The 144179-nt window shown below is 36.9% G+C and overlaps 2 protein-coding genes across 2 annotated transcripts; one reads left to right on the plus strand and one right to left on the minus strand.

Moving 5' to 3' along the window:
• Nucleotides 1–23319: 23319 nt before the first annotated feature.
• On the plus strand, nt 23320–118450 carry LOC114317571 (uncharacterized). Its single transcript, XM_082895171.1, has 6 exons — nt 23320–24947; nt 25089–25103; nt 25246–25322; nt 25407–25498; nt 114555–114911; nt 118436–118450. Exons 1-6 carry the CDS (start codon nt 23320–23322, stop codon nt 118448–118450), a joined length of 2184 nt encoding a protein of 727 aa, XP_082751297.1.
• A 13116-nt stretch (nt 118451–131566) lies between these two features.
• LOC145802453 (uncharacterized) lies at nt 131567–134616 on the minus strand. Its single transcript, XM_082895173.1, has 4 exons — nt 133673–134616; nt 133122–133305; nt 132284–132727; nt 131567–132184 (listed from the first exon to the last, which is right to left on the minus strand). The coding sequence occupies exons 1-4, from the start codon at nt 134614–134616 to the stop codon at nt 131567–131569; spliced, it is 2190 nt and encodes a 729-aa protein (XP_082751299.1).
• Nucleotides 134617–144179: the final 9563 nt, after the last annotated feature.

Genomic DNA, 144179 nt, shown 5'->3' on the forward strand with positions numbered 1-144179 from the left:
AATTGTTCTGAAAATTCTTAGTTAATTACTCAGTAAATTATCAGTAAATTCTCAGAAAATTACTCCCTAAATTCTTAGTAAATTCCCGTAAATGTTCAGTAAATTTCTAGTAAATTACTCCGTCAATTTCAAGGGAATTCATATTAAATTACTCAATAAATTCTTAATAAATTCTCTGTAAATTATTTAGCAAATTAATCAGTACATTCCCTGTAAATTCTCAGTAAATTACATAGTAAATTCTCAGTAAATTACTACTCGGTAAATCCTTAGTAAATTCTCAGTAAATTACTCCGTAATTCCTCAGTAAATTCTCAGTAAATGCATAGTAAATGTCACGCCCCCAAACCGCCCCTAGTAGTTTGGTGCCGTGATGGCCAGTAATCCGAGATTACCGAAGGCCGACTTACAAGAATCACACACAATCAGAGTATAAAATATGGGGCTTACAAGTGCGGAAGCAACATATATACATATACTGAATCTAAATAGTCCATGAGAGCCGTGCTTAAGTCCAATGAAATGACATACATTTTTACAAAGTCTTACAACCTAGATACAATAAGGGAACGAGATACAAAATACATCTTGACCAAAAGGCTTCTCAAGCCGACATATACAAGTACATATGAATTATAGGCTAAGAAGCATAATCTTCAAGATGGTACAAAATGCTAATCCAAAACACGTCGGCAATGCACCCAAAAACACATCGGCTACACGTCTAGGCCTCATTGCCTTCTTGCTCATCACCTACATATATATAGAGAGGGTGAGCTTGGGTACTCAGTGAATGATATTAGAAATAAAGGTTTTGCATGATTGATATCCAAGATTTCTTTCAAAACAATACATAGCATACTTTACAATCAAGGGGGAAATCAAGTTCATTGCCGGCCTTTCAAGTTCTTTGGATGTTATTACATCTACTTAATACAAGGGGGTGATGACAATTCCAAGACAAGAGTGCAGTTGCATTATAGTCCCCTGCAGCTAAGGACTTTCAAGACAAGAGTGCAGTTGCATTATAGTCCCCTGCAGCTAAGGACTTTCAAGACAAGAGTGCAGTTGCATTATAGTCCCCTGCAACTAAGGACTTTCAAGACAAGAGTGCAGTTGCATTATAGTCCCCTGCAACTAAGGACTTTCAAGAAACGTCATCAAAACAAGATAGTGCTTAATATACAAGTAGGGATAGTCATTCATGCTAGATCAAGTACTTTTCAAAACAAGGCAAGACGAGATTTATGAAAGCAAGTGTAACATAGCTTTATTAAAAATACCACTCACATAGTTCTTCAACCGTCGGGGTCGAGACAAGCCCAAGTCCTACAAACACATGGCAAAGCCTATTGAATGCACCTTCAACAAGTTTCGTATGTACACAAATGATTTCGGAAAACATGCTGGGCACCAACCAGGTCTAGGCCGAGGTTCCACACCTCCTCGCCGAGGTGTGTTCCCGAGGGCCACATGCAAGGAAAAGATGATGAACATGAAGAACATGAGTGTGAAAACATGAAAAATATGAATGTTCAATCATAATCTGTCATCACAAATCTGGGATTTTCATGCTATGAGTTTGAAAACATGGACCTGGGTACCCGTACTTGGAATTCTTGCGGAAATAAACACAAAAACATGATTCTTTATGCAAGCTTTTGGATCAAAACAAGACTTTCTTGAAGAACACATGGATGTCATTTTCTCTTTCTAAAATCGAACTTCAAAACAATGCATGGCTTACAAATCATATCCGATCATGCAATGTAATAACATGAACATAAAGAACATCATGAGCAGATCAAGAATCTAACCTTAGAACACAGATCTGACGGTTCGATCTCTAGGAATCAAGCTTGAAGATCTACTTCCTCACTCTAAAACTCCTTCTTCCTCCTAGAGTTTCTCTCTCTACAAGGCAAGGTTATGATACCAAATGATAGTTTTCTTTACCCGGTTCTGGGGTTAACCCTCTGCTGAGACACGTGGCGGCGACTGGTTGGGTTTTCTCTGAAAAGGTGGCTGACAGACCAGACAAAGCATGGTGGAAGGGTGTTCAACAAGTAAAGCGGTATGGGCTCTCTGACGAGGCAATGACATCGGCTAATGACAAGGCGTATTTAACAAGCTACACGGAATGGCACTCCGGCAAGGGGTGACATCGGCTAACAAAAGGACTTCGGCAACTAAGGTGACAATGACCCCGGCTAGGAAGGACAACACTTGACTAAGCTGTGCCACATCTTGGCCTAGATGCGCCACACCTCGGCCTAGGTCATACCACTCCAGGACGAAATCACTTGGGTGCAAGGTAACATCTCGGCTAATGTGTCAAGGCGGGGACGGAGGTCGACAAGGGGTTCCAAGATACTTCTAGACTGAGGATGACCTGGGCTTGGAATGATCTAGGCGTAACGTAACCTAGGCTTGGAATAACATCGGCTAGCATAACTCAGGCAAGGCGTGACCTAAGTTTCACATCAAGGAAGGAACAAGACAAGCACACTACACTTAGACAAATCACAAGGCTTCAAAACAAGGCATGGATCACATTCGCTCAAGCGAAACAAGTCACAAACATACACATGCAAGCTTAACAAGTCATAATCATACCGATGCTCATGAACATGACGAGGACATAAAATGTGGGTTCCTACAGTAAATTCCCAATAAATTACTCAGTAAATTTACAGTAAATTACTCAGTAAATTAATTAGTACACTCCTTGTAAATTATCAGTAAATGACATAGTAAATTCTTAGTATATTACTAAGTAATTTCTCAGTAAATTCCTAGTAAATTCCTCGTAAATTCTCAGCAAATAATTCAGTAAATCCTATGTAAATGACTTTGTAAATTCCTAGTAAATTCGAAGTAATTTACTCAGTAAATTAGTCAATAAATTCCTTATAAATTCTCAGCAAATTCCCATTAAATTCCCAGAAAATTACTCAGTAAATTATCAAAAAATTAATCAGTAAATTCCCAGTAAATTATCAATAAATTACTCAGTAAATTCTCACTAAATTCCCATTAAATTCCTAGAAAATTACTCAGTAAGTTACTCAGTAAATTCTTAGTAAATTCTCATTAAATTCTCAACATTTTATTCAATAAATTCTCAGTAAATTAGTCGATAAATTGCCAGTAAATTCTCAATAAATTACTTAATAAATTACACTGTAAATTCCTTGTACATTTTCAGTAAATTACTCACTAAATTTTTAGTAAATTACTACGTAAAATACTCAGTAAATTCCAAATAAATTTTCATTAAATTATCAATAAATTACTCAGTGAATTCCTAGTTAGTTCAAAGTAAATTCTTCGTTAATTCTTAGTAAATTACTTAGTGAATTCTCAGTAAATTACTCTGTAAATTCCTAGTAAATTCTCAGAAAATTACTTTGTAAATTCGTACTAAATTCCTAGTAAATTCTCAATAAATTACTCGGTAAATTCTAAATTAATTCCCAGTTAATTACTCAATAAATTACTCAATAAATTCTAAGTAAATTACATAGTAAATTACTCAACAAATTTTCATTAAATTACTCGGTAATTATTTATTAAATTCTCAGTAAATTCTTTAGTAAATTACTCAGTCAATTCTCAGTAAAGTCTTAGTAAATTACTCAGTAAATTACTAAGTAAATTTCTAATAAATTACTCATTAAATTCTCAGTAAATTCTCAATAAATTCTTAGTAAATTCCATATATATTCTTAGTAAATTACTAAGAAATTCCCAGTAAATTCTCAATAAATTCCTGGAAAATTACTCAATAAATCACAGTAAATTACTAAGTAAATTGCTAGTAAATTCTAAATAAATTCTCAGTAATTTCTTAGTAAATTTCTAGTAAATTCTCTGCAAATTAGTAAATAAATTACTCAGTAAATTCTAAGTAAATTCATAGTAATTTCTAGGTAAACTCTCAGCAAATTATCAGTAAATTCTCAATAAATTCTTAGTAAATTACTTAGTAAATTTTCAGTAAATTACTCAGTAAATTCCCAGTAAATTACACTGTAAATTCTCCATAAATTCCCAATAAATTCTATGTAAATTCTCAATAAATTACTCAGTAAATTACATTATAAATTCTCAGTAAATTACTCTGTAAATTCTCAGTAAATTTGCTAGTAAATTCTTAGTAAATTAATCATTACCTTCCTTGTAAATTTCTCAGTAAATTACACAGTAAATTCCCGATAAATTACTAAGTAAATGCTCATTAAATTCCTAGTAAATCCTCAGTAAATTACTCAGTAAATCTTGAGTAAATTACTCAGCAAATTCTCAACAAATTTTCAGTAAATTCAGAGTAAATAACTCAGTAAATTCCCAGAAAATTAATCAGTACATTTCCTGTAAATTCTCATTAAATTTGTCAGTAAATTCTTAGTAAATTGCACAGAAAATTCTAAGTAAATTACTAAATAAATTCTCAGCAAATTCTCAATATATTCACAGAAAATTCTTAATAAATTACTAAGTAAATCGTCAGTAAATTACTCAATAAATTTCCAATTAATTATTTCGTAAATTACTCAATAAATTCCATTCAAATTTCTAGTAAATTACTCAGTATATTCTTAGTAAATTAGTCAGTAAATTCTCAATAAATTTTCAGTAAATTACTTAGCAAATTAACCAGTAAATTTTGAAGAACTTCTCAGTAAATTACTTAGTAAATTTCCAGTAAATTACATAGTAAATAACTCAATAAATTACTTAGTAAATTTCCATTAAATTCTCAGTAAAGCACTCAGCAAATTCAAAGTAAATTTTCAGTAAATTCTCAATAAATTCTAACTAAATTCTCAATAAATTACTCAGTAAATTCTCAGTAAGTTAGTTAGTAAATTACTCAGTGAATTCCCAGAAAATTCTCTGTAAATTACTCTGTAAATTCTCAGTAAATTACTCAGCAAATTCTTAGTAACTTACTTAGTAAATTCCCGGTAAATTCTTAGTAATGTACTCAGTAAATTTTCAGTAAATTACTCAGTAAATTTCAAGTAAATTCTCAGTAAATTACTCAATAAATTAATAAGTAAATTCTCAATAAATTACTTTGTAAATTCTTAGTAAAACTCTCACTAAATTGCTTAGTAAATTCTTAGTAAATTACTCAGTAAATTACTAATTAAATTTTCAGTAAATTACTCTCTAAATTACTTAGTAAATTCTCAGTAAATTATTCAGTAAATTCTTAGTAAATTGCTTGGTAAATTCTCAAAAAATTACTCAGTACATTACTCAATAAATTTCTAATAAATTACTAATTAAATTCTTAGTAAATTCTCATTAAATTACTCAGTAAATAACTCAGTAAATTCCCAGTAAATTCCTAGTAAATTACTCTGTAAATTCCCAGTAAATTCTCAATAAATTACTCAGTAAATTACTCAGTAGATTCCTAGTAAATTCTCCGTAAATTACGTAGAAAATTGCTAGTAAATTCTCAGAAAATTACTTAGTAAATTCTCAATACTTGCTCAGTAAATTTTAAGTAAATTCCCAATAATTTGCCAGCAAATTTCCAGTAAATTCTTAGTAAATTACGCAATAATTACTAAGTAAATTCCAAATAAATTCTCAGTAAATTCTAAGTAAATTCTAATATAAATTCCCAGTAAATTCTCGATAAATTCTTAGTAAATTACTCAGAACATTACTTAGTAAATTTTCAGTAAATTAATTAGTAAATTCTAAGAAAATTATTTAGTAAATTAGCAAAAAATTACTGAGTACATTCTAAGTAAATTAATCAGTAAATTCCCTATAAATTCTCAGTAATTTACACAGTAAATTCTGAGTAAATTACTAAGTAAATTCTTAGAAAATTCCCAGTAAACTCTTGATTAATTCCCAGTAAATTACTCAAAAAATTATCGGTAAATTTTCTGTAAATTACTCAGTAAATTCTATGTAAATTATTCTGTACATTCCCTATAAATTCTCAGTAAATTACAGAGTAAATTCCTAGTAAATTACTAAGTAAATTCTCAGTAAATTGCTAAGTAAATCTTCAATAAATTCCAAGTAAATTACTTTGTAAATTACTCAGGAAATTCCCAGTAAATTACTTAGCAAATTCCCTGTAAATTCTGAGAAAATTCCCAGTAAATTACTCAGTAAATTCTTAGTAAATTACTTTGTAAGTTATATAGTAAATTCCAAGGAAATTTTAATTAAATTCACAATAAATTACTCGGCAAATTCACAGTAAATTCTCACTAAATTACTCACTAAATTGTCAATAAATTACTCAGTAAATTCTTAGAAAATTACTTAGTATATTTCTAAGTCAATTCCTAGTAATTTCTCAATAAATTACACAATAAATTCTCTATAAATTCCTAGTCAATTATTTAGTAAATTCTCAAAATATTACTCAATAAATTCTCAGTAACTTACTTAGTAAATTTCCAATAAATTCTTAGTAAAGTACTAAGGCCATGTTTGGCAAGTTGAAAAAAAGTCAAAAAGTCAAAAAGTTAAAAAGTTATCACTATTCACCAAAAGTCAAAAATTACGGCTGCACAACTCCCAATCCTAATTTTCCCTTACACACTAATTTATATAAATTTTTAATACACATTTTTCCATAAAAAGTTAAAAAGTTAACCCAAACAACCATATTTTTTTTTCTCAACTTTATAGTCTAAAAAGACAAAAAAAAATACACTTATTTAGGACACCCCAAACAACCCCTAAGTGAATTTCCCATAACTTCTCAATAAATTGCTCAGTAAAGTATCATTGAATTCCCAGTAAATTCGAAGTAAATTTGCCGTAAATTCTCAATAAATTACTTAGTGAATTCTTAGTAAATTAATCAGTAAATTACCAGTAAATTCTCAGTAAACTTCTAAGTAAATTATCAATAAATTAGCCAATAAATTCTCAGTAAATTACTTCATAAATTCTTAATAAATTACTTAGTAAATTCTAAGTAAATTTCCAGTAAATTACTTAGTAAATTCCAAGTAAATTCTCGGTAAATTCACAGTAAATTACTCAGTAAATTTTGAGTAAATTACTCAGTAAATTATAGAGTAAATTCTCAATAAATTATTATTGTAAATTACTCAGTAAATTCCTAGAAAATTCTTAGTAAATTACTCAGTAAATTTCTCAGTAAATTCTTCAACAAATTTATTAGTAAATTACTCATTAAATTACTAGTAATTTGCTCATTAAATTCGCACTAAATTCTCATTAAATTACCCAATAAATAACACAAAAAATTCCCAGTAAATTCCCATAAAATTACCAGTAAATTACTCTATAAATTCTCGGTAAATTACTCAGTAAATTCTCAGAAAATTATGTAGAAAATTACCCAGTAAATTACTTAGTACATTGCTCAGTAAATTATTAAGTAAATTATCAGTAAATTACTCAGAAAATTTTTAGTAAATTCTGTAACAACCCTGATTTTTAATTATTCAGTAGAATTTATACTAATATTATTTAATCTCCGTTTAGAAAATATATAATTTGTTATATATTATTATGCGTAATTTTGTAAAATAATATAATTATTAAAAGTTTAGGGGTCAAAATATAAATAATAATAATATAGATAATATAAATAATAATAATAATGGGTGTGGTTCTAAAATAAATAATTAATTTTCTGTTGGTATACGATAAAGTGTAATTTAATTAGAAATTAAATTATTTATATAATGATATTAAAATATTGGGTCAAAAGGTAATTATCTTAAATATCTATCAAAGATAAGAATGAATCTTTATAATTATTATCGAATTTGGGAGAAAGGGACGGCCCAGCCACGTGTTGGCCAAGCAATGGTCTCACCTCCTTATAAATAGGAGGTGATTCGGCTGAAGGAAAGCAAAGAAGAAAGAAAAAGAAAGAAGAAAGAAAAGGAAGAAAGAAAGGAGAGAAAGAAGGAAGAAATAGTGGAAGCTAAAAGGGTCTTTGATAATGAAAAGAAAGAATGGGGTATTAAAGTTAAGGTGAGTTATATTATACCTTGAGTCACCAAAATGTATTTTACGTATGTTTTAACTTACCAAAATCTGTTTTATACAAGTTATGTTTTTAATAAAAGTTATGTTTTATAAAGGTTTCAGTTACGTGGTTTATATTCTGAGCCCTATTTGCTTAAAAGGAAACCCATGGATATGTTTGTTTATATTTTAAAGAATATTTGGCTGTGACCTTATATATAATTATGTTTTGTAAGTACCACCACGGGAGTCCCACGCCTTGGGGGACTTAAATAACCATTGGCATCTGTTTGGTTACTTTGTGACCCTCTGTCTGTCATGGATCCTTTGACGTCTGTTCTGTGCGGACCAAAGTGCTGTGCGGAGCTAAGTGCTACACTATTGTGGGAGCCACCTCTAGAATCCGTATGAGCCACCTCTTGAATCCGTACCTCTGTTCTGTGCGAACCAAAGTGCTGTGCGGAGCTAAGTGCTACACTATTGTGGGAGCCACCTCTAGAATCTGTACAAGCCACCTCTTGAATCCATACCTCTGTTCTAGCTGTCACTTCTGTGACCTTTGCTCTGTTCTGTTCTGTTCTGTACTGTGATACTCCTGTTCCGTATTATGCTAATTGGTCCTTAATGTGTATACGATTATGTGTTTGTTATGGTTTTGTATGCCATTATATGAAAATATGTGGTTTTGAATTTCTATCTGTTCACCGTAGGAACATCTGTTTGATTTTACCGCTTCAGAAATTAAATTGGAAGCCTTATCGGCCACAAAACCCGAAATTGATTACGCTATTGTGATTGGCATAATTTTTAGAGCCTACGGTGAAATTTAATTGAAAAACTGATTCAGGCCAGATTACATTGATTTAATTAATGAATTAGTGCCATATTATTTATTATTATTAAACTTGATTAGTGGGCTTATACATAAGGGCCATTACACTTCAATTCCTCTTCTTTTTAACACTTTGGCTGATTTTGAACTCAAGAATCAAGAGAGAGAGGGGGGTCGGCCTTAGAGAGAGAAGGGAGAGAGTTGTGTGGTTTTGGCTCAAGGCTTGGGAATCTTGAAGATTAAGTCCAAGAATTGACTAGGGTTTGGAAGATTAAACTCCTAGGTGAGTAAATTCATGAGATTGAACTTGTAATTTTGTGAATTAAAGACTAATTGGTGATCAAGAACAAGAGTTGTGCTACAATTGATGAATTTGAAGCTAATGTGCACATGCATGTGTAGGATCACCATGATTTTTCATAATCAAGCATGTATTAAGTTGAATATGGAAAGGTAAATGTTGAATCATACATGCAAGCATGTTTTTGTTGAGCTCCATGAGAATGAATACCATTTGCATTATTTGGAATGGAAATGAAGTCAAGATTAGCATGCCTGTTTGAATAATTAAAGATAGGAGCTTTGAATGCATGAATGTGTATGATAGAATTGAGCTTGAATTAAATTGAGCCATGCATGTATTTGATTTATGAAATTGGGCTCCATGAAGATGTGTTTTGGTGTTTATACCATGTTAGTACAAGTATATGTGAAATTGGAGCCATTAAAGGCAAGAAATGATGGTTTGAATGTTGAAGGGAGTTCAAGAACTCAATCTGGAAAACCCAGATTTTTGATGTCCGCTAGAGCGGGGTGATTGCCGCTCGAGCGGGAAAATCGTGCTCCCAGCACTTTTTGCAAAGTTGGATGTCTGCTCGAGCGGGATATTTAACGCTCGAGCGGGGAGCTTTTATAGACAAGCCTTCCGCTCGAGCGCCCTAACTCACGCTCGAGCGTAATTTTGAGGTAACCAGTACTTTTGCAGGCCTCTTGGGTTCGCTCGAGCGGGTAAGTCCACGCTCGAGCGTGGACCCTGTTTTCTGAAATTTTGTATGCTCGTTCTGTGTGTCGTTTTCCGTTCTCCTTCACTTGTAAGCACTCTTAGGCATGCATTGAGCATTGTAAATGAGTTAACGAGATAAGAATAAAGCCTAAAGAGAAATATGTGAATCAAAGAACGGATTGAACTGTTAGTGACCCCTTTTGTGTTCATGAAATGTGTAGGGTCAAGCTCTAGGGCAAATCCACAAGCCGATCACTGTGAGTAACATCGATATTTGAAAGCTTAGCAATGTCCAACTGTTTATTCCCTTATAAGCTTTATGAGTTGCTAATTGGGATTGTCGACAAAAGTCTAACATGAACGAATGAATGGACCGAAGGTAATTTCGATATGAATAAATGGACCGAAGGTCGTTTTGATAAAAATAAATGGACCTAAGGTCGTTTTGACATAAAAGAGTGGGCCGAAGGCCGTTTTGACACGAATGTATGGGCCGAAGGCTGTTTTGACGTAAATGAATGGACCGAAGGTCGTTTTGACATAAATGAGTGGGCCGAAGGCCGTTTTGACACGAATGTATGGGCCGAAGGGCGTTTTGACGTAAACGAATGACTGAAGGTCGTTTTGATAGAAATAAATGGACCTAAGGTCGTTTTGACATAAATGAGTGGGCCGAAGGCCGTTTTGACGTAAACGAATGGACCTAAGGTCGTTTTGACATAAATGAGTGGGCCGAAGGCCGTTTTGACACGAATGTATGGGCCGAAGGCTGTTTTGACGTAAACGAATGGACCGAAGGTCGTTTTGACATAAATGAGTGGGCCGAAGGCCGTTTTGACGTAAACGAATGGACCGAAGGTCGTTTTGATAGAAATAAATGGACCTAAGGTCGTTTTGACATAAATGAGTGGGCTGAAGGCCGTTTTGACACGAATGTATGGGCCGAAGGCCGTTTTGACGTAAACGAATGGACCGAAGGTCGTTTTGATAGAAATGAGTGGACCGAAGGTCGTTTGGACATGTATGAATGGACCTAAGGTCGTTTTGACATGAACGAGTGGGCCGAAGGCCGTTTTGACACGAATGTATGGGCCGAAGGCCGTTTTGACTTAAATGAATGGGCCGAAGGCCATTTTGACATGAATGGAAATCTGAATGGGCCAAAGGCCAGAATGTTTGGAACTACAGTCACTTGATTTGAATTTTGTATAGTTATATATCTGTTAAATAAAAATATGAATTGGACCCAAAGCCGTTTGGAACGTGTTGTTCTACATTGTTATGTAACTTCTGTATTTGATTTGATATTATTCACTGGGCTTTCGTTCACGCTCATTCATGTGTTTGTAGGTGAGCCAAGAAAAGTCCAGACCCAGCCTCAGTGAAGTCTATATGAAACAACTAAGATTTTGAGAGAGTCAGCCCTTGTGTCTCACGCACGAGACCCGTCTTCGCCCTTTTGTTATGTATTTACATTTTGTCAGGTTGGCGAAGTTTTGAAAACGTCTGTATATAGTTTTCATGGGTTGACTTAGTTGGATGATCCTGTCTGTATAGAATCTTATGTTATTACACTTTCTGTTGTGAGTTATTAACATATGTACATACAGAATGTTATGGTGTGCATATAAGCACGGCTCTATGGACAAAGTTTTAAATTTGCTTCCGTTTGGCCTTTTTAACTCTGATGAGTCTTGTCTTATTTGGTTTGAGGACGTAGGTAATCTCGTGATTACTAGCCGGTTATGGCCTTAACCCATAGGGGTGGGTTCAGGTCGTGACAGATTGGTATCAGAGCACGAGTTAACTTGTCCAAAAGAGCAATGAGCGTCTAGAAAAGATCTAGGATGCATTCATGTGATAAGTATGAATTCGAAAGCGTCGAGAATATGCTTAAGTGTTTTGATTTGGGCAATTACATGCTATAAGTTGTGCTGTACTTGCATTGCAAATTGTTTGACTACAAATGCTCTCTAGTATATGCATATTTGTAGAATCTTTTGTATATTGTATAATGCAAGTTTAATCAGATGGTGAGTAAGAACTCCGTAAAGTTATGTTTAACTTTAAATATTTGTTGATGATATGAAATGACAAGTACCCTGGAACGTAATTGTGGTATCCTTAGCAGAGGCCCTCGCCCAGGGGACATAATACTGTGGCTTATGGTCATGAGGCCCTCGCCTGGGGAAAATAATACCGTGGCCTATGTATGAGATCTGTTACTCAGTACCGGAGGTTCCATTATGGAACTTGATATGCTTGACCAACTTGATATGCTATGCTAAAGGAAGTACCACACATGATTTGAATATGAGATATGAATTGTTACACTAATGTGTACAACAAGTTTGTTTTGTTATAATGCACATACATGAATATATGAATCATGAAAAGTTGCTTATGAGCATTCAATTCTGCCTACGGGTGTCTATGTGAAATATGAACATGATTTGAGTATATAATTACTTAGTAAATGTTCAGCAGGCGATATCTGATAAGTATGCAATTATCTGTTACGTATGTGATTAATTACGTACGATATGTGAAATGAGAATATAAAGACGTGCCTATGTGTGACTATGTGTTTATTTTTGTATTGGACATCCCCGTATTTGGCATGATTTAATAAGAGTTCGTGTAGAACGTGGTTAAAGTAAGGGCATACGAGTTGGCAGACTCTTTTACAGCTCGACCTGATAGACTGGAAAGAATGGTACAAGAAATGGCAGAGATCTTAAGACAACAACGTCAAGAATTGTCGGATTTCGGGGGCTTGTTATAGGTGTGGTAAATGGACCATATGGTAAGGAATTGTCCCCGAGCTGAACAAATGCGAGTAAATCTTCTGCCTCAGTTGAATTCATACCAATGGTGGGAATTGCTAATCAAGATAGAGTAATTGTACTCGTCCCAGAAAGCACTCAGAATATTGCAACCGTTATCCTAGGTATCTATACTGTTTATAAACAAATGCCTATGTGTTGATTGATTCTAAATTAGTACGTTTGTACATCTTCGCTTGGGATATTATTTGATTCGGATCGGCATATTTTTCATATCTGCTGCGTGTGTATCTAGATTGGAGACTGCATTCATTGGAGGTATATGCCCCGTTTGGGAAATTTGTGAAATACGTTTTGGGATATTGATTGACTCTGCACATGCACATGTATATCTAAACCTATGCTCAGGTTGATTTGCTATGTTACTGTCTTCAATGACTAAACCACTGGAATTGTGACTTTGTGATTGTATAATTGAGTTGAGCACCCCAAATAATAAACTCTGCAAGTTACGAGACCATGCATTTTGATTGGTAGAAAATTGACTGGATTATGTGACTATACTGGGCTCGACTTATAAACCTACATTTTGTGACTAATTTGGAACTTTTGCGTAACAGACTCTATCTTATGTATAACCGAGGAACTCTATTTAATGTATTACTGTGCACCATGTGCTTGTATATAAGACTTGTTTGGGAATTGCTGTATTGATTATGGTACATACCTCCTGATCTGAATAACTACACGTTTATGCAACTACCCCCGAATTTATGTAGTCGATGCCATATTGTACATGACTTGAAATGCTTTGATATGGACAGTTGTGATGAATAATTCTGATGACTTTGAGAACTGATGAACTTAGGGCAGTTGAGAAACTATCAACCATGTACCTAAGCAAACGAAGTATGCCTTACAGAACCGAATGTGCCCTATTTGAGAAAATTTTTATCTGATTCGATCCGATAGAACCTTTGCCTGATATTGTTCCGATGGAACCTTTGTTCGATCTAATCTGACAAGACCGTTGCTTGGATCGACCGATAAGACCCTCTATCTAAATTGATTTTGTAAAATGGGGATTAAGAATTGCTTGTGAATAAATAGACAGGTTATTCTTGGCGAAAAAACTGATAGACCCAAAACTTGAATTTGTTCGGGATACTTGACTTATTTGAAAGACCTTTTGTGGGCTGTCAACAGATTGATCTAACTATGAACACCGTTGAGAACCAATCCCCAACTATTGAGGACATACATGTTAAAAATGAACTGAATTGTACAAACCCCGTGATTGCGTGTCGTAAGGAGTGTTGTTCCATTTTGTTTGTTTGACGCTATGGAACCGATGACGGTAGATTGATTTGATTTCAAGCAGTACTGAACATTTGTCTTTGACTGATCAGAACATGTTTTGTAAGGGAGAGTGGTTGCTTCAGTGTTATCAGATTTTGGGAAATCAGGTTATAGTGAATGGTGTTGTGTTGCTTTGATGACATTCTTAGAGTGTCCTTTCGTGCTAGGGGACGTTAAGCCTATGTAGCACCTTTGATTGAGATACCTTTTGCCACCGACGGTTTCGTACGGGTGGGTTTGACTAATCGATCTGGAATCGGCCACCGACGGTCGCAAACGGGTGTGCTTCGATTCCGAGACGACTATTCCTTTGTTTTGTTCGGAATGTCATCCTTTGGTATTATGTAAATGTTTTAACATCCAAGAAACTTTGAAAAACCCTGATTGTCTGAAAAGTGCGTGAATTCAGTACGCTATGTATATAACCACCCAGTGTCATTATATTCTGTGATTGGAACCCTGAGAATGTGTGAATTGTGTTTGACATGCGATTGACTCCTTTGATAATGCCTTTAACATCATGGGGATTTACATATATGAATTGCCTTATGCTTTTAACGACTATCAGATAAAGTAGAAAGACTCGATGGAATAGAGAATTGAATACTGAACTGAATCGTGAATTGTAAACTGTAAACTGTTGAATGAACTGAGAATACGTGTATTCTATTAGAAGTCGATTGCCTCAGTGTTGTTGTATTTTACAATTGGTACTATGGGGATATACGAACTATATGCGTTGTATGGGTAATTGCTTCGATACTACCTTTGTTGGTTAGGGAATCGGTGTCTGGATCCACTTCGAATTTCCAAAGACTTTTGATTGACCTTGGATAACTGTGATGAGTCACTGGACTAAATACCAAGTCGGATTGTGAATTGTGGAACTATTGAAGAATGAATTGAACTTTTGTGACAAGGGAATAGACCGAACTTCTGTGACAAGTTAGTTGACATTTGAAATAAATATGTTAGTGACCTGCTTTGAAGAGGGTAATTGGTGAATGTGTATCTAAGTATTTTTCGGGGCCAACAGGTCGAAGCCGAATATCAGATAGTGGCGGAACTACTTCGATCTCTCTATTTTGGAATGGAAATGGGAATATGTGACTACGAATTTTGTTGTGGGGCTACATTGAATGCCCAAGGTATAAGTCCCGTTTGGGTTATTGTATATAGAATTACTAAATTTGCTCATTTCCTCTCTGTGAAGTTTCGCATGATGCTTATAGACTAACCACGGTTACATCGGTAAGATTGCTCGTTGTATGGAATCCTAGTATCTATTGTTTTAGACAGGAATCCTAAGAGGTGTTTGAATTTTGACAAGCCTTCAAGACGCAATGAGGACTGAATTGTGATACGGCGCTGCTCTCCGTCTGCAAATTGACGCATAATCAGAAAGAACTTTTTGGATTTTGGGAGAAATACTCCAAATTTATGCAGTAGATTTTTCAGGGAATTTGAAAGATCTATCCATTGTTGGCAGACTTTGCTTGCAACCGCAGCTTACACTCTAGATTGGTATGACACCATACAAGCCTTGTATGGAGAAAAAGTTGAGTCTTTGACTGATTGAGAACAGAGTGTTGCTTGACTTTGAGACTGAGTAGATAACTATCAAAAGGAACGGAACCGTTGAATAAAAAGGTATTCCGAGTTGTTTTTAGCTAAAGGTAAATTAAGTTTGGAGGACCAAACTTCCTAAAGGGGGGAAGACTGTGATACCCCTGTTCCGTATTATGCTAATTGGTCCTTAATGTGTATACGATTATGTGTTTGTTATGGTTTTGTATGCCATTATATGAAAATATGTGGTTTTGAATTTCTATCTGTTCACCGTAGGAACATCTGTTTGATTTTACCGCTTCGGAAATTAAATTGGAGGCCTTATCGGCCACAGAACCCGAAATTGATTACGCTATTGTGATTGGCATAATTTTTAGAGCCTACAGTGAAATTTAATTGAAAAACTGATTCAGGCCAGATTACATTGATTTAATTAATGAATTAGTGCCATATTATTTATTATTATTAAACTTGATTAGTGGGCTTATACATAAGGGCCATTACACTTTAATTCCTCCTCTTTTTAACACTTTGGCTGATTTTGAACTCAAGAATCAAGAGAGAGAGGGGGGTCGGCCTTAGAGAGAGAAGGGAGAGAGTTGTGTGGTTTTGGCTCAAGGCTTGGGAATCTTGAAGATTAAGTCCAAGAATTGTCTAGGGTTTGGAAGATTAAACTCCTAGGTGAGCAAATTCATGAGATTGAACTTGTAATTTTGTGAATTAAAGACTAATTGGTGATCAAGAACAAGAGTTGTGCTACAATTGATGAATTTGAAGCTAATGTGCACATGCATGTGTAGGATCACCATGATTTTTCATAATCAAGCATGTATTAAGTTGAATATGGAAAGGTAAATGTTGAATCATACATGCAAGCATGTTTTTGTTGAGCTCCATGAGAATGAATACCATTTGCATTATTTGGAATGGAAATGAAGTCAAGATTAGCATGCCTGTTTGAATAATTAAAGATAGGAGCTTTGAATGCATGAATGTGTATGATAGAATTGAGCTTGAATTAAATTGAGCCATGCATGTATTTGATTTATGAAATTGGGCTCCATGAAGATGTGTTTTGGTGTTTATACCATGTTAGTACAAGTATATGTGAAATTGGAGCCATTAAAGGCAAGAAATGATGGTTTGAATGTTGAAGGGAGTTCAAGAACTCAATCTGGAAAACCCAGATTTTTGATGTCCGCTAGAGCGGGGTGATTGCCGCTCGAGCGGGAAAATCGTGCTCCCAGCACTTTTTGCAAAGTTGGATGTCTGCTCGAGCGGGATATTTAACGCTCGAGCGGGGAGCTTTTATAGACAAGCCTTCCGCTCGAGCGCCCTAACTCACGCTCGAGCGTAATTTTGAGGTAACCAGTACTTTTGCAGGCCTCTTGGGTTCGCTCGAGCGGGTAAGTCCACGCTCGAGCGTGGACCCTGTTTTCTGAAATTTTGTATGCTCGTTCTGTGTGTCGTTTTCCGTTCTCCTTCACTTGTAAGCACTCTTAGGCATGCATTGAGCATTGTAAATGAGTTAACGAGATAAGAATAAAGCCTAAAGAGAAATATGTGAATCAAAGAACGGATTGAACTGTTAGTGACCCCTTTTGTGTTCATGAAATGTGTAGGGTCAAGCTCCAGGGCAAATCCACAAGCCGATCACTGTGAGTAACATCGATATTTGAAAGCTTAGCAATGTCCAACTGTTTATTCCCTTATAAGCTTTATGAGTTGCTAATTGGGATTGTCGACAAAAGTCTAACATGAACGAATGAATGGACCGAAGGTCGTTTCGATATGAATAAATGGACCGAAGGTCGTTTTGATAAAAATAAATGGACCTAAGGTCGTTTTGACATAAAAGAGTGGGCCGAAGGCCGTTTTGACACGAATGTATGGGCCGAAGGCTGTTTTGACGTAAACGAATGGACCGAAGGTCGTTTTGACATAAATGAGTGGGCCGAAGGCCGTTTTGACACGAATGTATGGGCCGAAGGGCGTTTTGACGTAAATGAATGGACCGAAGGTCGTTTTGATAGAAATAAATGGACCTAAGGTCGTTTTGACATAAATGAGTGGGCCGAAGGCCGTTTTGACACGAATGTGTGGGCCGAAGGCCGTTTTGACGTAAACGAATGGACCTAAGGTCGTTTTGACATAAATGAGTGGACCGAAGGCCGTTTTGACACGAATGTATGGGCCGAAGGCTATTTTGACATAAACGAATGGACCGAAGGTCGTTTTGACATAAATGAGTGGGCCGAAGGTTGTTTTGACACGAATGTATGGGCCGAAGGCCGTTTTGACGTAAACGAATGGACCGAAGGTCGTTTTGATAGACATAAATGGACCTAAGGTTGTTTTGACATAAATGAGTGGGCCGAAGGCCGTTTTGACACGAATGTACGGGCCGAAGGCCGTTTTGACGTAAACGAATGGACCAAAGGTCGTTTTGACAGAAATGAATGGACCGAAGATCGTTTTGATAGAAATGAGTGGACCGAAGGTCGTTTGGACATGTATGAATGGACCTAAGGTTGTTTTGACATGAACCAGTGGGCCGGAGGCCGTTTTGACACGAATGTATTGGCTGAAGGCCGTTTTGACATAAATGAATGGGCCGAAGGCCGTTTTGACATGAATGGAAATCTAAATGGGCCAAAGGCCAGAATGTTTGGAACTACAGTCACTTGATTTGAATTTCGTATAGTTATATTTCTGTTAAATAGATATATGAATTGGGCCCAAAGCCGTTTGGAACGTGTTGTTCTACATTGTTATGTAACTTCTGTATTTGATTTGATATTATTCACTGGGCTTTCGCTCACGCTCATTCATGTGTTTGTAGGTGAGCCTAGAAAAGTCCAAACCCAGCCTCAGTGAAGTCTGTATGGAACAACTAAGGTTTTGAGAGAGTCAGCCCTTGTGTCTCACGCACGAGACCCGTCTTCGCCCTTTTGTTATGTATTTACATTTTGTCAGGTTGGCGAAGTTTTGAATATGTCTGTATATAGTTTTCATGGGTTGACTTAGTTGGATGATCCTGTCTGTATAGAATCTTATGTCATTACACTTTCTGTTGTGAGTTATTAACATATGTACATACGGAATGTTATGGTGTGCATATAAGCACGGCTCTATGGACAAAGTTTTAAATTTGCTTCCGTTTGGTCCCTTTTACTCTGATGAGTCTTGTCTTATTTGGTTTGAGGCCGCAGGTAATCTCGTGATTACTGGCCGGTTATGGCCTTAACCCATAGGGGCGGGTTCGGGTCGTTACATGTACCGTGGTTATGGTTATATATTTACATAATATCTGTATTTCAGTTTCTGCTACTTAAATGATTTATTTACCAAACAGAGTTTTGTAAATGTTTTGGCTACATAACTATCCATGGTTATTTCGTGCCTTTATACTCTTGGTATAATATTTCTCACTCTTCCATGTGCTTATAGTTGTTTACCAATTTTCAAGAACCAATGCAATTCAGAAATAGCTTTTGGAAAGTCTTATATGTGGGGCTGCGGAATAGACACACACAACACTTTTATGATATTTTTTTTATGTAAATATCGACCTTTTTGGTCAATATATTTTGTAATAAAAATAGAAGCTCCAATGATTATTTTGGTACCCTTATTTAAATATTACTTCCGCTCGCGTTATTTGATTTGTTTGAGAATTGGCCGTAGGTAACCTCAGTTACTGGCCATCACAATGCTTAACCATTGGGTACGGGGAGCGGGTCGTGACAAATTCTCAATGTATTACAAGTAAATTCTCAGCACATTACTTAGTAAATTCTAAGTAAATACTCAGTAAATTACACAGTAAATTCTCAGCAGCTGTATGGTGTTTGGAGGAAATACATTAGGGGTTCTCCCATGTTCAGGGTTTGTCAAAAGCTTAAAACTCTTAAGCCCATTCTTAAAGAGTTGAACAAAAAGGAATATAGTGAGATTTCCACTCGGGTTGGTGTTGCCAAGGATCATCTCCTTAATTCTCAAATCAAGCTTGATAAAGATCCTTTAAACTTAACTCTTCAAGAGACTGAGAGGGCTGCTTATGTGAAATATGTTGACCTTAGCAAAGCTGAGGAGAGTCTTGCCCACCAAAAATCTCGAATCCAATGGTTAGGTTTAGGGGATAGGAATTCCAAGTTCTTCTTTAGAAATGTAAAGGGTAATGTGAATAAGGGGCGGATTCACAGTGTTGTGCTCCCTAATGGGGATAGAGTGACTAAAAGTGCTGAGGTTCACCAATCCTTTGTGGACTATTTCACAAATTTGTTTGGGAAACCTTTTGGTGATCAATATAATGGGTATGATAGGATTAGTAGCCTTATCACCAAAAGAGTGTCTGAGAGTCAATATCAAAACCTTGCTAGGGAAGTGACTGAGAAAGAGATCATTGATGCATTCAAGTCCCTTAAAGCTAATAAAGCCCCTGGCCCCGATGGGTATTCTGCGGATTTTTTTTCTGAAATCCTGGGATATTATGGGGAGAGAAGTTGTTGAAGCAATCAAATCTTTCTTTACATCGGGGGAGCTTCTTCAGGAATTAAATAGCACCACCATTGCTTTGATTCCGAAGATCCCTAATGCTGAAAAAGTGGGGGATTTTAGACCTATCTCGTGCTGCAACACTTTGTATAAATGTATTTCTAAGATTATTGCGGATAGGATTAAAATTGTCCTTCATGATCTTAGAGAGCATATGCATATACTAGAGAGCATATGTAATCAAACAGTCTGCAACGCAAGTACAGCACAACTTAGAGCACATAGTTGCCCAAATCAAAACACTTAAGCATATTCTCGATGCTTTCGAATTCATACTTATCTCATGAATGCATCCTAGATCTTTTCTAGACGCTTATTGCTCTTTTGGACAAGTGCGTGAGTTATTAACTCGTGCTCTGATACCACTCTGTCACGACCCGAACCCGCCCCCATGGGTTAAGGACGTAACCGGCCAGTAATCCTAAGATTACCTACGGCCTCAAACCAAAACAGACTTAACACATCAGAGTAAAGGGGCCAAAAAGGAAGCAAAATTTAAAACTTTGTCCATAGAGCTGTGCTTACATGGCACATCAAAACAAACCATACATATGCACGTTAATAACTCACAACAGAAACATAGCGACATAGGTTCTGTACAGACAGGATCATCCAAAACTAAGTCAACCCGTAAAAACTATAAGCAGACATATACAAAACTTCGCCAACCTGACAAAATGTAAATACATAACAAAAGGGCGAAGACGGGTCTCGTGCGTAAGACACAAGGGCTGACTCTCTCAAAACCTTAGTTGTTCCATACAGACTTCACTGAGACTGGGTCTGGACTTCTCTTGGCTCACCTACAAACACATGAATGAGCGTGAGCGATAGCCCAGTGAATAATATCAAATCAAATACAGAAGTTACATAACAATGTAGAACAACATGTTCCAAACGGCCTTAGGCCCAATTCATATTTCCATTTAATAGATATATAACTATACGAGATTCAAATCAAGTGACTGTAGTTCCAAACATTCTGGCCTTTGGCCCATTCAGATTTCCATTCATGTCAAAACGGCCTTCGGCCCGTTCATTTACGTCAAAACGGCCTTCGGCCCATTCATTTCTATCAAAACGACCTTCGGTCCATTCATTTACGTCAAAACGGCCTTCGGCCCATACATTCATGTCAAAACGGCCTTCGGCCCACTCATTTCTATCAAATCGACCTTCGGTCCATTCATTTCTGTCAAAACGGCCTTCGGCCCACTCATTCATGTCAAAACGACCTTCGGTCCACTCATTCCTATCAGAACGACCTTCGGTCCATACATTTCTGTCAAAACGGCCTTCGGCCCACTCATTCATGTCAAAACGACCTTCGGTCCACTCATTTCTATCAGAACGACCTTTGGTCCGTTTATGTTTATCAGAACGACCTTTGGTCCATTTATGTTCATCAAAACGACCTTTGGTCCATTTATGTTTATCAGAACGACCTTTGGTCCATTTATGTTTATCAAAACGACCTTTGGTCCATTTATGTTTATCAAAACGACCTTGGGTCCATTTATGTTTATTCATATCAGCCTTACGTCCATAATCCCAATTTAGCAATTCATAAAGCGTATAAGGGAATAGACAATTGGACATTCACAAGCATTCAACTATCGATATTACTCACAGTGATCGGCTTGTGGATTCGCCCTGGAGCTTGACCCTACACATTCCATGAACACAAAAGGGTCATTAACCATTCAATCCGTTCCTTAATTCACATACTCCTCTTTAGGCTTTATTCTTATCTTATCAACTCATTTACAATGCTTAACATATGCCTAAGAGTGCTTATAAGTGAAAGAGAACGGGAAACGAAACACAGAACGCATGAACAAAATTTCAGAAAACAGGGTACCCGCTCGAGCGTGTACTTACCCGCTCGAGCGGACCCTTAAGGCCTGCAAAAGTACTAGTTGCATGAAAAATGCGCTCGAGCGTGGAATAGAGCGCTCGAGCTGAAGGCCTGTCTACAAAACTCCACGCTCGAGCGTGAGGTTTCCCGCTCGAGCGGACATCCAACTCTGCAAAAGTGCTGGGAGCACGATTTTCCCGCTCGAGCGGCCATTACCCCGCTCGAGCGGACATCAAAATTCTGGGTTTCCCAGATCGTGTTCTTGAGCTCCAAATCGGTTTTCCAGCTACATTACTTGCATGCAATGGCTCAAATTACACATTTACACATGCTAACATGCTACTAATACAGAATTACAACATCAGGAAGCTCAATTTCATGATTTATCTACATGCATGTCCCATAATATCTCAAACCCATCATCAACATGCTCAAATTCAAACATTCAAGACTTATACTCCCATGATTTGTACATGCATGTGGGAGATGCTCATCATTCTCAACTTAGATAACACAAATGGTGATCAAAACATGAGTTTCCTTTAACATTTCACATGGACTACACACATTTGTGCTCAAACATGCAATTTCAAAGTAATTTCTTACATGCATGCACATATAGTCTTCAAATTCATCAAAACCAACTCCTTTCATGTTCTAGATCACAAATTAATCTTCAATTCCCGAAATCACAACTCAAATTCATGAGTTAGGGGTTGGTTACTCACCTAGGAGCTTTAATCTTTCAAATTCTAGTCAATTCTTGAGTTAAATCTTCAAATCCCCAAGCTAGAGCCGAAAATTGCTCAAGTCTCTTCCTTTCTCTCTCTATAGCCGGCCTCTCTCTCACTCTCAAGTGTCTAACTCAGATTTTGAGTTTTTGAGAGAGCTAAAGGAGAGTGCAATGCAAATATACAACAAGCCCCACTAACAAATATTTTAATATAAAATAATGGGGCACTTAATTTATCAATTTAATCAGTTTAAATTGACCAGAATCAATTTTCAATTAAATTTCACCGTAGGCTCTAAAAATTATGCCAATCACAATGGCGTAATCAATTTCGGGTTCTATGGCCGATAAGGCCCTTAATTTAATTCCAAAGCGGATTATTCAAACAGATATTCCTACGGTGAACAGGTAGAATTCCAAAGTCGCTTATATTCACATAATTGCACACAAAAATCATATCAAAACATATAGTCACATACGTATTAGGGACCAATTAGCATACTACGGAACAGGGGTATTACACCCACTTACTCCATTTGCATTAATGGGAGTCTGCATGGTTATTTTAGGGGGGAGAGAGGTTTGAGGCAAGGTGACCCTATGTCCCCTTATCTCTTTGTTATTGTCATGGAAATTCTCTCTAGAATTTTGGCTGAGAAGGCTTCTCATCCTGATTTCAAATTCCATTGGAGATGTGAAAAAACTAAGATTGTTAATTTATGTTTTGCTGATGATCTGATGATATTTTGTAAAGGGGATGTGTCTACTGTTCAGTCCATCAAAATGGGGTTAGAAGAATTTAAGAGTTTGTCTGGGCTGTCTCCTAGCCCTAATAAGAGTCACATTTTCTTTTCTGGGTGTGATACGCAGTTAAGAAATGAGATCCTTGGGGTTTGCAATTGTAGTGAAGGCAAGTTACCTGTAAGATACTTGGGGGTTCCTTTAGTTTCCACGAAACGTAAGGCCACTGAGTGTGACCAACTTGTGGAGAGAATTACAAAAAGGATTAAGAGCTGGACAAATAAGTGCCTCACTTATGCTGGTAGAGCTCAGTTGATCCAACCTGTTCTATTCTCTATGCAAGTTTACTGGACCTCTTTATTCATCCTTCCAAAGAAGGTCATTAGATCTATAGAGAGTTTGTTTAGAGCTTTCTTTTGGTCTGGGTGTGAGTTAAAAAAACATGGGGCTAAGGTTTCTTGGGATAGAATTTGTTCTCCCAAGGAGGAAGGGGGGCTGGGTTTTAAGTCCCTCACTGTGTGGAATAAGGCTGCCATTGCTAAACATGTCTGGTTCCTCTTCTCTGGGGGAGAGCAGTTAATGTGGTGTATTTGGGTAAAGTCTTATATTCTCAAAGGTAGGAGTTTTTGGAGAGTTAGGGTGCCAACTGACCTTTCTTGGGTTTGGAGGAAGATCCTCTCTCTTAGACCTATCATTTACCCTCTAATCAAACATAGGGTGGGTGATGGTTCTACGGTTTTTTTGTGGTTTGATAATTGGCACCCTATGGGATCTTTGTGGGACAAATTTGGAGTTAGAATTGTGTATGATTCTGCTCTTGGTATAGATGCAAAGGTTAGTGAGATTGTGGAGGGTACTTCTTGGAGATGGCCTTTTCCCTCTTCATGGGAGCTTATGGATCTTATTGATAGCACTCCCCCCACTTTCCTCCCCACTGGTGGGTCTGATGATGTTAGTTGGTGTCCTGCTACCAATAGCCAATTCACTATTCAATCTACTTGGCACTCTTTGAGGAAACATTTTGATCCTGTGAATTGGTCAACTCTCCTTTGGGGCCCTTATAATATCCCGAAAGTGAGTTTTGTGGTGTGGATGGCTATTCTTGGCAGATTAAATACTGGGGATAGGTTGCAAACTTTTGGTGTAACCCTATCTGCGAAATGTGTATTCTGCCAGCATCATTGTGAGGACCACAATCACCTTTTCTTTGAGTGTCCGTTCTCGGAAAGGGTGTGGTCTTGCATTAAAGGTCAAATAAATGTACATTGGCCCTCTGTACCTTGGGATGATTTGGTCCAGCTCATTGCTAAATCTGTGAAAGGCAAATCTCTTGGGGCTATTATCACTAAGCTTGCTTTTACCTGTACTGTTTATCAGTTGTGGATTGCTAGGAATAACAGAGTGTTTAGCAAGGATATGGTCCCGGAAGAGGTGGTTATAAAGTGTATTGTGGATATGGTAAGGTTCAGGGTAATGCATATTACCAATCTGAAGTCTCACCAAACTGACAGATGGTTTCTCCAATCATGGAGACTTCCCCATACTATGGTGAAGCCTTCGGTAGTTGCTGTAAGGAATGAGAGATCCTAAATTGTGGGTTGAGTGATGGTTAGCAAATACATTGTGGGATTTCCTAATGTTTGTTATTGATATAGGTACCTGGATTTCTGGCAAGTTGTTTGTTGAGTGTTTGCCCCATAATCTGAGGGCCGAGTATAGTGTGAGGAGTAAACAATCACCCACCCCAATTTCACTAGCCACATTGAGAGGAACTGACATGTTTTTATGTATCATCTGTGACTTCTTTTGCAGGTACAAGGAGCATTATTTTCCGAGTGATGTGAGTTTATATAATTGTGGGTTGAGTGTAGTGAGCATATATATGTGTGGTATACCGAGTAATCTGTCATTGATTCTTGTATGTTCTACTGTTGATGAGCTCTTAATACTTTTGGGTATTTGCTGGTTGGCAGGGTCTACTACCGTGTCTAGATACTGCTCGGGTTGCATGGGATGGCAGCGAACCATTTATGTGGATGTTGCTGTCTGGAGTTTGGTTGATTTGGTAAACAGTTCCGAATCATTGTCTGGAGCAGGCTGGTTTTGTCACGACCCCAAACCGCCCCTAGTAGTTTGGTGCCGTGATGGCCAGTAATCCGTAATTACCGAAGGCCAACTTTTCAAAACTTAACACAATCAGAGTATGGATATAGGGGGGCTCACAAGTGCGGAAGCAATAAATCAAATACAAGTGGTCCATAAGAGCTGTGCGTAGATTAAAGCAGTGCCAAACATTCCAATTAACTTTACAACTTAAATACAACAAGGTAAAATTACATGTTACATCTTGATCAAAAGGCTTCTCGGTCCGACATATACAAAATACAGCTATTACAAGTCAAGAAGCATGATTTTCAAGATTTGCCGACATGCAAAGCAGGGCATCGCCGACGTAAATACAAAAGTAAAGCCGACATAAGCATGAATCCAAAACAAGCATCCAAGACGATCTAGGCGTCGCCGCCGTCCTGCTCATCACCTACATATATATAGAGGGGTGAGTACAAAACTCAGTGAATGGTACTAAAAATAAAGGTTTTGCATGAATATAGCCAGAGTCCTTCAAAACGAAACACATCAAACTTTGCAAGGCAAGGGATGAACCGTATTCATCAATCAAGTATCATAACATCGGCGAGACAAGGGATGAACCGTATTCATCATTCAAGTATCATAACATCGGCGAGACAAGGGATGAACCGTATTCATCATTCAAGTATCATAACATCGGCGAGACAAGGGATGAACCGTATTCATCATTCAAGTATCATAACATCGGCGAGACAAGGGATGAACCGTATTCATCATTCAAGTATCATAACATCGGCGAGACAAGGGATGAACCGTATTCATCATTCAAGTATCATAAGGCTGTACGATCCGTAATCGTTTGGTCAAAAGTATTGCGAAAGTTTAGAGTCCTCCAATACAAGGGACTTGTGCACTTGGTACCGCGAAAGTTTAGAGTCCTCCAGTACAAGGGACTTGTGTTACTTAGGCCCGTAGCCCGATTTAACAAGGACCGTATCCTTTTACACTTAGTACTGCGAAAGTTTAGAGTCCTCCAGCACAAGGGACTTGTGTTACTTAGGCCCGTAGCCCGATTTAACAAGGACCGTATCCTTTTCAAAGGTGGCATCAACAAGGAGTATACTTGGCACATCAAACAAGAGCTATTTATTCATGCTATCAAATACTTTTGTCAAAACAAGCAAGCAAGATTTATCAAAACAAGTATAACATAGCTTTATCAATAATACCACTCACCTAGTTCTTCAGGTGTAGACTCAAGCAAATATCAAGGACCTACAATCACATGGCAAGTCACATTCTCAAAGCAAGCTCCAAATACATGCAAATGATCTCGGCATTCTTGCCAGATCCAAGTCAAAGACAAAGCAAAACAAGCTGGGAGTTTAATCACTGCTCCCGCTCATAAAAACACACCGGGTACTGACCAGGACTAAGCCGAGGTCCCGTTAAACAAAGTCAGGAAAAACCTGGGTTTCCTTTGAAGAATATGAAGAACATGATCATTTGAAAGATGGATGCAAGTTCACAACTTGTTATAAAGATCTGAGTTTTCATGCCAAGAGTTCAAAATATGGACCTGAGTACCCATTCAAGAAAGTCATGCAAGAACAAACACAAAAACATGGTTTTCGTTCCAAACTCTTCGATCAAAATGAGACTTTGTTCAAGAACACATGAAAAACCATTTTCTCTTTCCAAACCAACTCCAAAACGATGCATGACATGCAAAACAGATCCGATCATGCAATGCAGCTAGATATTCAGCAAGAACAACCAAAGGAGATCAAGATTCTAACCTCAAAACTCGGATCTAACGGTTCAAGCCACAAAGATCAAGCTTGGAAGACTACTCTCACTCAAGAACTCTTCTTCCTCCTCTCTAGAGCTTCTCTCTCTAAAACAAAGATTTGAGACAAGAAATGATTTGTTTCAAGGTCTGTCGGCTGCCTTAACAAACAGCTCGGACACGTGGCATTATCGGGTTGGTTCAGCTCCAAAAAGGTGATTGATAGACAAGACAGCCTCTGACAAATCGTATGCAGCAAGCTCGGGTAAGACACATCGGCAACAAGATGACATCGGCCCAAAACAAGGATCCAGCAACAGGATAACAGAACATCGGCTAGGGAGGACGACACTTGACTAAGTTGTGCCACACCTTGGCCGGGGTGTGCCACATCTCGGCCTAGGCCATACCTGCCTGCGGACAAGGTTCAAGTGCGAAACATCTCGGCAAAGAATGCCCGAGGTGGAGATGGGGTTAAACAAGACCTCAAGATAGTTCTAAGTACAAAGGGTCAAAGGCGGACTAAGCTCAAGATGACCTCGGCTATGCACACACACTAAGCAAGGAACAAAATCGTGCAAGCAACTTAAGCAAATCAAGCCAAGATAAAACCTTTAAATTAACATAAGCAGCAAGACCATGCAAGAGTGTATGCAAGTATGACAAGAGTAAGGTGAGGGTTGTTACATCCTACCCCCCTAAAGGAAGTTTGGTCCCCAAACTTAGATTACCTTGCTCAGAAAACAACTCCGGATAACGGATTCTCATATCCTCTTCCTTTTCCCACGTGGCTTCTGTGCCATAATGCTCCTTCCACTCGACCTTTACCATCGGTATTGATCTGTTCCTCAATTGTCTCACTTGTCTGTCAACAATCTTCATTGGCTTCTCCTCGTAGCCCAAATCTTCATTAACTGTGATCTCGGAATGATCAATTATATGCAGTGGATCTCGGATGTACTTCCTCAACATCGAAACATGAAACACATTGTGGACTTGGCTCAAATCTGGCGGCAAAGCAAGTCTGTAGGCAACGGAATTAATTCTCTCAAGAATTTCAAATGGCCCAATATAGCGGGGTGCTAACTTACCTTTCTTTCCAAATCTGGAAACTCCTTTCATTGGTGAGACTTTCAGGAATACATGATTCCCAACTTCGAACTCTATCTCATTCCTTCTCTGATCGGCGTAGCTCTTTTGTCGGCTCTGGGCAGTTCTAATCCTCTGTTGGATAAGTTTAATCTTTTCTGTTGTCACTTGAATCAATTCGGGACCAAGCAAAGTTCTGTCCCCGACTTCGGTCCAACATATCGGCGACCTACATTTTCTTCCATACAAGGCTTCATACGGCGCCATGCCAATGCTAGCTTGATAACTGTTATTGTAAGCGAATTCTACTAAGGGCAAATGTGTACCCCAACTTCCTTGGAAGTCCAACACACAAAGTCTAAGCATATCTTCAAGCGTCTGAATGGTTCTCTCTGTCTGCCCATCTGTCTGGGGATGAAAGGCCGTACTAAATCTCAGCTCGGCTCCAAAAGCTCTCTGAAGACTCTGCCAAAATCTAGAAATAAATTTAGGATCTCGGTCTGAAACAATTGACATTGGCACTCCATGAAGTCTGACAATCTCGTTCACATATAGCAAAGCAAGTTGGTTGGCGTTGAAGGTAGTCTTAACGGGTAGAAAGTGTGCTGACTTAGTTAACCTATCCACAACAACCCAAATTGAATCCATACCCTTAGGTGTTTTCGGCAAACCAGTCACAAAATCCATGGAGATGTGCTCCCATTTCCACTCAGGAATCGGCAAAGGTTGAAGAAGTCCTGCTGGTCTTTGATGTTCTGCTTTCACTTGCTGGCAATGTAAACACTGGGACACGAATTCGGCTATTTCCCTCTTCATATTTGGCCACCAGAAGGTCTGCTTCACATCTTGATACATTTTGGTGTTCCCTGGATGGACAGCAAACTTAGAACCATGAGTTCCCTGCAAAATCTTTTTCTTCAGCTCTGGAATGTCGGCCACACATAACCTTCCTTCAAACTTGAGTACTTGGTTTTCGATGGTATACCCTGGTCTCGGCCTTGTGTCAATCTCCTCGGCTATTTTCTTGAGGAAGTTATCCTCCATCTGTCTTGTCTTTACTTCATTAACAATAGTCGGCTCTGCTGACATCACGGTTAAACACGCCAAATTTCCATCTGACTTCCTGCTCAAAGCGTCGGCTACACTGTTAGCCTTCCCGGGGTGATATTGAATTTGCATATCATAGTCTTTCAACAACTCAAGCCACCGTCTCTGTCTCAAATTCAATTCCTTCTGAGTGAATAGATACTTTAAGCTCTTATGATCTGTAAAAACCTGACAAGTAGCTCCATACAAATAGTGACGCCAAATCTTTAAAGCAAATACCACGGCCGCCAGTTCTAAGTCATGGGTAGGATAGTTTTTCTCATGAGGTTTCAACTGACGAGACGCATAAGCTATAACCTTACCCTTTTGCATTAGTACACAACCCAAACCCTTATGCGATGCATCACTATAGACGTGAAACTCTTCGTTCCCTGATGGTAGTACTAGTATTGGTGCTGTAACTAACCTCGTCTTCAGTTCCTGGAAGGCTGACTCCCGATCTTTAGTCCATTCATACAGTGTTCCTTTCTTAGTCAGTTGCGTCAATGGAATTGCAATCCTGGAGAAATCTTTCACAAACTTTCTGTAATAACCTGCCAGACCCAGAAAACTACGAATCTCGGACACATTAGTCGGCCTCGGCCAATTTACTACGGCTTCAACTTTGCTAGGATCTACTGAAATACCCTCTTCATTAATCATATGACCCAAAAATGAGATGGTAGAAAGCCAAAACTCACACTTGTTAAACTTCGCATACAATTTCCGTTCTCTCAAAATCTGTAAGGCAAGTCTCAAATGGTTTTCATGTTCAACATTACTCTTGGAATAGATCAATATATCATCAATGAAAACAACTACAAATTCATCTAAGTATGGTTTGAAGATTCGGTTCATTAAATCCATAAATGCAGCAGGGGCATTGGTTACTCCAAAAGGCATTACTAAAAACTCGTAGTGGCCATAACTTGTTCGAAAGGCAGTTTTCTCAACATCTTCGGCCTTAACCTTAAGCTGATGGTAACCAGACCTAAGGTCGATCTTGGAAAAGACTCGTGCTCCTTGTAACTGATCAAGCAAATCATCAATTCTAGGTAACGGGTACTTGTTCTTAATGGTGACTTTATTGAGTTCTCTATAGTCAATACAAAGACGGAGTGTGCCATCCTTCTTCTTAACAAATAAAACAGGTGCTCCCCATGGTGAAGTGCTCGGCCTAATAAATCCCTTATCTAATAACTCTTGTAATTGCAGTTTCAATTCTCTAAGTTCAGCGGGGGCCATCCTATAAGGTGGTTTGGAGATCGGCTGCGTTCCCGATATAATATCGACCGTAAACTCTATTTCTCTATCGGTCAAGTGGCCAGGCAATTCATCCGGAAAGACGTCGGGAAAATCACTAACAATCGGGATGTCGGCTAAGTTAACATTTCCATTCTGATCACTCAGTATACTACACAAGTAACCTCGACACCCTTTCTGAATTAACTTACAGGCCTTAATGGACGAAATCAAGTATGGTGGGGGCACTATCCCTTCACCCTGGAAAATAACCTCGGCTAGGTTTGGGGGTCTCAGTGTGACACTTTTCGAAACACAATTAATAGATGCATCGTTTGCAACTAACCAGTCCATTCCCAGTATAATATCAAAATGAGCTAGGTCTAGAGGCATTAGATCTACTAGCAATTCAACATTCTCAATCACAACAACACATGCTCTGTAAATGGATGCAACAATCATAGATCTCCCAGATGGAGTAGATACAGACAACACATAATCAAGGGGCTCTAGTTCTCTATAAATTTTCTCGGCAAACTTAGTAGATATAAACGAATGAGTAGAACCCGAGTCAATCAACACATAGGCATCTTGGGAGCAAATTAGTAACATACCTGACACCACTGCCTCAGCATTCTGAGTGTCTCCTGGTACCAGTGCAAACACTCTGCCCTGTCTCATCTGTCCTTTCCCAACATTTCCCTTCTGAACGGAACCCGAGGTATTCTCTCCTTTCTTGTTGTTATCAGCCTTTGTCTTGGGGCAATCCCTCACATAATGGCCCACCTCGCCACATTCATAACAGGCTCCAGACGTTCGTCGACAGATCCCGAAATGCTGTTTCCCACAATCCGAACACATCGGTTTAGTACTCCCTTCCTGCCTTAGGTTACTAGTACTGCCCATGTTTGTTCTCTTCTTGGTGCCCAGCTGTCCTCGGCGATTGTCATAGTTCTGCCTTTTTCGCTGGTTTTCTCCCGAGCTCTGGTATCGGTTCAAATTAGCTTCGGCCTGAATGGCTTTGTCCAATACTTCAGCATAAGTTGGCATATCAAGCAAGTTGACCCGGTCTTGAATCGGTCCACGAAGCCCACACTCGAACTTCCTGGCCTTCATATATTCATCGTTGGTCATGTGAGGTACAAACCTTACCAATTCAGTAAAAGCGCGGTCATATTCCGCCACTGTTCTGTTGCCTTGCGTCAGAGTATGAAATTCGGTAGCCTTGCGGTTTCGAACACTTAGGGGAAAATGTTTCTTGTAAAACAACTCTAAGAATCGGGTCCAGGTCAAATCCGGATTGCTCCCTCTAACCATCATCCACCACCTACGGGCGTCATCATCTAATGTGAACGCTGCCAACGTCACTTTCTGAGCGTCGGTGCTAGGGAAGATCTCAAACAACTTTTCCATCTCCAAAACCCATGCTTCAGCCTTCATCGACTCTATACCCCCAGAGAACCTTGGTGGTCTCATTTTCTTGAACTCCCTGATCAAAGCTATCGTGCCATCCCCATATAAGGCTGGTTGCGGGGGAATCTGCGGCACGGGAGGAGGTGGAGGTGGAGCTACATTTCAGCCGTTGGTCTGCTCGGCCTGAGTCGACGTAGCACTAGCGAACTGCTGTCTGGTTTGCCTCAACTCGCGGGCCAAACCTTCAACTAATCTTTCCAATCTGTCCATTCTGTCTTCGGGCTGATCTCGGCCAAGCGGTGGTCTACCTCTCCTCATGATGCTATGAGTATGCAAGGTATGACTTTAAAACAATTAAGCAGATAACCACATAGGTAAGCAACAAATAAACACATCAAGACAATACACATTTCGTTCAAATAACAAATACCATGATGCAACCTTAACATCTTTCTAAGGGAAATCCTATGCTCTTTAGGACTCAAAGTGTGTGAACAGCGTATACCGAGGAACTTGTGCTCTGATACCATTCTGTCACGACCCCAAACCGCCCCTAGTAGTTTGGTGCCGTGATGGCCAGTAATCCGTAATTACCGAAGGCCAACTTTTCAAAACTTAACACAATCAGAGTATGGATATAGGGGGGCTCACAAGTGCGGAAGCAATAAATCAAATACAAGTGGTCCATAAGAGCTGTGCGTAGATTAAAGCAGTGCCAAACATTCCAATTAACTTTACAACTTAAATACAACAAGGTAAAATTACATGTTACATCTTGATCAAAAGGCTTCTCGGTCCGACATATACAAAATACAGCTATTACAAGTCAAGAAGCATGATTTTCAAGATTTGCCGACATGCAAAGCAGGGCATCGCCGACGTAAATACAAAAGTAAAGCCGACATAAGCATGAATCCAAAACAAGCATCCAAAACGATCTAGGCGTCGCCGCCGTCCTGCTCATCACCTACATATATATAGAGGGGTGAGTACAAAACTCAGTGAATGGTACTAAAAATAAAGGTTTTGCATGAATATAGCCAGAGTCCTTCAAAACGAAACACATCAAACTTTGCAAGGCAAGGGATGAACCGTATTCATCAATCAAGTATCATAACATCGGCGAGACAAGGGATGAACCGTATTCATCATTCAAGTATCATAACATCGGCGAGACAAGGGATGAACCGTATTCATCATTCAAGTATCATAACATCGGCGAGACAAGGGATGAACCGTATTCATCATTCAAGTATCATAACATCGGCGAGACAAGGGATGAACCGTATTCATCATTCAAGTATCATAAGGCTGTACGATCCGTAATCGTTTGGTCAAAAGTATTGCGAAAGTTTAGAGTCCTCCAATACAAGGGACTTGTGCACTTGGTACCGCGAAAGTTTAGAGTCCTCCAGTACAAGGGACTTGTGTTACTTAGGCCCGTAGCCCGATTTAACAAGGACCGTATCCTTTTACACTTAGTGTCACGACCCCAAACCGCCCCTAGTAGTTTGGTGCCGTGATGGCCAGTAATCCGTAATTACCGAAGGCCAACTTTCAAAATTCACACATAATCAGAGTATAGATATAGGGGGCTCACAAGTGCGGAAGCAATAATCTAAAATACAAGTGGTCCATAAGAGCAGTGCATAAGTCAAATGGAATGGCATACATCTTTACAGAGCTTTACAACTTGAACACAATTAAAGCCAAGTACAAAAATACATATTACATCTTACAAAGGGCTTTCACAAGCCGACATAAACAAAATACATGAAATGCAAGTTGAGAAATATAATCTTCGGATTGCCGACATAAACATTGCCGACATAACATGCATCCAAAACATCTTGCAAAACACACATCTCGGCGTAGCCGACTTCTTGCTTGTTACCTACATATATACATAGGGAGGGTGAGCTTGGATACTCAGTGAATGGTACAAGTAATAAAGGGGTTACATGAATGATTCCCGAGGTCTTTCAAAACAATACATAATATATCTTGTCAAAACCATACCTATCATAGCTTGTACAAAACATGAGATAAATCTTTGTTCATCAAACTTAATCTTGCAAAACTTACATACTTAACATGCGTCAAAACTTATAACATAACCTCGGCATATCCTTGGTCCTTCAAAACTTGTTTGCTTAACATGTGTGCTACTAATGCTTAAAGTCCCCTAGCACATACGGACTTGTGCCACTAATGCTTAAAGTCCCCTGGCACGTACGGACTTCACATGTGTGCTACTAATGCTTAAAGTCCCCTAGCACGTACGGACTTGTGCCACTAATGCTTAAAGTCCCCTGGCACGTACGGACTTCACATGTGTGCTACTAATGCTTAAAGTCCCCTAGCACATACGGACTTGTGCCACTAATGCTTAAAGTCCCCTGGCACGTACGGACTTCACATGTGTGCTACTAATGCTTAAAGTCCCCTAGCACATACGGACTTTCAAAGATTGACATTAAAACAAAGCTTATACTTGATAACTTGTCATTCAAAACAAAGCTTATACTTGATATATATATAATAGGGATATCATTCATGCTTCACAAATACTTTTATCAAACCAAAGCAAAGCTTTATCAAAACCTTAAGAACATATCTTTATTAGAAATACCACTCACCTAGTTCTTGGGACGTCGGGATCAAGGCAAAGGTCCAAGTCCTACAAACACATGTCAAAGTCTATTGAATGCACTCTTAAAAACAAGCTTCACATGAATGCAAATGATCTAGGGAAAACATGCTGAAAACACCTAGGGAAAACATGCTGAAAACATCTAGGGAAAACATGCTAAAAATACCTAGGGAAAACATGCTGAAAACATCTAGGGAAAACATGCTAAAAATACCTAGGGAAAACATGCTGAAAACACCTAGGGAAAACATGCTGGGTACCAACCAGGTCCTGGAATGGATGCACAGAGATGATCTAGGCTAAAACGACCTAGCTGGGTGAACTCAGGAGGTCTTGGCCGAGGTCCCACACCTCTTGGCCGAGGTGTGGTTACCTAGGCTTCAGTATGCAGCTGTCTGCCGAGGTGTTACAAGGTGCCGGCATGGGTGTACCATGGTTGGCCTAGGTGTGCAGTGGTTAGCCTAGGTGTGCATGCAAGATAAACTAACGTGCAAGTGATCATGCAAGGTAGACCAAGGTGTGTGATCTAGGCAAGAGTGGTCTCGGTGATCACACCTAGGGAAATGAAGCCTGGAAATCTGGGTTTCCTCCTTGAAGAACATGAAGAACATGAGCATGAAGAACATGAAGAACATGAATGCTAAAATCATAACTTGTTATTACGAGATCTGGGATTTCATGACATGAGTTCGAAAACATGGACCTGGGTACCCATACTTGAAAATCATGTGGAAACAAACACAAAAACATGGATCTTGGCATGAGCTTTCGGATCAAAACATGACTTTTCTTGAAGAACACATGAAAACCATTTTCTCTTTCTAAAACCGAACTTCAAAGTAATGCATGGCTTACAAATCATATTCAATCATGCAATGCAATAACATGAACATAAAGAACAACATGAGCAGATCAAGAATCTAACCTTAGAACACGAATCTAACGGTTCGATCTCTAGGGATCAAGCTTGCAAATCTACTCTTCCTCAAGAACTCCTCTCCCCCTTCTAGAGCTTCTCTCTCTACTCTTCAAAACAAGATACAACAAATGAGGGGTTTCTCTCTCTGCCGGCTGACTTAACTCTCAGCTCGGACACGTGGCAACGGTTGGTTGGTTCTCTTCAAAAAGGTGATAGATTGACAAGACAAGGCCCTGACAAGGCGTACTCAACAAGCTAGATGGCAAGGGAACTCCGGCAAGTAATGATCTCGGCTTAGGACAAAGCTTCGGCAAGTAAGGTTCCAATGACCTCGGCTAGGAAGGATAACACTTGACCTAGCTGTGCCACACCTCGGCCTAGATGTGCCACACCTCGGTCTAGGTCATTCCAGTCCCAGAACAAGATCACTAGGTGCAAGGATTAAGGATCTCGGATGCCTAGGTGATAACACCTCGGCCAATATGCCTAGGTGATGGTGGAGGTCACAAAAGCGGTTCCAAGATGGTCCAAGGTGTAAGAGGTTCAAAGGTGTGACCTAGGCTTAAGATGACCTCGGCTTGGCATGACCTAGGCTTGGCATGACCTAGGCTTAACATGACCTAGGCTTGGCATGACCTAGGCTTCACATGACCTAGGCTTAACATGACCTAGGCTTAACATGACCTAGGCTTGGCATGACCTAGGCTTGGCATGACCTAGGCTTAACATGACCTAGGCTTAACATGACCTAGGCTTAACATGACCTAGGCTTGGCATGACCTAGGCTTCACATGACCTAGGCTTAACATGACCTAGGCTTAACATGACCTAGGCTTGGCATGACCTAGGCTTCACATGACCTAGGCTTAACATGACCTAGGCTTAACATAGCAAGGAAGGAACAAAACATGCATACAACACTTAGGCAAATCTCATAAGCACAAAACAAGACAGGCACCTTTACTTAGGCAAAACAAGTCAAAGTCTGCAAATGCAAGCTTAACAAGACAAAATCACGCAATGTACATGAACATGACTAAGACATGAATGTGGGTTATTACATACTTCCCCCCTTAAAGAAGTTTGGTCCCCAAACTTCACTTACCTTGTTCCAAAACGACTCCCGATGTCGAGTTCTTATCTCTTCTTATCATCCTTAGCCTTTACCTTGGGACAATCCTTAATACGATGACCCATCTCACCACATTCAAAGCAAGCCCCCGATGCCCAGTGACAAACTCCAAAATGTCGCTTCTGGCAACTTGTACATGTCGGCCTGGCGCCACCTTCCCGATTTGTGTTATTGGAATTGTCCACATTCGTCTTCTTCTCGGCATTATGCTGGTCTTGGCGATTGTCATAGGTCTGCCTCTTTTTCTGATTCTCCCCTAAACTCTGACTTCTGTTCAAGTTGGCTTCTGCAAGGATGGCTTTATCTAACACTCCAGCATACGTCGGCATGTTAAGCAAATTAACCCGGTCTTGAATTGGCCCTCGAAGTCCACTCTCAAACTTGCGAGCTTTCCTGTATTCGTTGTCGACCATGTGAGGTGCATACCTTGCCAACTCGGTGAAAGCACGATCATACTCCGCCACTGTTTTGCTACCTTGGGTCAACATCTGAAATTCTGTGGTTTTGCGATCTCGGACACTGAGTGGGAAATGCTTGTCATAGAACAGCTCCAAAAATCTGGCCCAAGTCAAGTCTGGGTTACCTTCTCGGATCATCATCCACCATCTTCGAGCGTCGTCCTCCAAAGTGAATGCTGCTAATGACACTTTCTGAGCGTCGGTGCTGGGAAAAACCTCGAACAACTTCTCCATCTCAAGAATCCATGCTTCTGCCTTCATCGGCTCTATACCTCCATGGAACTTTGGCGGTTTCATCTTCTTAAATTCTCTGATCAGGGTCAATGTGTCATCTCCATACAAAGCTGGCTGCGGAGGCACTTGTGGTACTGGCGGTGGTGGAACTGCATGTTGGCCATCTGTCTGCTCGGCCTGGGTGGAGGTGGTACCGGTGTTCTGCTGCCTTGCCTGCCTTAACTCGTCGGTCAAACTTTCAACCAATCTTTCTAATCTGTCTATTCTGTCCTCGGATTGATCTCGGCCAACTGGGGGTCTACCTCTTCTCATGATACTGGGGGTATGCAGGATGTGACTCTTAGAATAAAATGAACAAATGAACGTGTATGCAAGTAAACATGATCATGCCGATGTAACAAAATGCTCATGCCGAGATGATGCACACCTTTTCAAGTAGCAAGCAACATGATGCAATCCTAACATTCTTCTAAGGGACATCCTATGCTCTTTAGGACTCAAAGTGTGTGAATAACGTACTATAAGGATCTTGTGCTCTGATACCATTCTGTCACGACCCCAAACCGCCCCTAGTAGTTTGGTGCCGTGATGGCCAGTAATCCGTAATTACCGAAGGCCAACTTTCAAAATTCACACATAATCAGAGTATAGATATAGGGGGCTCACAAGTGCGGAAGCAATAATCTAAAATACAAGTGGTCCATAAGAGCAGTGCATAAGTCAAATGGAATGGCATACATCTTTACAGAGCTTTACAACTTGAACACAATTAAAGCCAAGTACAAAAATACATATTACATCTTACAAAGGGCTTTCACAAGCCGACATAAACAAAATACATGAAATGCAAGTTGAGAAATATAATCTTCGGATTGCCGACATAAACATTGCCGACATAACATGCATCCAAAACATCTTGCAAAACACACATCTCGGCGTAGCCGACTTCTTGCTTGTTACCTACATATATACATAGGGAGGGTGAGCTTGGATACTCAGTGAATGGTACAAGTAATAAAGGGGTTACATGAATGATTCCCGAGGTCTTTCAAAACAATACATAATATATCTTGTCAAAACCATACCTATCATAGCTTGTACAAAACATGAGATAAATCTTTGTTCATCAAACTTAATCTTGCAAAACTTACATACTTAACATGCGTCAAAACTTATAACATAACCTCGGCATATCCTTGGTCCTTCAAAACTTGTTTGCTTAACATGTGTGCTACTAATGCTTAAAGTCCCCTAGCACATACGGACTTGTGCCACTAATGCTTAAAGTCCCCTGGCACGTACGGACTTCACATGTGTGCTACTAATGCTTAAAGTCCCCTAGCACGTACGGACTTGTGCCACTAATGCTTAAAGTCCCCTGGCACGTACGGACTTCACATGTGTGCTACTAATGCTTAAAGTCCCCTAGCACATACGGACTTGTGCCACTAATGCTTAAAGTCCCCTGGCACGTACGGACTTCACATGTGTGCTACTAATGCTTAAAGTCCCCTAGCACATACGGACTTTCAAAGATTGACATTAAAACAAAGCTTATACTTGATAACTTGTCATTCAAAACAAAGCTTATACTTGATATATATATAATAGGGATATCATTCATGCTTCACAAATACTTTTATCAAACCAAAGCAAAGCTTTATCAAAACCTTAAGAACATATCTTTATTAGAAATACCACTCACCTAGTTCTTGGGACGTCGGGATCAAGGCAAAGGTCCAAGTCCTACAAACACATGTCAAAGTCTATTGAATGCACTCTTAAAAACAAGCTTCACATGAATGCAAATGATCTAGGGAAAACATGCTGAAAACACCTAGGGAAAACATGCTGAAAACATCTAGGGAAAACATGCTAAAAATACCTAGGGAAAACATGCTGAAAACATCTAGGGAAAACATGCTAAAAATACCTAGGGAAAACATGCTGAAAACACCTAGGGAAAACATGCTGGGTACCAACCAGGTCCTGGAATGGATGCACAGAGATGATCTAGGCTAAAACGACCTAGCTGGGTGAACTCAGGAGGTCTTGGCCGAGGTCCCACACCTCTTGGCCGAGGTGTGGTTACCTAGGCTTCAGTATGCAGCTGTCTGCCGAGGTGTTACAAGGTGCCGGCATGGGTGTACCATGGTTGGCCTAGGTGTGCAGTGGTTAGCCTAGGTGTGCATGCAAGATAAACTAACGTGCAAGTGATCATGCAAGGTAGACCAAGGTGTGTGATCTAGGCAAGAGTGGTCTCGGTGATCACACCTAGGGAAATGAAGCCTGGAAATCTGGGTTTCCTCCTTGAAGAACATGAAGAACATGAGCATGAAGAACATGAAGAACATGAATGCTAAAATCATAACTTGTTATTACGAGATCTGGGATTTCATGACATGAGTTCGAAAACATGGACCTGGGTACCCATACTTGAAAATCATGTGGAAACAAACACAAAAACATGGATCTTGGCATGAGCTTTCGGATCAAAACATGACTTTTCTTGAAGAACACATGAAAACCATTTTCTCTTTCTAAAACCGAACTTCAAAGTAATGCATGGCTTACAAATCATATTCAATCATGCAATGCAATAACATGAACATAAAGAACAACATGAGCAGATCAAGAATCTAACCTTAGAACACGAATCTAACGGTTCGATCTCTAGGGATCAAGCTTGCAAATCTACTCTTCCTCAAGAACTCCTCTCCCCCTTCTAGAGCTTCTCTCTCTACTCTTCAAAACAAGATACAACAAATGAGGGGTTTCTCTCTCTGCCGGCTGACTTAACTCTCAGCTCGGACACGTGGCAACGGTTGGTTGGTTCTCTTCAAAAAGGTGATAGATTGACAAGACAAGGCCCTGACAAGGCGTACTCAACAAGCTAGATGGCAAGGGAACTCCGGCAAGTAATGATCTCGGCTTAGGACAAAGCTTCGGCAAGTAAGGTTCCAATGACCTCGGCTAGGAAGGATAACACTTGACCTAGCTGTGCCACACCTCGGCCTAGATGTGCCACACCTCGGTCTAGGTCATTCCAGTCCCAGAACAAGATCACTAGGTGCAAGGATTAAGGATCTCGGATGCCTAGGTGATAACACCTCGGCCAATATGCCTAGGTGATGGTGGAGGTCACAAAAGCGGTTCCAAGATGGTCCAAGGTGTAAGAGGTTCAAAGGTGTGACCTAGGCTTAAGATGACCTCGGCTTGGCATGACCTAGGCTTGGCATGACCTAGGCTTAACATGACCTAGGCTTGGCATGACCTAGGCTTCACATGACCTAGGCTTAACATGACCTAGGCTTAACATGACCTAGGCTTGGCATGACCTAGGCTTGGCATGACCTAGGCTTAACATGACCTAGGCTTAACATGACCTAGGCTTGGCATGACCTAGGCTTCACATGACCTAGGCTTAACATGACCTAGGCTTAACATGACCTAGGCTTGGCATGACCTAGGCTTCACATGACCTAGGCTTAACATAGCAAGGAAGGAACAAAACATGCATACAACACTTAGGCAAATCTCATAAGCACAAAACAAGACAGGCACCTTTACTTAGGCAAAACAAGTCAAAGTCTGCAAATGCAAGCTTAACAAGACAAAATCACGCAATGTACATGAACATGACTAAGACATGAATGTGGGTTATTACACTTAGTACTGCGAAAGTTTAGAGTCCTCCAGCACAAGGGACTTGTGTTACTTAGGCCCGTAGCCTGATTTAACAAGGACCGTATCCTTTTCAAAGGTGGCATCAACAAGGAGTATACTTGGCACATCAAACAAGAGCTATTTATTCATGCTATCAAATACTTTTGTCAAAACAAGCAAGCAAGATTTATCAAAACAAGTATAACATAGCTTTATCAATAATACCACTCACCTAGTTCTTCAGGTGTAGACTCAAGCAAATATCAAGGACCTACAATCACATGGCAAGTCACATTCTCAAAGCAAGCTCCAAATACATGCAAATGATCTCGGCATTCTTGCCAGATCCAAGTCAAAGACAAAGCAAAACAAGCTGGGAGTTTAATCACTGCTCCCGCTCATAAAAACACACCGGGTACTGACCAGGACTAAGCCGAGGTCCCGTTAAACAAAGTCAGGAAAAACCTGGGTTTCCTTTGAAGAATATGAAGAACATGATCATTTGAAAGATGGATGCAAGTTCACAACTTGTTATAAAGATCTGAGTTTTCATGCCAAGAGTTCAAAATATGGACCTGAGTACCCATTCAAGAAAGTCATGCAAGAACAAACACAAAAACATGGTTTTCGTTCCAAACTCTTCGATCAAAATGAGACTTTGTTCAAGAACACATGAAAAACCATTTTCTCTTTCCAAACCAACTCCAAAACGATGCATGACATGCAAAACAGATCCGATCATGCAATGCAGCTAGATATTCAGCAAGAACAACCAAAGGAGATCAAGATTCTAACCTCAAAACTCGGATCTAACGGTTCAAGCCACAAAGATCAAGCTTGGAAGACTACTCTCACTCAAGAACTCTTCTTCCTCCTCTCTAGAGCTTCTCTCTCTAAAACAAAGATTTGAGACAAGAAATGATTTGTTTCAAGGTCTGTCGGCTGCCTTAACAAACAGCTCGGACACGTGGCATTATCGGGTTGGTTCAGCTCCAAAAAGGTGATTGATAGACAAGACAGCCTCTGACAAATCGTATGCAGCAAGCTCGGGTAAGACACATCGGCAACAAGATGACATCGGCCCAAAACAAGGATCCAGCAACAGGATAACAGAACATCGGCTAGGGAGGACGACACTTGACTAAGTTGTGCCACACCTTGGCCGGGGTGTGCCACATCTCGGCCTAGGCCATACCTGCCTGCGGACAAGGTTCAAGTGCGAAACATCTCGGCAAAGAATGCCCGAGGTGGAGATGGGGTTAAACAAGACCTCAAGATAGTTCTAAGTACAAAGGGTCAAAGGCGGACTAAGCTCAAGATGACCTCGGCTATGCACACACACTAAGCAAGGAACAAAATCGTGCAAGCAACTTAAGCAAATCAAGCCAAGATAAAACCTTTAAATTAACATAAGCAGCAAGACCATGCAAGAGTGTATGCAAGTATGACAAGAGTAAGGTGAGGGTTGTTACAGGTTTCATGCAGATGCAAGCAATAGGTGTCTTTGGTCTACTATAATGTGTAGAATCTGTTTGGGTTACATGGTTTGGCAGTAGTGCTTGGTCGGTGTTGCATGGTTTGTCCTCCAGTTCGGGTTGACTCCAAGCTCGAAGCTGGATATGATTGTGTTGATGGCTGCTATATGCGCCTCGTGTGTGAAGAATGAGTTTCCATTATGTTTGTTTTCGTTAGAGTGTGTTGATATTTTGCCTACCCATGTGGGATGTACACGGGTGTTTATGTTTTCATCCAACTTTTGCTACTTAGATATCGGGTGTGTTCATGTTCCTCATCACATTTTCATTCGACACATGAACACACTTTGATTACCTCCTATTATGTATGGTTGCTTCAGTTTAGTTTTTGGCTTATTTTCTTTATTTTGTCCAGATAGATAATGGTTTGGTCGTTAGTCTTTCTGGGTAATTCTGGATTGGCTTAGTCTTTTTGTTTTCTTTTTGTTCTTGTATAGTGCTTTGGTTAGGGCCTGGGGTATGCCCCTTGTCGTGGTGTAAGTTTTTTGTCTTTTATTTTATGACTTATCCACCCAAAAAAAAAAAAATTTCTCAGCAAATTACTCAACAAATTCCTAGTAAATTCTTAATAAATTCCCAGCCAATTCTCAGTAAATTACTTCAACAATTCTCTGTAAATTACTTAGTAAATTTTCAGAAAAATACACAGTAAATTCCAAATAAATTCTCAATAATTTCTGAATAAATTACTTAGTAAATTCCAAGTAAATTCTTAGTAAATTCCAATCAAATTCTGTGTAAATTACTCAGTAAATTCTTAGTAAATTCACATTAAATTACTTAGTAAATTCTTTGTAAATTACTCAGTGAATTTCCAATAAATTCACAATAAATTACTTAGAAAAATTCTCAGTAAATTATTCAGTACATTCCCTATAAATTCTCAGTAAACTTCCCAGTAAATTACACAGTAAATTCCCAATAAATTATTCAGTACATTCTCAGTAAATTTAGAGTAAATTCACAGTAAATTCTTAGTAAATTACTCAGTAAATTCTAAAGTAATTACTTAGTAAATCACTCAGTAAATTCCTAGTAAATTCTCAGTAAATTCCAAAAAAATTCTCAGAAAATTACCCCGTAAATTTTCAGTAAATTCCTTAGTAAATCCTGAGTAAATCACTCAGTAAATTCGTAGTCAATTACTCAGTAAATTACTTAGTAAATTCTCTATAAATTATTCAGTAAATTTTAAGTAAATTCTCAGTAAATTACTCGATAAATTTCCAGAAAATTCTCAATAAATTACTCAGTAAATTCTCTGTAAATTACTCAGTAAATTCTCTGTAACTTGCTCCGTAAATTCCCAGTAAATTCTCAGTAAAATACTCAGTAAATTCCACGCAAATTCTCAGTTAATTACTCAGTAAATTCCAAGTAAATTCTCCGTAATTCTCAGCAAATTACTAAGAGTTTATCAGTAAATTCTCAGTAAATTAGATAGTAAAATCCGAGTAAATTCTCAATAAATTACTCAGTAAATTCTCTTTAAATTCCCAGTAAATTACTCAGCAAATTCTCAGAAAATTATTCAGTAAATTCTAAGTAAATTACTAAGTAAATTTGAACTAAATTTTCAGTAAATTCTCAACAAATTACTCAGTAAATTCTTAGTACATTACTCAGAAAATTATCAGTAAAGTACTCAGTAAATTCCTGGCAAATTCCTAGTTAATTCTCTGTAAATGACTCAGTAAATTCCTAGAAAATTCTAAATAAATCCTCCTTATATTCTCAGTAAATTACTCAGTAAATTTCCAGTAAATTCTCAATAAATTACTCATTAAATTCCCAATAAATTATCAGTTAATTACTAAGTAAATTTTTAGGCCAAGTTTGGCAAGTCCATAAAAAGTCAAAAAGCCAAAAAGTTATTCAAAAAGTTAAAAAGTTAGCACTATTCACCAAAAGTAAAAAATTATAGCTGCATAACTCCCAACCCTAATTTTTCCCTACACACTAATTTATACAATTTTTTAATACACATTTTTTCATAAAAAGTCAAAAAGTTAACCCAAACATCCATATTTTTTTCTTCAATTTTTTAGTCCAAAAAGACAAAAAGTGCACTTATTTAGGACACCCCAAATTTACTTCGAAAAATCACTATAAATTCTCCATAAATTACTCAGTAAATTCTAAATAAAGTACCCAGTAAACTCTCAGTAAATTGATAGTAAATGACTCAGTAAATTCTCAATAAATTACTCAATAAATTCTAAGTATTTTCTTAGTAAATTACTCAGTAAATTCTCAGTAAATTACTTAGAAAATTCACAGTAAAATACTAAGTAAATTCCCAATAAATTCTCAGTAAATTACTCATTAAATTCCCAGTAAATTCTCAAAAAATTACTTAGTAAATTCCTAGAAAACTCTCTGTAAATTCTCAGTAAATTACTCCGTAAATTACTTACTAAATTCTTAGAAAATTGCTATGTAAATTCTCAGTAAATTCCCTGTAAATTCTAAGTAAATTACTCAGTAAATTCTAAGTAAATTCACAATAAACTACTCACTAAATTCTTAATAAATTTCTCAGTAAAATCCCAATAAATTCTCATAAAATTATTCAGTAAATTAATCAGAAAATACTTACTAAATTACTCTGTAAAGTAGTTAGTAAGTAAATTTCCAGTAAATTCTCAATAAATCACTCTGTAAATTCTCAGTAAATTACTCAGTAAATTCTCTGTAAATTACTCAGTAAAAATTCTCAATAACTTACTTAAGTTTCTAGTAAATTTTCAGTAAAGTACTCAGCAAATTCAAATTAAATTTCAAGTAAATTCTCAGTAAATTACTCCGTCAATTCTTAGTAAATTACTTAGTAAATTCCCATTAAATTCTCAAAAAATTGCTCAGTAAATTACTGTTTAAATTTTCAGTAAATTCTAAATAAATTATCAGTAAATTACTCAGTAAATTCTCAATAAATTACTCAGTAAATTCCTAATAAATTTCTAGTAAATTCTCAGTAAATTACTCAGTACATTCTCAGTAAATTACTTAGTAAATTTTTAATAAATTCTCAGTAAAATTTTAGTAAATTACTCGGTATATTACTTCGTAAATTATCAGTAAATTATTCCAAAAATTCTCAGTAAATTACTCTGTAAATTTCCTTTAAATTACTCGATAAATTAACAGTAAATTACTCTGTAAATTGCTAGTAAATTCTCAGTAAATTATTTAATAAATTCTTAGTAAATTCTCTATAATTACTCAGTAAATTCTAAGTAAATTTCGTGTAAATTATTCAGAAAATTCTTAGTAAATTCCCAGCAAATTCTCAGTAAATTCTCGGTAAATTCCAAGTAAATTCTCACTAAATTATTTAGTAAATTCCCAGTAAATTACTCAGTAAATTCGCAATAAATTCTAAGTAAATTCCATGTAAATTACTCAGTAAATTCACAGTAAATTACTTAGTAAATTGTTAGTTAATTCTCAGTAAATTACTCAATAATTTTTAGGAAAATTCTAAGTAATTATTTAGTGAATTCTAAGTAAACTCCCTCTAATTTCTTATTAAATTTCCAATAATTTCTGAGTAAATTTTCAAAAAATTACCAGTAATTACTCAGCAAAATTCTAAATAAATTCCCAGTAAATTCCTAGTAAATTACTCAGTAAATTCTAAGTAAATTACCCTATAAATTCTTAATAAATTCTCAGTAAATTACTCAAGAAATTCCAAATTAATTCTCAGTAAATTCTCAATAAATTACTCAGTAAATTCCCAGTAACTTCCCAATAAATTCTCAGTAAATTCTTAGTTAATTACTCTGTCAATTCCCAGTAAATTCTCAAAAAATTCTCAGTAAATTAATCAGTAAATTCCTAGTAAATTACCTGGTATATTCCTAGTAAATTCTCAGCAAATTACTCAGTACACTACTTGGTAAATTCCAAGTATATTACCATTAAATTGTCAGTAAATTGTAAGTAAATTACTCAGTAAATTTCCAATAAATTACTCAATAAATTCTCAGTATATTACTCAGTAAATTTCTCAGTAAAATCCAAGCAAAATTCTTAGTAAATTGTTCAGTAAATTTTCTGTAAATTACTCAGTAAATTTCTAATAAATTCTTAGTAAATTATTCAGCAAATTGCTTAGTAAATTCTTAATAAATTATTCAGTAAATTCCCAGTAAATTCTTTATAAATTACTTGATAAATTACTTAGTAAATTCCCAGTAAATTCTTAGTAAATTACTCTGTAAATTACCAGTAAATTATCAATAAATTACTCAGTAAATTCACAACAAATTATCAATAAAATACTCATTTAATTCACAGTAAATTACTCAGTAAATTCTAAGTAAATTACTCAGTAAATTACGCATTAAATTCTCAATAACTTAGTAAATTTTCAGCAAATTCTCAGTAAAGTATTCAGTAAATTCTCAGTAAATTACTCAGTAAATTCTCAATAAATTACTTAGAAAGTTTCTAGTAAATTCTCCGTAAATTACTAAGTAAATTTTCAGTAAATTCCCAGTAAATTTTAATTAAATTCTCAGTAAATTACCAGTAAATTCTCAATAAATTACTTAGTAAATTCTCAGTATATTACTCAGTAAATTCTTGGAAAATTCTCAGTAAATTACTCAGTATGTTCATAGAAAATTACTCAGAAAATTCACAGTAAATTACTAAGTAAATTCTCAGCAATTACTCCGTAAATTCCCAGTAAATTCTTAGTAAATTACTCGCTAAATTACTCAATAAATTCTCAGTGAATTTCCACTAAATTCTCAATAATTTACACAATAAATTCTCAAAAAGTTAGTCAGTAAATTACTCAGTGAATTCCTAGTAAATTCCCGGTAAATTACTCAGTAAATTATCAATAAATTACTCAGTAAATCCTCAGTAACTTACTTAGTAAATTCTCAGTAAATTACTCAGAAAATTACTCAGTAAATTCACAGTAAATTCTCAGTAAATTATCAATATATTAATCAGTAAATTCCCATTAAATTACTCAGCATATTCTCAGTACATTACTTGATAAATTTTGAGTAAATTTTCAATAAATTCTCAGTAACTTCTCAGTAAATTACGCAGCAAATTCTAATTAAATTCTTTGTAAATTACTTACTATATTACTTGCTAAATTACTTAGTAAATTCTCAATGAATTGCTTGGTAAATTCTCAGTAAATTACTTAGTAAATTCTCAATAAATTACTCAGTACATTACTTAGTAAATTTTTCAGTAAATTACTTAGTAAATTTTCAGTAAATTAATAATTAAATTCTCATGAAATTACTCAGTAAATGACTCAGTAAATTCCAAGAGTATTCCTAGTAAATTACTCCGTAAAATACTTAGTAATTTCCTAGTAAATTCTCAAAAAATTACTGAATAAATTCCTAATAAATTCGGAGTTAATTACTCAGTAAATTACATAATAAATTACTAGTAATTTCTCAGTAAATTTTAAGTGAATTCCCAATAATTTCTCAGTAAATTCCCAGTAAATTCTCAATAAATTGCTCAGTAAATTCTAAAAAAATTACTCTGTAAATTCCAAGTAAATTACTCTGTAGATTCTCTGTAAATTCTCAATAAATTCTCAAAAACCTACTTAGTAAATTCACAGTAAATTTCTCAATGAATTCTCAGTAAATTAAGCAGTACATCCTCTGTAAATTCTTAGTAAATTTCTTAGGAAATTCTCAGTAACTTACACAGTAAATTTCCAATAAATTACTAAGTAAATTCCTATTAATTTCTCAGTAAATTCCCAGCAAATTAAGAAAATTACTCAATAAATTCTCAATAAATTAATTTGTACATCACCTGTAAATTCTCAGTAAATTACACAGTAAATTCCCAGTAAATTACTAATTAAATTCTCAGTAAATTTTTACTAAATTACTCAGTAAATTCTAAGTAAATAACATCAGCAAATTCCCTGTAAATTCTGAGAAAATTCTTCGTAAATTAATCAGTAAATTCTCATTAAATTACTAAGTAAATTCCCTACAAATTACTAAGTAAATTTGTCAGTAAATTCTCAGTAAATTACTTTGTAAGTTACTTAGTAAATTCGCAGTAAATTTTCAGTAAATTCTCAGTAAATTCCAAGTAAATTCTAAGAAAATTACTTAGTAAATTGTCAGTAAAATACTCAGAAAATTCGTAGTAAATTTCTAAGTAAACTACTCAGTAAATTTTCAGTAAATCACTCAGTAAATTCCCAGTAAATTCTTAATAAATTACTCAATAAATTATCAATATATTACCAGTAAATTCTCAAAAAATTATTCAGTAAATTCTCAGCAAATTATATGTAAATTACTCAGAAAATTACTGAGTAAATTTTCGATAAATTCTCGATAAATTACTATGTGAATTCTTTGTCAATTACTCAGTAAATTTCCAGTAAATTCTCAAAAAATTACTTAGTAAATTCTCAGTAAATTACTCTTTAAATTCTCAGTAAATTCTCAGTAAATTACAAATTAAATTCTTAGTAAATTAGTCAAAAAATTCCCAATAAATTATCAGTAATTTGTCAATAAATTACTCATTAAATTCTCTGTAAATTACTCAGTGAATTTTCAATAAATTACTTGGTAAACTACTTAGTAAATTATAAGTAAATTATTCAGTAAAATTCTCAGTAAATTACTCATTAAATTCTCATTAAATAGCTCAGCCAATTATCAGTAAATTCTGGGAAAATTCCCTGTAAATTACTCTGTAAATTCTCAGAAAATTACGTAGTAAATTCCCAGTAAACTCTCAGTAACTTCCAAGTAAATTATCACTAAATTACTCAGTAAATTTTTCGTAAATTATTCAGTGATTTCCTAGTAAATTCACAGTAAATTACTTAGTAAATTGCCTGTAAATTCTCAGTAAATTCTTAGTAAATTCTTAGTAATTACTCAGTAAAATATAAGTAAATTCCCAATAATTTCTCATTAAATTCCCAGTAAATTACTCAGTAAATTATCAGTAATTACTTAGTAAATACCTAGTAAATTCTTAGTAAATTACTCCATAAATTCTAAGTAAATTCTTTGTAAATTACTTAGTACGTTACTCAGTAAATTCCCAATGAATTCTCAGTAAATTCTCAATAAATTATCAACAAATTACTTAGTAAATTCCCAATAAATTCTCAGTAAATTCTAAATAAATTACTCAATATATTCTCAGTAATTTACTTAGTTAATTCCTAGTAAATTCTCAGTAAAATACTCAGTAAATTGCTTAGTAAATTATCAAAAAATTCATAGTAAATTCCAAGTAAATTCTCATTAAATTACCCAATAAATTCTTAGAAAATTAGTCAGTAAATTCCCAGAAAATTCTCAGCAAATTCTCAGAAAATTACTTCAAAAATTACTAAGTAAATTGTCAGTAAATTACTCAGTATATTCTCACTAAATTCCTAGTTAATCACTCAGTAAATTACATAGAAAAATCCAAATAAATTCTCAGTAAATTACTCAATAAATTCTCATTAAATTCTCAGTAAGTAACTCAGTAAGTTTTCAGTAAATTACACGGTAAGTTACTTAGTAAATTCTCAACAAATTATTTTGTAAATTCTTAGTAAATTACTCAGAAAATTTTCAGTAACGTATTCAGCACATTACTCAGTAAATTTTTTTGTAAATTAATCATTAAATTACCCGTAAATTACTCGTTAAATTATCAATAAATTCTCATTAAATTATTGAGTAAATAACTCAGTAAATTACTCAGGAAATTCCCAGTAAATTCTCTGTAAAATATTCAGTATATTACTTAGTAAATTCTCAGTAAATTACACAGTACATTACTTAGTAAATTCCCAGAAAATTGCATAGCAAATTCCCAGTAAATTCTCAATAAATTCCTTAGAAAATTCTCATCAAATTCTTAGTAAATTCAAAGTAAATTCTCAGTAAATTACTCAATAAATTGCCAGTACACTACTCAGTAATTTCGTAAAAAATTAATGTTAAATTACTCAGTAAGTTCTCTGTAAATTACTATGTAAACTCACAGTAAATTACTTATCAAAATATTCAATAAATTCTCAGTAAATTAATAAGTACGTTCCCTATAAATTCTCAGTAAATTTCTCGGTTAATTCTCAGTAAATTACATAGTAAATTCCAGTAAATTACTCAGCAAATTTTCAGTAAATTCCCAGTAAATTCTTAGTAAATTACTTAGCAAATTGAAAGTTAATTACTGCGTAAATCACTCAGTAAATTCTCATTAAATTCTCAGAAAATTACTCAGTAAATCCTAAGTAAATCACTCAGTAAATTCCAAGTAAATTGTCAGTAAATTCCCAGTAAATTCTCAATATATTATTCAGTAAATTCTCAGTAAATTATTTAGTAAATTACACAATAAATTCCCAGTAAAATTTAAGTAAATTCTCAGTAAATTACTCGATAAATTTGCAGTAAATTCTCAGTAAATTCCCAGTAAATTCTAAGTAACTTACTCAGTAAATTCCCAGCAAATTCTCAGTAAAGTACTCAGTAAATTTCAAGAAAATTCTCAGTAAATTGCACAGTAAATTCCAAGTAATTTCTCCTTAAATTTTTAGTAAATTACTTAGAAAATTTCTCAGTAACTTCCTAGTAAATTTTTAGTGAATTATTAAGAAATTCTCAGTAAATTACTCAATAAATTCTTTGTAAATTCACAGTAAATTACTAAGTAAATTATTAAGTAAATTGAAAGTAAATTCTCGATAAATTAGTTAGTAAATTCTCGGTAAATTAGTCAGTAAATTCTTATTAAATTACTCAATAAATTCTCAATAAATTAGTCAGTAAATTCCCAATAAATTCTTAATAAATTACTCAGTAAATTCTTTGTAAATTCTCAATAAATTTCCAATAAATAATTCAGTAAATTCTCTGTACATTACTCAGTAAATTTCAAGTAAATTACTTAGTAATTTGCCAGTAAAATTTAAGTAAATTCTCAGTAAATTACAGAATAAATTCTCAGTAAATTCTTTATAAATTACTCAGCAAATTCTCAATAAATTATTCAGTAAATTTCCAGTAAATTCTCAGTAAATTACTTAGTAAATTGCCAGTAAAATTTAAGTAAATTCTCAGTAAATTACTTAATAAATTCACAGTAAATTCTCAAAAAATTACTCAGTAAATTCTCAGAAAAATTACTCAGTAAATTCCCAGTAAATTCTCAGTAAATTTTCAGTAAATTACTCTGTAAATTATTCAGTAAATTCCGCGTAAATTCTCAGTAAATTACGTAGTAAATTACTTAGTAAATTCCCAAAAAAATTTAAGTAAATTCTCAGTAAATTATTCGATAAATTCCCTATAAATTACATAGTAAATTCCCATCAAATTACTCAGTAAATTACTCACTAAATTCTTAGTAACTTACGCAGTAAATTCCCAATAAATTCTCAGCAATTTACATAGTAAATTCTCAGCAAATTCCATGTAATTTCTGCGTAAATTTTCAGTAATTTACTTAGTAAATTTCTTAGTAAATTCCTAGTAAATTCTCAACAAAGTACTAAGAAATTCTCAGTAAATTACTTAGAAAATTCGCAGTAAATTATTCAATAAATTCTTGGTAAATTCACAGTAAATTACTCAGTAAATTTTGAGTAAATTCTCAATAAATTACTAAGTAAATTATTAAGTAAATTCAAAGTAAATTCTCGGTAAATTAATCAACAAAATCTCAGTAAATTACTCAAAATATTCTCAATAAATTACTCAGTAAATTTTTAGTAAATTACTCAGTAAATTCTCAATAAATTATTTAGTAAATTACTCAGTAAATTCTCCATAAATTACTCAGAAAATTCTCAGTAAATTATTCAAGAAATTCCCAGTAAATTACGTAGTAAATTACTCGGTAAATTACTAGTAAAATTTAAGTAAATTCACAGTAAATTACTCTATAAATTCGTAGTAAATTACTCAATAAATTTCAAGTAAATTCTCAGTAAATTACTCTGTAAATTCCAAGTAAATTACTTAGTAAATTCTCATTGAATTCTCTGTAAATTACTCAGCAAATTCTCAGTAAATTATTTTGTAAACTCTAAGTAAATTACTTAGTAAATTCCCAGTAAAATTTAAGTAAATTACTCAATAAATTTCGAGTAAATTTTCAGTAAATTGCTTAGTAAATTCTCAGTAAATTACTTAGTAAATTCCCAGCAAATTACTCAGTAAATTCTCTGTAAATTACTCAGTAAATAATCAATAACTTACTCAGTAAATTTTTAGTAAATTCTCAGTAATGTACTCAGTAAATTACAAGAAAATTTTCAGTAAATTACACAGTAAATTCGTAGTAATTTCTCCATAAATTTTCAGTAAATTACTTAGTAAATTTCTCAGTAAATTCTGAGTAAATTCTCAACAAATTACTAAGAAATTCTCAATAACTGACTCAATAAATTCTTAGTAAATTAACAGTAAATTACTCAGCAAATTCTCAGCAAATTACTCAGTAAATTTCGAGTAAATTCTCAGTAAATTACTCAGTAAATTCTAAGTAAATTACAAAGTAAATTATTAAGTAAATTCAAAGTAAATTCTCGGTAAATTTGTCAGTAAATTACTCAGTAGATTCTCAAAAAATTACTCAGTAAATTTTCAGTAAATTACTCGGTAAATTCTCGGTAACTTCCTAGTTAATTCTCAAAACATTTTCTTTAAATTACTCAGCAATTTCTAAGTAAATTATTTAGTAAATTCCAAGTAAATTCTTAGTAAATTACTCAGTAAATCACTTGATAAATTGCTAGTAAATTTTTTTGTAAATTCTCAATAAATTACTCAGTAAATTCATAGTAAATTCTCTGTAAAGTACATAGTAAATTCCTAGTAAATTCTAAGTAAATTACTCAGTAAATTCCCAGAAAACTCCAAGTAAATTGTCCCTAAATTCTCAGTAAATTCCTCGTAAATTCTCAGTAAATTACTTAGTAAATTCTCAGTAAATTATCAGAAAATTACTAAGTAAATTCTCAGTAATTTACTTAGTAAATTTGTAGTAAATTCTTAATAAATTGTGAGTAAATTACTCAAAAAATTCTCAGTAAATTACTCTATAAATTCTATGTAAATTTTCAGTAAATTCTCATTAAATTCTCAGTAAATTACTCAATAAATTAACATTAAATTACTCATTGAATTCCAAGTAAATTCTCAGAAATTCGTAGTAAATTACTTAGTAAATTCCCTGTAAATTCTAAAATAATTACTCAGCAAATTTTCAGTAAATCACTCAGTAAATTCCTAGAAAAGTCTCAGTAAATTACTCAGTAAATTTCCAGTAAATTCCCAGTAAATTCTTAGAAAATTACTCAGTAAATTACTATGTAAATTCTTAGTAAATTATTCAGTAAATACTTAGTAAATTACTTAGTAAATTCCCAATAAATTCTCGATAAATTACTTAGTAAATTCTCTGTAAATTCTTAATAAATTACTTAATAAATTCCCAGTAAATGACATTGTGAATTCTTAGTAATTATTTGGTAAATTCTCAGTAAATTACTTTTTAAATTCCCAGTAAATGCTCGATAAATTATCAGTTAATTGTTAGTAAATTACTCAGTAAATTCTTAGTAAATTAGTCAGTAACTTCCCAATAAATTAGCAGCAAATTGTCCGTAAATTACTCAGAAAATTCTTATTAAATTTTCAGTAAACTACTTAGTGAATTACCCAGAAAATTTTTAGTGAATTACTCGGTAAATTACTTAATAAACTATTAGTAAATTATTCAGTAAATTACTCATTAAATTCTTAATAAATTCTCATTAAATTACTCAGTAAATAGCTCAATAAATTCTTAGTAAAATCCAAGAAGATTTCAAGTAAATTACTCAGTAAATTCTTAGAAAATTACGCAGTAAATTTTCGATAAATTCTTAGTAAATTCCAAATAAATTCTCACTAAATTACTTAGTAAATTCCCTGTAAATTACTCAGTAAATTCCCAGTAAATTCTTAGTAAATTCCAAGTAAATTACTCAGTAAATTCACAATAAATTACTCAGTAAATTGCCCGTAAATTCTCAGTAAATTCTTTGTAAATTCTCAATAATTACTCAATAAATTCTAAGTAAATTCATAGTAATTTCTCATTAAATTCCCAGTAAATTCTCAGTAAATTTTCAATAAATTACTCAATAAATTATCAGTAATTACTCAATAAATTTTATGTAAAATCCCAATAAATTCTCAGTTAATTCCCAGTAAATTCTCATTAATTACTTAGTAAATTTTAAGTAAATTACTTTATAAATTCCCAGTAATGTAACAACCCTCGCCTTACTCTTGTCATACTTGCATACATTCTTGCATGGTCTTGCTTTATTATGTTAATTGGAAGGATTTGTTTACCTTGTTTTGTTAGTATTACTTGCGTGATCTTGTCCCTTGTTCGGTGTGTGCGTAGCCGAGGTCATCTTGAGCTTAGTCCGCCTTTGAACCTTGTGCTTAGAACTATTTTGAGATCTTGTTCAACCCCATCTTCACCTCGGGCATTCATTGCCGAGATGCTTCGCACTTAGTGAACCTTGTCCTTGGGCAGGTATGGCCTAGGCCGAGATGTGGCGCACCTCGGCCAAGGTGTGGCACAGCTTAGTCAAGTGTCGTCCTCCCTAGCCGATGTTTTGCTATCCTGTTGCTGGATCCTTGATTTGAGCCGATGTCATCTCTTTGCCGATGTGTCTTACCCGAGCTTGCTGCATACGCTTTGTCAGAGACTTGTCTTGTCTATCAATCACCTTTTTGGAGCTGAACCAACCCGATAACGCCACGTGTCCGAGCTGATTGTTAAGGCAGCCGGCAGACCTTGAAACAAATCATTTTATTATCTCAAATCTTTGTTTTAGAGAGAGAGGCTCTAGAGAAGAGGAAGAAGAGTTCTTGAGTGAGAGTAGTCTTCCAAGCTTGATCTTCGTGGCTTGAACCGTTAGATTCGAGCTTTGGGGTGAGATTCTTGATCTACTTTGAATGTTGTTATGGATTATCTAGCTGCATTGCATGATCGGATTTGTGTTGCACGTCATGCATCGTTTTGAAGTTGGTTTTGGAAAGAGAAAATGGTTTTCCATGTGTTCTTGAAGAAAGTCCCATTTTGATCGAAAAGTTTGGAACGAAAACCATGTTTTGTGTTTGTTCTTGCATGACTTTCTTTAATGGGTACCCAGGTCCATATATTTTGAACTCTTGGCATGAAAACTCAGATTTTTGTAACAAGTTGTGAGCTTGCATCCATCTTTCAAATGATCATGTTCTTCATACTCTTCAAAGGAAAACCCAGGTTTTTCCTGACTTTGTTTAGCGGGACCTCGGCATAGTCCTGGACGGTACCCAGTGTGCTTTCGAGAAACGGGAGCAGTGATTAAGCTCCCAGCTTGTTTTGCTTTGTCTTTGACTTGGATCTGGCAAGAATGCCGAGATCATTTGCATGTATATAGAGCTTGCTTTGAGAATGTGACTTGCCATGTGATTGTAGGTCCTTGATATTTGCTTTGAGTCTACACCTGAAGAACTAGGTGAGTGGTATTATTGATAAAGCTATGTTATACTTGTTTTGATAAATCTTGCTTGCCTTGTTTTGACAAAAGTATTTTGTTAGCATGAATAAATAGCTCTTGTTTTGATGTGTCAAGTATACTCCTTGTTTTGATGCCATCTTTGAAAAGGATACGGTCCTTGTTAAATCGGGCTACGGGCCTAAGTAACACAAGTCCCTTGTGCTGGAGGACTCTAAACTTTCGCAGTACTAAGTATAAAAGGATACGGTCCTTGTTAAATCGGGCTACGGGCCTAAGTAACACAAGTCCCTTGTGCTGGAGGACTCTAAACTTTCGCAGTACCACTTGAATGATGAATACGGTTCATCCCTTGCTACGCCGATGTTATGATACTTGACTGATGAATACGGTTCATCCCTTGCTACGCCGATGTTATGACACTTGAATGATGAATACGGTTCATTCCTTGCTACGCCGATGTTATGATACTTGACTGATGAATACGGTTCATCCCTTGCTACGCCGATGTTATGACACTTGAATGATGAATACGGTTCATTCCTTGCTACGCCGATGTTATGATACTTGACTGATGAATACGGTTCATTCCTTGCTACGCCGATGTTGTGATACTGGATGATGAATACGGTTCATCCCTTGTTTTGCCTATGTCAGTAAACATCTTTGGATACTCGTAATATTTGATTGATGAATACGGTTCATCCCTCGTCTTGCTAAAGTTTTGATGTGTTTCATTTTGAAGGACCTCGGCTATATTCATGCAAAACCTTTATTATTAGTACCATTCACTGAGTTTTGTACTCACCCCTCTATATATATGTAGGTGATGAGCAGGACGGCGGCGACGCCTAGATCGTTTTGGATGCTTGTTTTGGATTCGTGCTTATGTCGGCTTTACTTTTGTATTTACGTCGGCGATGCCCTGCTTTGCATGTCGGCAAATCTTGAAAATCATGCTTCTTGACTTGTATTAGCTGTATTTTGTATATGTCGGCTCGAGAAGCCTTTTGATCAAGATGTAACATGTATTTTTTACCTTGTTGTATTTAAGTTGTAAAGTTAATTGGAATGTTTGGCATTGCTTTGATCTACGCACAGCTCTTATGGACCACCTGTATTTGATTTATTGCTTCCGCATTTGTGAGCCCCCTATATCCATACTCTGATTGTGTTAAGTTTTGAAAAGTTGGCCTTCGGTAATTACGGATTACTGGCCATCACGGCACCAAACTACTAGGGGCGGTTTGGGGTCGTGACAGAATGGTATCAGAGCACAAGTTCCTCGGTATACGCTATTCACACACTTTGAGTCCTGAAGAGCATAGGATTTCCCTTAGAAAGATGTTAGGGTTGCATCATGGTATTTGTTGTTTGAGTGAAGTGTGCATTGTCTTTATATACTTATTTGCTATTGCCTATATGGTTATTTGCTTAATTGTTTTAAAGTCATACCTTGCATACTCCTAGCATCATGAGGAGAGGTAGACCACCGCTTGGCCGAGATCAGCCCGAAGACAGAATGGACAGATTGGAAAGATTAGTTGAAGGTTTGGCCTGCGAGTTGAGGCAAACCAGACAGCAGTTCACTAGTGCTACATCGACTCAGGCCGAGCAGACCAACGGCCGAAATGTAGTTCCACCTCCTCCAGTGCCGCAAATTCCCCCGCAACCAGCCTTGTATAGGGATGGGACGATAGCTTTGATCAGGGAGTTCAAGAAGATGAGACCACCGAGGTTCTCTGGGGGTATAGAGCCGATGAAGGCTGAAGCATGGGTTTTGGAAATGGAAAAGTTATTCGAGATCTTCCCTAGCACCGACGCACAGAAAGTGACGTTGGCAGCATTCACATTAGATGATGACGCCCGCAGGTGGTGGATGATGGTTAGAGGGAGCAATCCAGATTTGACCTGGACCCGATTCTTAGAGTTGTTCTACAAGAAGCATTTTCCCCTAAGTGTTCGAAACCGCAAGGCTACCGAATTTCATACTCTGACGCAAGGCAACAGAACAGTGGCGGAATATGACCGCGCTTTTACTGAATTGGTAAGGTTTGTACCTCACATGACCAACGATGAATATATGAAGGCCAGGAAGTTCGAGTGTGGGCTTCGTGGACCGATTCAAGACCGGGTCAACTTGCTTGATATGCCGACTTATGCCGAAGTATTGGACAAAGCCATTCAGGCCGAAGCTAATTTGAACCGATACCAGAGCTCAGGAGAAAACCAGCGAAAGAGGCAGAACTATGACAATCGCCGAGGACAGCTGGGCACCAAGAAGAGAACGAACATGGGCAGTACTAGTAACCTAAGGCAGGAAGGGAGTGCTAAACCGATGTGTTCAGATTGTGGGAAACAGCATCTCGGGATCTGTCGACGAACGTCTGGAGCCTGTTATGAATGTGGCGAGATGGGCCATTATGTGAGGGATTGCCCCAAAACAAAGGCTGATAACAACAAGAAAGGAGAGAATACCTCGGGTTCCGTTCAGAAGGGAAATGCTGGGAAAGGACAGATGAGACAGGGCAGAGTGTTTGCATTGGTACCAGGAGACACTCAGAATGCTGAGGCAGTGGTGTCAGGTATGTTACTAATTTGCTCCCAAGATGCCTATGTGTTGATTGACTCGGGTTCTACTCATTCGTTTATATCTACTAAGTTTGCCGAGAAAATTAATAGAGAACTAGAGCCCCTTGATTATGTGTTGTCTGTATCTACTCCATCTGGGAGATCTATGTTTGTTGTATCCATTTACAGAGCATGTGTTGTTGTGATTGAGAATGTTGAATTGCTAGTAGATCTAATGCCTCTAGACCTAGCTCATTTTGATATTATACTGGGAATGGACTGGTTAGTTGCAAACGATGCATCTATAAATTGTGTTTCAAAAAGTGTCACACTGAGACCCCCAAACCTAGCCGAGATTACTTTCCAGGGTAAAGGGATAGTGCCCCCACCATATTTGATTTCGTCCATTAAGGCCTGTAAGTTAATTCAGAAGGGGTGTCGAGGTTACTTGTGTAGTATACTGAGTGATCAGAATGGAAATGTTAACTTAGCCGACATCCCGATTGTTAATGATTTCCCCGACGTCTTCCCGGACGAATTGCCTGGCCACTTGACCGATAGAGAAATAGAGTTTACTGTCGATATTATATCGGGAACGCAGCCGATCTCCAAATCGCCTTATAGGATGGCCCCCGCTGAACTTAGAGAATTGAAACTGCAATTGCAAGAGTTGTTAGATAAGGGATTTATTAGGCCGAGCACTTCACCATGGGGAGCACCTGTTTTATTTGTTAAGAAGAAGGATGGCACACTCCGTCTTTGTATTGACTATAGAGAACTCAATAAAGTCACCATTAAGAACAAGTACCCGTTACCTAGAATTGACGATTTGCTTGATCAGTTACAAGGAGCACGAGTCTTTTCTAAGATCGACCTTCGGTCTGGTTACCATCAGCTTAAAGTTAAAGCCGAAGATGTTGAGAAGACTGCTTTTCGAACAAGATATGGCCACTACGAGTTTTTAGTAATGCCTTTTGGAGTGACCAATGCCCCTGCTGCATTTATGGATTTAATGAACCGAATCTTCAAATCATATTTAGATGAATTTGTAGTTGTTTTCATTGATGATATATTGATCTATTCCAAGAGTGATATTGAACATGAAAACCATTTGAGACTTGCCTTACAGATTTTGAGAGAACGGAAATTGTATGCGAAGTTTAACAAGTGTGAGTTTTGGCTTTCTACCATCTCATTTTTGGGTCATGTGATTAACGAGGAGGGTATTTCAGTAGATCCTAGCAAAGTTGAAGCCGTAGTAAATTGGCCGAGGCCGACTAATGTGTCCGAGATTCGTAGTTTTCTGGGGTTGGCAGGTTATTACAGAAAGTTTGTGAAAGATTTCTCAAGGATTGCAATTCCATTGACGCAACTGACTAAGAAGGGAACACTGTATGAATGGACTAAAGATCGGGAGTCAGCCTTCCAGGAACTGAAGACGAGGTTAGTTACAGCACCAGTACTTGTACTACCATCAGGTAACGAAGAATTTCATGTCTATAGTGATGCATTGCATAAGGGTTTGGGTTGTGTATTAATGCAAAAGGGTAAGGTTATAGCTTATGCATCTCGTCAGTTGAAACCTCACGAGAAAAACTATCCTACCCATACCCATGACTTAGAATTGGCGGCCGTGGTATTTGCTTTAAAGATTTGGCGTCACTATTTGTATGGAGCTACTTGTCAGGTTTTTACAGATCATAAGAGCTTAAAGTATCTATTCACTCAGAAGGAATTGAATTTGAGACAGAGACGGTGGCTTGAGTTGTTGAAAGATTACGATATGCAGATTCAATATCACCCTGGGAAAGCCAACAGTGTAGCCGACGCTTTGAGCAGGAAGTCAGATGGAAATTTGGCGTGTTTAACCGTGATGTCAGCAGAGCCGACTATTGTTAATGAAGTAAAGACAAGACAGATGGAGGATAACTTCCTCAAGAAAATAGCCGAGGAGATTGACACAAGGCCGAGACCAGGGTATACCATCGATAACCAAGTACTCAAGTTTGAAGGAAGGTTATGCGTGGCCGACATCCCAGAGCTGAAGAAAAAGATTTTGCAGGAAGCTCATGGTTCTAAGTTTGCTGTCCATCCAAGGAACACCAAGATGTATCAAGATGTGAAGCAGACCTTCTGGAGGCCAAATATGAAGAGAGAAATAGCCGAATTCGTGTCCTAGTGTTTACATTGTCAGCAAGTGAAAGCAGAACATCAAAGACCAGCAGGACTTCTTCAACCTTTGCCGATTCCTGAGTGGAAATGGGAGCACATCTCCATGGATTTTGTGATTGGTTTGCCGAAAACGCCAAAGAGTATGGATTCAATTTGGGTTGTTGTCGATAGGTTAACTAAGTCAGCGCACTTTCTACCTGTTAAGACTACCTTCAACGCCAATCAACTTGCCTTGCTATATGTGAACGAGATTGTCAGACTTCATGGGGTGCCGATGTCAATTGTTTCAGACCGAGATCCTAAATTTGTTTCTAGATTTTGGCAGAGTCTACAGAGGGCTTTCGGAGCCGAGCTGAGATTTAGTACAGCTTTTCATCCCCAGACAGATGGGCAAACTGAGAGGACAATCCAGACGCTTGAAGATATGCTTAGACTTTGTGTGTTGGACTTCCAAGGAAGTTGGGGAACACATTTGCCCTTAGTAGAATTCGCTTACAATAACAGTTATCAAGCTAGCATTGGCATGGCGCCGTATGAAGCCTTGTACGGAAGAAAATGTAGGTCGCCGATATGTTGGACCGAAGTCGGAGACAGAACTCTGCTTGGTCCCGAATTGATTCAAGTGACAACAGAAAAGATTAAACTTATCCAACAGAGGATTAAAACTGCCCAGAGCCGACAAAAGAGCTACGCCGACCAGAGAAGGAATGAGTTAGAGTTCGAAGTTGGGAATCATGTATTTCTGAAGGTCTCACCAATGAAAGGAGTTTCCAGATTTGGAAGGAAAGGTAAGTTAGCACCTCGCTATATTGGGCCATTTGAAATTCTTGAGAGAATTAACCCCGTTGCCTACAGGCTTGCTTTGCCGCCAGATTTGAGCCAAGCCCACAACGTGTTTCATGTTTCGATGTTGAGGAAGTACATCCGAGATCCACTGCATGTAATTGATCATTCCGAGATCACAATTAATGAAGATTTGGGCTACGAGGAGAAGCCAACGAGAATTATTGACCAACAAGTGAGGCAATTGAGGAACAGGTCGATACCGATGGTAAAGGTCGAATGGAAGGAGCATTATGGCACAGAAGCCACGTGGGAAAAAGAAGAGGATATGAGAATCCGTTATCCGGAGTTGTTCTGGGAACAAGGTAATCTAAGTTTGGGGACCAAACTTCCTTAAGGGGGGTAGGATATAACAACCCTCGCCTTACTCTTGTCATACTTGCATACATTCTTGCATGGTCTTGCTTTATTATGTTAATTGGAAGGATTTGTTTACTTTGTTTTGTTAGTATTACTTGCGTGATCTTGTCCCTTGTTCGGTGTGTGCGTAGCAGAGGTCATCTTGAGCTTAGTCCGCCTTTGAACCTTGTGCTTAGAACTATTTTGAGATCTTGTTCAACCCCATCTTCACCTCGGGCATTCATTGCCGAGATGCTTCGCACTTAGTGAACCTTGTCCTTGGGCAGGTATGGCCTAGGCCGAGATGTGGCGCACCCTGGCCAAGGTGTGGCACAGCTTAGTCAAGTGTCGTCCTCCCTAGCCGATGTTTTGCTATCCTGTTGCTGGATCCTTGATTTGAGCCGATGTCATCTCTTTGCCGATGTGTCTTACCCGAGCTTGCTGCATACGCTTTGTCAGAGACTTGTCTTGTCTATCAATCACCTTTTTGGAGCTGAACCAACCCGATAACGCCACGTGTCCGAGCTGATTGTTAAGGCAGCCAGCAGACCTTGAAACAAATCATTTTATTATCTCAAATCTTTGTTTTAGAGAGAGAGGCTCTAGAGAAGAGGAAGAAGAGTTCTTGAGTGAGAGTAGTCTTCCAAGCTTGATCTTCGTGGCTTGAACCGTTAGATTCGAGCTTTGGGGTGAGATTCTTGATCTACTTTGAATGTTGTTATGGATTATCTAGCTGCATTGCATGATCGGATTTGTGTTGCACGTCATGCATCGTTTTGAAGTTGGTTTTGGAAAGAGAAAATGGTTTTCCATGTGTTCTTGAAGAAAGTCCCATTTTGATCGAAAAGTTTGGAACAAAAACCATGTTTTGTGTTTGTTCTTGCATGACTTTCTTTAATGGGTACCCAGGTCCATATATTTTGAACTCTTGGCATGAAAACTCAGATTTTTGTAACAAGTTGTGAGCTTGCATCCATCTTTCAAATGATCATGTTCTTCATACTCTTCAAAGGAAAACCCAGGTTTTTCCTGACTTTGTTTAGCGGGACCTCGGCATAGTCCTGGACGGTACTCAGTGTGCTTTCGAGAAACGGGAGCAGTGATTAAGCTCCCAGCTTGTTTTGCTTTGTCTTTGACTTGGATCTGGCAAGAATGCCGAGATCATTTGCATGTATATAGAGCTTGCTTTGAGAATGTGACTTGCCATGTGATTGTAGGTCCTTGATATTTGCTTTGAGTCTACACCTGAAGAACTAGGTGAGTGGTATTATTGATAAAGCTATGTTATACTTGTTTTGATAAATCTTGCTTGCCTTGTTTTGACAAAAGTATTTTGTTAGCATGAATAAATAGCTCTTGTTTTGATGTGTCAAGTATACTCCTTGTTTTGATGCCATCTTTGAAAAGGATACGGTCCTTGTTAAATCGGGCTACGGGCCTAAGTAACACAAGTCCCTTGTGCTGGAGGACTCTAAACTTTCGCAGTACTAAGTATAAAAGGATACGGTCCTTGTTAAATCGGGCTACGGGCCTAAGTAACACAAGTCCCTTGTGCTGGAGGACTCTAAACTTTCGCAGTACCACTTGAATGATGAATACGGTTCATCCCTTGCTACGCCGATGTTATGATACTTGACTGATGAATACGGTTCATCCCTTGCTACGCTGATGTTATGACACTTGAATGATGAATACGGTTCATTCCTTGCTACGCCGATGTTATGATACTTGACTGATGAATACGGTTCATCCCTTGCTACGCCGATGTTATGACACTTGAATGATGAATACGGTTCATTCCTTGCTACGCCGATGTTATAATACTTGACTGATGAATACGGTTCATTCCTTGCTACGCCGATGTTGTGATACTGGATGATGAATACGGTTCATCCCTTGTTTTGCCTATGTCAGTAAACATCTTTGGATACTTGTAATATTTGATTGATGAATACGGTTCATCCCTCGTCTTGCTAAAGTTTTGATGTGTTTCGTTTTGAAGGACCTCGGCTATATTCATGCAAAACCTTTATTATTAGTACCATTCACTGAGTTTTGTACTCACCCCTCTATATATATGTAGGTGATGAGCAGGACGGCGGCGACGCCTAGATCGTTTTGGATGCTTGTTTTGGATTCGTGCTTATGTCGGCTTTACTTTTGTATTTACGTCAGCGATGCCCTGCTTTGCATGTCGGCAAATCTTGAAAATCATGCTTCTTGACTTGTATTAGCTGTATTTTGTATATGTCGGCTCGAGAAGCCTTTTGATCAAGATGTAACATGTATTTTTTACCTTGTTGTATTTAAGTTGTAAAGTTAATTGGAATGTTTGGCATTGCTTTGATCTACGCACAGCTCTTATGGACCACCTGTATTTGATTTATTGCTTCCGCATTTGTGAGCCCCCTATATCCATACTCTGATTGTGTTAAGTTTTGAAAAGTTGGCCTTCGGTAATTACGGATTACTGGCCATCACGGCACCAAACTACTAGGGGCAGTTTGGGGTCGTGACAAGTAAATTCTTTGTAAATTAATCAGTAAATTCTCAATAAATTACGCAGTACATTACTCAATAAAATCCCAATTAATTCTCAGTAAATTATCAATAAACTACTCAGTAAATTCTTAATAAATTTTAAATAAATTACTCAGTAAATTCTCAGTAAATTCCTAGTAAATTACTCAATAACTTTCTTTTAAATTGTCAACAAATTACTCAGCAAATTGCTTAGTAAGTTCCAAGTAAATTCTCATTAAATTCTTTGCAAATTACTCAGTAAATTCCTAGTAAAATGTAAGTAAATTACTCAGCAAATCGCCTAGTAAATTCCCAGTAAATTATTCAGTAAATTCCCAATCAATTACTTAATAAATTACTTAAGTAAATTCCCAGTAAATTCTCAGTAAATTACCAATAAATTACTTAGTAAATTCACAGTAAATTATTAGTAAATTACTCATAAAATTACTCGGTAAATTCTCAGTAAATTACTCAGTAAATTATGCATTAAATTCTAAGTAACTTACTTAGTAAATTTCTAGTAAAGTACTCAGCAAATTCCATATAAATTACTCAATACATTACTCAGAAAATTTCTTAGTAAATTTTTAGTAAATTATTTTGAAAATTTCCAGTAAATTTCTCAGTACATTACTCAGTATATTACTCAGTAAATTCTCAATAAATTCACAGTAAATTAGTCAGTAAATTATTCAGTAAATTCGCAGTAAATTCTCAATAAATTATTCAGTAAGTTCCCAGTAAATTTTGAGTAAATTCTCAGTAAATTCTGAGTAAATTACACAGTAAGTTCTCAGCAAATTACTCAGTAAATTCCCAGTAAATTCTCAGTAAATTACTCATTAAATTGCTCACTAAATTCTCATCAATTACGCACTAAATTCCCAGTAAATTACTCTACAAATTACCCAACAAATTACTCAGAACATTTCCCAATAAATTACTTAGTATATTCGACGTAAATTTGTCATGGCCCGAACCCGCCCCCATGGGTTAAGGACATAACCGGCCAGTAATCATGAGATTACCTACGACCTCAAGCTAAACCAAACGTACTTTACAGAGTTGATGGGAGCCAAACAGAAGCAATTTTAAATACTTTGTCCTTAGAGTTGTGCTTACATGGCACGTCAAAACAAACCATACGCATAGACATTAATAACTCACAACTCAAAGCAGTAGCATAAATTCTGTACAACGGGATCATCCAAAAGTAAGTCAACCCTAGGTAACTATGTACAGACATATACAAAACTTCGCCAACATGACAAAATATAATTACAGAACAAAAGGGGCGAAGATGGGTCTCGTGCGTGAGACACAAGGGCTGACTTTCCAAAACCTATGTTGATCCACTTAAGCTTCACTGGGGCTGGGCCTGGACCTCCCTTGGCTCACCTACAAACACATGAATGAGTGTGAGCAAAAGGCCAGTGAACAATATCAAGTAAAGGAAATGCATTGCAACGTTATACAACAAACAGCCTTCGGCGCAATTCATTCATGTCAAACTGGCTCACAGGCCTTTCATTTCAAACTGGCTCATAGGCCTTTCATATCAAACTGTGTCCACCATTCAAATTAATGAACTTTACAAAACTTACATAGAAGTAGCAATTGGACAATAACATGTGTCAGATATTACTCACAGTGATCGGTTGATTGGTTCGCCCTGGAACTCGACCCTACACATGCCATGAACATAAAAGGGTCACTAACAATTCAATCCGTTCAAAATTCACATTTTCCTCTTTAGGCTTCATTCTTACCTCTTTAATCCAATTACAATGCTCAATGTATGCCTAAGAGTGTTTAGAAGTGAAAGGGAATGGAAAACAGAACACAGAGTGCATTTTTAAAATTTCAGAAAACAGGGTCCCCGCTCGAGCGTGGACTTCCCCACTCGAGCGTACCCTTAAGGCCTGCAGAAGTACTGAATGCATCAAAATTACGCTCGATCGCGAACTCTAGTGCTCCAGCGGAAGGCCTCTCTATATGGCTCCACGCTCGAGCGTGAACTCCCCCGCTCGAGCGGACACCATGTCTGCAAAAAGTGCTGGGAGCACGAAATTTACGCTCGAGCGGCGGTTTCCCCACTCGAGCGGTAATCAAACTTTTTGGAAATTCCAAAATTGTTCTTGGAGTTCAAATTCGATGTTCAAAGGTCTCAATTCATGATTTTTGGCTCAAACTTCATATATTTATGTACTAACATGGTATAAACACCAAATTACATCGCAATGGAGCTCAATTTCACAATTTAATCACATGCATGACTCAAACTAACTCAAACTCAACACCAACATACTCAAATTCAAACAATCAAGCCTTACACCCCCATTATTTGTACATGCATGTGGGAGATGCTCATCATTTACAACTTCATTGGTGAAGAGGTGATCAAAACATAAGTTTCATTTAAAATTGCACATGGATTATACATTTTTATGCTCAAACATGCAATTTCAAAGTACTTCCTCACATGCATGTGCATATAGACTACCAAATCAACAAAACCAACTTGATTTCATCATGAACAATTTATTTTATGTTCCTTATCAACATTCAACTTGAATTCACAAAGATTACAAACTAAGATGTACAAATTCACTCACCTAGGAGGAGCCTTAGTCCTCCAAAATTAAGGTTCATTCTTGAGTTAGACCTCAAAGCTCCCAAGCCTCAAGAGCAAACTTGTACAATTCTTCTTTCTCTCTCTATAGTCAGCTCTCTCTCAATTTTGAGTCCAAGATCAGCCACAATGCAACTAAGGAGGAGAATTGAAGTGTAGTGCCTCTTTACAACAACTTCCACTAAGTCCATTATAATATTAATGACAAATTGGGCACTAATTCATCAATTTAAGCGATTTAATCTGACCCGAATAAATTTTCAATTAAATTTCACCGCAGGCTCTAAAAGTTATGCCAATCACAATGGCGCAATCAATTTCGGGTTCTGTGGCCGATGAGGCCTCCAATTTAATTTCCAAAGCAGATAGTCAAACAGATATTCCTACGGTAAACAGATAGAAATTCAAAATCACATAAATTCGCATAATTGACACACAAAATCATGTCAAGCACATAATCATGTTTAAATTAAGGATCGATTAGCATATTACGGAACAGGGGTATCACAGTCTTCCTCCCTTTAGGAAGTTTGGTCCTCCAAACTAAATTTACCTTCGTCGGGAAACAAATGTGGATAGCGTAGTTGCATTTCCTCCTCTTTTTCCCACGTAGCATCCGTCCCATAGTATTCTTTCCATTCCACTTTTACCATTGGGATGGACTCGCTTCTCAATTGTTTCACTTGCCGATCAATAATTCGTTCCGGCCATTCAGCATATTCCATATTCTCATCCAAAGCTACCTGGTGATAGTCAATCACATGAAACGGGTCTCGGAGGTAACCCCTCAACATCGACACGTGAAACACATTATGGATTTGCTCAAATCCCGGTGGCAAAGCAACTCTATAAGCAATTGGACCAAGCCTTTCCAGAATCTGAAACGGTCCAATGTAACGGGGCGACAACTTGCCCTTTTTCCCAAACCTGACTTGGCCTTTCATTGGGGACACACGAATAAACACATGGTCACCGACCTCATACTCAAGAGGTCTTCTTCGAACATCTACATAATTCTTCTGTCGGTCCTGAGCTGTTTTGAGCCTTTGTCGAATAACCTTGATTTTCTCAAAAGTGTCTTGCACAATTTCAGGCCGAAGCAAAGCTCTATCCCCGACCTCTGTCCAACAAATAGGTGATCTACACCTCCTACCATACAAAGCCTCATATGGTGCCATACCGATGCTGGTGTGGAAGCTGTTGTTATAAGCAAATTCTGCCAGTGGCAAATAATCTTCCCAACTCCCTTGAAAATCCAAAGCACACATCCGAAGCATATCTTCCAAAGTTTGTATCGTTCGTTCCGACTGCCCATCTGTCTGTGGGTGGAATGCAGTACTGAACCTTAGTTCTGTCCCCATGGCTTCCTGCAGACTCTTCCACAATCTAGATACAAATTTCAGATCTCTATCCGACACAATGGATACTGGAACTCTGTGTAAACGGACAATTTCATCAACATAAATAGTAGCCAATCTATAAGCAGTGAATGTAGTCTTGACAGGCAGAAAGTGTGCAAATTTAGTCAGTCTATCAACTACTACCCAAACAAAGTCCATACCTCGAGAGGTCCGAGGTAGGCCAACGACGAAATCCATAGTCACATGTTCCCATTTCCATTCAGGAATAGGGAGAGGTTGAAGTAGACCGCCTGGTTTCTGATGTTCAGCCTTAACTTGCTGACACTGAAGACACTTGGACACATATTCTGCAATTTCTTTCTTCATTTTAGGCCACCAAGAAGTTTGTTTCAAATCCTGATACATTTGGTTGTTACCCGGATGCATAACAAATGCGGATCTGTGGGCTTCATCTAAAACCCTCTTCTTCAATTCCGGAATATCTGGGACACACATTCGGTCTCGAAACCTCAACACTTCATTCTCAATGCCAAACTCCGCTTTCGGACTTGTCTCAAATTCGTCAATTATTTTCTTGAGGAATTCATCCTCCTTCTGCTTCTGTTTGATCTCATCAATGATTGCTGGCTCGGCTGTAATAGCGGCTATCAATTTCAGACTTCTCAAAGTCTTGTAAAATCTCTTTCTGTTCAGTAAGCAAACAAGCCATACTCCCTGTTGATTTTCTGCTTAAGGCATCAGCAACTGTGTTGGCTTTCCCGGGGTGGTACTGAATCTCAAGATCATAGTCTTTTATCAGCTCAAGCCATCTCCTCTGTCGCATATTCCGCTCTTTCTGAGTAAAGAAGTATTTCATGCTTTTGTGATCCGTGTAGACTTCACACTTTGCTCCATACAAATAGTGCCACCAGATTTTCAAACCAAAAACAACTGCGGCCAATTCCAGGTCGTGTGTTGGATAGTTTTTCTCGTGCAGTCTCAACTGTCGAGAGGCATAAGCAATAACCTTTCCGTTCTGCATTAATACACAGCCCAAACCCTTATAAGATGCATCACTAAAAATCACAAAATTTTCCGTACTTGACGGTAGTGTCAACACTGGTGCAGTGGTCAATCTCGTTTTCAATTCATGAAAGGCTGATTCTCTTTCACCGTTCCACTCAAATGGTTGCCCCTTGCGGGTCAGTTGGGTAAGTGGTACTGCTATCTTTGAAAAGTTTTTCACAAACCTCCTGTAACACCCAGCTAAACCCATGAAACTACGAACTTCTGTCACATTAGTCGGTGTAGGCCAATTCACAATCGCCTCAATTTTCTGCAGGTCTACAGAAATTCCTTCCTTGTTGATCGCATGCCCTAAGAAAACAACTTCGTCTAGCCAAAATTCACATTTCTTAAGTTTAGCAAATAATTTCCTTTCCCGAAGTATTTGCAGGACAGTTCTCAAATGGTGTTCATGTTCAAGTCTATCCTTAGAATATATCAAAATGTTATCAATGAATACCATAACAAATTCATCAAGGTAGGTTTTGAAAATTCGGTTCATTAAGTCCATTAATGCTGCCGGAGCGTTAGTCACTCCAAATGGCATGACAAGAAATTCAAAATGTCCATACCTCGTTCTGAATGCGGTTTTCTCAACATCCTCCACCTTAACTTTCAGCCGATAATACCCGGATCTCAAATCAATCTTAGAAAACACCTGTGATCCCTGCAACTGGTCAAATAATTCATCAATATGGGGTAGGGGATATTTGTTCTTTATTGTTACCTTGTTCAATTCCCGATAATCAATGCACAAACGCAAAGTCCCATCCTTCTTTTTCACAAATAGTACCGGTGCACCCCAAGACGAAATGCTAGGTCGGATAAACCCCTTGTCAAGTAGGTCTTGCAACTGTTCTTTCAATTCCTTCATTTCGGCGGTAGCCATTCTGTAGGGAGTTTTAGAAATGGGCTGGCTGCCTGGCACAGTTTCAATAGTAAACTCTATCTCCCTATCTACCAATTCCCCTAGTAACTCATTTGGGAACACATCTGGAAATTCTCTAACAATAGGAATATTATTCAATTCAACATTCTCAGATTGTTCAGACAGCACATAGCACAAATAACCTTGGCACCCTTTCCTGATCAGTTTACATGCTTTCATTGCAATATCAAATAAGGTGGAGGCACTACCACATTACCCACAAACACAATCTCTTTCTGTTCTGGTGGTTTAAATACGACCCGTTTTGTCACGCAATCAATGGTGGCGCAATATTTGGTCAACCAATCCATGCCCAAAATTACATCAAAATGTCTAAAGTTCAAGGGCAACAAATCTACATATAGGATAGCGTCCGCAACATGCATTTCACAAAACCGGTATATAGATTCACACAATACAGATTCCCCAGATGGAGCAGACACACATAGCAGATATGGCAATAATTCTAAAGGTCTATTTAGTCTTGATGCAAATGCAAAAGTCACAAAAGAGTGTGTGGGTCTAGAGTCAATTAAAACAAAAGCATCCTGATTGCATATAGAGATAGTACCTGAAACGACTGCATTGGCATTCCGTGTATCGCTCGGAACAAGCGCAAAAACTATCCCTTGCTTTACGGTATCTCCGGCAGGAGTAGGTCTCACAGTATTTCCTGGTTTTGGGATCGAAGCAGTGGAACTAGTAGCTATTCTCCCACTGTTCTGCTTACAATCTCGGGCCATGTGCCCTTGTTTACCACACTTGAAACAGGCCCCTGACACACGGTAACAAACCCCACGGTGCCTTTTGCTGCAAATGTTGCACATGGGAGATGTGTCTTGGGAAGAATTTGAAGTATTTGAGGAGCCAGTGTTTTGCTTTTTCGAAAATTTCTTCTTTGAGAAGAAACCTTGCCTTTTGTTACCCTTCCATTCTGTTGTTGGCTTAGCTTGTCTAGCTATGTTATTCTTTGATATGATGGCCCTGTCAAGCACCCTAATGTAGGTCTCCGACTTCAGGACATTCACTCTCTCAAGGATGTCACTTCGGAGTCCACCTTCAAAATGTCTTGCCTTCTTATAATCGGTGTCAATTACATGTGGTGCAAACCTAGCCAACTCAGTGAATTTGGCCTCATACTCAGCTACAATCATGCTGTCTTGCTTGAGTTCCATAAATTCCGCCACTTTCCTATCCCGGTCACACTGCGGGAAGTACTTGTCAAAGAAAATTTCCAAAAATTTTGCCTAATCGGCATCTTTGTAACTCTCACGCATTAACATCCACCATTTTCTGGCCTCATCTTCTAGCATAAAAGTGGCTAGAAGCACTTTCTATGTCTCTGAACAAGGGAACACTTCAAATAATTTCTCAATGCCGAGGACCCAAGCTTCAACCTTCAAAGGGTCCAATCCACCATGGAACTGTGGTGGTTTCATCTTTTTGAACTCTTTGGTGAGAGCTATGATTCGGTCATCATTCTGGTTATCTGGCACGGGAGGTGTCGGAGGTGGAGGTGGAGGATGTGGCTGCTGTCACTGTTGTTGCCATTCCTGTTGTTGCCTCAAGGTTTCTGCCATTTCCTGTATCAACCTTTCCATCCTGTCTATTCTGGCAGTGGAGGATTCCTCTATCTCATCACCTCGTGTTCTCACCATCTGATTAAACTTGCATTATAGTTTGTACAAAAGATACACAAGTATGCGTATAACAAAGAGCATACATATTCAGATAATTTGCAATGCAAGTAGTTCACAAACTTATAACATATAGCTGTCCACATTAAACAGTTAAGCATATTCTCTATGCTTTCAAATTCATACCTATAACATGAATGCATCCTAGATCTTTTCTAGACGCTTATTGCTCTTTTTGGACAAGTGTGTGAGTTATTAACTCGTGCTCTGATACCACTCTGTCATGACCCAAACCTGGCCCCATGGGTTAAGGACATAACTGGCCAATAATCATGAGATTACCTACGGCCTCAAGCTAAACCAAACGTATTTTACAGAGTTGATGGGGGCCAAACGGAAGCAATTTTAAAAACTTTGTCTTTAGAGCTGTGCTTACATGGCACGTCAAAACAAACCATACGCATAGACATTAATAACTCACAACTCAAAGCAGTAGCATAAATTATGTACAACAGGATCATCCAAAAGTAAGTCAACCCTAGGTAACTATGTACAGACATATACAAAACTTCGCCAACATGACAAAATATAATTACAGAACAAAAGGGGCGAAGATGGGTCTCGTGCGTGAGACACAAGGGCTGACTTTCCAAAACCTATGTTGATCCACTTAAGCTTCACTAGGGCTAGGTCTGGACCTCCCTTGGCTCATCTACAAACACATGAATGAGTGTGAGCGAAAGGCCGGTGAACAATATCAAGTAAAGGAAATGCATTGCAACGTTATACAACAGACGGCCTTGGGCCCAATTCATTCATGTCAAACTGGCTCTTAGGCCTTTTCAAACTTTTATCATATCAAACTGGCTCAGAGGCCTTTCATATCAAACTGGCTCATAGGCCTTTCATATCAAACTGTGTCCACCATTCAAATTAATGAACTTTACAAAATTTACATAGAAGTAGCAATTGGACAATAACATGTGTCAGATATTACTCACAGTGATCGGTTGATTGGTTCGCCCTGGAACTCGACCCTACACATGCCATGAACATAAAAGGGTCACTAACAATTCAATCCGTTCAAAATTCACATTTTCCTCTTTAGGCTTCATTCTTATCTCTTTAATCCAATTACAATGCTCAATGTATGCCTAAGAGTGTTTAGAAGTGAAAGGGAACGGAAAACAGAACACAGAGTGCATTTTCAAAATTTCAGAAAACAGGGTCCCCGCTCGAGCATGGACTTCCCCGCTCGAGCGTACCCTTAAGGCCTGCAAAAGTACTGGATGCATCAAAATTACGCTCGATCGCGAACTCTGGCGCTCGAGCAGAAGGCCTCTCTATATGGCTCCACGCTCGAGCGTGAACTCCCCCGCTCGAGCGGACACCATGTCTGCAAAAAGTGTTGGGAGCACGAAATTCACGCTCGAGCGGCGGTTTCCCCGCTCAAGCGGTAATCAAACTTTCTGGAAATTCTAGAACTGTTTTTGGAGTTCAAATTCGATGTTCAAAGGTCTCAATTCATGATTTTTGGCTCAAACTTCATATATTTATGTACAAACACCAAATTACATCGCAATGGAGCTCAATTTCACAATTTAATCACATGCATGACTCAAACTAACTCAAACTCAACACCAACATACTCAAATTCAAACAATCAAGCCTTACACCCCCATTATTTGTACATGCATGTGGGAGATGCTCATCATTTACAACTTAATTGGTGAAGAGGTGATCAAAACATGAGTTTCACTTAAAATTGCACATGGATTATACATTTTTATGCTCAAACATGCAATTTCAAAGTACTTCCTCACATGCATGTGCATATAGACTACCAAATCAACAAAACCAACTTGATTTCATCATGAACAATTTATTTTATGTTCCTTATCAACATTCAACTTGAATTCACAAAGATTACAAACTAAGATGTACAAATTCACTCACCTAGGAGCCTTAGTCCTCTCAAATTAAGGTTAATTCTTGAGTTAGACCTCAAAACTCCCAAGCCTTAAGAGCAAACTTGTACAATTCTTCTTTCTCTCTCTCTCTCTATAGTCGGCTCTCTCTCAATTTTGAGTCCAAGATCAGCCACAATGCAACTAAGGAGGAGAATTGAAGTGTAGTGCCTCTTTACAACAACTTCCACTAAGTCCATTATAATATTAATGACAATTGGGCACTAATTCATCAATTTAAGCGATTTAATCTAACCCGAATAAATTTTCAATTAAATTTCACCGTAGGCTCTAAAAATTATGCCAATCACAATGGCGCAATCAATTTTGGGTTCTGTGGCCGATGAGGCCTCCAATTTAATTTCCAAAGCAGATAGTCAAACAGATATTCCTACGGTGAACAGATAAAAATTCAAAACCACATAAATTCGCATAATTGGCACACAAAATCATGTCAAGCACATAATCATGTTTAAATTAAGGACCGACTAGCATATTACGGAATAGGGGTATCACAAAATTACTCAGTAAATTCACCGGAAATTGCCAATTAAATTCCCCGTAAATTCTCAGAAAATTACTCAGTAAATTTCCTATAAATTATTCAGTAAATTCCCAATAAATTCACTTTAAATTATGCTGTAAATTCACCGTAAATTCTTAGTAAATTACTCTATAAATTTTCAGTAAATTCTTAATAAATTGCTCAGTAAATTACTTAGTAAATTCTCAAAAAATTCTCAGTAAATTCCCATTAAATTATCCAATAAATTACTCAATAAATACTCAGTAAATTCTCTGTAAATTGTCAATAAATTTTGTCACACCCCAAATTTTAATTACTCGAAAACATTACCAAGAGCCTGAAATTTAGGCCCATTTTTTTTTAAAAGATCTAATACCCTTGAGTAATAGAAACATAATAGTACATGTCTCTCTCATGATGAATACAACAATAATAATAATACATGCCAAGCTCCCACTACGGAGTTACAAATAAATAATTACAAACATCAAAATACAAGGAGATTGCACAAAAGATCTATATGAACTTCCTAATTCTTCAACCAATCAATCCGAATTCTCTTCCTGTAAAAAAAATGAAAACAATAAAGGGTGAGCACAATTGCCCAGTAGGAATCTCATAGTTCTAAAACAATGACCATCCTATTGATAGAAATGATCATGCATGCAGGGTGATACCATATAGTAGGTGACGATTTGTAATTTCAAAATATCATATGTAGAGTACCTTTTTTTCAAAATTTATTTGAACATTTAAGGAAAACCTTTAACCATCAAAAACTATCCTTTTTATCAGAAAACCAAAAATCCTTTTTGGAAACAAACACGTTTAAGGAACCACATCATTTTGTATTTATTAACACATTCCAAAATATTCCTCTTTTATTTCCCATTCTCCCCTTTTCTAGTTACATTTATTATAACGTCATAACCTTAAGTTCAAAAAAAAACGTCATAACCTTAAGTTCAAGTTCCCTTAATACTTCAAAAACATCCCACATACGTGCTATTCCCACCCATCTATTCATATTTGCTGTAACTCCTTGATACAAAAATCCAAATCTCTTTTATAGTCAATATTTGTTATCTTATACTCAACTCCTACTTATCTAACAACTACATCACATTCACACTTGCATTATCAATTATAATTCAACATATCACAACTACATTATATCCACATGTGCGTTATCAATCATAATTCAACATATCCTAAGGAAAATAGATCCTTTTAATTCAATTTCTCAATTAATCATAAAACAAAACTTTTAATTTTTCCCTATAGATGCAAACAATCCGGTGAGTTCTTTATCACTAACCCCTCATCCAATTACCATTTCATTATTCATTTTTTTCAAATAATTCCCATAAGCATTTCCATTTCATACCAGTTTACACATCAAATGATAATTTCACAAGTTCATCACAAGTCACATATATCATCACCGACCTCAACACACGTCACAACACATTCCACCTTTTGCCGACTTGATACGGCGGGACGGCGGGATAGCGGGCACCCCATTCATAGTATATTCCACCTTTTGCCGGCTATTATACGGCGGGAAGTGAACTCCCAAAAATCATTTTCTCAAAAATCATACCTTTTACGAAAACCGTTTTCAACCTTTTAAAAACCATTCCCCACATTTGCCGGCTATTATACGGCAGGACGTGGGCACCCAAAACATTTTCGAAAACCATCAATTTTTCCACTTTTGCCGGCTACAATATGGCAGGACTGTGTGGACACCCAAAAATCATTTTTCCACTTTCGCTGACTACAATACGACAGGGCTATGTGGACACCCAAAAATATTTTTTCCACATTCGTCCAGCGACAAGCCTAGACAGGGCAATTGGGCACCTTGAATTCAAACCACCCCCACATTTACCGGCTATTATACGGACGGTTGTGGGCACCGAAAAACCATTTTTTTTTAATTTTTAAAACAATCCTCCACATTTAACGGGTATGATACGGACGGTCGTGGGCACCGAAAATCATTTTTCAACTCTCCCATGCGGGTACCAACCACAACACAACCCAACACAACTCAACTCAACCCAACACAACTCAATTCCACACAACACAATTCAACCAACTCAACACAACATAACCCAATACAATTCACATAACACAGAACAAGATTCAACACAACCATTTCAACACAAGGCTCATATCATCCATACCAGTAGTAATTTCCTTTCCCCCAAGCTCGATTTACATTATAACATAATTTAAGACATCAACATTATGAGTTCAATTGCAACTTTTACATACATTTCTCAAATTCTTTAAAATTTCAATTAAACTTGTACATGTGTAATTTAACACCTCAATTTCATGATTCTACTATTAATTGAAGCAAAACCATTAACCATCTTCATGAGCCAAACTAGGGTTTTTAAGAGAAGTTAAAGCTTTTCACAAAAACACATTTTATTCTAACCCTTCTATTACTTCTACACCCAAACTCATGATCCAAGATCATAACACAACAAATAAACCCAACTCTCTTCAAACTCTAACCCCCAATCTCGTGATTTATCACAATATGCATAAAAATATAAACTTTTGTATTTGTATAAAGAAAATACCACAAATCTATCCATAAATGAGGGTATTGAAAGAGAACTAGAAACCCCTACCTCTTGAAGCCAAGAGATGACGACCCAAAAATCAAAGGCGATGAAACCACGAATCATTTGGACCAAAAGGATGCCCTTGACGAGATCTACACTTTTTCTCAAAGGACCATGGTGAAAAGATCGCTCTAGGTGAGTAGATCTAGAGATCTTAGTGCTAAAAACTTGAGTTTAGAGAGAAAGAGGAGAACTCACGGTTTGAGAGAGAGGAAAGAGGAGAAAAGCGAAACGAAACCATGTTTGGAGCCTATTTATAATAGTAGAAAAGTAGCCCTAAGGTCAATAAAATAATAGGCCTAAAACCGCCCAAGGTTAGTGTCATGACCCGAACCCGCCCCTATGGGTTAAGGACATAACCGGCCAGTAATCCTCAGATTACCTACGGCCTCAGACCAAAACAGACATAAGTTGTCAGAGTAAAGGGGCCAAACGGAAGCAATGAATAAAAACTTTGTCCATAGAGCCGTGCTTATATGCACATCAACAGACCATATTCAGTTACGTTAATAACCCACAGTTCAAAAGTACAGTTTCACAAAATTCATTACAAACAGGATCATCCAAAACAAGTCAACCTATGACAGACTATTACATATTTACATAAAGTCCCTGCCGGCAAGACAAGATATAATTACATAGCAAAAGGCAAGGGTAGGTCTCAAGAGTGAGACGCGAGGCTGACTTCCCCAAAACTCGGATTTTTCCTAGCGGACTTCACTGGGGCTGGGTTTGGACTTCCCTTGGCTCACCTACAAACACATGAATGAGCGTGAGCGATAGCCCAGTGAATAATATCAGACGTGACAGTTATATAACAATACGTAGAACGACATGCACCAAACGGCCTTGGGCCCAATTCATAATTCTATTTAGCGAATATATATGTATATATCTATACAACATTCAAATCAAGTAACTGTAGTCCTGACATTCTGGCCTTTGGCCCATTCAGATTTCCATTCATGGCGAAACGGCCTTCAGCCCATTCACTTATGTCGAAACGGCCTTTGGCCCATTCTTTCATGTCAAAACGGCCTTTGGCCCACTCTTTCATATCAAAACGGCCTTTGGCCCACTCTTTCATATCAAAACGGCCTTTGGCCCACTCTTTCATATCAAAACGGCCTTTGGCCCACTCATTCATGTCAAAACGACCTTTGGTCCATTCATTTACATCAAAACGACCTTCGGTCCATTCGTTCCTATCAAAACGACCTTCGGTCCATTTATACCAAAACGACCTTCGGTCTATTCCTATCAAAATGACCTTCGGTCCATTCATTTACTCCTGTCAGACTTTTGTCCACAATCCCAATTAACAACTTATAGAGTTTATAGGGGAATAACAATTGGACGTTTGACAAGCTTTCAAATATTGATATTACTCACAGTGATCGGCTTGTGGATGCGCCCTGGAGCTTGACCCTACACATTTCATGAGTACAAAAGGGTCACTAACAGTTCAATCCGTTCTTTAATTCACATATTCCTCTTTAGGCTTTATTTTTATCTCAATAACTCGTTTACAATGTTTAACATATGCCTAATAGTGCTTACAAGTGAAAGGGAACGGGAAACGAAACACAGAACGCATAAACAAAATTCCAGGAAATAGGGTCCCCGCTCGAGCGTCAGCTTATCCGCTCGAGCGGACCCTTAAGGCCTGCAAAAGTACTGGTTGCATGAAAATTACGCTCGAGCGTTAAATAGGGCGCTCGAGCGGAAGGCCTGTCTACAAAATTCCACGCTCGAGCGTGATATGTCCCGCTCGAGCGGACATCCAACTCTGCAAAATGCTGGGAGCACGATTTTCCCGCTCGAGCGGCCATTACCCCGCTCGAGCGGACATCAAAATTCTGGAAAACCCAGAACTGTGTTCTTGAGTTCCAACATCGAATTCAAGGGCCCCAAATGCATGATTTCGGCTCAAACTTCATATATATGTGTACTAACATGATATAGACACCAAATTACCACATATTGTAACTCAATTCCCATGAATCAATCACATGCAAACCCAAACTATACCAAACTTACTTCCAATACATTAAATTCATGCATTTAAGTTTCATATCTTCATCAATCATGCATGCATGTCAATTCTTGACTCCATTTCTATTCCAATCAATGCAAATGGTGTTCATTCTCATGGAACACAACAAAAACATGCTTGCATGTAGGATTTAACACTCATATTTCTATATTCATCCCAATACATGCATGTGCATTTTAACTCCAATTCCATCAACTAGAGTACAACTCTTGTTCTTGATCACCAATTAACCTTTAATTCACAAAATCACAAGTTCAAACTCATGAATTCATAAACAATCACGTACCTAGAAGCTCAATCTATGGTCAGTTCTTGAGTTGGACTTCAAATTCGTGACCTTGGGCCAAAAATTACACAACTCTCTCCCTCACTCTCTCTAGCAGCCGACCATCCCCCTTTCTTAGAGTTTGATCAGCCAAAAAAATGAAGGTATATGAGAGAATGAGAAGTGTAGTGCTCAAACACAAGAAGTCCCACTAGCCACAATTAAGATATTAAACAATTTGAGCACAATGCCATTAAATAATTCAATTTAATCTGGCCCGAATCAATTTTTCAATTAAATTTCACCGTAGGCTCTAAAAATTATGCCAATCACAATGGCGTAATCAATTCCGGGTTCTGTGGCCGATGAGGCCCTCAATTAAATTTCCAAAGCTAATTATTCAAACAGATATTCCTACGGTGAACAGATAAAACTTCAAAATCACATATATTCACATAATGGCACATAAAATCATGGTAAACACGTAATCATACTCAATTTAAGGACCAATTGGCATACTACGGAACAGGGGTATTACAGTCTTCCCCCCTTTAGGAAGTTTGGTCCTCCAAACTTAATTTACCTTCGTCGGGAAACAAGTGTGGATAGCGTAGACGCATTTCCTCCTCTTTTTCCCATGTAGCATCTGTCCCGTAGTGTTCCTTCCATTCCACTTTCACCATTGGAATGGATTTGTTTCTCAATTCTTTCACTTGTCGGTCAACAACTCTTTCCGGCCATTCGGCATATTCCATGCTTTCATCTATAACAACCCGGTGATAATCAATCACATGCAACGGGTCTCGGAGGTAACCTCTCAACATTGACACATGAAACACATTGTGGATTTGCTCAAATCCCGAGGGCAAAGCAACCCTGTAGGCAACTGGACCAAGCCTTTCCAAAATCTGGAACGGCCCAATATAGCGGGGCGACAACTTGCCCCTTTTCCCAAACCTGACTTGGCCTTTCATCGGAGAAACACGGATGAACACATGGTCGCCGACCTCATACTCAAGAGGTCTTCTCCGAACGTCTGCGTAACTCTTCTGTCGGTCTTGAGCTGTTTTGAGCCTTTGCCGAATAGTTTTGATCTTTTCAGAGGTGTCTTGTACAATCTCAGGCCCAAGTAAGGCTCTGTCCCCGACCTCTGTCCAACAAATAGGTGATCTACACCTCCTACCATACAAAGCCTCGTATGGTGCCATACCGATGCTGGAGTGGAAGCTGTTATTATAAGCAAACTCTGCAAGCGGCAAATAGTCTTCCCAACTCCCCTGAAAATCCAAAGCACACATGCGAAGCATATCTTCCAAAGTCCGTATCGTTCGTTCTGACTGCCCATCTGTCTGTGGGTGGAATGCAGTACTGAACCTTAGTTCTGTTCCCATAGCTTCCTGCAAACTCTTCCACAATCTAGATACAAATTTCGGGTCCCTATCTGACACAATGGACACCGGAACTCCGTGTAACCGGACAATTTCATCAACATAAATAGTAGCCAATCTATAAGCAGTAAACGTAGTTTTGACAGGCAGATAATGTGCAGATTTGGTCAGTCTGTCAACTACAACCCAGACAGAGTCCATACCTCGGGAAGTCCGAGGTAGGCCAACAACGAAATCCATAGTCACATGTTCCCACTTCCATTCAGGAATAGGGAGAGATTGAAGTAGACCGCCTGGTTTCTGATGTTCAGCCTTAACTTGCTGACACTGGAGGCACTTGGACACATATTCTGCAATCTCTTTCTTCATTTTAGGCCACCAGTAGGTTTGTTTCAAATCCCGATACATTTTATTATTACCCGGATGCATAGCAAATACAGATCTGTGGGCTTCATCTAAAACCCTCTTCCTTAGCTCCGGGATATCTGGGACACATATTCGGTTCCGAAATTTCAACATTCCATTCTCGACACTGAACTCTGCCTTTGGGCTTACTTCAAATTCATCAATCGCCTTTCTGAGGAACTCATCTTCTTTCTGTTTCTGCTTGATCTCATCAACAATTGCCGGTTCGGCTGTAATAGCGGCTATCAATCCGCCCTATTCACATACCACCACTTCAATTTCAGACTTTTCAAAGTCTTGCAAAATCTCCCTTTGTTCAGTAAGCAAACAAGCCATACTCCCTGTTGATTTTCTGCTCAAGGCATCAGCCACTGTATTAGCTTTCCCGGGATGGTACTGAATCTCTAGGTCGTAGTCTTTTATCAGCTCTAGCCATCTTCTCTGACGCATATTCAACTCTTTCTGCGTGAAGAAGTATTTCAGGCTCTTATGATCCGTGTAGACTTCACACTTTGCCCCATACAAGTAATGCCGCCAGATTTTCAAAGCAAAAACAACTGCGGCCAATTCTAGGTCATGTGTTGGATAATTTTTCTCATGTGGCCTCAACTGTCGGGAGGCGTAAGCGATAACCTTTCCGTTCTGCATTAACACACAGCCCAAACCCTTATAAGATGCGTCACTAAAAATCACAAAATTTTCCGTACCTGAAGGTAGTGTCAAAATTGGTGCAGTGGTCAATCTTGCCTTCAATTCATGAAAGGCTGATTCTCTTTCACTATTCCACTCAAATGGTTGTCCTTTACGTGTCAATTGGGTAAGAGGCACAGCTAATTTCGAAAAGTCCTTTACAAACCTCCTGTAGTACCCGGCCAAGCCCATGAAACTGCGAACTTCTGTCACATTAGTTGGTGTAGGCCAATTCACAATTGCTTCTATTTTCCGCGGGTCCACTGAAATTCCTTCCTTGTTGATCACATGCCCTAAGAAAACAACCTCATCCAACCAAAATTCACATTTCTTTAGTTTAGCAAATAATTTCCTTTCCCGAAGTATTTGTAAAACAGTCCTTAAATGACGTTCATGTTCAAGTCTATCTTTAGAGTATATCAAAATATCATCGATGAAGACTACAACAAACTCATCAAGGTAGGTTTTAAAAATTCTATTCATTAAGTCCATAAATGCTGTCGGAGCATTAGTCACTCCAAATGGCATAACAAGAAACTCAAAATGACCATACCTCGTTCTGAAAGCTGTTTTCTCAACATCCTCTGCTTTAACCTTTAGCTGATGATACCCGGATCTCAAATCAATCTTAGAAAACACCTGTGATCCCTGCAACTGGTCAAATAAGTCATCAATACGGGGTAAGGGATATTTGTTCTTTATCGTTACCTTGTTCAGTTCCCGGTAATCAATGCACAGGCGCAGAGTACCATCCTTCTTCTTTACAAATAACACTGGTGCACCCCAAGGCGAAGCGCTAGGCCGGATAAACCCTTTATCAAGAAGGTCTTGCAACTGTTCCTTTAATTCTTTCATTTCGGCAGTAGCCATTCTGTAGGGAGTTTTAGAAATGGGCTGGGTGCCCGGCATAGTTTCAATGGTAAACTCGATCTCCCTATCTACCAATTCCCCTGGTAATTCATTCGGAAACACATCCGGGAATTCTCTAACAATAGGAATATTATTCAATTCAACATTCACGGATTGTTCAGTCAATACATAGCACAAATAACCTTGGCACCCCTTCCTGATCAATTTACATGCTTTCATTGCAGATATCAAATATGGTGGAGGCACTACCCCATTTCCCACAAACACAATCTCTTTCTGTTCTGGGGGTTTAAACACAACCCTCTTTGTCACACAATCTATAGTGGCACAATATTTGGTTAACCAATCCATGCCCAAAATTACATCGAAGTGTCTAAAGTTTAAGGGCAACAAATCTACATACAGGGTAGCATCCTCAATATGCATGTCACAAAACCGATATATATAGTCACATAACACAGATTCCCCCGATGGAGCAGACACACATAACAAATATGGCAACAATTCTAGGGGTCTTTTCAGTCTAGATGCAAATGCATATGTCACAAATGAGTGCGTTGATCCAGAATCAATTAATACAAAGGCATCCTGATTACATATTGAAATAGTACCTGAGACAACGGCGTTGGCATTCCGTGTATCACCCGGAACGAGTGCAAAAACTCTCCCTTGTCTCACTGTATCCCCAGTAGTAGCAGATCTCAAGGTGTTTCCCGGCTTCGGGACCGATGCAGTGGAGCTAGCAGCTATCTTCCCACTATTCTGATTACAATCTCGGGCTATATGCCCTTGTTTCCCACACTTAAAACAGGCTCCCGATGCACGGTAACAGACTCCACGGTGCCTTTTGCTACAAGTGTTGCACATGGGAGCTGTGTCTCGGGAAGAACTTGAAGTAGTTGAGGAGCCCGTGTTTTGCTTTTTCAGAAATTTCTTCTTCGAAAAGAAACCTTGTCTTTTGTTGCCTCTCCATTCGGTTGTTGGCTTAGCTTGTCTAGCTATATTAGCCTCTGATATGATGGCCCGATCAAGCACCCCGATGTAGGTCTCCAACTTCAGGACATTCACTCGCTCTAGGATGTCACTTCGGAGCCCACCTTCAAAATGCCTTGCCTTCTTATAATCAGTGTCAATTACATGTGGTGCAAACCTGGCCAACTCAGTAAATTTGGCCTCATACTCAGCTACAGTCATACTGTCTTGTTTGAGTTCCATGAACTCTGCCACTTTCCTATCCCGGACACACTGCGGAAAGTACTTGTCATAGAAGATTTTCAAAAATTTTGCCCAATCAATATCTCTGTGGTTTTCCCTCATCAACATCCACCATCTTCTCGCTTCATCTTCTAGCATAAAAGTGGCTAGAAGCACTTTCTGTGTATCCGAGCATGGAAATACTTCAAACAGTTTTTCGATCCCAAGAACCCAAGCTTCCGCTTTCAAAGGATCCAGTCCACCATGAAACTGTGGTGGTTTCATTTTCTTGAACTCCTTGGTGAGAGCGATTATTCGATCATCATTTTGATTATCTGGCACGGGTGGTGTCGGAGGTGGAGGTGGCGGGTGTGGTTGCTGCCACTGTTGTTGCCACTCCTGTTGCTGTCTCAAAGCTTCTGCCATTTCCTGAATCAGTCTTTCCATTCTGTCCAGTCTGGCAGTAGAGGATTCCTCTAACTCATCACCTCTGGTTCTCACCATCTGATTAAACTTGCATTATATTTCATACAAAAGGTACACAAGTACGCATACACTAAGGAGCACATATTTCCAGATAATTTGCAATGCAAGTAGTTCACAACTTACGCATATAATTATTCATAACAAAACATTTAAGCATATAATCAATGCTTCCAAACTCGTACTTATCACATGAATGCATCCTAGATCTTATCTAGACGCTTATTGCTCTTTTTGGACAAGTGTGTGAGTTATTAACTCGTGGCTCTGATACCACTCTGTCAAGACCCGAACCCGCCCCTATGGGTTAAGGACATAACCGGCCAGTAATCCTGAGATTACCTACGGCCTCAGACCAAAACAGACATAAGTTGTCAGAGTAAAGGGGCCAAACGGAAGCAATGAATAAAAACTTTGTCCATAGAGCCGTGCTTATATGCACATCAACAGACCATATTCAGTTACGTTAATAACCCACAGTTCAAAAGTACAGTTTCACAAAATTCATTACAAACAGGATCATCCAAAACAAGTCAACCTATGACAGACTATTACATATTTACATAAAGTCCCTGCCGGCAAGACAAGATATAATTACATAGCAAAAGGCAAGGGTAGGTCTCAAGAGTGAGACGCGAGGCTGACTTCCCCAAAACTCGGATTTTTCCTAGCGGACTTCACTGGGGCTGGGTTTGGACTTCCCTTGGCTCACCTACAAACACATGAATGAGCGTGAGCGATAGCCCAGTGAATAATATCAGACGTGACAGTTATATAACAATACGTAGAACGACATGCACCAAACGGCCTTGGGCCCAATTCATAATTCTATTTAGCGAATATATATGTATATATCTATACAACATTCAAATCAAGTAACTGTAGTCCTGACATTCTGGCCTTTGGCCCATTCAGATTTCCATTCACGGCGAAACGGCCTTCGGCCCATTCACTTATGTCGAAACGGCCTTTGGCCCATTCTTTCATGTCAAAACGGTCTTTGGCCCACTCTTTCATATCAAAACGGCCTTTGGCCCACTCTTTCATATCAAAACGGCCTTTGGCCCACTCTTTCATATCAAAACGGCCTTTGGCCCACTCATTCATGTCAAAACGACCTTTGGTCCATTCATTTACATCAAAACGACCTTCGGTCCATTCGTTCCTATCAAAACGACCTTCGGTCCATTTATACCAAAACGACCTTCGGTCTATTCCTATCAAAACGACCTTCGGTCCATTCATTTACTCCTGTCAGACTTTTGTCCACAATCCCAATTAACAACTTATAGAGTTTATAGGGGAATAACAATTGGACGTTTGACAAGCTTTCAAATATTGATATTACTCACAGTGATCGGCTTGTGGATGCGCCCTGGAGCTTGACCCTACACATTTCATGAGTACAAAAGGGTCACTAACAGTTCAATCCGTTCTTTAATTCACATATTCCTCTTTAGGCTTTATTTTTATCTCAATAACTCGTTTACAATGTTTAACATATGCCTAATAGTGCTTACAAGTGAAAGGGAACGGGAAACGAAACACAGAACGCATAAACAAAATTCCAGGAAATAGGGTCCCCGCTCGAGCGTCAGCTTATCCGCTCGAGCGGACCCTTAAGGCCTGCAAAAGTACTGGTTGCATGAAAATTACGCTCGAGCGTTAAATAGGGCGCTCGAGCGGAAGGCCTGTCTACAAAATTCCACGCTCGAGCGTGATATGTCCCGCTCGAGCGGACATCCAACTCTGTAAAATGCTGGGAGCACGATTTTCCCGCTCGAGCGGCCATTACCCCGCTCGAGCGGACATCAAAATTCTGGAAAACCCAGAACTGTGTTCTTGAGTTCCAACATCGAATTCAAGGGCCCCAAATGCATGATTTCGGCTCAAACTTCATATATATGTGTACTAACATGATATAGACACCAAATTACCACATATTGTAACTCAATTCCCATGAATCAATCACATGCAAACCCAAACTATACCAAACTTACTTCCAATACATTAAATTCATGCATTTAAGTTTCATATCTTCATCAATCATGCATGCATGTCAATTCTTGACTCCATTTCTATTCCAATCAATGCAAATGGTGTTCATTCTCATGGAACACAACAAAAACATGCTTGCATGTAGGATTTAACACTCATATTTCTATATTCATCCCAATACATGCTTGATTATGCAAAACCATGGTGATTCTATACATGCATGTGCATTTTAACTCCAATTCCATCAACTAGAGTACAACTCTTGTTCTTGATCACCAATTAACCTTTAATTCACAAAATCACAAGTTCAAACTCATGAATTCATAAACAATCACTTACCTAGAAGCTCAATCTATGGTCAGTTCTTGAGTTGGACTTCAAATTCGTGACCTTGGGCCAAAAATTACACAACTCTCTCCCTCACTCTCTCTAGCAGCCGACCTCCCCCCTTTCTTAGAGTTTGATCAGCCAAAAAAATGAAGGTATATGAGAGAATGAGAAGTGTAGTGCTCAAACACAAGAAGTCCCACTAGCCACAATTAAGATATTAAACAATTTGAGCACAATGCCATTAAATAATTCAATTTAATCTGGCCCGAATCAATTTTTCAATTAAATTTCACCGTAGGCTCTAAAAATTATGCCAATCACAATGGCGTAATCAATTCCGGGTTCTGTGGCCGATGAGGCCCTCAATTAAATTTCCAAAGCTGATTATTCAAACAGATATTCCTACGGTGAATAGATAAAACTTCAAAATCACATATATTCACATAATGGCACATAAAATCATGGTAAACACGTAATCATACTCAATTTAATGACCAATTGGCATACTACGGAACAGGGGTATTACAGTTAGGGCCCAAACCAGCCCAAAAATCTGAAAAAACACGCAGGGGTTGACCCTTTGGGCAGAGGGGTCGACCCTTTATGTAGAAAAGGCAATCTAGTACAAGCAAGGGGGTCGACCCTTAGACAGGAGGGGGTCGGCCCTATTTTCCAGCAACTAACACACAAATTCTGCAACATAAGAGGGTCGGCCCTCCTCAGACTGGTGTCTACCCTATTTTCTAGTGACACCTCCAGAAACTTCACCAACAAGTAAGGGTAAACCCTTAGGAAGACTGGTGTCTACCCTATTTTCCAGCAACACTTCCAGAAACATGACAACATGCAAGGGTCGACCCTTAGGAAAGCTAGTGTCGACCCCAAGGCAAAATTTCTAAGTTTCCAAGGAACTTTTGACAAGAACAAACGCGAACGAACAAACCCAACGAGTTTAAATCGGATTGTACTCCTTCAAAACCAATAGACAACAACTCCAAAGACTCCCAAGATAAAAAGAAGGATATTAAACACACTCTCCAAAGGATTAAAGGATGCGGGCATTACAAATTTCTTCATAAATTATCAGTAAATTCTGGGGAAATTACTCAGTAAATTATTCAGAAAATTCTCAATAAATTCCTAGTAAATTCTCAGTAAATTAATCAGTAAATTACTCAGTAAATTACAAAGTAAGTTCCAAGTAAATTCACAGTACATTCTCAGTAAATTTCTAGTAAATTCAAGAAATTACTTAGTAAATTCCCTGTATATTGTCAGTAAATTACTCAGAAAATTCCAAGTAAATTCTCAGTAAATTCTAAGTAAATTATTTAGTAAATTCCCAGTAAATTACTCAGTAAATCCTCAATAAATTACTCAATAAATTCCTAGTAAATCATGTAGTAAATCCATCAGTAAATTCTTTATAAATTACTTAGTAAATTTTCAATAAATTACTCAGTAAATTACTAAGTAAATTCCTAGTAAATTACTTAGTAAATTATTCAGTAAATTTTCAGTAAATTCTTTGTAAATTACTCAGTAAATTACCAGTAAATTCACATTAAATTACCCTGTAAATTCACAGTAAATTCACAATAAATTACTCAATAAATTCTCAGTTAATTCCTATTAAATTACAAAGCAAACTACTTAGTAAATTCCATGTAAATTCTCAGTAAATTACCTAGTAAATTACCAATAAATTCTCAGTAAATTACTCGGTAAATTCTCAACAAACTCCCAGTAAATTAATTGGTAAATTACTCAGTAAATTACAAAGTAAAATTCTCAGTAAATTCCCTATAAATTGTCAGTAAATTACTCTGTAAGTTCTCAAAAAATTTCAAATAAATTCTCCGTAAATTCTAAGTAAATTCAAAGTAATTCTCAGTAGATTATTCAGTAAATTCTCAGTAAATAACACAGCAAATTCATTAGTAAATTTTTTGCAAATTACTCAATAAATTCCCAATAAATTACTGAGTAAACCACTTAGTAAATTCCAGGTAAATTCTCAAAAAATTAGTAAGTAAATTCTCAGAAAATTATTCAGTAAATTCCCAGAAAATTCTCAGTAAATTCTCCGAAAATTATCAGTAAATTACCTAGTGAATTCCCAGCAAATTCCTAGCAAATTCTCAGTAAATTACTCAATAAATTGCTAATAAATTCTCAATAAATTACCTAGTAAATTCCTAGTAAATTCAAATTAAATTACTTAATAAATTCTTAGTAAATTAATCAGTTAATTCACTACAAATTCTCAGTAAATTTTTAAGTAAATTATCCATCAAATTACCAGTAAATTCTCAGTAAATTAATCGGTAAATTACTCAATCAATTCTCATTAAATTACAAAGTAAACTAACAGTAAATTTTTTGAAAATTCTCAGTAAATCCCAAGTAAATTCAATAAATTACTCAATAAATTTCTTGTAAAATGTCAGTAAATTACTCAGTAAATTCTCAAAAAATAAGAAAGTAAATTCTTAGAAACTTCACAGTAAATTACTCAGTAAATTCCCTGTAAATTCTCAACAAATTACTAACTAAATTACTTTGTAAATTCTCAGTAAATTAAATAGTTAATTCCTAACAAATTCCCAATAAATTACGTAGTAATTTCTTAGTAAATTTCCAGTAAAGCGCTATGTAAATTCCCAGTAAATTCTAAGTAAATTCTTCGTAAATTCTCAGTAAATTACTTAGCAAATTACTCAGTAAATTCCCATTAAATTATTAGTAAATGCTCAAAAAATTAGTGAGTAAATTCTCAGTAGATTACTCAGTAAATTTCCACTAAATTCCCAGTAAATTACTCAGTAAATTTCTCGAAAATTCTCAATAAATTGCTAGTAAATTACCCAGAAAATTACGCTGTAAATTCACAGTAAAGTACTCAGTAAATTCTCAATAAATTTCTCAGTAAATTACTCAATAAATTCTCAATAAAATTCTCAGTAAATTCCTCGTAAATTACTCTGTAAATTCTCAGTAAATTTTTAGTAAATTCTCAGTAAATTCCTAATAAATTACTAAATAAATTACTCAGTAAATTCCCAGTAAATTCTTAGTAAATTACCTAGTAAATTCCAAGTAAATTGACATTAAATTACTCAGTAAATTCTTAGTAAATTACTTAGCAAATTCTTAGTAAATTCTCAGTAAATTACCAATAAATTCTCAGTAAATTGCTTAGTAACTTACCTAGTAAATTCACAGTAAATTACTCAGTAAATTACTCACTAAATTCCCAATAAATTTTTAGTAAATTACTTAAGAAATTCCCAGTAAATTCTCCGTAAAATTCTTAGTAAATTACTCAGTAAATTCTCAGTAAATTACTTAGTACATTACTCAGTAAATTCCCAGTAAATACTTAGTAAATTACTTAATAAATTCTCAACAAATTACTTAGTAAATTTGTACTAAATTCTCAGTAAATTCTTAGTAAATTACCAGTAAATTAATACGTTAAGTCTCCGTAAATTTCTCAGTAAACTTTTAGTAAATTACAAGTAATTCCGAGTAACTTACTCAGTAAATTACTCAATAAATTCCCAGTAAATTCACATTAAATTACTTAGTAAATTCTAAGTAAATTACTCATCAATTTCTCAGTAAATTACTCAGTAAATTTTTATTAAATTATCAGAAAATTCTTAGTAAATTATAAAGTAAATTCTCAGTAGATTACTTAGTAAATTACTCAATTAATTCCTCGTAAATTCTTAATAAATTACTCAATAAATCCTCAATAAATTACTCAATAATTTTTCAGTAAATTCTCCGTAAATTACTTAGTAAATTCCCAGTAAATTTTCTATAAATTCCTCTGTAAATTTCCGGTAAATTACTTAGTAAATTGCCAGTAAATTACTTAGTAAATTCTCAATAAATTACTCAGTAAATTACTTAATAAATTTGCAGTAAATTCTTAGAAAATTACCCAGTAAATTACTCTGTAAATTCTCATTAACTTACACAGTAAATTCCTAGTAAAATTCTCTATAAAGTACTAAGTAAATTTTTAGTAAATTACTCAGGAAATTCTCTTCAAATTACTTAGTAAATTTTTAGTAAATTAATCTCTAAATTACTTAGTAAATTCTTAGTATATTACTCTGTTAATTCTTAGTAAATTATTCAGTACATTACACAGTAAAATACTTAGAAAATTGTCAGCAAATTACTCATTAAATTTCTAGTAAATTCTAAGTAAATTACTCTGCAAATTCCTAGTATTTTACTCAGTAAAATACTTAGTAAATTCTCAATAAATTCTTAAGAAATTACTCTGTAAATTCTTAGTAAATTACCCAGTACATTACTCAGAAAATTACTCGGTAAATTTCCAGTAAATTACTCAGAAAATTACTCAGAAAATTCTTTGTATATTACTCAATAAATTACCTTGGAAATTCTCAGTAAATTACCCAGTAAATTACTCAGCAAACTACTTAGAAAATTCCTAGTAAATTCTCAGCAAAATTACTCAATAAATTATCAGTAAATTCACAGTAAATTCTTAATAAATAACTCAGTAAATTCTCAGTAACTCACCTAGTAAATTCCCAGTAAATTATCAGTAAATTCTCAGTAAATTACTCAATACATTACTAAGTAACTTTCTAGAAAATTCTCTGTAAAATACTCAATAAACTACTCAGTAAATTCTCAGTAGATTACTTAGTATATTACTCAGTAAATTACTTAGTAAATTCTTGGTAAACACTCAGTAAATTACTTAGTAAATTCTCAGAAAAATACTCAGTAAATTCCCAGTAAATTCTCAATAAATTCTTAGTAAATTTCAAGTAAATTCTGAGTAAATTCTCAGTAAATTATTCCGTAAATTACTCAGCAAATTCTCAGAAAATTACACAGTAAATTCCTATTAAATTCTCAGTAAATTGTCAATAAATTACTTAGTAAATTTCTCAATAAATTCTTAGTAAATACCAAGTAAATTCCGAGTAAATTACTTAGTAAATTCTTAATAAATTACTTAGTAAATTCTCAGTAAATTACTTAGTAATTTCTCAGTATATTACTTAGCAAATTCTCAGTAAATTTCAAGTAAACTGCCCAGTACATTACTCGGTAAATTCTTAGCAAATCACGTAGTAAATTTTCAGTAAATTATTCAGTACATTTCCGAGTAAATTACTCAGCAAATTCCCAGAAAATTCTAAGTAAATTACTCTGTAAATTACTAGTAAATTCTCAGCAAATTCTCAGTAAATTACTTAGTAAATTCTCAATAAATTTGAAGTAAATTACTAAGTAAATTCCCAATAAATTCTAAGTAAATTACACTGTAAATTACTCTGTAAATTCTTAGTAAATTCCCAGTAAATTACTCAGTAAATTCTCTATAAATTACTCAGCAAATTCTTAGTAAATTATTCAGTAAATTCCTAATAAATTCTCACTAAATTACTTAGTAAATTCCCAGTAAAATATAAGTAAATTCACAGTAAATTACTCGATAAATTCCCAGTAAATTCTCAGTAAATTTCCAGCAAATTACTCAGTAAATTCTCAGTAAATTACTTAGTAAATTCTTAGTAACTTACGCAGTAAATTCCTAGTAAATTCTTAGAAAAGTACTCAGTAAATTTTAAGAAAATTCTCAAGAAATTACACAGTAAATTCTCAATAAATTCCAAATAATTTCTCCGTAAATTTTTCGTAAATTACTTAGTAAATTTCGCAGTAAATTCTCAGCAAATTACTAAGAAATTCTTAGTAAATTACTCAAAAAATTTCAGGTAAATTGCTCAATAAATTCATAGTAAATTACTCAGTAAATTTTGGGTAATTCTCAGTAAATTACTAAGTAAATTCAAAGTAAATTCTCTATAAATTAGTCAGTAAAATCTCAGTAAATTACTTAGTAAATTCCCAATAAATGCTCAATAAATTATTCAGTAAATTACTCTATAAATTCTCAGTAAATTCCTAGTAAATTACTTAGCAAATTTTCTGTAAATTATTCAGTAAATTCTCAATAAATTACGTAGTAAATTACTCAGTAAATTGCCAGTAAAATTTAAGTAAATTCACAGTAAATTATTCGATAAATTCTTAGTAAATTCTTTGTAAATTACTCAGTAAATTCCCAGTAAAATCTCAGTAAATTACTCTGTAAATTCTCAGAAAATTCCCAGTAAATTATTCAGTAAATTCTTAGTGAATTCTTTGCAAATTACTCAGCAAATTATCAGTAAATTATTCGATAAACTCTAAGTAAATTACTTAGTAAATTATTCAGTAAATTCTCAGTAAAATTAAAATAAATTCTCAGTAAATTACTCAATATATTCTGAGTAAATTTTCAGTAAATTCTCAGTAAATTCCCAGCAAATTGATCAGTAATTCCAAGTAAATTCTTAGTGAAGTACTCAGTAAATTCCAAGAAAATTCTCAATAAATTGCACAGTAAATTCTCCGTAAATTCCAAGTAATTTCTTCATAAATTTTCAGTAAATTACTTAGTAAATTTCTCAGTAAATTCTCAATAAATTCTTAGTAAATTCACAGTAAATTACTCAGTAAATTCTTAGCAAATTATTCAGTAAATTTTAAGTAAATTCTCAGTAAATTACTCAGTAAATTCTCAGTAAATTACAAAGTAAATTATTAAGTAAATTCCAAGTAAATTCTTGGTAATCTACTTAGTAAAATCTCTAGAAATTACTTAGTAAATTACTCAGTAAATTACTCAGTAAATTCTTGGTAAATTCCCAATAAATTACTCAGTAAATTCTCTGTAAATTACTAAGCAATTTCTCAGTAAATTATTCAGTAAATTTCCAGCCAATTCTTTGTAAATTACTTAGTAAATCACTCAGTAAATTGTTAGTAAATTCTTAATAAATTACTCAGCAAATTCCTAATAAATTCTCAGTAAAGTACTCATTAAATTCCTAGTAAATTCTTAGTAAGTTACTTAGTAAATTCCCCAAAAAAACAAGTAAATTCTCCTTAAATTCTCAGTAAATTTCAAGTAAATTCTCAGTAAATTACTCAATAAATTACTCAGTAAATTCTCAGTTAATTACTCAAAAAATTACTAAGTAAATTCTTAGTTATTTACTTAGTAAATTTGTAATAAATTCTAAATAAATTACGAGTAAATTAGTCAGCAAATTACACTGTAAATTTCATGTAAATTCTCAGTAAGTTACTCAGTAAATTCTCAGTAAATCACTCAGTAAATTAATAGTAAATTACTTATTACATTCCAAGTAAATTCTCAGAAATTCGTAGTAAATTAGTCAGTAAATTCCCTGTAAATTCTAAAAAAATTACTCAGCAAATTTTCAATAAATTCCTAGAAAATTCTCAGTAAATTCTCTGTAAATTACTCCGTAAATTTTCAGTAAATTATCAATAAAATACTCAGTAAATTCTCAGTAAATTCGCAGTAAATTCTTAAAAAATTACTTAGTAAATTACTATGTAAATTATTAGTAAATTACTTTGTAAATTACTCAGTAAATTACTCAGTAAATACCCAGTAAATTCTCAATAAATCACTTAGTAAATTCTATGTAAATTCTTAGTAAATTGCTCAGTAAATTTCTAATAAATTCATAGTAAGTTACATTGTGAATTCTGAGTAATTACTCGATAAATTCTCAGCAAATTACTTTTAAAATTCCCAGTAAATTTTCAGTAAATTACTCAGTAAATTGTGAGTAAATTACTCAATAAATTCCTAGTAAATTAGTTAGTAACTTCCCAGAAAAATCGCAAAAAATTGTTTGTAAATTACTCAGAAAATTTTCATTATATTTTTAGTAAATTACTTAGTTAATTACTCAGTAAATTATTCAATAAATTCTCAGTAAATTACTCATTAAAGTTTTAGTAAATTCCAAGAAAATTCCCAGTAAATTACTCCGTAAATTACTCAGCGAATTCTCAAAAAATTACGCAGTAAATTCCTAGTAAATTCTCAGTAAATTACTCAATAAATTCAAAGTAAATTCTCACCAAATTATTCGGTAAATTCCTCGTAAATTACTCAGTAATTTTCAAATAAATTACTTAGTAAATTCAAAGTAAATTACTCAGTAAATTGCCCGTAAATTCTTAGTAAATTCTCAATAATTACTCAATAAATTCTAAGTAAATTCCCAGTAATTTTTCATTAAATTCTCAATAAATTACTCAGTAAATTATCAGTAATTACTCAATAAATTCTATGTAAATTCTCAGTAAATTCTTATTAAATTACTTAGTAAATTTTAAGTAAATTACTCTGTAAATTCCCAGTAAATTCTTTGTAAATTACTCAGTAAATTTTCAGTAAATTACTCAGTACATTACTTACTAAAATCCCAATTAATTCTTAGTAAATTATCAATAAATTACTCAGTAAATTCTCAGTAAATTTTAAATAAATTACTCAGTAAATTCCCAGTAAATTGCAAGTAAATTACTCATTAGATTTCCTGTAAATTCTCAATAAATTACTCAGCAAAATTGCTTAGTAAGTTCCAAGTAATCTCTCTGTAAATTACTCAGTAAATTCCGTGTAAATTTTTGGTAAATTACTTAGTAAATTCCCTTTTAATTATTCAGTAAATTCCCAATAAATTCACATTAAATTACTCAGTAAATTCTCAGTAAATTAAGCTATAAATTCACCGTAAATTCTCAATAAATTACATTATAAATTCTCAATAAATTCTTAATAAATTATTCAGTAAATTCCCATTAAATTATCCAGTAAATTACTCAGTAAATACTTAGTAAATTACTCAGAAAATTCTTAATATATTTCTAGTAAATTCTCAGTAAATTAATCGGTAAATAACTCAATAAATTCTCAGTAAATTACTTAGTAAATTCCCTGTATATTGTCAGTAAATTACTCAGTAAATTCACAGTAAATTATTTAGTAAATTCCCAGTAAATTACTCATTAAATCCTAAGTAAATTACTCAATAAATTATGCAGTAAATTATGCAATAAATTCTCTGTAAATTACTTAGTAAATTTCCAATAAACTACTGAGTAAATTACTAAGTAAATTCTCTGTAAATTACTCAGTAAATTTCTAGTAAATTACTTAGTAAATTCCTAGTAAATTACCAGTAAATTCACATTAAATTACTCAGTAAATTTTTAGTACATTACTCTGTAAATTCACAGTAAATTACTCAATAAATTCCCAGTAAATTCTCTGTAAATTACTATGTAAATTCTCACTAAATTTCCATTAAATTGCTGAGTAAACTACTCAGTAAATTTTCAGTAAATTATCAATAAATTCTCAATAAATTACTCGGTAAATTCTTAGTAAACTCTCAGTAAATTCTCAGTAAATTAATTGGTAAATTACAAAGTAAAATTCTCAGTAAATTCCAAGTAAATTCAGTAAATTACTTAGTAAAGTCCCTGTAAATTGTCAGTAAATTACTCAGAAAATTCTCAGAAAATTCCAAGTAAATTCTCGGTAAATTCTGAGTAAATTCAAAGTAATTGTAGGAACCCACATTTTATGTTCCCATCATGTTCATGAGCATTTGTGTGATTATGATTCGTTAAGGTTGCATGTGTGTGTTGTGATTTGTTTCGCTTGAGTTAATGTGATCCATGCCTTGTTTTGAAGCCTTGCGATTTGTCTAAGTGTAGTATGCTTGTCTTGTTCCTTCCTTGATGTGAAACTTAGGTCACGCCTTGCCTGAGTTATACTAGCCGATGTTATTCCAAGCCGAGGTCATCCTTAGTCTAGTGGTAGTATCTTGGAACCCCTTGCTTGACCTCCGTCCTTGCCTTGACCACATTAGCCGAGATGTTACCTTGCACCCAAGTGATCTCGTCCTGGAGTGGTATGACCTAGGCCGAGGTGTGGTGCATCTAGGCCAAGATGTGGCACAGCTTAGTCAAGTGTTGTCCTTCCTAGCCTAGGTCATTGTCACTTTAGTTGCCGAAGTCCTTTGATAGCCGATGTCATTCCTTTGCCGGAGTGTCATTCCGTGTAGCATGTTAGATACGCCCTGTTGTCAGCCGATGTCATTGCCTCGTCAGAAAGCCCATACCGCTTTGCTTGTTGAACACCCTTTCCACCATGCTTTGTCTGGTCTGTCAGCCACCTTTTCAGGTAGAACCCAACCAATCGCCGCCACGTGTCTCAGCAGAGGGTTAACCCCAGAACCGGGTATAGAAAACTATCATTTGGTGTCATAACCTTGTCTTGTAGAGAGAGAAGCTCTAGGAGGAAGAAAGAGTTTTAGAGTGAGGAAGTAGATCCTCAAGCTTGATTCCTAGAGATCCGACCGTTAGATCCGCGTTCTAAGGTTAGATTCTTGATCTGCTCTTGTTGTTCTCTATGTTCATGTTATTGCATTGCATGATCGGATATGATTTGTAAGCCATGCATCGTTTTGAAGCTCGATTTTAGAAAGAGAAAATGGCATTCATGTGTTCTTCAAGAAAAGTCTTGTTTGATCCGAAAGCTTTTTGCCTAGACTCATGTTTTGTGTTTGTTCTTGCATGATTTCCAAGTACGGGTACCCAGGTCCATGTTTTCAAACTCATAGCACGAAAATCCCAGATTTGTGATAACAGGTTGTAATCGAACATTCGTATTTTTCATGTTCTCACACTCATGTTCTTCATGTTCATCAGCAGAGGGGAACCCAGAGTTTCCCGACCTCTTTCCTTGCATGAGGCCCTTGGGAACACACCTCGGCGAGGAGGTGTGGAACCTCAGCCTAGACCTGGTTGGTGCCCAGCATGTTTTCCGAAACCATTTGTGTACATACGAAACTTGTTGAAGGTGCATTCAATAGGCTTTGCCCTGTGTTTGTAGGACTTGGACTTGTCTCGACCCCGACGTGTGAAGAAACTATGTGAGTGGTATTTCTAATAAAGCTATGTTACACTCGTTTTGATAAATCTTGTTTTGCCTTGTCTTGAAAAGTATTTGATTTAGCATGAATGACTATTCCTAATTGCATATCAAGCACTATCTTGTTTTGATGACATTTCTTGAAAGTCCTTAGCTGCAGGGGACTATAATGCAACTGCACTCTTGTCTTGACAGTCCTTAGTGCTAGAGGACTCTAAACTTTCGCAGCACAGCTTGTCTTGACAGTCCTTAGTGCTAGAGGACTCTAAACTTTCGCAGCACAGCTTGTCTTGAAAGTCCTTAGTTGCAGGGGACTATAATGCAACTGCACTCATGTCTTGGAATTGTCATCACCCTCTTGTATTAAGTAGATGTAATAACATCCAAAGAACTTGAAAGGCCGGCAATGAACTTGATTTCCCTCTTGATTGTAAAGTATGCTATGTATGGTTTTGAAAGAAATCTTGGATATCAATCATGCAAAACCTTTATTTCTAATATCATTCACTGAGTATCCAAGCTCACCCTCTCTATATATATGTAGGTGATGAACAAGAAGGCATTGAGGCCTAGACGTGATGCCGATGTATTTTTGGGTGCATTGCCGACATGTTTTGGATTAGCATTTTTGTGCCATCTTGAAGATCATGCTTCTCGGCTTATTTTCATTTGCACTTGTAGATGTCGGCTTGAGAAGCCTTTTGGTCAGGATGTGTTTTGTATCTCATTTCCTTATTGTATTTAAGTTGTAAGACTTTATAAAGATGTATGTCATTTCATTTGACCTATGCACTGCTCTTATGGACCACTTGTAGCTTGAATTATTGCTTCCGCATTTGTGAGCCCCCTATATAAATACTCTGATTGTGTGTGAATCTTGTAAGTCGGCCTTCGATAATCTCGGATTACTGGCCATCACGGCACCAAACTACTAGGGGCGGTTTGGGGGCGTGACAGAATGGTATCAGAGCACAAGTTCCTTATAATACGTTATTCACACACCTTGAGTCCTAAAGAGCATAGGATTTTCCTTAGAATGATGTTAGGATTGCATCATATTGCTTGCTACTTGACTACGTGTGCATCACTTCGGCATGGACATTTGTTACTTGTATACATACTATCTGTTTAGTTATTTTAAAGTCTCATCTTGCATCATCCTAGCATCATGAGGAGAGGTAGACCTCCAGTTGACCGAGATCGTTCAGAAGATAGATTGGAGAGATTGGAAAGGTTAGTTGAAGGCTTGGTTCGTGAGCTGAGACAACCGAGGCCACAGGATACTGGTACCACCTCTACCCAGGCCGAGCAGACCAATGGCCGATATGCAGCTCCGCCTCCACCCCCTTCAGTACCACAAGTGCCTCCGCAGCAAGCTTTATATGGGAACGACATGATAACCCTGATAAGAGAGTTCAAGAAAATGAAACCGCCAAGATTCCAAGGGGGCATAGAACCAATGAAAGCCGAGGCGTGGGTTTTAGAAATGGAGAAGCTGTTTGAAATTTCCCCAGTACAGACGCTCAGAAGGTATCTCTGGCAGCGTTCACGTTAGACGACGACGCCCGCAGGTGGTGGATGATGGTTCGAGGAAGTAATCCGGGTTTGACTTGGGCCAGATTCCTGGAGTTATTCTACAACAAACATTTTCCCCTCAGCGTCCGAGACCGAAAGACCACGGAGTTCCAGAATCTGACACAGGGGAACAAGACAGTGGCAGAGTATGATCGTGCCTTTACCGAATTAGCGAGATATGCGCCCCATATGGTTGACGACGAATACCGAAAAGCGAGAAAGTTCGAAAGTGGGTTACGTGGACCGATACAAGACCGGGTCAACATGCTCAACATGCCGACATACGCTGGAGTACTAGACAAGGCTATCTTAGCTGAAGCTAACTTGAACCGATACCAGAGTTCAAGTGAGGGCTAGAGGAAGACACAGAATTATGACAATCGCCGAGTTCCGTTTAATGCCAAGAAGAAGGTGAATGTGGACAGTTCCAGTAACCCAAATCAGGATGGGAATGCTAAGCCGTTGTGTACGAGTTGTGGGAAGCTACATTTTGGGGTCTGCCGTTGGGCGACAGGGGCTTGCTATGAGTGTGGCGAGATAGGCCATCGCGTGAAAGACTGCCCGAAAGCAAGGACCGGTGATGGGAAGAGGAATGGAAGCACCTCGGGCTCTGCACAGAAGAATAACATCGGGGGAGTACAGGCGAGGCAGGGCAGAGTTTTCGCATTGGTGCCAGGAGACGCCCAGAATGCTGAAGCAGTGGTGTCAGGTACCATTTCAATTTGTTCTCAAGATGCATACGTATTGATTGATTCGGGTTCTACGCATTCATTTGTATCTACCCTATTCGCCGAGAAGTTGAATAAAGAATTAGCACCCCTTGATTACGTATTGTCTGTGTCTATTCCATCTGGGAGAAACATGATTGTTGCATCCATTTATAGGGCGTGTGTTGTTATGATTGAGGGTGTAGAGTTGTTAGTCGATTTGATGCCTTTGAACATGACCCATTTCGATGTCATATTGGGGATGGATTGGTTAGTAGCGAATCACGCATCCATTAATTGTGTTACTAAGAGCGTCACGCTGAAGACCCCAGATCTAGCCGAGGTCATTTTCCAGGGTAAAGGAGTAGTACCCCCACCTTACTTAATTTCATCCATGAAGGCCTACAAGTTGATCCAAAAAGGATGTAAGGGTTATTTATGCAGTATACTAAGTGATTTGAATGGAAATGTTGAGTTAGCCGACATACCCGTTGTTGAGGAATTTCCCGATGTCTTTCCGAGTGAGTTGCCTGGCCACCTTGTCGATAGGGAAATAGAGTTTACTGTGGACATCTTGTCAGGAACACAACCCATCTCCAAAACACCCTACAGAATGGCCCCAGCCGAACTTAGAGAACTGAAATCGCAATTACAAGAATTGTTGGACAAAGGATTTGTTAGGCCGAGCACTTCACCATGGGGAGCACCCGTGTTATTTGTTAAGAAAAAGGATGGCACGCTTCGTCTATGCATTGACTACAGAGAACTTAATAAGGTGACCATCAAGAACAAGTACCCATTGCCTAGAATTGACGATTTGCTTGATCAACTACGAGGGGCACGAGTCTTTTCCAAGATTGACCTTAGGTCTGGCTACCACCAGTTGAAGGTTAAAGCCGAGGACATTGAGAAAACTGCTTTTCGGACAAGATATGGCCACTACGAATTTTTGGTAATGCCCTTCGGAGTAACCAATGCCCCAGCAGCATTCATGGACTTGATGAACAGAGTCTTTAAGCCGTACCTAGATGAGTTTGTCATTATTTTTATCGACGACATATTGATCTATTCTGGGAGTACGAGCGAGCACGAGAATCATCTGAGACTTGCCCTGCAAGCCTTGAGGGATAAGAAGTTGTACGCCAAGTTAAGTAAATGCGAGTTTTGGCTTTCCAGCATTTCATTTCTAGGGCATGTGATTAATGAGGACGGTATATCAGTTGACCCCAGTAAGATTGAAGCCATTGTGAATTGGCCGACGCCGACCAACGTGTCCGAGGTTCGTAGTTTCCTGGGTTTGGCAGGTTATTACAGAAAGTTTGTGAAGGATTTCTCGAGGATTGCAGTGCCATTGACACAACTAACGAAGAAGGGAGCAGCTTATGAATGGACCAACGAAAGAGAATCAGCTTTCCAGGAGCTGAAGACGAGGTTAGTTACAGCACCAGTTCTGGTACTACCATCAGCTAATGAAGAATTTCAGATTTACAGCGATGCTTCACACAAAGGTTTGGGTTGCGTGTTAATGCAAAATGGTAAAGTCATAGCGTACGCGTCTCGTCAGTTGAAGCCCAATGAAAAGAATTATCCTACCCATGATCTGGAGCTAGCTGCTGTAATTTTTGCTTTGAAGATATGGCGCCATTACTTGTATGGAACACCTTGCCAAGTTTTCACCGACCACAAGAGTCTGAAGTACTTGTTCACTCAGAAAGAGTTAAATATGAGGCAGAGAAGGTGGCTCGAGCTACTGAAGGATTATGACATGCAGATTCAGTACCACCCAGGTAAGGCAAATTCCGTAGCCGACGCATTGAGCAGGAAGTTAGTTGGAAGTTTGGCGTGCCTGACAGCGGTTTCGGTGGAACCGACCATTATTGGGGAAGTGAAGACCAGACAGAGGGAGGATAAATTCCTCAAGAAGGTAATTGATGAATTCGTCACCAAGCCGAGGCCGGGATACACTATGGAGGATCAAGTGCTTAAGTTCGAAGGAAGATTGTGCGTGGCCGACGTACCAGAGTTAAAAAGGAAGATTTTGCAAGAGGCTCATAGTTCCAAGTTTGCCATCCATCCAGGGAGCACCAAGATGTATCAGGACGTAAAGCGGACCTTTTGGTGGCCAAACATGAAAAGAGAGATAGCCGAGTTCGTATTTCAGTGTCTGTGTTGTCAGCGAGTGAAGGCAGAACACCAGAGACCGGCAGGACTTCTTCAACCCTTGTCAATTCCTGAGTGGAAATGGGAGCACATCTCCATGGATTTCGTAGTGGGGTTGCCGAGGACGCAAAGAGGTATGGATTCCATTTGGGTTATAGTCGACAGGTTTACTAAGTCAGCTCACTTTTTGCCTGTCAAGATTACATTCAATGCCGACCGACTTGCCGAGTTGTACATGAATGAGATCGTTAGGCTTCATGGTGTGCCGATGTCCATTGTGTCAGACCAAGATCCGAAGTTCATTTCTAGATTTTGGCAGAGTCTACAAAGAGCTTTGGGAACAGAGTTGAGATTTAGCACAGCCTTTCACCCTCAGACTGACGGGCAGACAGAAAGAACGATTCAGACACTCGAAGACATGCTCAGACTGTGCGTGTTGGACTTCCGGGGAAGTTGGGAATCGCATTTGCCATTAGTAGAGTTCGCGTACAACAACAGTTACCAAGCCAGCATTGGCATGGCGCCGTATGAAGCTTTGTATGGAAGGGAGTGCAGATCGCCGATATGTTGGACTGAAGGAGGAGACAAAGCTCTAATTGGCCCCGAGTTGGTTCAGGTGACAACTGAAAAGATCAAACTCATTCAACAGAGGATTAAAACTGCACAGAGTCGACAGAAGTGTTATGCCGACCAAAGAAGGAGGGAGATAGAATTTGAAATTGGGGATCATGTATTTTTGAAGGTCTCGCCGATGACAGGAGTTTCGAGATTTGGGAAGAAGGGTAAACTTGCACCCCGATATATTGGGCCGTTTGAAATTCTTGAGAAAGTTAACACCGTTGCTTACAGACTCGCTTTGCCGCCAGATTTGAGCCAAATCCACAGCGTGTTCCATGTTTCGATGCTGAGAAAATATATCCGAGACCCACTGCATGTAATAGATTACTCCGGGGTTGTAGTTAGTGAAGACTTGGGCTACGAAGAGAAGCCGATGAGAATTATCGACAGACAAGTAAGGCAGTTGAGAAACAAGTCGATATCAATGGTGAAAATCGAATGGGAGAAACATTATGGCGAGGAGGCCACATGGGAAAAGGAAGAGGAGATGAAAGTCCGTTACCCGGAGTTATTCGTAGGACAAGGTAACTTAAGTTTGGGGACCAAACTTCCTTAAGGAGGGTAGACTGTAGGAACCCACATTTTATGTTCCCATCATGTTCATGAGCATTTGTGTGATTATGATTCGTTAAGGTTGCATGTGTGTGTTGTGATTTGTTTCGCTTGAGTTAATGTGATCCATGCCTTGTTTTGAAGCCTTGCGATTTGTCTAAGTGTAGTATGCTTGTCTTGTTCCTTCCTTGATGTGAAACTTAGGTCACGCCTTGCCTGAGTTATACTAGCCGATGTTATTCCAAGCCGAGGTCATCCTTAGTCTAGTGGTAGTATCTTGGAACCCCTTGCTTGACCTCCGTCCTTGCCTTGACCACATTAGCCGAGATGTTACCTTGCACCCAAGTGATCTCGTCCTGGAGTGGTATGACCTAGGCCGAGGTGTGGCGCATCTAGGCCAAGATGTGGCACAACTTAGTCAAGTGTTGTCCTTCCTAGCCGAGGTCATTGTCACTTTAGTTGCCGAAGTCCTTTGATAGCCGATGTCATTCCTTTGCCGGAGTGCCATTCCGTGTAGCGTGTTAGATACGCCCTGTTGTCAGCCGATGTCATTGCCTCGTCAGAAAGCCCATACCGCTTTGCTTGTTGAACACCCTTTCCACCATGCTTTGTCTGGTCTGTCAGCCACCTTTTCAGGTAGAACCCAACCAATCGCCGCCACGTGTCTCAGCAGAGGGTTAACCCCAGAACCGGGTATAGAAAACTATCATTTGGTGTCATAACCTTGTCTTGTAGAGAGAGAAGCTCTAGGAGGAAGAAAGAGTTTTAGAGTGAGGAAGTAGATCCTCAAGCTTGATTCCTAGAGATCCGACCGTTAGATCCGCGTTCTAAGGTTAGATTCTTGATCTGCTCTTGTTGTTCTCTATGTTCATGTTATTGCATTGCATGATCGGATATGATTTGTAAGCCATGCATCGTTTTGAAGCTCAATTTTAGAAAGAGAAAATGGCATTCATGTGTTCTTCAAGAAAAGTCTTGTTTGATCCGAAAGCTTTTTGCCTAGACTCATGTTTTGTGTTTGTTCTTGCATGATTTCCAAGTACGGGTACCCAGGTCCATGTTTTCAAACTCATAGCACGAAAATCCCAGATTTGTGATAACAGGTTGTAATCGAACATTCGTATTTTTCATGTTCTCATACTCATGTTCTTCATGTTCATCAGCAGAGGGGAACCCAGAGTTTCCTGACCTCTTTCCTTGCATGAGGCCCTTGGGAACACACCTCGGCGAGGAGGTGTGGAACCTCGGCCTAGACCTGGTTGGTGCCCAGCATGTTTTCCGAAACCATTTGTGTACATACGAAACTTGTTGAAGGTGCATTCAATAGGCTTTGCCCTGTGTTTGTAGGACTTGGACTTGTCTCGACCCCGACGTGTGAAGAAACTATGTGAGTGGTATTTCTAATAAAGCTATGTTACACTCGTTTTGATAAATCTTGTTTTGCCTTGTCTTGAAAAGTATTTGATTTAGCATGAATGACTATTCCTAATTGCATATCAAGCACTATCTTGTTTTGATGACATTTCTTGAAAGTCCTTAGCTGCAGGGGACTATAATGCAACTGCACTCTTGTCTTGACAGTCTTTAGTGCTAGAGGACTCTAAACTTTCGCAGCACAGCTTGTCTTGACAGTCCTTAGTGCTAGAGGACTCTAAACTTTCGCAGCACAGCTTGTCTTGAAAGTCCTTAGTTGCAGGGGACTATAATGCAACTGCACTCATGTCTTGGAATTGTCATCACCCTCTTGTATTAAGTAGATGTAATAACATCCAAAGAACTTGAAAGGCCAGCAATGAACTTGATTTCCCTCTTGATTGTAAAGTATGCTATGTATGGTTTTGAAAGAAATCTTGGATATCAATCATGCAAAACCTTTATTTCTAATATCATTCATTGAGTATCCAAGCTCACCCTCTCTATATATATGTAGGTGATGAACAAGAAGGCATTGAGGCCTAGACGTGATGCCGATGTATTTTTGGGTGCATTGCCGACATGTTTTGGATTAGCATTTTTGTGCCATCTTGAAGATCATGCTTCTCGGCTTATTTTCATTTGCACTTGTAGATGTCGGCTTGAGAAGCCTTTTGGTCAGGATGTGTTTTGTATCTCATTTCCTTATTGTATTTAAGTTGTAAGACTTTATGAAGATGTATGTCATTTCATTTGACCTATGCACTGCTCTTATGGACCACTTGTAGCTTGAATTATTGCTTCCGCATTTGTGAGCCCCCTATATAAATACTCTGATTGTGTGTGAATCTTGTAAGTCGGCCTTCGGTAATCTCGGATTACTGGCCATCACGGCACCAAACTACTAGGGGCGGTTTGGGGGCGTGACAGTAATTCTCAATAGATTATTCACTAAATTCCCAGTAAATTACTCAGTAAATCATCAGTAAATTACTTAGTAAATTCCTAGTAAATTCTCAGTAAATAACACAGTAAATTCATCAGTAAATTATCTGCAAATTACTTGGTAAATTCCAAGTAGATTCTAAGTAAATTCCCAATGAATTACTGAGTAAACCACTCAATAAATTCTCAGTAAATTACTCCGTAAATTCTCTGAAAATTCTCAGTAAATTACCTAGTAAATTCTCAGTAAATTACTTAATAAATTGCAAATAAATTCTCAATAAATTACCCATTAAATTCACTGTAAATTCAAATTAAATTATGCAGTAAATTACTCAGTAAATTCTCAGTAAATTTATCAGTTAATTCACTATAAATTCTCAGCACCCATCAAATTACTAGTAAATTCACAGTAAATTACTCAGTAAATTACCAGTAAATTCTCAATAAATTAATCGGTAAATTACTCAATCAATTCTTAGTAAATTACAAAGTAAACTAGCAGTAAATTCTCTGAACATTCTCAATAAATTCCTAGTAAATTCAGTAAATTCCTTGTAAAATGCCATTAAATTAGTCAGTAAATTCTCAGAAAATTCAGAGAAAATTCTCCGTAAATTCTCAATAAATTACTTAGTATATTCTGAGTAAATTCTTAGAAAATTCACAGTAAATTTTCAGAAAATTCCTAGCAAATTACTTAGTAAATCCTTAGTAAATTACTCAGTAAATTCCATGTAAATTCTCGGTAAATTACTAACTAAATTACTTTGTAAATTCCTAGTAATTTCTCAGTAAATTCTGAGTAAATTACTTAATAAATTCCCTGTAAATTATGCTGCAAATTCCCAGTAAAGTACTCAGTAAATTCCCACTAAATTCTCAGTAAATTCCCAGTAAATTTCTTGTAAACTCTCAATAATTCTTAGTAAATTACCCTACAAATTATGTCATAAATTCTCAGAAAATTCCTAGTAAATTTTCAGTAAAGTACTTAGTAAATTACAAGTAAATTCTCAGTAAATTACTTAGTAAATTCCTAGTAAATTCTCAATAAATTCCTCAGTAAATTACTCAGTAAATTCCCAGTTAATTCTCAATAAATTCCTCAGTAAATTACTTTGTAAATTTCCAGTAAATTCTTAGTAAATTACCTAGTAAATTCCCAGTAAATCACATCAAATTACTCAGCAAATTCTTAGTAAATTACTCAATAAATTTCTAGTAAATTCTCAGCAAATTGCTCAGAAACTTATCAAGTAAATTCACAGTAAATTACTCAGTACATTACTCACTAAAAATAAATTCTCAGTAAATTACCCAGGAAATTCCCAGTAAATTCTCCGTAAAATACTTAGTAAATTCTTAGTATATTACTCAGAAAATTCTCAGTAAATTACTCAATAAATTCCCAGTAAATACTTAGTAAATTACTTAGTAAATTCTCAGCAAATTCTTAGTAAATTATAAGTAAATTACCAGTAAATTAATATGTAAAGTCTCCGTAAATTACTGAGTAAATTTATCAATAAATTCTTAGTAAATAACAAGTAAATTCTGGGTAAATTCCCAATAAATTCACATTAAATTACTCAGTGAATTCATAGTAAATTTAAGTAAATTACTTAGCAAATTACTTAGTAAATTCCTATTAAATTATCAGAAAATTCTTAGTAAATTACAAAGTAAATTCTCAGTAGATTACTTAATAAATTCCCAGAAAATTACTCAGAAAATTACTTAGTAAATTCTCAGTATATTACTCAGTAAATTACCTTGAAAATTGCCAGTAAATTCTCAATAAATTACCTAGTAAATTACTCAGCAAATTACTCAGTAAATTCTTAGTAAATTACTCAATAAATTCTCAGTAAATTTTCAGTAAATTACTTAATAAATTAACAGTAAATTCTTACTAAATTACTCTGTAAATTACTCAGTAAATTCTCTATAACTTACCCAGTAAATTCCCAGTAAATTTTCTGTAAATTCTCAGTAAATTACTCAGTACATTACTGAATAAATTACTAAGTAACTTTCCAGTAAATTCTCTGTAAAATACTCAATAAACTACTTAGTAAATTCTCAGTAAATTACTCAATACATTACACAGTAAATTACGTAGTAAATTCTCAGTAAATTCTCAATAAATTCTTAGTAAATTACAAGTAAATTATGAGTAAATTCTTAGTAAATTATTACGTAAATCACTCAGCAAATTCACAGAAAATTACGCAGTAAATTCCCAATAAATTCTCCTTAGTAAATTCTTAGTAAAATTCCAAGTAAATTCCAAGTAAATTACTTAGTAAATTCAAAGTAAATTATTTAGTAAATTCTTAGTAAATTCCCAGTAAATTACTCAGTAAATTCTCAGTATATTACTTAGTAAATTCTCAGTTAATTTTAAGTAAACTAAGTACATTACTCAGTAAATTCTCAGTAAATTATTTAGTAAATTCTCAGCAAATTACTCAGTAAATTCCCAGTAAATTCTCAGTAAATTACTCAACAAATTCTCAGCAAGTACTCTTTAAATTACATGTAAATTCTTAGTAAATTACTTAGTAGTATATTCTTAGTAAATTACTCAATAAATTCCCAGTAAGTTACTCTGCAAATTACTCAGCAAATTACGTAGTAAATTTTCAGTCAATAATTCAGTACATTTCCGAGCAAATTACCATTAAATTCTCAGCAAACTCCTCATTAAATTCTCTGTAAATTGCTAAGTAAATTCCTAGTAAATTCTCAGTAAATTACTCATTAAATTCCCAATAAATTCTCAGTAAATTACACTGTAAATTACTCTGTAAATTCTCAGTAAATTATTACGCAAATTCTCAATAAATTTCTAGTAAATTCTTAATAAATTACGTAGTAAATTACTTAGTAAATTCCCAGTAAAATATAAGTAAATTCTCTGTAAATTACTCGATAAATTCCCAGTAAATTATCAGCAAATTACTCAGAAAATTTCCAGCAAATTACTCCGTAAATTCTCAGTAAATTTGTGATAACCCTGTTCCGTAATTAGCTAATTGGTCCTTATTATGAGTTTGATTATATGTCTAATATGATTTTGTGTGCCATTATGTGAAAATATGTGGTTTTGAATTTCTATCTGTTCACCGTAGGAATATCTGTTTGATTATCTGCTTTCGAAATTAAATTGAAGGCCTTATCGGCCGCCGAAACCAAAATTGATTGCGCCATTGTGATTGGCATAATTTTTAGAGCCTACGGTGAAGTTTAATTGAAAAATTGATTCAGACAAGATTAAGTTGATTAAATTAATGAATTAGTGCCCAGTTGTTATTATTATTATAATGAAATTAGTGGAGAGTGTTGTAAAAAGGCACTACACCTCAATTCTTCTCCTTAGTTGCATTTTGGCTGAACTTGGACTCAAAATTAGAGAGAGGGCCGGCTATGGAGAGGGAGAAGGAAGGATTGTGCCATTTTGGTCTTGAGGCTTGGAAATTTGAAGTCTAACTCAAGATTTGATCATAAATTGGGAAGAGTAAGGCTCCTAGGTGAGTAAATTTATGCATCTTAGTTTGTAATCTTTGTGAATTCAAGTTGAATGTTGATAAGGATCATAAAATGAATTGATCATGATGAAATCAAGTTGGTTTGTTGATTTGGTAGTCTATATGTACATGCATGTGAGGAAGTACCTTGAAATTGCGTGTTTGAACATAAAAATGTATAATCCATGTGCAATTTTAATGGAAACTCATGTTTTGGTCACCTCTTCACCAATTAAGTTGTGAATGATGAGCATCTCCCACATGTATGTACAAATCATGGGGGGTGTAAGGCTTGAATGTTTGAATTTGAGCATGTTGGTGTTGAGTTGGAGGTAATTTAAGTCTTGCATGTGATTAAATTGTGAAATTGAGCCCCATTGTATTGTAATTGGGTGTTGGTATCATGTTAGTATATGATTATGTAAAGTTTGAGCCAAAAACATGCATTTGGAGCCTTTGAACATCGAATTGAAGCTCAAGAACTTGATCTAGAAAACCCAAAAATTTAATGTCCGCTCGAGCGGAGAAACCGCCGCTCGAGCGTGAATTTCGTGCTCCCAGCATTTTCTGTAGACCATGATGTCCGCTTGAGCGGGTAAGTCCACGCTCGAGCGTAAAAATGGCATAACCAGCACTTTTGCAGACCTCATGGGTCCGCTCGAGCGGGGAAGTCCACGCTCGAGCGGGGACCCTGTTTCTAGAAATTTTATGTGATCGTTCTGTGTTTCGTTTTCCATTCTCTTTTACTTACAAGCACTCTTAGGCATGCATTAAGCATTGTAATTGAGTTAAAGAGATAAGAATGAAGCCTAACGAGGAATATGTGAATTAAATAACAGATTGAATCGTTTGTGACCCATATGTGTTATATGATGTGTAGGGTCAAGCTCCAGGGCAAATCCACAAGCCGATCACTGTGAGTAATATCGATATTTTGAAGTTTGTCAATTGTCCAATTGCTTATTTCTTTACAAGTTTGCTAGTTTGAATTATGGACAACTGATTGACATGAATGATTAGGCCGAAGGCCGATTGACATGAATGATTGGGCTGAAGGTCGATTGACATGAATGATTTGGCCGAAGGCCGATTGACATAAATAATTGGGCCAAAGGCCGTTTTGACACAAATGAAAGTTTGACATGCATGAATGGGCCAGAGGCCAGTTTGATATGAAAGTTTGAAAGGCCTAAAAGGCCAGTTTGATATGAAAGTTTGAAAGGCCTAAAGGCTAGTTTGATATGGAAGTTTGAAAAGGCCAAAGGCCAGTTTGACACGAATAACAGCTTGACACGAATGACAGTTTGACACGAATAACAGTTTGACACTAATGAATTGGGCCCGAGGCCGTATGATGTGTTTGGAACCCCAGTTACTTAACTTACATATGTCTATGTATGTATGTATTAGTAGAAATGTAAATTGGGCCCAAAGCCGTTTGATGTATATTGTTCCAATGTATATTCTTTATTTGATATTATTCACTGGGCTTTCGCTCACGCTCATTCATGTGTTTGTAGGTGAGCCAAGAGAAGTTCAAACCCAGCCCAGTGAAGTCTGTATGGGACAACTAAGGTTTTGAAGAGTCAGCCCTTGCGTCTCACGTATGAGACACGTCTTCGCCCTTCTGCCATTCTCTGTTATTTTGTCATGTTGGCGAGGACTTTGGTGTACGTCTGTATATAGCTTTGTTTTGGCTGACTTAGATTTGAATGATCCTGTCTGTATAGAACTTCATGTTACTATACTTTCTGTTGTGAGTTATTAACATATGTATGTATGGAATGTTATGATGTGCAAATAAGCACGGCTCTATGGACAAAGTTTTAAATTTGCTTCTGATTTGGCCCCTTTACTCTGATGAGTTTTGTCTTATTTGGTTTGAGGCCGTAGGTAATCTCGTGATTGCTGGCCGGTTATGACCTTAACCCATAGGGGCGGGTTCGGGTCGTGACAAAATTACTCAGTAAATTATCAGTAACTTACGCAGTAAATGCCCAGTAAATTCTCAGAAAAGTAATCAGTAAATTTTAAGAAAATTCTCTGCAAATTACACCATAAATTCTCTGTAAATTCTAAGTAATTTCTTTATAAATTTTCAGTAAATTACTTAGTAAATTTCTCAGTAAATTCTCAGCAAATTACTAAGAAATTCTCAGTAAATTACTTAAAAAACTCTTAGTAAATTACTCAATAAATTCTTAGTAAATTCACAGTAAATTACTCATTAAATTCTCAGTAAATTACTAAGTAAATTCAAAGTAAATTCTCGGTAAATTAGTCAGCAAAATCTCAGTAAATTACTTAGAATATATTCTCCAATAAATTACTCAGTAAATTCTCAGTAAATTACTCAGTAAATTCCCAACAAATTCTCAGTAAATTTCTCAATAAATTACATTGTAAATTCTCAGTAAATTACTCAGTAAATTCTCTGTAAATTACTTGGCAAATTCTCAGTGAATTATTTATTAAATTCCCAGTAAATTTTTAGTAAATTACTCAGTAAATTGCTAGTAAAATTTATGTAAATTCACAGTAAATTACTCGATAAATTCTCAATAAATTCTCTGTAAATTACTTAGTAAATTTCCAATAAATTTTTAATAAATTACTCTGTAAATTCTCAGTAAATTACTCAGTAAATTCTCAGTGAATTCTCTATAAATTAGTTAGCAAATTCTCAGCAAATTATTCTGTAAACTCTAAGTAAATTACTTAGTAAATTACTTATTAAATTCCCAGTAAAATTTAAGTAAATTTTTAGTAAATTACTCAGTAAATTCCCAACAAATTACTCAGTAAATTCTCTGTAAAATACTCAGTAACTTACTAAGTAAATTCCCAATAAATTCTCAATAAAGTACTCAGTAAATTCATAATAAACTCTCAGTAAATTACGCAGTAAATTCTCAATAAATTCCAAGTAATTTCTCCGTAAATTTTCAGTAAATTACTTTGTAAATTTCTAAGTAAATTCTAAGCAAATTACTAAGAAATTCTCAGTAAATTACTCAATAGATTCTTAGTAAATTACTCATAAATTCTCAACAAATTACTCAGTAAATTTCGAGTAAATTCTTAGTAAATTACTCAGTAAATTCTCAGTAAATTATTAAGTAAATTCAAAGTAAATTAGTCAATAAAATCTCAGTAAATTACTGTAACAACCCTCACTTTATCTTAGTCATGCTCGCACGCATTCACATGAAATTTGTTTTGTTAAGTTTGCATTTTTGTAGACCTTGATTTGTTTTGTCTAAGTGTTGCTTGCATGTTTTTGTTTCTTCCTTGGTGTGTGTGTGGAGCCGAGGTCATTTTAAGCCTAGGTCACACTACCTCCACCTTCACCCTGGCATATTGGTCGAGATGTCGTCATCTAGGCCGAGGTGTGCGTCACCTAGGCCGAGATGTGTTTCATCTAGCCCGAGATGTTATCATCTAGGCGTCCTAGATCTTTGATCCGTGCACCCAGATCTCGTTCCTGGACTGGTATGACCTAGACCGAGGTGTGGCACATCTAGGCCGAGGTATGGCATAGCTAGGCCAAGTGTTATCCTTCCTAGCCGAGATCATTGAGACCTTACTTGCCGAAGCCTATGTCTTGATTCGAGGTCATTACTCGCCGGAGTACCCATGTCACCTTACTTGTTATACACACTTTGTCATACACTTGTCTTGTCTTTCAGTCACCTTCTTGAGGAGATCCAACCACCCGTTGCCACGTGTCCCAACAGAGGATTAAGTCAGTCGGCAGAGTTAGAAACATATCATTGTGTGTCAAATCTTTTGCATGGTAGAGAGAAAAGCATTAGGAAGAGAGAGAGAAGAGTTCATAGAGTGATGATAGATTTCTAAGCTTGATCTTCACACCTTGAACCGTTAGATCAGTATTTTGAGGTTGGATTCTTGATTTACTCGTGTTGTTCTTTATATTCATCCGATCACATTGCATGATCTAGCATGATTCATGAGCCATGCATTGATTTAAAGCTTGTTTTAGAAAGAGAAAATGATGTTCTTCTGTTTTTGAAATAAAACCATGTTTTGATCCGAAAGTTTGTATCAAGATCCATGTTTTCGTGTTTGTTTTCATGAAATCTCCAAGTATGGGTACCCAGGTCCATGTTTTCGAACTCATCTCATGAAATCTCAGATTTTGAATAAATAAGTTATGATTTTAGCATTCATGTTCTTCATGTCCTTGTTCTTCATGTTCATCAAGAGGGAAACCCAGATTTCCCGACTTCATTTCCCTGAATGTGGTCATCGGGACCACACCTCGGCCAAGAGGTGTGGGACCTCGGCCAAGACTTGGTTGGTGCCCAGCATGTTTTCCCGAGATGAGAAGCAGAGTTTTAACTCCCCAGCATAAGTCTTGCTTTGCCTTGACTTAGTTTTGAAAGAGGTGCTGAGATCATTTGCTCACATGTAAAGCTTGTCTTAGGGATGCATTTCATATCCATCTTTGAGCATCCCTTCTTGTCTTCTTGAAGTGCATTCAATGGGATTTATTATGTACTTGTAGGCCTTGGATCCTAGCTTGAAATCCCCACACCCGAAGAACTATGTGAGTGGTATTTTTAATAAAGCTACGTTAAGGGAAAGAAAGCAGAGCCTCTCTCTCTAGATTCTAGAGAGAGAAAGCTCCCCCCCAGAGGTGTTTCATGGTGGTGTAGGACTGGTGCTTCTCGGCCAGCATGTTTTAGCTCCTCTACCCATGTTTCTGGGGGTGAGTGAGTATGTTTCAAGTCTAGTAAGTCCCGGATTGGGGTTTTGCTGACTTTTGTTTTCTAATTTTCATATTTGTTTGGAGTTTTCTAGTAGCTCTTGGGAGGTTTTCATGCCCCAACTTTGGTTTCCATTGTCCTTGAGCTGTGGTTAGCCTTGGCCATTATTTGTCGCCCCTGTTGGTCAAATCGTCCGTGGGTTAGAGCCTGATTCGGCAGTTTGGTCACTGTTTGGTGGGTTATTTAATGTGACAATGGTTTTTCTGTGCTTGAGAAGCTTGGTAGCTGAATGAAGGGGTCTGGAAATGCCCAGAATATTGCTAGATGTCTCCCTGTGGATTGGTGTTCTTGTAAGTGGGGCCTAGACTGTCGTCTTGGGTCCTATTTTGTGAGCTTGGTGTCACACAGGCTGGCTGCGGTTTTGGCCTTGCGAGTTAGCTCTGGCATCCAAGCATGGTGGGTTGGGTTCAGGTTGGTGGACCTTTCGGTGTGTTTTTCGTCTCCGGCGTTGACTGAGGAGGTGATGCTACAGCATGGTCCTTCAGCGTTGGAGCTCAAGTGCTTGGGTGGTTTGGGTGGTAACGCTATTGGTCTTGCGGAGCCATCGGTTAGCATGGCAAATATTGGTGACGGTGCTTTATTGCTCCTTCAGGTATGGTTTCTTTGTGATTCAGCTGCTGGTGTAGCCAGGCCGTGCACTGTGTGTGTGTATGGAAGAAGATGTAATCGTGTGGACGCGCCTAGGTGCGGCTGGGCGTAGTTACAAGTATAGTCGGAACGTGGGGTGTGTTTTGGGGCAGAGGGACGCACGCACAGTTTTCTCGCCCATCTTTTGCGTTGGTATGTTGAACAGCTGTTCCACCTTATATATATATATATGGGTGAATATTTGTTTTTTTGTACTTAGTGGGTGCAAACCGTATGGAAAAAGAGGTTGAGTACGTTGGAAACTGCATTGGTGTAGGCTGCAGATTCTATGAATGGGCAAGAGTCTAATTGTATATAATAATATATTATATATACTTTTTGTTTTAGTGGAGTACCACGTGGGGCCAGCAAAATTATTGCTTTTGAATTTCAAATTCCAGGTTCCATGGCCCATGATTTTCATTTGAGCTGGTTGTGGAATGGCCATCACGTGCAATGTTGGAACTTTGGGTCCCACCTACGGTTTGTATTATAAACAAATTGGTTTGTGGCTCATAGTGGGTTGAATTATTTATTTGGTTTATTGGGTTTGACTGGTGGTTTTGTTAAGGCCCAAACCGTGGGTAGTTTGACCCACGGGTTTACAAATTTGGGCAAGCTTGTTTTTGTGCTGGTGGTTGCCGCAGCTTTGGGCGCACTATTTCAGCCTATATATTTTGTTTAGTCACACTGCAGCGGTCCTTTTGTAGTCGATTATTTCATGTTGATTGATTGTGTGATCCTCATGTGACTCGATATGAGGGTGGTTTCGAGCCATCTCCACCAAGAGTGATTGGGGAGTCACTGCTATGGGGAATTGTGGTTCGATAACTAGCCGAGTTAGAGACTGGGAGATGAGCGGGAGGATAGCTACCGGTTTTCTGGTCGCTTCTTGTCTTCATGTGACCCATCCTATTGATTGTCTTGCCACGCCTGACATGGAGTGAAGGGGACACTGCCGTGGGGTTTGAGGCTTGTGATCTCCTAAGGAAGGGACTGGGGGATGTGATGATTGCTCTTATGTTTTGATTGGCTATGTATTGGTTTGTTGTAGCGGGACTATTGTTTTTTTCACTAAACTTCTCAAGACCGTGGATTATGGTGTTTGACTATGCAAGCTTTATGTGACTCAGCCAGGATCTTTCATGGGATAGATATTTTCCTTCGTCATGGCTTTAGTTGAGTGGCTAGGATGTCACGGCTATGAGAAGCGAGATGCTTATTGGATTCCATGCTTTCATCCGAGGTAGAGACTGGGAGCAAGCGGGGGCAGTTATCATTTTTCGATTGGTCTTGTTGGATGTTTAGTTAGTTACATTTGTATTGTGTGTTTCTGTTATGTTGTATCTATCTGTGGTGTTTTTTTGTTTATTTGCCCATATATCCACCCCAAGTTTCCATCTATTATCTCTGATGATAGGGGTTACTTGGGGACAAAAAGGATATATGGGCAAAGTGGGGTTCCGTTTTCTGTTGTTCTTTTGCTTCTGCGAGTGTGGTTTTTTATGTTGTTGGATGTCCAGTGGTAGTGTTATGGTGTTTTGTTCATTTATTATTTGTTGTTGGGCGTACCTGGGGTATGCCCTTTGTAAACTTGTATATTTTACTGTCTTTATTTTATGACTTACTTACCCAAAAAAAAAAATAAATAAATAAATAAAATAAAGCTACGTTATAAAGTTTTGATAAAGCGTTGCTTGTTTCGTTTTGAAAAAGTGTTTGTTCAAGCATGAATGATTATTCCTAATTTTTTTATCAAGTATTATCTTATTTTGATGACATTCTTGGAAAGTCCTTAGTGCCATGGGACTATAATGCAACTGCACCCTTGTTTTGAAAGTCCTTAGTGCCAGGGGACTCTAATGCAACTGCACCCTTATTTTGAAAGTCCTTAGTGCCAGGGGACTATAATGCATCTGCACCCTTGTTTGAGATATCTCCTTTGTCTTGCCACTGACAATTTACCGCGTGAGTTTGTCCGAAATGTCATCCCTTGTATTATATTGATGCTAGTAAGCATCCCTTGAAGCTTTGAAAGACTTGATAGATGAACTTGGTTCATCCCTTGATTTTGTACAAGCTATGATATATATTGTTTTGATAAAGATCTCGAATATCATTCATTTAACCCTTTATTACTAATATCATTCACTGAGTATCCAAGCTCACCTTTTCTCTATATATATGTAGGTGACGAGCAAGAAGGCGGTGACGCCTAGTTGACTATTGCAACTTGTTTGGATTCGCATTTTTGTAGCATCTTGAAGATCATGCTTCTTGGCTAGTAGTTTATTTCTTTTGTTTATGTCGGCTTGAGAAGCTTTTGATCAAGATGTATTATGTACTTATTTTATTTGTATTCTAGTTGTAAGACCTTGATAAGATGTATGTCATTTTATTTAATCTATGCACAGCTCTTATGGATTAATTAGATTTAAATCTATTGCTTCCGCACATGTAGGCCCCATATGTATACTCTGATTGTGTGTGAATCTTTGTAAGTTGGCCTTTGGTAATCTCGGATTACTGGCCATCATGGCACCATTCTACTTGGGGCGGAATGGGGTCGTGATAATTACTCAGTAAATTCTCAATAAATTACTCAGTAAATTCTCATTAAATTACTCGATAAATTCTCGATAAATTCCTAGTAAATTACTCAGTAAATTCTCAATAAATTCTCTGTAAATTACTCAACAATTTCTCAGTAAATTATTCAGTAAATTCCCAGTGAATTCTCAGTAAATTACTTAGTAAATCACTCAGTAAATTGCTAGTAAATTTTTAGTAAATTCTTAATAAATTACTTAGTAAATTCCTAGAAAATTCCAAATAATTCTCACTAAATTCTCAGTAAATTCTCAATAAATTACTTAGTAAATTCTAAATAAATTACTCAGTAAATTCCTAGTAAATTATCAGTAAATTACTCAGAAAATTACTAAGTAAAATTTCAGGAATTTACTTAGTAAATTTGCAGTAAATTCTAAATAATATGCGAGTAAATTACTCTGCAAATTCTCAGTAAATTATTCTGTAAATTCTCAGTAAGTAACTCAGTAAATTTTCATTAAATTCTCAGTAGACTACTCAATAAATTAATAGTAAATTACTCATTAAATTCCAAGTAAATTCTCAAAAATTCGCAGTAAATTACTCAGTAAATTCCCTATAAACTCTAGAAAAATTACTCTGCAAATTTTCAGCAAATTACTCAGTAAATTCCTAGAAAATTCTCCGTAAATTACCAGTAAATTATCAATAAAATACTCAGTAAATTACTTAATAACTTCTCAATAAATTCTTGGAAAATTACTCAGTAAATTACTATGTAAATTGTTAGTAAATACTTAGTAAATTCCTCATAAATTCTCAATAAATCACTTAGTAAATTATCTGTAAATTCTTAGTAAATTACTCAATAAGTTACTCAGTAAATTTCCAGTAAATTCCAAGTAAATTACGTTGTGAATTCTTTATAATTTCTAGGTAAATTCTCAGTAAATTACTTTTTAAATTCTTAGTAAATTGTCAGTAAATTACTCAGCAAATTCTCAATAAATTCTCAGTAAATTCCCAATAAATTATTCAATAAATTAGTTAGTAACTTCCCAGTAAATTCGCAGTAAATTGTTAGTAAATTACTCAGAAAATTCTTCTTAAATTTTTAGTAAATTACTTAGTGAATTACTCAGTAATTTTTTAGTAAATTACTCGGTAAATTACTTAGTAAATTATCAGTAAATTATTTAGTAAATTCTTTGTAAATCACTAATTAAATTCTCAACAAATTCTCATTAAATTACTCAGTAAATAGCTCAGTAAATTCTAAGAAAATTCCCAGTAAATTACTTCATACATTCTCCGTAAAATTACTTAGTAAATTCTGAGAAAATTACGCAGTAAATTCCCAATAAATTACTCAGTAAATTCCTAGTAAATTCCAAAGTAAATTCTCACTAAATTACTTAGTAAATTCTCAGTAAATTCTCAGCAAATTCACAGTAAAGTACTTAGTAAATTCACAGTGAATTACTTAGTAAATTGCCCCTAAATTCTCAGCAAATTCACAGTAAATTACTCAGTAAATTCACAGTGAATTACTCAATAAATTGCCCCTAAATTCTCAGTAAATTCTTTGTAAATTCTCAATAATTACTCAATAAATTCTAACTAAATTCTCAGTAAATTCCTAGTAAATTCCTCAATAAATTATTAGTAATTACTCAATAAATTCTATGTAAATTTTCAATAAATTCTCAGTTAATTCCCAATAAATTCTCATTAAATTACTTAGTAAATTTTAAGTAAATTACTCTGTAAATTCCTAGTAAATTCTTTGTAAGTTACTCAGTAAATTTCAGTAAATTACTCAATACATTACTCAATAAAATCCAAATTAATTCTCAGTAAATTATCAATAAATTACTCAGTAAATTCTCAATAAATTACTCAATAAATTCCCAGTAAATTACTCAATAAATTTCTTATAAATTCTCAATAAATTACTTGCAAATTGCTTAGTAAGTTCCAAGTAAATTCTCAGTAAATTACTCTGTAAATTCCCAGTAAAATGTAAGTAAATTACTCAGCAAATCGCTTGGTAAATTTCCTGTAAATTATTCAGTAAATTGCTAGTAAATTTCCAGTAAATTACTTAAGCGAATTCCCAGTAAATTTTCAGTAAATTACCCATAAATTACTTAGTAAATTCACGGTAAATTATTTAGAAAATTACTCAGTAAATTACTCAGTAACTTACGTAGTAAATTCTCAGTAACTTACTAAATTCCTTGTAAAGTACTCAGGAAATTCCCTGTAAATTACTCAGTACATTATTCAGTAAATTACTTAGTAAATTCTCAGTAAATTATTTTGAAAATTCGTAGTAAAGTTCTCAGGACATTACTCAGTACATTACTCAATATATTACTCAATAAATTACTCAGTAAATTCCCAGTAAATTAGTCATAAATTACTCAGTAAATTCCCAGTAAAGTCCCAGTAAATTTGAAGTAAATTCTCAATATGTTACTCAGTAAATTTTCAAAAAATTCTCATTAAATTACACAGTAAGTTCTCAGTAAATTCTCAGTAAATTACTCGGTAAATTCTCAGCAATTACTTAGTAAATTCTGAGTAAATTCTCAGTAAATTACTTTGTAAATTCTCAGTAAACTCTTAGTAAATTCTTAGTAAATTCTCAGTAAATTAATTGGTAAATTACTCAGTAAATTCTCAGTAAATTACTTAGTAAATTCCAAGTAAATTCTCCTCAAATTCTGAGTAAATTCTTAGTAAATTCAAAGTAATTCTCAGTAGATTATTTAGTAAATTCCTAGTAAATTATTTAATAAATCATCACTAAATTACTTAGTAAATTCCCAGTAAATTCTTAGTAAATAACACAGTAAATTCATCACTAAATTCTCTGCAAATTACTTAGTAAATTCTAAGTAAATTCCTAATGAATTACTAACTAAACCACCCAGTAAATTCTCTGTAAATTAAACGGTAAATTTCCAATCAATTCTCAGTAAATTACTTAGTAAATTCTCCAAAATTCTCAGTAAATTACCTAGTGAATTCCCAGTAAATTCTTAGTAAATCACTCAATAAATTGCCAGTAAATTCTCAATAAATTACCTAGTAAATTCCCAGTAAATTACTTTGTAAATTAATCAGTTAATTCACTATAAATTCTCAGTAAATTACCCATCAAATTACCAGTAAATTCTTAATAAATTAATTGGTAAATTACTCAGTCAATTCTCACTAAATTACAAAGTAAACTAATAGTAAATTCTTTGAAAATTCTCAGTAAATTCCCAGTAAATTCAGTAAATTACTTAGTAAATTCCCTATAAAATGTCATTAAATTACTCAGTAAATTCTCAGAAAATTCCAAGAAAATTCTCCGTAAATTCTCAATAAATTACTCAGTATATTCTGAGTAAATTCTCAGAAAATTTACAGTAAATTTTATGTAAATTCCTAGCAAATTACTCAGTAAATTCTTAGTAAATTCCCTCTAAATTCTCAGTAAATTACTAACTAAATTACTTTGTAAATTCCCAGTAAATTCTTAGTAAATTACGCAGTAAATTCCTAGTAAATTCCAAGTAAATTACGCAGTAAATTCTCAGTAAAGTACTCAGTAAATTCTCAGTAAATTTCAAGTAAATTTTACGTAAATTCTAAGTAAATTACTCAGTAAATTACTTAGTAAATTCCTAACAAATTCTCAGTAAATTACTCAGCAAATTACTCAGTAAATTCTCAATAAGTTATTAAGTAAATTCTCAGTAGATTATTCAGTAAATTACTCAGTAAATTACCTAGTAAATTACGCCATAAATTCTCAGTAAATTCCTAGTAAATTCTCAGTAAAGTACTCAGTAAATTCTTAGTAAATTACTTAGTAAATTCCTAGTAAATTCTCAATAAATTCCTCAATAAATTACTCAGTAAATTCCCAGTAAATTCTCAATAAATTCCTCAGTAAATTACTTAGTAAATTCTCAGTAAATTCCCAGTAAATTACCTAGTAAATTCACATTAAATTACTTAGTAAATTTTTAATAAACTACTCAAGAAATTACCAGTAAATTCTTAGTAAATTGCTCAGTAACTTACCTAGTAAATTCCCAGTAAATTCTCAGTAAATTACTCTGTACATTACTTAGTAAATTACCCTCTAAATTCCCAGTAAATTACTCAGGAAATTCCTAGTAAATTTTCTGTAAATTCTCCGTAAGTTCCTAATAAATTACTTAGTAAATTAGTTAGTAACTTCCCAATAAATTCGCAGTAAATTGTCAGTAAATTACTCAGAAAATTCTCATTAAATTTTCAGTAAACTACTTAGTGAATTACCCAGAAAAGTTTTAGTGAATTATTCGGTAAATTATTAGTAAATTATTCAGTAATTTACTCATTAAATTCTTAATAAATTCTTATTAAATTACTTACTAAATAACTCAATAAATTCTCGAAAAATTCCAAGAAGATTTCAAGTAAATTACTCCGTAAATTGTCCGTAAATTCTTAGAAAATTACCCAGTAAATTTTCAGTAAATTCTTAGTAAATTTCAAATAAATTCTCACTAAATTACTCAGTAAATTCACAATAAATTACTTAGTAAATTGCCTGTAAATTCTCAGTAAATTCCTTATAAATTCTCAATAATTACTGAACAAATTCTAAGTAAATTCCCAGTAATTTTTCAATAAATTCTCAGTAAATTTTCAGTAAATTACTCAATAAATTATTAGTAATTACTCAATAAATTCTATGTAAATTCCCAGTAAATTCTCAGTTAATTCCCAATAAATTCTCATTAAATTACTTAGTAAATTTTAAGTAAATTACTCTATAAATTGAGACCTCAATAGAAACTGAGACCTCAGCCTGACTACTCAAGGACCACTAATCTAGCGACCTCTGTACTGATACACTGCGCCTTCTTGACCTCCGCCTAGTAACCGGGGGTAAAGAAAGAAACACTGCTTGTCCGTCTATCAGATCCCTGAATCGATTAAGTCTTCGACCTCTAACCCAGAGTGCTCGGAGAATATCTGCTTGGTCAGATGCAATTATGCTAAACTACCTTGCAAAAAAAGATAAATAAAGCATAATAAATAAACAAACGACCCAAAAAAAAAACAGACATCATAACGGCTTTAAATAAACACAACACACAGTTGATATTTGTGAGTTGAAGCACACTGTTCTCAAACACTGATCGCTGTTGCCCAAATAGTTGCCCCAAAACTAAATCTGATACCCGCAGATATAACTGATTCTTAAATACTGATGCCCTCAGGCCTGATACCCAGACTTGCAAACTGATACGCAACCTGTAAAGGCATACTCTAATAGCACATAACAAGCAAGTGAGAGCCAAAACACCCCTATGTTGGGGTAGGGCTTCCTTGTCCTATTTTGTCAGGAGCTAGGGTTACACTACGCACACAGCAGTTTCAAACAACCTATAATCGGGTAAGCAACCTGTCCTAGCTTGGAATAGTCACTACGGATTCCGAATATGCACTAGGTCGAATGGTCAAAAAGGGTGCCCCGGTAAAAATCGAGGTTTGTGTTCCCGTCGTGGTAGAGCCCGCAACCGATTAGCCTTATAGTACGCTTCTTAAAGCATTACCCAATAAATTACTCAGTAAATTACGTATTAAATTCTCAGTAACTTACTTAGTAAATTCCTAGTAAAGTACTCAGCAAATTCCATGTAAATTACTCAATACATTACTCAGAAAATTACTTAGTAAATTTTTAGTAAATTATTTTGAAAATTCCCAATAAATTTCTCAGTACATTACTCAGTATATTACTCAGTAAATTCACAGTAAATTAGTCGATAAATTATTCAGTAAATTTGCAATAAACTCTCAATAAATTACTCAGTAAGTTCCTAGTAAATTTTGAGTAAATTCTCAGTATGTTACTCAGTAAATTTTCAGAAAATTCTCAGTATATTACATAGTAAGTTCTCCGTAAATTACTCAGTAAATTCTCAGTAAATTCTCAGTAAATTACTCAGTAAATTGCTCACTAAATTCCCAGTAAATTACTCTACAAATTATCCAGCAAATTACTCAGTAAATTTACAATAAATTACTCAGAACATTTCCCAATAAATTACTCGGTATATTCAAAGTAAATTACTCAATAAATTCCTAGTAAATTTTCAGCAAATTCTCAGTAAATTACTTAGTAAATTCACCGTAAATTGCAAAGTAAATTTCCCGTAAATTCTCAGAAAATTACTCAGAAAATTCCCTATAAATTATTCAGTAAATTCCCAATAAATTCACATTACATTACGCTGTAAATTCACCGTAAATTCTTAGTAAAGTACTCTATAAATTCATAGTAAATTCTTGATAAATTGCTCAGTAAATTTCCAAAAAATTCTCAGTAAATTCCCATTAAATTACCCAGTAAATTACTCAGTAAATACTCAGTAAATTTTCTGTAAATGGTCAATAAATTTTGTCACGCCCCGAATTTTAATTACTCGAAAACATTACCAAGAGCTTGAAATTTAGGTCCTTTTTAAAAAAAAAAAAAGATCTATTACCCTTGAGTAATAGAAACATAATAGTACATGTCTCCCTTATGATGAATACAACAATAATAATAATACATGCCAAGCTCCCACTGCGGAGTTACAAATAAATAATTACAAACATCAAAATACAAGGAGATTGCACACAAGATCTATATGAACTTCCTAATTCTTCAACCAATCAATCTAAATTCTTTTCCTGTAAAAAAAATGAAAAGAACAAGGGGTGAGCACAATTGCCCAGTAGGAATCTCATAGTTCTAAAACAATAACCATCCTATTGTAGATGCGCTCCGGAGAACTCCCGAGAGAAATCTCGTTTTGTTCTCTAACTACTACAGTTCGGACTCAAATGTCACGATTCTGAATCTAATCTCACAATGTGCGATGTGAGACCGATAAATCACCAAAGAGTCCAAATCTGGCAAATCGTTTTGGAAAACTGATTTTTATAAAGACGTGCCAAACATGAACTGCTTTGCTAGATACAGAGTCACTACCTAAATATTTTATTTTGGGAGAATTTAGGAAACCCTGACTCGTGCCTAAGGCCACGTGTCCGTCATCACCAAAGTTGCCTTGGCTTGGAAACTTGGGTACGATTGGGGAAGGTCATCTATGAGCACCCCCGCTCGCCCGATCAAAGATCGGCCTGCACTAAACATGATATTTTGTTTTTGAAAACACATGTGTTCTTATTCCGGTTAATTAGCTAGAATTACTATGTGATGCGCACAACACACAAGTATAGACTAGATCGCCTAATTTGGAACAAAGCATCGCATACCCGTTTGTTTGGAAAATGGTTTGGAGTTTGCTACTCGCAAGTAGGCTAAAATTCAGATTTTAATGAATTGTTCCAATTCAGATAATCCAACCTTCACCCACAGGCATTCAGGCAGTTATAGCATATAAGCAATTAGCCTCATGGCAAGCATGCTTTAATGGCAACAGTAACACATATGCAGTATTCTAAAGCGTAAACACTCACAGTGTACTCCGATCCAAAGCAAAGAACTAGTTAGAAATCATGCATGATCCTAGTTCATGTTAAGATGGCTAATGCAACACATGCGAAAATGCAACTAAAATAGGCTCGGCTATTCTAGAATGTCATGTGAAATGCAACACTTGATAACATGCTGTTGAACACGTATTCAAGTAAATGTATTGAAAATACAAATGCAGTTAGTATGATGCGTCGAGCCCGGTGCATGCAAAACAGATGAATGGATGCACGCATACGAAGCATAAGGTATGCTAAATAAAATATGCCCTAAAACTAACCATCGTAAGCAGTTAAGTAAAAGGGAGAAAGAAATGGAGGTTGGAAGACATGCATCACACACACGCACGCTTGTTACAACAATGTGCCCTCTCGAGGGAGGGACTGAATAAAGAGCTAACTAGTTAACCTAAGCTAATTAAACTAATTATTACACAACAAATTAATTAACTAATCCTAGTTAACTAATTATTACAAAATGAAATGAAATAGCTAAACACAATAACTATTAAAGGTACAGACCAAAGAAAAACCTAGCTATCTAAGCATGGCAGCTAAGGAAAGCAGTAAAACAGGAGCCTCAGAGGTAGAGGAATGCATGCATGTCCGGTCGCCTCGTGCGGAAATCCAATGCGATGCCCCGATTTGCCTCTATTTTCATTTGTTCTCAGAAACTTGCACCAAGCTCCAGAAAGCTGAAAATCCACATTGGGAATCCTGTGGGAGGGTGGCCGACCACTTTTGGTCTCTCCAGACCCCTGCCGACCACTTTTTGTTGTTGAAAATCAAGAAAAGTGGTCGGCCAGTTGCTTTTTTTGGCTGGCCGACCAGTTGTTGCTGCTGAACTGCAATTTGCTACAATAGAGAGCAAGAAAGGGCATGGCAATGTATTTGCAAGATATGTGTGCACAACCACCCTCCATATCATGTCATGAACTCAAGGGGGTGTGGTTCTCGACCCTCGGGTCACCAATCGCGCATTTCAATGCGTGATGGCCGAGAGACGAAGTTGCACAATTCAATATGAAATGATGCACAAGTAAACACATAAAGCCTAAAACTCTATCATGTATGATCAAGAGCGTCGGCGACCGGGAATCGAGGCACGTTTCATCACTATGAGTATGAAACGTCCCTCTTTTGCCGTGTTTGTACTAACACCTATTCCAAACACAATGCAACACAAGCATGGCATACACAATGTGACTCAAGCATGCAAATATACGAGATAACTTAAACATGCAAACAAAAAGAAATGGAAATACGAAGAAAATTAAGGCGAATTCAAATTCATCTTTCTAGACTTGAGAATTGAGCACTTAGGTGATTTAGAAAACATTAAATGAGTTGCTTAAGCAAAAGAAATGTCGTTAAGCTACAATTGCACCGTATATTCTCTTTCTTGGAGGCTAAGAAAGATTAGTTTGAGTTAAACTTGGCCGCTTAGGCTAATGAAACTAATAGTTGCCTAAGGTAGTTTGTTCCTAGAACAAAAGAGAGAGGGTCGGAGAAGGACGGAGAGAGTTAGAGGAAAACTTTCTTCTTGAGTGGTAGGAGAGAAAGTTAGAGCAAAGAAAGGGAATTAGGATGCAAATTAAAGGGAATTCAAGTTCATCCTCTTGGACTTGAGAATTGAATACTTAGGTGATTTAGAAAACTTTAAATGAGATGCTTAAGTTAGACTAATATGGTTTTGCACAATCACTAAGAAAATCTCTTTTCTGGAGGCATAGCAAGATTAGTTCGAGTTAAACTTGGCCACTTAAGCTAATGAAACTGTTCGTTGCCTAAGCTAATTAGTTCCTAGAAAAAAAGAGATAGGGGTGGAGAGAGTTAGAAAGAAACTTTCTTCCTGGGAACTAGAAGAGATAGTTGGGGAAAAGGGAGGTAAATAGAATGAAACTTACAGGGAATTGAAATTCATCGATTTGGATATGAGAATTGAACACTTAGGTGATTTAGATAACATGGAACGAGTTGCTTAAGTTAAACTATTAACGATAAGCTACGATTTTTCCATAAATTACCTTTCTTGGAGGCCAAGCAAGATTAGTTTGAGTGAAACATGGCCTCTTAAGCCAATGAAACTGATAGCTGCCTAAGCTAATTAGTTTCTGTAATACAAGAGCGAAGGTTCTAGAAGGACGGAGGGGGTTAGAGAAAATTTTTCTTCCTTGGTGGTGGAAGAGAAATTTTGGGCAAAGAAAGGGAAATATGATGCGAATTGAAATTCAACTTTTTGGACTTGAGAATTAAACACTTAGATGATTTAGAAAACATTAAATGAGTTGCTTAGGTAAAGGTAATATCGTTAAGCTACCATTACTCCGTATATTCTCTTTCTTGGAGGCTAAGAAAGATTAGTTGGAGGTAAACTTAGCCACCTAAGCCAATAATACTAATAGTTGCCTATGCTAATTGGTTTGTAGAAGAAAACAGAGAAGGTTGGAGAAGGATGGAGAGAGTTAGGGAAAAAACAGGAAGTTAGAGAGACGATAGGGAATTAGGAAGAAAATTAAAGGAAATTCAAATTCATCCGTTTGGACTTGAGAACTGAACACTTAGGTGATTTAGAAACATGAAATGAGTTGCTTAAGTTAAACTAATATCGTTAAGCTACAATTACCCCGTAAATTCTCAGTCTTGTTGGCTAATCAAGATTAGTTTGCGTGAAGCTTGGCCTCTTAAGATAATGACTAAGCTAATTTGTTCCTACAATAAAAGAGAGAACGTTCTAGAAGGACGGACGGAGAGAGTTAGAGAGAATCTTTCTTCCTGAGTGGTAGAGGGGAAAGTTAGAGAAAGGAAATGGAAATACGATGAAAAGTAAGGCGAATTCAGATTCATCCTTTTGGACTTGGGAATTGAGCACTTAGGTGATTTAGAAAACATTAAATGAGTTGCTTAGGTAAAAGTAATATCGTTAAGCTACAATTACTCCGTATATTCTCTTTCTTGGAGGCTAAGAAAGATTAGTTTGAGCTAAACTTGGCCACCTAAGCTAATGATACTAATAGTTGCCTAAGCTAATTAGTTCCTAGAGCAAAAGGGAGAAGGTTAGAGTAGGACGGAGAGAGCAAGAGGAAAAAGAGAAAGCTAGGGAATGAGAGGGAATTGGGATGAAAATTAACGGGAATTTAAATTCGTCCGATTGGGCTTGAGAACTGAACACTTAGGTGATTTAGAAAACATGAAATGAGTTGTCTAAGTTAAACTAATATCGTTAAGCAACAATTACTCCGTAAACTCTCTTTCTTGGGCGCTAATCAAGATTAGTTTGCGTGAAACTTGGCCTCTTAAGATAATGAGTAAGCTAACTTGTTCCTACGATGAAAGAGAGAACGTTCTAGAAGGACGGAGAGAGTTAGAGAGAATCTTCGTTCCTGAGTGGTAGAGGAGAAAGTTAGAGAAAAGAAATGGAAATACGAAGAAAATTAAGGTGAATTCAAATTCATCTTTTTGGACTTAAGAATTGAGCACTTAGGTGATTTAGAAAACATTAAATGAGTTGCTTACGCAAAAGAAATGTCGTTAAGCTACAATTGCACCGTATATTCTCTTTCTTGGAGGCTAAGAAAGATTAGTTTGAGTTAAACTTGGCCGCTTAGGCTAGTGAAACTAATAGTTGCCTAAGGTAGTTTGTTCCTAGAACAAAAGAGAGAGGGTCGGAGAAGGACGGAGAGAGTTAGAGGAAAACTTTCTGCTTGAGTGGTAGGAGAGAAAGTTAGAGAAAAGAAAGGGAATTAGGATGAAAATTAAAGGGAATTCAAGTTCATCCTCTTGGAGTTGAGAATTGAACACTTAGGTGATTTATAAAACTTTAAATGAGATGCTTAGGTTAGACTAATACGGTTTTGCACAATCACTAAGTAAAATCTCTTTTCTTTTTGGGTGGATAAGTCATACAATAAAAGACAACAAACTTACACCACTACAAGGGGCATACCCCAGGCCCTAGCAAAAGCTATAGAAGAAGCACCGAAAACAAGAAGGAAAACCTAGCAGAAAAGCCACTAAAAAGACGGGACAAAACTAAAGAAACCACAAAAAAGAAAATAAAAAAATATGTGTCCAAATAAAAAACCAACGACCACAAAGATTTGCCATTTTAAACCAAAAAAGATGTGTTCATGGGCCACATAAAGTTGGAATGAGGCGCATGAACACAGCCAGCCATCTAAATTCTGCAAAGTCACATAACGCAACCAAAAGCAACAAAACGAAAATCCCCATGCACATCCCGAACGGGTGGGCCAAAACACCATCAAAGTATCTAATAAGAACCAAAAGTAACTACCAGACTCAGAGATGTAACAAAGTAAATAAAATAAAATTTCTTCACACAAAGGCGTCTCTTGCAGCCATCTGTACGAAACTAGCCTGCTCCAGAACAATGATTCAGAACTGTTTACCAAATCAACCAAACTCCAGACAGCATCATCCACAGAAATGGTTTGCTGCCAACCCATGCAACCCGGGCAGTTACTAGACACGATAGTAGACCCTGTCAACCAGCAAATACCCAAAAGTATTAAAAGCTCATCAACAGTAGAACATACAAGAATCAATGATAGATTACTTGGTATACCGCACATATATATGCTCACTACACTCAACCCGCAATTATATAAGCTCACATCACTCGGAAAACAATGCTCCCTATACCTGCAAAAGAAATCACAGATGATATATAAAAACATGTTAGTTCCTCTCAATGTGGCTAGTGATATTGGGGTGGGTGATTGTTTACTCCTTACACTATACTCGGCCCTCAGATTGTGGGGCATACACTCAACAAACAGCTGACCAGAAGTCCATGTACCTATATCAATAACAAACATTAGGAAACCCCACAATGTATTTGCTAACCATCACTCAACCCACAATTTAGGAACTCTCATTCCTCACAACAGCTGCCGCAAGCTTCAACATAGTATGGGGAAGTCTCCATGATTGAAGATACCATCTGTCAGTTTGGTGAGACTTCAGACTGGTAATATGCATTACCCTGAACCTTACCATATCCACAATACACTTTATAACCACCTCTTCCGGGACCATATCCTTGCTAAACACTCTATTATTCCTAGCAATCCACAGCTGATAAACAGTACATGTAAAAGCAAGCTTGGTGATAATAGCCCCTAGAGATTTGCCTTTCACAGATTTAGCAATGAGCTGGACCAAATCATCCCAATGTATAGAGGGCCAATTTACATTTATTTTACCTTTAATGCAAGACCACACCCTTTCCGAGAATGGACACTCAAAGAAAAGGTGATTGTGGTCCTCACAAGAATGCTGGCAGAATACACACTCCACAGATTGGGTTACACCAAAGATTTGCAACCTATCCCCAGTATTTAATCTGCCAAGAATAGCCATCCACACCACAAAGCTCACCTTAGGGATATTATAAGGGCCCCAAAGAAGAGTTGACCAATTCACAGGATCAAAGTGTTTCCTCAAGAAATGCCAAGTAGATTGAATAGTGAATTGGCCATTTGTAGCAGGACCCTAACTAACATCATCAGACCCACCAGCAGGGAGGAAAGTGGGGGGAGTGCTATCAATAAGGTCCATAAGCTCCCATGAAGAGGGACAAGGCCATCTCCAAAAAGTACCCTCCACAATCTCACTAACCTTAGCATCTATACCAAAAGCAGAATCATACACAATTCTAACCCCAAATTTGTCCCACAAAGACCCCATAGGGTACCAATTATCAAACCACAAAACAACAGTAGAACCATCTCCCACCCTATGTTTGATTAGAGGGTAAATGATAGGTCTAAGAGAGAGGATCTTCCTCCAAAGCCAGGAAGGGTCATTTGGCACCCTAACTCTCCAAAAACTCCTACCTTTGAGAATATAGGACTTTACCCAAATACACCACATTGACTGCTCACCCCCAGAGAAGAGAAACTAGACATGTTTAGCAATGGCAGGCTTATTCCACACAGTGAGGGACTTAAAACCCAATCCCCCTTCCTTCTTAGGAGAACAAATTCTATCCCAAGAAACCTTAGCCCCATGGTTTTTTAACTCACACCCAGACCAAAAGAAAGCTCTAAACAAACTCTCTATAGATCTAATGACCTTCTTTGGAAGGATGAATAAAGAAGTCCAGTAAACTTGCATGGAGAATAGAACAGATTGGATCAACTGAGCTCTACCAGCATAAGTGAGGCACTTATTTGTCTAGCTTTTAATCCTTTTTGTAATTCTCTCCACAAGTTGGTCACAATCAGTGGCCTTAAGTTTCGTAGAAACTAAAGGAACCCCCAAGTATCTCACAGGTAAATTGCCTTCACTAAAATTATAAACCCCAAGAATCTCATCTCTTAACTGCTTATCACAACCAGAAAAGAAAACGTGACTCTTATTAGGGCTAGGAGACAGCCCAGACAAAATCTTAAATTCTTCTAACCCCATTTTGATGGATTGAACAGTAGGCACATCCCCTTTACAGAATATCATCAGATCATCCGCAAAACATAAATTAACAATCTTAGTTTTATCACATCTCTAATGGAATTTGAAGGCAGGATGGGAAGCTTTCTCAGCCAAAATTCTAGAGAGAACTTCCATGACAATAACAAAGAGATAAGGGGACATAGGGTCACCTTGCCTCAAACCTCTCTCCCCCCTAAAGTAACCATGCAGACTCCCATTAATGCAAATGGAGTAAGTGGGACTAGTCATGCAAGCTTTTATCCAAAGAATAATATTAGGGGGGAAACCCATCGTGGTAAGGACATCAAGAACAAAATCCCATCTAACATTATCGTAGGCTTTCATGATGTCCACCTTCATGGTACACCTTGGAGAGGGGGAGGCTTTATGATAGCCCCTCATGAGCTCCTGAGAAAGGAAAATATTATCGGCTATCCGCCTACCAGGGACAAAAGCTGATTGAACAGGATCAATAAGATCATGAAGGACAACTTTAATCCTATCCGCAATGATCTTAGAAATACATTTGTACAGAGTGTTGCAGCACGAAATAGGTCTAAAATCCCCCACTTTTTCAGTATTAGGGATCTTCGGAATCAAAGCAATAGAGGTGCTATTTAATTCCTGAAGAAGCTCCCCCGATGTAAAGAAAGATTTGATTGCTTCAACAACTTCTCTCCCCACAATATCCTAGGATTTCAGAAAAAAACCCGCAGAATACCCATCGGGGCCCGGGGCTTTGTTAGCTTTAAGGGACTTGAATGCATCAATGATCTCTTTCTCAGTAACCTCCCTAGCAAGGTTTTGATATTGACTTTCAGACACTCTTTTGGTGATAAGGCTACTAATTCTACCATACCCATTATATTGGTCACCAAAAGGTTTCCCAAACAAATTTGTGAAGTAGTCCACAAAGGAGTGATGAACCTCAGCACTTTTAGTCACTTTATCCCCATTAGGGAGCACAACACTGTGGATCCGCCCGTTATTCACATTTCCCTTAACATTTCTAAAGAAGAACTTGGAATTCCTATCCCTTAAGCCTAACCATTGGACACGAGATTTCTGGTGGGCAAGACTCTCCTCAGCTTTACTAAGGTCAACATATTTCACATAAGCAGCCCTCTCAATCTCCTGAAGAGTTAAATTTAAAGGATCTTTATCAAGCTTAATCTGAGATTTAAGAAGATGATCCTTGGCAACTCCAACCCGAGTGGAAATCTCACTATATTCCTTTTGTTCAAATCTTTAAGAATGGGCTTAAGAGTTTTAAGCTTTTGACAAACCCTGAACATGGGAGAACCCCTAATGTATTTCCTCCAAACACCATACACTCTGGGGAGGAAATCATAGTGGTTAGCCCAAAAGTCAAAAAACTTGAAAGGCTTCTTAAACTTCGTTTCTCACCACCAAGTTGTATAATCACAGGAGAGTGATCAGACACTCCAGAGGGCAAGAAAAGGGCATATGAGTTAGGGCTAACAGTTAACCACCTCTCATTGACAAGGACTCTATTAATTTTCGAGGTAATGAAGTTACCACCCCCCTGCTTATTAGACCAAGTAAATTGACACCCTTTATAACACAAGTCTTCCAATTTAGAGTCCAAAACCATGCTATTAAACACCTCATTAGCACGACTCCAGTTCTCCTTCCCCCCCATTTTCTCATATGAAAAGCGAACAGCATTAAACTCACTAAGAAAAACAGAGGGGTGACTAGCATGATTGAGAGCAATTTTCTTTAGATCAAAAAACAAGGGGATCCTCAACTCATGCTTATTTTCAGCGTAAACAAAAGTAGAGTAGAAGCTGAGATCACCCTAAAAAACAGTCACTTTAACAAAAATAAACTGGTTTGATTTTTGGACCAACAAAACATTGCAGAAATTTGGATCCCAGCAAACCCAAATTCTCGCTGGCAGATTTGGTTGAGAATTCGACAAAAATTTCCAATTTTTAAAGCTACTATAATAAATTTTAGCTTCATTTTCCATTTTAACTTTTGTCTCCAAAATGCTCATAATTTTAATATCTTCTTTTTTAACAAAATCAATAACTTCTTTATGTTTTGAAGGGTTGTTAAACCCTTTGACATTCCAAAAAGAGGTTTTAATAGACATGATAAGCAACAAAAGAAATCACAACCAGATCACCACAAAAAACAACCAAATTTTACCTTCTTTTCTTCTTCTGGCTACCTGATTTGCCAGAAGACTTTTGCTTGGTTGAGCTGCCAACCTTTAGCCCACCATCCTCCTTTCCCCCCTGCATTTCAGGAGGTTTTGCTCTCATATCCTCTACCCCCACATCCTCTGTATTTCTGATAATTTCCTCAGCTGCTGGGGTTATGGTCTTAGCAATTTCCACAGCCTCAGAGTGAGAGGCATCGATCTGGCCCGTATCAGTTGCAGCATGTTCTACAACCTCTGGATGGGGAACAGCCCCCTCAGACTCAAGGACTAGGTCACCCCTCTTAGTTGCAGATGAGCTATCAGCTTCAATAGGGACATCTTGAGAAGGGGAGGATTGGTCCCCCACTTTCCTTTTACCCTTATCCTTCACAGTAGTCCATCCCTCATCAACTTCAACCCTGCCTTCAGAGTTCTTCTGTAACTCAATGAGATGTGTTACTTGAGTAGAGAGGCAGGTCTTAGTCTCATGTCCAAAAACATGACAATGCATACATCTTGATGGTACACCCTTGTACTCCACATGGATATTCATGGATACATCACCACTTGTAATTAGGAAACTATCAGGGAAATCAGATTCAGCTGAAATATCCACACACACTCGAGCGAAGGAGATCCTACTTCCCGAGGAGGTAAGTTGATCCATAAACAATGGAATACCCACTGCACTAGCTATTCTTCCTAAACCATCTCCATCCCAATATTCCAGGGGAATATTATGGAATTTCACCCAAATAGGGATGGTTATCTTATCTTCCTTAGACAGTTTCATCATCCGATGCCACTGTTTCAATATGAGAAGGAAACCTCCCACATACCATGGTCCTCCCTCCAAGACATCAATACAACAATCCCGATTTTCAAACATAAAGAAGAAAAACCCATCATCATTTTTCAAAATATCAACCAGCCCCTTATTCTTCCACATATTATTAGCATTATTTTTTATAAGCGTATACGGCAGATTTTTATCAATGAAGTACCCTACCAGACAAGCTTCCCATTTCAACATAGGCTAGGGGGGAGGCAACTCAACTACTATCTTGTCCTGTCTAGTTTAGGGGGATAGTATTTAAGCTTTACCTCTGACCGGATTGAAGATGAGGCCACGTTAGCCCACGATCGACCCTCAGTGGCACGAAACGGCCCTCTGCCTCCACGACCACCCCTATTATTAGGGTTGGTACCACGACCATGGTTTTGAAACCCACCTCGAGTGTTACCCACAGATCCTCTAGGGTTGGGATCTGGTTCATCAGAAACACGATCGGTTTGGCTCGCGATCCCTTTAGGGCTTCCATCTGCACCAGATTCATCAGCATCCAAATCTTGGTCCCCCATGTCAATATCTCTTTTCTCTTGTGAAACCAATGGAATATCCACCGTTTCAGCAATCGCTCCATGTTGGTGAGTGATACCCCGATTTTTTGTGACCTCAACACTATCTGGAAGATCCATAAGCTTAGATCGAAGCTCTCCTTCAACCCTATCCGACCACTTTGTCGATTGAACTATCGGAGTCGATAAATCAGCAAGGGTGGATCTGACAAAAGGATGTGAATCCTCTTCCATCGCCGATCTAGCCTTTATAGCTGCAAGACGATTTGAGATCCCCTGGATGGATGCCGCCGAAACCCCTTTCAGTTTTTTCTCACTATTTTGTGCAAGCACAACAAGGTTTTCTAACTCTATTTCTGAGAGATTTAGACGTTTAGGGCTAAACTCACCATACGACCCACTAAGACCACTCAACTTGCTACCTCTCTCTTCATTTAGTATGGCATTAATGTCCCCCTTAGTACTCAAATCTTTTGTTTCCATTTCAAACGAAGATCCACAGTTCAATGAAGTATTGAATGCAAACCCTAGAAACGAAGTTTCTAGAGAGAAGGAGGAGCCTCTCACGCTAACCCATTTTTTTTTCTAACATAAAATCTCTTTTCTGCAGGCTTAGCAAGATTAGTTCAAGTTAAACTTGGCCACTTAAGCTAATGAAACTGTTCGTTGCCTAAGCTAATTGGTTCCTAGAAAAAAAGAGAGAGGGGAGGAGAGAGTTAGAGAGAAACTTTCTTCCTGAGAACTAGAAGAGATAGTTGGGGAAAAGGGAGGTAAATAGAATGAAACTTACAGGGAATTGAAATTCATCGATTTGGATATGAGAATTGAACACTTAGGTGATTTAGAAAACATGGAACGAGTTGCTTAAGTTAAACTATTAACGATAAGCTACGATTTTTCCGTAAATTACCTTTCTTGGAGGCTAAGCAAGATTAGTTTGAGTGAAACTTGGCCTCTTAAGCCAATGAAATTGATAGCTGCCTAAGCTAATTAGTTTCTGCAATACAAGAGCGAAGGTTCTAGAAGGACGGAGGGGGTTAGAGAAAATCGTTCTTCCTTGGTGGTGGAAGAGAAAGTTTGGGCAAAGAAAGGGAAATATGATGCGAATTGAAATTCAACTTTTTGGACTTGAGAATTGAACACTTAGGTGATTTAGAAAACATTAAATGAGTTGCTTAGGTAAAGGTAATATCGTTAAGCTACCATTACTCCGTATATTCTCTTTCTTGGAGGCTAAGAAAGATTAGTTGGAGGTAAACTTAGCCACCTAAGCCAATAATACTAATAGTTGCCTATGCTAATTGGTTTGTAGAAGAAAAGAGAAAAGGTTGGAGAAGGACGGAGAGAGTTAGGGAAAAAACAGGAAGTTAGAGAGACGACAGGGAATTAGGAAGAAAATTAAAGGAAATTCAAATTCATCAGTTTGGACTTGAGAACTGAGCACTTAGGTGATTTAGAAAACATGAAATGAGTTGCTTAAGTTAAACTAATATCGTTTAGCTACAATTACCCTGTAAATTCTCAGTCTTGTAGGCTAATCAAGATTAGTTTGTGTGAAGCTTGGCCTCTTAAGATAATGACTAAGCAAATTTGTTCCTACAATAAAAGAGAGAACGTTCTAGAAGGACGGACGGAGAGAGTTAGAGAGAATCTTTCTTCCTGAGTGGTAGAGGAGAAAGTCTAGAAAGGAAATGGAAATACGATGAAAAGTAAGGCGAATTCAGATTCATCCTTTTGGACTAGGGAATTGAGCACTTAGGTGATTTAGAAAACATTAAATGAGTTGCTTAGGTAAAAGTAATATCGTTAAGCTACAATTACTCCGTATATTCTCTTTCTTGGAGGCTAAGAAAGATTAGTTTGAGCTAAACTTGGCCACCTAAGCTAATGATACTACTAGTTGCCTAAGCTAATTAGTTCCTAGAGCAAAAGAGAGAAGGTTAGAGTAGGATGGAGAGAGCAAGAGGAAAAAGAGAAAGCTAGGGAAATGAAAGGGAATTGGGATGAAAATTAACGGGAATTCAAATTCGTCCGTTTGGGCCTGAGAACTGAACTCTTAGGTGATTTAGAAAACATGAAATGAGTTGCTTAAGTTAAACTAATATCGTTAAGCTACAATTACTCCGTAAACTCTCTTTCTTGGAGGCTAATTAAGATTAGTTTGCGTGAAACTTGGCCTCTTAAGATAATGACTAAGCTAACTTGTTCCTACAATAAAAAAGAGAACATTCTAGAAGGACGGAGAGAGTTAGAGAGAATCTTTGTTCCGGAGTGGTAGAGGAGAAAGTTAGAGAAAAGAAATGGAATTACGAAGAAAATTAAGGCGAATTCAAATTCATCTTTTTGGACTTGAGAATTGAGTACTTAGGTGATTTAGAAAACATTAAATGAGTTACTTAAGCAAAAGAAATGTCGTTAAGCTACAATTGTACCGTATATTCTCTTTCTTGGAGGCTAAGAAAGATTAGTTTACTTACCCAAAAAAATTTTTTACTTACCCAAAAAAAAAGAAAGATTAGTTTGAGTTAAACTTGGCCGCTTAGGCTAATGAAACTAATAGTTGCCTAAGCTAGTTTGTTCCTAGAACAAAAGAGACAGGGTCGGAGAAGGACGGAGAGAGTTAGAGGAAAACTTTCTTCTTGAGTGGTAGGAGAGAAAGTTAGAGAAAAGAAAGGGAATTCGGATGCAAATTAAAGGGAATTCAAGTTCATCCTCTTGGACTTGAGAATTGAACACTTAGGTGATTTTGAAAACTTTAAATGAAATGCTTCAGTTAGACTAATACGGTTTTGAACAATCACTAAGTAAAATCTCTTTTCTGGAGGCTTAGCAAGATTAGTTCGAGTTAAACTTGGCCACTTAAGCTAATGAAACTGTTCGTTGCCTAAGCTAATTAGTTCCTAGAAAGAAAGAGAGAGGGGCGGAGAGAGTTAGAGAGAAACTTTCTTCCTGAGAACTAGAAAAGATAGTTGGGAAAATGGAGGTAAATAGAATGAAACTTACAGGGAATTGAAATTCATCGATTTGGATATGAGAATTGAACACTTAGGTGATTTAGATAACATGGAACGAGTTGCTTAAGTTAAACTATTAACGATAAGCTACGATTTTTCCGTAAATTACCTTTCTTGGAGGCAAGCAAGATTAGTTTGAGTGAAACTTGGCCTCTTAAGCCAATGAAACTGATAGCTGCCTAAGCTAATTAGTTTCTGCAATACGAGAGCAAAGGTTCTAGAAGGACGGAGGGGGTTAGAGAAAATCTTTCTTCCTTGGTGGTGGAAGAGAAAGTTTGGGCAAAGAAAGGGAAATATGATGCGAATTGAAATTCAACTTTTTGGACTTGAGAATTGAACACTTAGGTGATTTAGAAAACATTAAATGAGTTGCTTAGGTAAAGGTAATATCGTTAAGCTACCATTACTCCATATATTCTCTTTCTTGGAGGCTAAGAAAGATTAGTTGGAGGTAAACTTAGCCACCTAAGCCAATAATACTAATAGTTGTCTATGCTAATTGGTTTGTAGAAGAAAAGAGAGAAGGTTGGAGAAGGAGGGAGAGAGTTAGGGAAAAAACAGGAAGTTAGAGAGACGACAGGGAATTAGGAAGAAAATTAAAGGAAATTCAAATTCATCCGTTTGGACTTGAGAACTGAGCACTTAGGTGATTTAGAAAACATGAAATGAGTTGCTTAAGTTAAACTAATATCGTTAAGCTACAATTACCCCATAAATTCTCAGTCTTGTAGGCTAATCAAGATTAGTTTGCGTGAAGCTTGGCCTCTTAAGATAATGACTAAGCTAATTTGTTCCTACAATAAAAGAGAGAACGTTCTAGAAGGACGGACGGAGAGAGTTAGAGAGAATCTTTCATCCTGAGTGGTAGAGGAGAAAGTTAGAGAAAGGAAATGGAAATATGATGAAAAGTAAGGCGAATTCAGATTCATCCTTTTGGACTTGGGAATTGAGCACTTAGGTGATTTAGAAAACATTAAATGAGTTGCTTAGGTAAAAGTAATATCGTTAAGCTGCAATTACTCCGTATATTCTCTTTCTTGGAGGCTAAGAAAGATTAGTTTGAGCTAAACTTGGCCACCTAAGCTAATGATACTAATAGTTGCCTAATCTAATTAGTTCCTAGAGCAAAAGGGAGAAGGTTAGAGTAGGACGGAGAGAGCAAGAGGAAAAAGAGAAAGCTAGGGAATGAAAGGGAATTGGGATGAAAATTAACGGGAATTCAAATTCGTCTGCTTGGGCTTGAGAACTGAACACTTAGGTGATTTAGAAAACATGAAATGAGTTGCTTAAGTTAAACTAATATCGTTAAGCTACAGTTACTCCACAAACTCTCTTTCTTGGAGGCTAATCAAGATTAGTTTGCGTAAAACTTGGCCTCTTAAGATAATGACTAAGCTAACTTGTTCCTACAATAAAAGAGAGAACGTTCTAGAAGGACGGAGAGAGTTAGAGAGAATCTTCGTTCCGGAGTGGTAGAGGAGAAAGTTAGAGAAAAGAAATGGAATTACGAAGAAGATTAAGGCGAATTCAAATTTATCTTTTTGGACTTGAGAATTGAGCACTTAGGTGATTTAGAAAACATTAAATGAGTTGCTTAAGCAAAAGAAATGTCGTTAAGCTACAATTGCACCATATATTCTCTTTCTTGGAGGCTAAGAAAGATTAGTTTGAGTTAAACTTGGCCGCTTAGGCTAATGAAACTAATAGTTGCCTAAACTAGTTTGTTCCTAGAACAAAAGAGAGAGGGTCGGAGAAGGACGGAGAGAGTTAGAGGAAAACTTTCTTCTTGAGTGGTAGGAGAGAAAGTTAGAGAAAAGAAAGGGAATTAGGATGCAAATTAAAGGGAATTCAAGTTCATCCTCTTGGACTTGAGAATTGAACACTTAGGTTCAATTTGGAAAGGGTCAGTGCCCACGTGATTGCTTTGTTTATTGGTTTCAATATATATATATTATTATATATATTTTAGTGCCGAGTTCTTTATGGCCGTGATTTTGAGTTGGTGTGTGTGGACCCACGGTGGTTATTTTAATTGATTTTGAGGAAGTGGGTGGGCCCACGATGAACTTTCTTTGTGGGTTTGGTTGGTGGGCCCGTGATATTATTTATTGTGAGTTAGTGGGTCTTTGGGTTTCAAATCAGTGGGCTCTTTGGAGATTCTGCTGAAATTGGTTTGTAAAAGTTTTTTTGTGGGCCCGGATTTATTTTGGGCAGGTTTTTCTTGGGGGCCTCTGTGGTGAAGATTTGATTATTAAATGGCCTTGTTGAATTGAATTTAATGGGGATATTATCAAATGTGCCCACTGTTTTTTTAGTGGACTGGTGATTTATTATTTTTGGGCGTCTAAATGTGGGATTGCTAAATTTGTTTAGTCCATGGATTCTGCTGTCTACTACATTTGATTTTTTCGTTATTTGGTTAATAATCTGTACATATTCATGTGTTTTGGCTTAGAGCAGTTCTTTGACCTCTTCTGGTGTGGAGTGAGGGGGACACTGCCATGGGGAATTGAGATGTGGAATTTGCCATTGCTGGAACTGGGAGATGTGTGGTGAGTTAATTGAATTTTGATTGGCTCTTTTGTGTGGACAACATCTTGCATGGGCTATGCTTCTATGGTGTTGATAAATCCAAGTGGGTGAGTGGTTTTGTTTTGGAAATAGGTGGGCCTTTAATTTTTGATTAGCCACAATGCAGCGGACCTTTTGTAGTTGGTTATTTCATGATGATTGATCGTGTGATCCTCATGTGACTCGATATGAGGGTGGTTTTGAGCCATCTCCACCAAGTGTGATTGGGGAGTCACAGCTTTGGGGAATAGTGGTTCGATAACTAGCCGAGTTAGAGACTGGGAGATGAGCGGGAGGATAGCTACCAGTTTTCTGGTCGCTTCTTGTCTTCATGTGACCCATCCTAATTGATTATATTGCCACGCCTGACATGGAGTGAAGGGGACACTGCCGTGGGGTTTGAGGCTTGTGATCTACCACGGTAGGGACTGGGGGATGTGATGATTGCTCTCATGTTTTGTTTGGCTATGTTTTGGTTTGTTGCAGCGGGGCTATTGTTTTTTCACTAAACTACTCAAGACCGTTGATTATGGTGATTGACTATGCAGGCTTCATGTGACTCAGCCAGGATCTTTCATGGGATAGATATTTTCCTTCGTCATAGCTTTGGTTGAGTGGCTAGGATGTCACGGCTCTGAGAAGCGAGATGCTTATTGGATTCCATGCTGTCATCCGTGGTAGAGACTGGGAGCAAGCGGGGGCAGTTATCATTTTCGATTGGTCTTGTTGGGTGTTTAGTTAGTTACATTCGTTTGTGTGTTTGTCAGTTATGTTCTTGAGTCTGTGGTGTGTCTTTGTTTACTTGCCCATATATCCACTCCAAGTTTCCATCTATTATCTCTGATGGTAGGGGTTACTTGGGGACAAAAAGGATATATAGGCAAAGTGGGGTTCTATGTTTTATCTTCTGTTGTTCTTTCGCTTTTGCGAGTATGGTTTTATGTTGTATGATGTCCAATGATAGTTTTGTGGTGTTTTATGTTAGTCTATTATTTGTTGTAGGGCGTACCTGGGGTATGCCCCTTGTAAACTTGTACATTTTACTGTCTTTACTTTATGACTTACTAACCCAAAAAAAAAAAATAAAAAAAAAATGAACACTTAGGTGATTTAGAAAACTTTAAATGAGATGCTTAAGTTAGACTAATACGGTTTTGCACAATCACTAAGTAAAATATCTTTTCTGGAGGCTTAGCAAGATTAGCTCGAGTTAAACTTGGCCACTTAAGCTAATGAAACTGTTCGTTGCCTAAGCTGATTAGTTCCTAGAAAAAAAGGGAGAGGGGCGGAGAGAGTTAGAGAGAAACTTTCTTCCTGAGAACTAGAAGAGATAGTTGGGAAAAAGGGAGGTAAATAGAATGAAACTTACAGGGAATTGAAATTCATCGATTTGGATATGAGAATTGAACACTTAGGTGATTTAGATAACATGGAACGAGTTGCTTAAGTTAAACTATTAACGATAAGCTACGATTTTTCCGTAAATTACCTTTCTTGGAGGCTAAGCAAGATTAGTTTGAGTGAAACTTGGCCTCTTAAGCCAATGAAACTGATAGCTGCCTAAGCTAATTAGTTTCTGCAATACAAGAGCGAAGGTTCTAGAAGGACGGAGGGGGTTAGAGAAAATCTTTCTTCCTTGGTGGTGGAAGAGAAAGTTTGGGCAAAGAAAGGGAAATATGATGCGAATTGAAATTCAACTTTTTGGACTTGAGAATTGAACACTTGGGTGATTTAGAAAACATTAAATGAGTTGCTTAGGTAAAGGTAATATCGTTAAGCTACCATTACTTCGTATATTCTCTTTCTTGGAGGCTAAGAAAGATTAGTTGGAGGTAAACTTAGCCACCTAAGCCAATGATACTAATAGTTGCCTATGCTAATTGGTGTAGACACCCCATTTTTGACCGTCCTCAAGACTTGGACGTCACCGCTTGAACACCCGGTGATCATCCTTGTTTGTGTTCGTCTTCAGTTCCTGGAGGTCTCAGATGCGCGCCTTGCCTCAGGATCCCTCGACTCGACTGCTTTGTGTTTGGTTTTGCACCAAACACTTGTGTTTTGCCTTGGAGGGGCAGAGAATGGCTTGTGGGCCATCCCCACACATCAGCAACCATGGCTTGAGGCCACCGGCTGTGTTTTGCTTCCACCGGCCAAATTTTTGGCTGGCCGACACTATAGATGGCCGGCCGGCTATCTTTTCTTGGTCAATTGTGTTTTTGGCCGGCCGGTTACTGTGCATCTGCTTTTGCAGATATTTTTTTGCAGCTGGCATACACTTTCACCCCCTCCATACACGTGTATGGAGGGATTGCCCTCTTGTTAGCTTCCTTTGGAAGCTTTACAAGACCATTTTGTCTACAAAAGAGAGGCTCTTCTCTCTTGTTTAAGGGTTAGACAAGTTAGACATTATTTTTCAGAGCTTTGAGTTCTAGGGTTAGGGTTTGTACATATCCTATCTCTATATCTCTCTTTCTTGGTGTATTTGTGTGTGTTTTAGGCCTTAGTATTGCACACAAACACCCACTACTACACCATTCTCTTGAAACTGAGGTTCTAGAGGGTTGTTTTTGAAGTTTTGAAACTGGTTTGGACCTAAGGAGATTGCTGGTCCACCATTTGTGAAGAGGGTCTACAAGCGTAAGAAACTTGTCTCTTTTCTCCCATTTTTTCATAGCTTATTTACCTATCTTGCATCTGTTTTTGAGCTTAGTGTATAACATATAAAAGTTGTGTTTTTACTTGCTCTAAGTAGTTGCTTAAAGGTGTTTCAAGCTTTGGGGTTGTTTGACCCCTCTTAAGCCTTGAAAGGCTCCATTTTGTGCCATTTTGGTTGAGCTCCGGGACCATTGTGTTTGGGCCTCCTCACCACTGAAATCTTGGGGGATTTCGGAGGTGAGGATGGTGCCTTGAGGTCCCAAGAAGGAGAGGGCCACCCCCTCTCCTTGTTGTCCTTGAAAAGGGCCATTTTTAGCCTCTTGAGGGAGCATATAGTTTGAGTATGTATTGACCATGCCTTGGCTGATTTTCAGGCTCATTATGTCATAACATAGCATTGTTGTACGTTGGTTTTGGTACACCATGCTTTTCTAGCATACATACCTTGTAATGCCATGATTTGCCTCAATATATGCATAGCATTTAGACTACCATGCTTTTGTGTTTTGGCTAAGCTTTGTGAAGCTTATATGCATATTTTGATGTGCTAAGGGACTGTTTTAAGTCATTTGAGTCATCCATGCCTTGCTTTGTATAGCTACCATGTAATCCCTCTTGTATGCCTTAAGCTTTGGCCCTTCTAGCATGCCATCCTTGCTTTGTTTCAGTGGTTTGGAACCACTTGACATGTTATTTCAGACCTCATGATGTGCCCATATGCTTGCATTTGATCCTCCTTCAATGTGTTTAAAGGTTGTTGCCTTATGCCCTTTGTTTAAGCCTTGGAGTATGCTTGCATTTTTAGACCACTTAGATGCCATCTAAGTACATCCTTAGCTTTGTTTAGGTCTGCATTAGACCTATTTTAAGTCCCTTTGGCCTTGTGAGGCTTGGTTGACCTGGTCTTGTGAGG

This window comes from Camellia sinensis, chromosome 11 (genome assembly GCF_055761805.1).
Source record: "Camellia sinensis isolate YWXY chromosome 11, ASM5576180v1, whole genome shotgun sequence".
Taxonomy (NCBI): domain Eukaryota; kingdom Viridiplantae; phylum Streptophyta; class Magnoliopsida; order Ericales; family Theaceae; genus Camellia; species Camellia sinensis.

Excerpts from the sequence above, each read along its gene's own strand:
- LOC114317571 (XM_082895171.1), top strand. The coding sequence starts at position 23,320 with ATGGAAATTCTCTCTAGAATTTTGGCTGAGAAGGCTTCTCATCCTGAT. Across the intron at positions 25,323-25,406 it reads AGTGAGCATATATATGTGTG|GGTCTACTACCGTGTCTAGA; the intron begins GTATACCGAGTA and ends GCTGGTTGGCAG. Across the intron at positions 25,499-114,554 it reads TCTGGAGTTTGGTTGATTTG|GGGTCTGGAAATGCCCAGAA; the intron begins GTAAACAGTTCC and ends AGCTGAATGAAG.
- LOC145802453 (XM_082895173.1), bottom strand. The coding sequence starts at position 134,616 with ATGTGGAAGAATAAGGGGCTGGTTGATATTTTGAAAAATGATGATGGG. Across the intron at positions 133,306-133,672 it reads AGCCAGAAGAAGAAAAGAAG|CTTCTACTCTACTTTTGTTT; the intron begins GTAAAATTTGGT and ends GGGTGATCTCAG. Across the intron at positions 132,185-132,283 it reads ATCAAAACCTTGCTAGGGAG|GATATTGTGGGGAGAGAAGT; the intron begins GTTACTGAGAAA and ends CTGAAATCCTAG.